The following is a 144,179-nucleotide window of genomic DNA, read 5'->3' as shown; positions in this document are numbered from 1 at the left end:
ACTTTGCTGAACATTATTGCTGTTTACAGTTTATCTCTATCTATAATAATATTCAAGATAATAACCAAAAACAGCAAAATTTCATTAAAATTACTAATTCAGGGGCAGCAACCCAACAACAGGTTATCCGATTTATCTGAAAATTTCAGGGCAGATAGATCTTGACCTGTTACACAAGTTTACCCCTGTCAGATTTGCTCTAAATGCTTTGGTTTTTGAGTTATAAGCCAAAAACTGCATTTTACCCCTATGTTCTATTTTTAGCCATGGCGGCCATCTTGGATGGTTGGCCGGGTCACCGGACACATTTTTTAAACTAGAAACCCCAATGATGATTTTGGCCAAGTTTGGTGTAATTTGGCCCAGTAGTTTCAGAGGAGAAGATTTTTGTAAAAGTTAACGACGCCAGACGACGACGGACGACGGACGACAGACGACGGACGACGGACGACGGACGCCAAGTGATGGGAAAAGCTCACTTGGCCCTTTGGGCCAGGTGAGCTAAAAATTCGGGAAATTTTACCGATTTTTTTTTATTGAATTTTCTACTGTAATAGGGGACTTCGTCCCCATATAATGGTAATAGACTGCGTTTTTGTAACAGCCAAGGTATCATCACTGCTGAAACCCACATCTTGACCGTAAAGACGTTTACCCTTTCGGTGTTGTATAATACATTTATTGTACAATTTGTTCTACGTTGCATACATTTATTGTACAATTATCTAAACAAGTATATCAAGCAATTCTTCCATCCTGTAGTATACAATATCCGCGGCTATATGATTCTTGCGAGTTGAGGGTCTTGTGTATCTCCAGCTTTAAACTGTTACTTGATCTCGATTGGATGGATGATACTGTCATTTGGGCTTCGTTAGCATTTTTTTGTTAGAAGGATATCCGTTGATGTCGTTCCTTGAACTTCGCCAAAACGTTTGATCTCTGAAATAATATTCTGAATAGAGCTGTTCATTTTATACGATAGTATACTTTGCTCTGATCTTACTGCAATTGACGAAAGCAATGTATCTTTGCTATAGACGTATTCTTATATTCGCCACAATGACAGAATCATTTAAAGGTCCGTTGCGTTTTGCTTGATATTCACAATATTTTCCGTGTGGTCGGCTATTTCTTTTCGTATCTATAGATGACAATGAATGATTTCGAATTTGTTTTCCACATACAGTTGTTTTTTTAAAGCTTCTTGCAGTGTTGAGATGGTTGTTGATTTTTTTTTCGGGTCTTCTTAATAACGTTTTCAATTTCCTTTCTCTTGTCGTTGAAAGTAGACAAATTGTCTTTAAGATACTGTCGTATATTGTTTAGTTTTTCTGCTATGTCAGCGAATGTTTCCCCTATCTCGCACAGGACATTGGATATAACGTATTCTGAATGACGTCAAGAAAATTCGACGATATCCCGGCATTCATTGTGGATTTCCACTGTGCATTTGCTGCAGCAATGACGTTCGTACTTTCTACAATAAAATTTCAAACTATGTATTGTGCTTGTGTCAGTATTAACTGATCTATAGTACGTCTGTTGGTAATTTTTGGTTATCGGTTATAGTTATCACGTTATGGTTCCTTGACGCTTTGGCCAAACTATGATGATCCTGGTATTCGGTACAACATCCCCGGTTTCTTAATGTGACAAAGGTCACACACACACACACCTCAACTAATGGAGAATGTCGCCACAAAACCCAATACTCTGAAATAATGGAAAAATGGAAATAGTGAAGAGCTAATAAATATGAATTGTATTTTTGAAAGGTAAGGATTTCTTATACAGTATGTACACATTCTGATAGCGTTGTGGTTAAATTAATTAACATATCAGGTAAAATGAAAAAAATTTTAATGATGTTCTGAAAATGAAAACAACAAAAGTCTCTGAAGGATGATCATTGTATTGGTGTACCAGCGGTCATATCCAGCTGGTCTAGATGAACGGGGGCTGTTTTTTTCTTTCTGTTTTCTGTAACTTTTAGGCATTTTTTACTATTCTTTATATTGTAGAACTCATTAATTTCTTATTCTTCGTTTTATCAAAACTGTATACTAGTAGGTCATCGAATGAAACTAATTGATTGTTCAAATTCAAATACTTTAAAACTAAACAGTCGGTCAACTTGGACAAAATGTTGGATTTAACGATAAAAAGATAGATCCTGAATAAGAATCAGGCTTCGGTCAGCCTTACAAGAATAACATTTAGCAAAGCCTCATGTATCAGGATATGTTGTTAAAGCCCCTTTTCCGCTCTAGGCGAAATTTTGGTTCCCATGATCAATGTTGAAATAAAAATGGTGACATATTGTCTTTTCTACTATTCAGGAACACTACATTTAAAATTTTTTGTATTGAAATAACTGTATAGGTCACGAAATGAAGCTGATTAATTCATTGTTTTTTTTAAATGTTCACTGTGCAAATTAAGGACTAAGAATAGTTAATGTACTAAAACGCATTGATGATCGTGACGTTACAAGCGTCCAGTCGGATAGAGTATTTTTTGGCAAATACCACGGCAGAGAGGGTAAAAAAGGCATATCCTTTTAGCAAATACCCCGGCGGCGTTAAAAATGAACAATATTCATTTGATAACAGTAAATTGGTGAAAAATACACTGGCTATTAACCAATCAAAACCCCGGATTCTTACATAAGGTGTAATTAATGAGGTAATTGTTTGTCAGTCTTAAGTTTTTTTTTCATACAATTTTTTTGTATGGCGTTTGACCTTTCGTTTTCCCCCAGCTTTTTGCCATGGTTTCGTTAGTTTTTCTTAGCCCTATGAATTTAGTTACGATTCTGGTAAATGTATATCTATCTTTCAAAATAAGCTTCGTATACAAGGTAACCAATTCAACACTGTAATTTGGTAAATTAATTCCAAATAAATGTTTGTTTAAATACACATGGACATCCATGCCTCTTCAATCTGTCGATATCTTTACAATGTCATGTTATCTCTGACAGTTATTTTTTGAGATGTTGGATGTGTCCTGATTGATATTTTAGTCTAAGACGCCTGTTCATTTTGATTAATACTCTCAGAACTTAATTTAGTTGTTTTGTTACTTTTCGATGAACGATTGATAATTTTGCTAGTTGCTATTATATTTTGTATCAACCTGATGAGTTAGAGTTGTTTTTTTAGTTGTACTGTTACACCACTGTCCAACATTAGGGGAAGATTTGGCACTGGCAAACAAGCTAACCGCTTTTTGTATGTACCTGTTCCAAGCCTGGCACCGGTGATTCTGTGGTCGTCGTTTGTTGCTACATATCATTTTGTTATTCAGTCACATTTTATACATGAATAACACCCTTTGTATTTCCCTTTTTCTTTTTTTTTTTTTTTTTTTTTTTGTCATGTCGAGACCTTGTACAGTTCACTTCTGAAGGTCGTACTTTGACTTATAGATTTGTTTTTGCCATTTGAACTATGTTGGAGAGTTGTCTCATTAGTAATCATTATCTGATTCTATGTTCTCTTAATCTTATTTTCATTAGACGTGTTAGGTAAGTCGACACTACTGCTGGCGCTCGTGTTGGATGGCAAATGAATACAATATGATGTTGGGACCATCTCAAAAAGTAAAAAAACTAAATATTGTTGTTACCTGTATGGATAAACGTGTTTGATAACTCTGAGATTAATTTTTTTTCAAGTTCAGCGGTAAACAGTCAATTTCCAGTCGTTCCAGGATTTTGATTAAACTTGCTAATACGTAGTCCTTATGAATATCTAGCTATAGAATCTTATAAATTTACGAGGTCAAAGGTCAAGGTTACTGTTAAGCTTGTCATCTATTTTAACCTCTAGACTTGATCTTGACTTAACTTGGCATATACTTAACCATTATGAATATATATGTAACCAAATTCATTTTCAAGTTCAGCGGTCAAAAGTCAATTTTTGACCACAAATTTTTACACCATATAAGAGACATCAATTAAGGCGGAAAACACCGAGCGAAAAAAAATTATATAAAGGAATATCAGAGTGCAATGTGTATGTTGAACACGCAATGAGACGTTTAAAGACAGACAGGGTTGTTTGGAACTTTTTGGAGAAATTAAAGGAACGAACTAAATCAAATAGTTGAATTATGTACCGGACTTGTCGACGGATACTTTTGTAGTTAACCAATGCAACTGAATGCTATGTTAATAAGCACGTAACCAAAAAATTCCAAATTTGCATATTATAATAAATCATCGAGCATTCATCTTGTGTAAAAGGGGAAACTTATGTCTAGTATCCAAAATAAATTGTGTTACTCTTATTTGTATTTTTAAATCGTTCCAGAATTATAGTATAAGTTAACGATGATTTGTTTCAATTGGGAGATAATATTAAAAAAAAGAAGATGTGGTATGATTGCCAAAGAGACAACTCTCCACATGAGACCAAAATGACACAGAAATTACCAACTTTAGGTAACCGCACGACCTTCAACAATAAGCAAAGCCCATACCGCATAGTCAGCTATAAAAAGCCCCGAAATGACAATGTAAAACAATTCAAACGAGAAAATCACGGCCTTATTTATATAAAAAATGAGCAAAAAACAAATATGTAACACATAAAAGACAACCACTCATTTACAGGCTTCTGACTTGGGACAGGCACATGCATAAATAAGACCAAACAAAACTCTTGTTCCTTAATTTTTTGCAAGATCTTGTTGATTCTGAAACTAAATAAAAACAGGCCATCCTCACCCTTTTTCTAAACAAGAGGCATATACAGTATTTGCCTAATGGTTTTATTATATGTTGCATTCTTAAATCAAATAATTACAGTAACATGTATGGTTATACTCATATCTTCAATCATGGTATCCCACGTAATTTATTTCAAAATTCACATTAAGTTAATAATGTTGGGTCTTTAAAAATGATTGATTTGCATACTATAAATAAAGTAGTTCAGTGGTCATACAGGTAATAAAAAACGATATAGTATTTATACTTTTGGAGATGACCCCAACATCATATTGTATTCATATTCCGTCCAACACGAGCGCCAGCAGTAGTGTTGACTTTCCTAACACGTCTAATAAGTACATGTATAATAGTTAAATACTGTTCATTCTCAAATGAATGCATTAATATATGAACACTGCCCAATCCATTGAGTGCTTCCTTTTATGTTATCACTTAATATACGGTCAACGAAATTGTATAAACTGATTTGTAAAAGAGAGAATAGAAATGACGAGAGAAAAAAAGACAACAAACCGGTGTAAATCAATCACCAACACCCGACTCTTCCGCAATTATGAAAGTAAAAGAAACTCCTGTAAGTAAATCTATTTTTAATAATAGAAACCATACAATTGAAAGGTAAACACTCTTAATCAAGATTAAACAGGAAGATTTTTTTAGACATGTTCGCAACAAGCATCTGATTCGTTGATCTATTATAATAAAGTGAAGTCGGCATTGTAAGACCATCACTTGCTGTCAATACCTCTCTATGACGTTGTCCATCAGGGGCGATAACGACAATATTGTTCGAATTGAACCCTACCACGAACACATTACCATCACTATCTACATCAATACCAACAGGATTCTTCAATACGTTTCTATTCCAGAATGTCCATTGTGTTTTGCCTTGTAGATTATAGCATGTAACAGTGTCTGTTTTCCAGTTTGTATGAAATACCTTGTCTTTCAGTGTTGCAATATAGCATGCATCGGGCATTTGTTCTCGGACTATGTCAACTATAGACTCGTCGAACGGATTGAATATTCGTATACCTTTGTTTTCTGCGGAATAAATCATTTTCTTTTCTGCCAGTGCTAAGCCATAGTTATTTGAACCAAGTAAAATTGTTTTCTTGATCTTTCCCTTACCCAAGTCAATAAAGTTGATACTCTGCTTGCGTGATGAACCAGATGTAACAGCCAATGTATTGTCATCACCTATTAAAGCTATATCAAATGCTTGATGCGGCATCTTCACTGTGAAGTCTTCTACTCCTTCGACGTTGCATACATTTATTGTGCAGTTATCGAAACAAGTATAAGCCAATCTACCATCCGGTAGTATGCAACATCCGGTGATTTTTGTATCGAGTGAATTAATGGTTTTGTTTATCTTCAGCTTTATATTTTCAATCGATCTCGATTTAATGGTTTGTACTATAATTTGGGCTTGTTTGGCCTTCTTCTTTGTTAGAATGATATCCATTGGTTTGGTTTCAACATGTACTTCTCCGAAACTTTTGATCTCTGACATGATTTTCTGAATAAAACTATCCATTTTATACGATAGTATATTTTTCTCCGAACCTTTTGCAATCGACGTAAGTAATTGATCTTTGCTATAGACGTCTTCTTCTAATTTCTTCAATGAAAGAAACATTTGAAGGTCCGTTGCGTGTTTTTTTATGTTCGGAATATTTTCCTGATAATCGGCTATTTCTTTTTCATTTTTTTCTAATGATGACAATAGCTGACAAATTTTCGAGTTTTCTTTTTCTTCGACCGCATTTAGTTGTTTTATAAAATCTTCTTGAAGTTTGTCGAGATGGTTATTGATTCTTATTCTGGTCTTCTTAATTTCGTTTTCAATTTCGTTTTTCCTGTCGATGAAAGTAGACAGATTGTCCTTATGATACTGTGTTATTTTCTTTAGATTTTCTGCTATTTCGGCGAATGTTTCCTCTATCTCGCAAAGAGTATTGGAGACTTTAGTATTCTGAATAACGTCGTGTAAATCAACGATATCCCGGCATTCATTGTGGGATTCCACGGTGCATTTGCTGCAGCAAGGACTTTGGTGCTTTCGACAATAAATTTCAAACTTTTTATTGTGTTTGCTACAGTACTGACAGATCTTTAGTACATCTGTTGGTATTTTTTGGTAATCGGTTATAGGTATCACGTTGTGGTTCCTTGACGCCTTTGACAAACTATGATGATCCTGGCATTCTGTACATAGTCCCTCATCACATTCTGTGCACCAGCCTATGGGTGGTTTAGTAATGTGGCGGAGGTCACAGACATCACAACTTAGAGAAGATGTCGCCATACAAACCAAAACTATAAAATAATAATAAGAAAAGCAATGAATAAATAATAAATATGAATTATAGATATTTCTTGATTGACAACATATTTGTTACGTTCGGAGGACGTGTTTTTCAACAGACTATCGGCATACAATGGGAACGAATTGTGCCCCTCTTCTTGTCGACTTGTTTCTTGATTATTATGAGGCTAAATTCATACAGGAACTTATAAGATAGAAGTAAGCAATATCCCTTAACTCTACTTTCCGCTATATAGATGATGTTCTTTCACTAAATAATTCAAAATTTGGTGACTATGTCGAACTCAATCATCTACCCCATTGAACTAGAGATAAAGGATACAACAGATACAGTTAAGTCGGCCTCATATCTTGATTTACATCTAGACATTGACAATGAGGGTCGATTGAAAAAAAAAACCTTTACGACAAAAAAGATGATTTCAGCTGTCCAATTGTGAACTTTCTATTTCTAAGTAGCAACATTCCACCAGCACCTGCATACGGTGTATATATCTCCCAATTGATACGATATTCCTGTGCTTGCATTTCCTATCATGATTTTCTTGACAGAGGTTTGTTGCTCACAAGGATTGGAATTATTAAAACGAGAGTTCCAAATGGTGAAGTTGAAATCATCTCTTCGTAAATTTTACGGACGCCATCACGAGTTGGTTGACCGTTATGGAATAACCGTTTCACAAATGATATCTGATATGTTCCTTACGTCGTAACTACAATCCCCTTCCCTTTCATAAATGTGACCTACCGAATAAGACTTTTTAACGGATTTGTTATCTCATAAGCAACACGACGGGTGCCACATGTGGAGCAGGATCTGCTTACCTTTCCGGAGCACCTGAGAACACCCCTAGTTTTGGGTGGAGTTCCTGGTTTTTATTCTTTAGTTTTCTATGTTGTGTCATGTGTTCATTTTTTTTGTCTGTTTGTCCTTTTCATTTTAGCCATGGCGTTGTCAGTTTATTTTCGATTTATGAGTTTGACTGTCCCTTTGGTATCTTTCGGCCCTCTTTTAAAGTAAAGAATTTTGTTTATAACAGTATGTACACCTTCTGATAATGTTAGTGGTTAAATTAATAATTTTGCAGGTTAAATGAAAAAAAAGTATGGTGTACCACCAATGAAAACAAATGGAATTCTCTGAAGGTTGAACATGTTATATGTCTACGGTCAAACGCAGCGTGGTTAGATAAGCGGGGCGACCTTTTTATTTCTGTTTTCTCTAATTTTAGGCATATTTTTTTTTTTATCTTTTTGTTATATTGTAGAACTCATCATTTTCAATTCTTCGTAGTTTCAAAACTGCGTATGTCTCTAAATGAAACTTAGTTATTGCATGCTTCTTTAAAATTCAGCGTCAAATATTTGATGCATTATTCAGGACGAGAAAAAAATAATTAATTTAGAACTAAACAGTCGACTTGGATCAAACGATTAAAAGCTGTATAAGAATACGCTGTGCCTTACAAAAATATTTCAGCAAAGACCCATGTCCCAAGGTAAGATATTAAATCCCTCCTTTTTCCGCGTTAGGCGAAATTATGTTTCCCATGATAAACACAATTCACTATAATTCTTAAAAGTTACATCGTTGAAATGTTAATGGTGACATTTTGTTTCTCTACTATTACGAACCACCACATTTTGAACTTTTCGGATACAAAGAAATGTATAGGTCACGAAATGAAGCTGATTAAATGATTGTTTCTTTTTTTAATTTTCAGTGGCAAATATTGCATGTATTTTATGCATATAAAGAACTAGAATTATTTAAATACGTTACAATTTCATAGTCAGTCAAACTGAATAACACTGTAAAGAATTATAAACAGGTCTTGAACAAGAAAGAGGTACAACGTATGCCTTACAAAAATAATGTTAATCAAAGACCTACATGTATATCTTAATAAAAGATATTAAAACCCCCTTTTCACAGCAGACGAATTTGTATTGACATGAAGGTTGGAACCTATTAAAAAGTTTAAATCCTCTGCATTTGTTTGCACCCGTTTTAAGTCAGCAATCTAATGTTTAGTGTTTGTCGATTGTTAATGTGGTTCATGGGTGTTTCTTGTTAATTCGTTTTGTAAATAAATTGGACCGTTGGTTTCCCGTTTGAATGGTGTTACAGATATAAAAAAGAAGATGTGGTATGATTGCCAATGGGACAACTGTCCACAAGATACCAAAATGACACAGACATTGACAACTATAGGTCACTGTACGGCCTTCAACAATAAGCAAAGCTCATACCGCATAGTCAGCTATAATAGGCCCCGATATGACAATGTAAAACAATTCAAACGAGAAAACTAACGGCCTTATTTGAATAAAAAAATGAACGAAAAACAAATATGTAACACATAAGCAAACGCCAACCACTGAATTACAGGCTCCTGACTTAGGACAGGCACATACATAAATAATGTGGCGGGGTTAAACATAGAAGTCATTGATGGGTCCCTTTATAGATTCCTGTTAAGTATGAGTTAATGCTCTGTGATGAAGACCGTACTTTGAATTATAATGGTTTATTTTTACTAATTGTGACTTGCATAGAGAGTTGTGACACTCATACCAAATCTTCTTATATCTATAATGTATGGAAAGCATTCCGATTCCTACTGGGTATACATGTATAGTATATCGTTTTACTTTATTCTAATATGGACGTCCTGATTTTCGACGCTTTTATTATTTAAACAATAACTAAAATCTCCTACATTAAATAAATAAATCGAAATATACATCTTCTAGTTAGTGAGGTTATTTTTAGCTGCTTGGAAAATGAATCGGATGTTTAAAAACGCAATACAATAAATATTTAACTGAGACATACACAAATAAATTATAATCAAACGTTCGTTTTTGTTTGTTTTTTGTTTTTTGTATTTTTGTTTGTTTGTTTGTATCATATTTTGAAATATCGTATCAATTAGGAGAGATATACTCCATATGCAGGCGCTGCTTGAATGTTAATATATAGACATGGAAGGTTTACAATTGGGAAGCTGAAACCATCTCTTTTGTCGTAAAATTTTGTTTACAGCCGACCTTCATTGTCAATTTATAGATGTTACTTGAGGATACACAAATTGCACCAATTTTGACAGTTTTTTTATGCTTCAGACACAAGTTTTCATTATATGTTTATTTCGTAGATATATTAATTATTTACTGTATGGTTTCACCAATTCAATTTTGAACCCATATGGAATCATGAAAATGCAATTCGTTTGTTACGATAAATTATATTGGACGTTGAAATATTTTGAAGGTGTAAGTTCCACGTTCTGCCAGTCCGTAAAGAAAGCCCAATTTTGAATTCCGATTTTTTTTGTTTGGTATGTAATTTATCACAAAATAAATATGAAAGTCAATGTTGAGCCTCAAAATGTTCTTTTCTTCAATGTTGCAACCATTCTGAGGCGTACGAAAGGTATAAATACGTCTAGAAATTATGTTTGACATCGTGAATATATACATATGACGTCACATTGTTTAGTTTCTAAAGACAATGCAAGAGTTGCGCGGACTTTTCATTAAATGTCATTCACCAAAATATTTGTTAAATTGTATTTATTTGAATATGCTGCATTAGAAGGGATGTAGTTGTTTTGTATTTTAAGCTTGTCCTTCGTCGCTAGGTAAACTCCATTTGCGACAGTAATATCTACGTTTTACGAAGGCCAAACTTAAAATACAATACAGTTTTCACCTAACTCAAGATTAATACATGTACGTTCCATGTATGATAAGTTAACAAAAGAAATAGTACATGACCGACATAAAAAGGTTTGTAACGAAGGAAATTGTTTTGCACCAGAACGAAAGTTGATCAAAGTTGAAATAAATTACTTGACAAATTGTATGCGTGTTTGTGATAATTATATCATTATACTTATATCAGGTATAATGAAAAAACGTCTGAACTTTAAAAACACCCAAATAGAATCTTAAAATTACCTTTGATTTGAAATATTCATTTAAGTTTTGTTTACCAGGAAGGATAATTCACGTGACTGTTTAGCAACTGATAACACGTGACTAGTTTAATAATCCTTTTTTGCCGGGACTTTTCAAATTTATTTTTTTCCAATTACGAGAGTGTGATAGGACTGAGGTAAAAAATAACGCTGTCTAAATGTATTATTCAACCAATCTTTATCATTTTAACTTATCTTTGTGTAGTTATCTGTTTTGCAAACACTACGGCAAAGTTAATCAAAAGGAAAGGGTTTCCTTTTTAATCTAAATATCAGTAAGAGTTAATGTAAAAATAACAGACTTTCAGAGAAAAAAAAGATTTGGTATGATTGTTAATAAGACACATCTCCACTAGAGACAAAATAACACAAAAATTAAGAAATATAGGTCATCATACTGCCTATTCAATGAGCAAAAATCATACCGCATAGTCAGCAAGAAAAAAAAAGAAATGACCATTGTTAAAATTTCAATCGAGAAAACTTACATCCTAATTAATGTACAAAATGCTTTGTCACGGCATTAAAGGAAAAGTTTTTTCCTAGGGCAAAACCTATATAAAAAAATATCTGAAACTGATGTAAATGTTTATACCTTATATCCTTGTAAAAAAAAGAAATCGGCCATAACTGGGTTTAATCAGTTGGTTACGTTACACATGTTACATGCAACTTTTTTTTTATTTTTTATTTTTATTGTCAGAGTCTTTGATATGCTCCTTGTCATTGTATAAATACAATATTTCAGGATCTTAATATAAAAATTAATATGTGGTATGATTGTCAACGAGACCACTCTTCACAAGAGACCAAATGACACAGTATTTAACAGCTATACCGTACTTAATATGTTCTTATATATACCGAATACAAGAACACAATATTTAGTCAGATTGCATTCATATTTCACTGAGAAAAAAGAGTTTATATCTGAATATACATGTAAACCTTCAGTGCTTGTGAATTAGGGATGAGATCCTCCTTCTAATTATCTTATTCTTTTTTTTTTAAATATTTTTTTATTATCGCTATTTTATTTTTATGGTGGTTCAGTGAAGTCCTGTGAGCTTATCACTTCATGTTGCATTTCAATGACAGGGATAAACTATGACACACCATTAAAACGATAATTACATCCACTTCATTATCATGGTGAATAGTTCTTTCGTTGACAATCCACCACATCTCGTTATTTCTATATTTGGAGATACTTGTATGTTGACTAGTTCTACATGAAACGTAGATTTTAATGTCGCAAATTGATATAAACTAGCGACCGTATGGGGAGTTAAGGAAATCAATCTTTGATTTACGTAGGACATAATTAAGCAACTCAAATATCATCTGGAGTAGCTGTGAGACGCTTACCAAAGAAACCATGTGCACCTCAAGAAATAATGCGAGCAATCTTGATGAGCTCGGAATATATCGGGAGCAGTCGAGGGAAGGCCGGAACATGTCGTAAACAGATTTGGACAATTGAAAGCTAGTGTTTGTAAATAAATTTAGATGTCATGAACACTAAATATCGACCAGTGCAACATAATGTAAAATCATCGAAAAATTCATAAAATACTTTTTAATGACTTAATTAAGACAGTTAAGGTTGACCTGAGGTTCAAGACAAGTTGAAGGTATTAGTACATGTTGCAGACATTACTCAATACATTAAAGGAATACGATGGATGCAAAAAGTGCTATCAAGAATCTTAATGAACTAACCTTAATACTATCCCTCGGCGGCAGCAGTAGCAGTAATATCCAAATCAATATATATATAGAATCAAATGAGCACACGTTAATGCCCAAAAAGAGTCAAACTCGCAAAAAACATGTAATATAAGCTTTAGAAGCAGCCGAAAGTCATCATGCGGTAGGACATAGACCGATAAATTTCGTTAGTAGTTCTTTATAAGTTGTCTCGCGTCAAAAAAGTAGCACAATTATTTTTATCAAATCCTGGGTGGTTTATGTACAATACAAGTCAAAAAATGTATCAAACATTCAAGAGAAAACTACACTTTGACATCTTACAAATCTAGCCATTACACATCCATACCCTTTTGGACAAGTCAAGAGATGTTCCAAAAAACGTTAAATATTAACCTTTTTTTGACATCAAGCATCATTCTTTTCATATAAAAATCAGTTTGAATAAAACATCCAAACTCTCTTCCTCCGTCATCTCCTCCTTATAAACCACTTAGAAATTAATAGAAAATTGAGAAAAAATGCACTTCAATAAGGGTCATTATTTATATTCTTGGGCCTACTACCTTTAGCCCAACTAACATGCATTGCTTAATATCAGGATCGTCCAAATATTCTCATAAATTTTACTTTCCCAAAGCACTCCATTTTGGCAAATATATAGTATTAACATGCTGATACAAAAAAGTTGTCTTGTAGAATTGCCTTTTAGACCTAGTAAATCCTTTGTTTTATAAATATCTTAGGTACATCATAGTACACCCATTTGAAAAGTATTACCAAAATACCGAACTCCAAGGTTATTTCAAAAAGGGGAAGTCCGTGACAACTTACAAAAAAAACCGTTATCAGCTAATGAAACAAATGAAAAAAACAACTTTCATAATCTTGTCTCGGCTTAGGCATTTTCCGAATTAAGTTATCCTATCTTTAGGCGTAAGTCGTTTATTATATATTGGGTAAAGAACCATGTTCTCGTGCTGGTACAGCTGAGTGAGAAATAATCCCTGGTAGCCATACACAATATACACGAAATGCATATCTGCTATCATTTCAATTGGAAGTTCATTTTATGTTCTTTATGTTTTTAATAAGGTTTCAACATAAGTAAAGATTTCAATAAATTACACTGAATAAGTTTTTTAAATGAATGTCGGTGGTCTCTCCGGGCACTCTGGCTTCCTCTACAAATACAAAAAACCTGCCTGAAAATAGCCCAATAGTGTTAAAAGTGACGTTAGACACCAGTCAATCTTCTCTTTCTGTTTTATTTTATATAATTTTTCTAATTGACAATACTGATAAACTTTCAATCTTTTCCATTCTATAATATGTAATTTCTCTTACGTGGTAATACGCATTACTATTAATTATCTATTACTTCCGAATTAACAAATTAAATTGTCGTCATTAAGGTGAAAATAAACATTACAAGAAAGTATATTACGAAAATTTAATTATGTAAATTGACAAAGAAATACAGTTGTAGTGATGCTATAACATTTATCGGAAGACATTCAAACATATATTATCTTGTATTACATGCAATACACTAATCGAGAAGGGATGTTGAACAACAAACAAACCGGATAATATCATTTCATTTAATTAAATTTTAACAAGTATAATTTTCATCTTACGTCATAATATTGTATAAAATCAAAAATTAAGTAATTTAAACATTAAAATTTGTGAAACAGTAAACGTTACATCTACTTAATATGTAAGTATATTTAAACTCATAAAATAATTGAAATTGAATGCAGACCTGAAAGTTTCAAAGTCACAGGATAGCATGTGATCTGCCATATGTTGAACAAATAAGCAAGTACATGGTTTCGTAAAAACTGTGCTACGCAATTTGCATATTATCTCTTATAATAGCTTCATTGCATATTGTTTTTCCATTACCGTTACAGGTACTAGTTACAATTACCAAACTCTTACATTAATTTGTAGGATCCTTTACTATAGATAATTTAGCTGATCTGTAACAATAACATCTTCATGCCTTATATATCATGTACTGTAGTACGCCGCTAGATTAAAACTGACGTGGAAAGGTAACACATGCCCACCGAAAGCTCTTTTATTGAGAGCCCAGGTGGTCGTGTGGTCTAGCGGGACGGCTGCAGTGCAGGCGATTTGGTGTCACGATATCACAGTAGCATGGGTTCGAATCCCGGCGAGGGAAGAACCAAAAATTTGCGAAAGCAAATTTACAGATCTAACATTGTTGGGTTGATGTTTAGACGAGTTGTATATACATTATGTACACAGCCATGTGTCACCATCATTGATGGCGATCCGATGGATACATCTGTTGTAGGGTTGTCACTGACTCAGACGTACTTATGAATATAATTATTTTCTGTGACTGTATCTAACATTAATTTGTAGGATCCTTTACTATAGATAATTTAGCTGATCTGTAACAATAACATCTTCATGCCTTATATATCATGTACTGTAGTACGCCGCTAGATTAAAACTGACGTGGAAAGGTAACACATGCCCACCGAAAGCTCTTTTATTGAGAGCCCATGTGGTCGTGTGGTCTAGCGGGACGGCTGCAGTGCAGGCGATTTGGTGTCACGATATCACAGTAGCATGGGTTCGAATCCCGGCGAGGGAAGAACCAAAAATTTGCGAAAGCAAATTTACAGATCTAACATTGTTGGGTTGATGTTTAGACGAGTTGTATATATATATATATATATATATAGTCCTTGTTCTCATGTTTTAGCATTCACAATTTCTAAATGTAAGTTATTTGTATGTCATTTATATCATGAAAAGGGCTGTTATTCAATTGTTTTAAAAATTTTAAATGTTATCTAACATTGCAAATGTGAAGTATACGGGTCGTGTTGGGAGGTCATCATTTCTGTATTCTTTATTTTCATAAGAAAATTTTGATTAATATTTTAAGATATTGTCTGGTATTCTCTTTTCTTTTTTTTAACCTAATTTTCTCTTTTCTTTATTTTGTATTGCATATTTTGTCCGTTATTCTCTATTCTGTAAACTCCATCAAAACCCTCGCGTATTACTATAAATATAATTTACCTCGGGGTGTTTTAATTTAACAAATCCTGACACCCCTCTGTGTGTTATACAACAAGAAAAAAACTTAAAATATGCACTTTCTATGATATAATATAATGAGATGTTAAGGGTTTAAAGTCGAAGATATAAGCAATGGTCTGTTTTAAATTTTGATTCAATCTACTATAAACAAACATACATGTATATGAAAATTATACTTATAAGATATACTTCATTTGTACTTGACTGGCATTGACACTGGTTACTTTTTTGTCATTGATCAGTCTTATTTGTTTGGTTTCAGAACAATTTTGGTCTGAGCGTCACTGGTGAGTCTTATGTACACGAAACGCGCGTCTCGCGTATGTAATTATTATCCTGGTACCTTTAATAACTATATTGACCTATTTGTATGCTGACTCAAAATATAAAATAAGCAAATACAATGAATGAAATACTGAAATTATACTTCTTCAAAATATTGAACTAAGTCTTCAAAGGGATAGTTGTAGAACTAAAAAACATTTGCTTAAGATACAGGTCTACTTTGTGAAATATGTAATGAACAATAAACAGCATCGTCCGATTGTATGTATTGGCCCTATAGTTGGTGTTTGCTAGAACAACACAAATTTCAAAAATAAACGTTTAATTTCTTTTAAAAATATGCCATACATTTTGAAAGGCTTGGAAGTACGTTTTTGGTTTGAAAATATTTGATCAGCATCTTAAAATAAATTTCACTCTTACATTATATGAAAACTCAAATAATAATTTAAATTCTTCAACTGTTGAGAAAATTGAGAATTCTCTTACTGTAACAGTTATAAAAAACAATTCTGCGTAGAAGAAGTCTTCTGATTGTCTGATCATTTTTCGTCCATCAGCTAATAGACATAATGTTGTCATGCACGTTGTTTTCAAGATTTACTCTGACTTTAAAGATATGCAATTTAGAATTGAATTATAAACTAGAGGCTCTAAAGAGCCTGTGTCGCTCGCCTTGGTCTATGTGAATATTAAACAAAGGAAGCAGATGGATTCATGACAAAATTGTATTTTGGTGATGGTGATGTGTTTGTACATCTTACTTTACTGAACAGTCTTGCTGCTTACAATTATCTCTATCTATAATGAACTTGGCCCAGTAATTTCAGTGGAAAATGTTAATAAAAATTTACAAATTTTATGAAAATTGTTTAAAAATTGACTATAAAGGACAATAACTCCTTAGGGGGTCAATTGACCATTTCGGTCATGTGACTTATTTGTAAATCTTACTTTGCTGAACATTATTGCTGTTTACAGTTTATCTCTATCTATAATAATATTCGAGATACTAACCAAAAACAGAATAATTTCCTTAAAATTACCGATTCAGGGGCAGCAACCCAACAACGGATTGTCCGATTCATATGAAAATTTCATGGCAGATAGATCTTGACCTAATAAACAATTTTACCCCCATGTAAGATTTGCTCTAAATGCTTTGGGTTTTGAGTTATAAGCCAAAAACTGCATTTTACCCCTATGTTCTATTTTAAGCCAAGGCGGCCATCTTGATTTGATGGTCGGGTCACCGGACACATTTTTTAAACTAGATACCCCAAAGATGATTGTGGTCAAGTTTGGATTAATTTGGCCCAGTAGTTTCAGAGGAGAAGATTTTTTAAAAGATGACTAAGATTTACAAAAAATGGTTAAAAATTGACTATAAAGGGCAATAACTTCTAAAAGGGTCAACTGACTATTTCGGTCACGTTGACTTATTTGTAAATCTTACTTTGCTGAACATTATTGCTGTTTACAGTTTATCTCTATCTATAATACTATTCAAAATAATAACCAAAAACAGCAAAATTTCCTTAAAATTACCAATTCAGGGCCAGCAACCCAACAACGGGTTGTCTGATTCATCGGAATATTTTAAGGCAGATAGATCTTGACCTGATAAACAATTTTGCTCAGTTAGATTTGCTCTAAATGCTTTGGTTTTTGAGTTATAAGCCAAAAACTGCATTTTACCCCTATGTTCTATTTTTTAGCCATGGCGGCCATCTTATTTGGTTGGCTCAGTTACCGGACACAATTTTTTAAAATAGATACCCCAATGATGATTGTGGCTAAGTTTGGTTTAATTTGGCCCAGTAGTTTCAGAGGAGAAGATTTTTGTAAAAGTTAACGACGACGATAGACGACGGACGACGGACGACGGACGACGGACGTAAAGTGATGGGAAAAGCCCTTTGGGCCAGGTGAGCTAAAAAATGACTGTATTACTACGAGGATTATTCAGTATGCACCACATTTTTTTATCTTATTTCTTCTAAAAGAAATATTACAATCATTCCTGAAATGTACAATTTAGATTTATCACATAGAATCATATTCAAAACAGTGTGGTCCTGACCATTGATTGACGACCTAAATTATCCCAGTGACTGGGACAGATTAGGTGAACGTTTGTCTGTAACGACCATTGCTCACCTCTTACTTATTATAGAATTTAAACTATGGGGTCACCAAAGGTTCTTAACGCCTTTAATAATAAAATAATTCGAAAAATTATTCAGGAATAACCTTTATGTTTTGATTTATATTATTGATATAAATCAACACATCGTATTATTCCGGATTCGTTTTTCGAATTTTTTTATTTAGGTGTTGAGAACCTTTGGTGACCTCACAGATTCAGTGTCTTTAACAAGTACATAGTGAGCAGTGATTGTTACCGACAAACGTTCACCTAATCTGTCCCAGTCAATGGGATATTTAGGTCGTCAATCAATGGCCAGGACCACACTGTTTTGAATATGATTCTATAATAATGTCTGGATTGGATTATTCTCTTCATTGTTGTATTCTTTATTTTTGTATGCCCTTTACCCATTATTCTTTATATTCTATCATATAATCAAGTCAGGAATGTGACACCTCTTTTTAACAACGTATGTTAGCGTTTGTGTTTTTTGCAGTTCAGTCTGTTGTTTCATTGGTTTTTTTTTCTCTAATAGTTGACTTATTTGACGGGTTTGATTTGTGATACGGATTTGTTCAAGGACTATCGAACGGTATACTATTGTTGTAATAAGAAGCAGGTTGATATATGCGTAGTGTAACATTAGCTGCCTACTGTTCTTTCCCCCTTAGACTCTCAACAGAAGAACAACATCTGTGAAAGTTGATGTTTGGTCTTATATGTACGGGGGAACTAGCTGTGAACAATGCCTTCGATGGTGCATGATATTGTTGCCGATATAAAAGGCCATCCGAGCGTGTTGCCGATGTAGAGACATGCCAGGATCGACTGACACCTATAAGTTTCAGAACTCAAACTTTATAACAAAACAAATAAAAACAAGAATTTTATTTTGTAAACCCTATTCACACTCTTTTGTAAAAAAAAATCAGATGTGTCTTTTTTTTTTAAGCTTTTCTTGAGTGGTTGAGAATATCGTTCAAAATCGAGAATGGGAATTGGGAATGTGTCAAAAAGACAACAAACCGACCAAAGAGCAGATAACAGCCGAAGTCTTAAAAAATAATGTGTTTGTTCTTTGAAGATTGTTCACAATAAAAAGTCGCTCGTGATGCAAACCCGTTATATATTAATTTTTCAAAACATGTCTTTATCGTCAACTTCTTTGTTCACAATTGTTCAAATACAAAACGAACCGTGCCACATACCACGACTGTCCCTTTGGTATCTTTCGTCCCTCTTTTATACCACATATTCAGTCACACTATTTTCGATTAAGCCATACACGATTCACAATTTACTATGTAACATGCATGCACGCAATAACTAAAAGAAGTTTGCAGACTATAGTTTTTAACAATTTATGAACAAGGACAGTATAACACAAATAAAAAAAATAATCATCCTAATGTAACGATACCCGAGGACGATAAGAGCACTGATATACTGATTAAAAACCCATTTTGTTAATTCGACTACATATAAAGTTTGATATCATTCTTTTCTAAAACAAATCTTGAACATTTCTATAAAGCTAGAATATTTTATAATTACATATATTTCCTCATTTTTGTAGATTTTGGAAGAATTTGAAAAAGAACCATGAAGTTTGCTGTGTGTTTAGTGGCCTGCGTAATGTTGGTCTTTGTTGGAGGTAAGAAACCATTACATATTTTAGAGAGAGACGAAAACCAAAGAGATGTTCATAAGTCACAAGCACACAAACAATGCATTGGCAAAGAAAATCGACGAAACGACAAATAAAAATACACTAAAAGTATATTATAACACAGATATCTCACGAATGATCAACACAATTCAACAAAAATAAGGTGCTCTGGAAGAGTAAGCATATATTCTCTACATAAAGCATCCATCGTGCATCCTATGTAAGTTCATACATTCATGAGGATACCCTGAATTTTAGGTGACTTAGCTAAAGTAAAACAAAGTAAAATAGCAAAACTACCGCATTTCCAGAAATTAAAAAAAGTCTTTTATAGAATGGCACAATCAAAAGCTCAAACACATCAACGACTGGGACACAGCTGTCATGTTATTATGATTGACTTGTTACAAATGGTACAGGCATTTCATAGAAAATGTTGGATTAAGTCTGTTTAATTGCTTTTATATCTAGCTAAACCTCTCGTCAGCAAATATTGGGGAAAAGAAGTCAACATTGTGTTATTATCTTAATCACTGTAAATACAATAGTATTTCCACAAAAAAAATGGCATAAGCAAAGTATAGAAGAAAACATGATAGATAAGAATACATAAATGTATCATACCACAAGAACACAAAGGCGATAGGAATATTTACTGAAGCACACTAAAAGCGTATTATCAAGAATAAACTATATATATATAGCTAAACAGTATAGGTATCAAATATGCAAAGACAAATACAAACACTATAACACGGAATGTTAAAATAGGCTGATACACAAAGTCTATACATGACATCATTACTTCAAGAACATCATGTATCATATGTCAAGTGGATACAGAATATATATCAAATAGCGTGAGGCGAATAGGAAGAAATTACGGTAAAGACATAAACGTGTTTAATGCTTGTATTCAAAATTTTCAACTATTTTGGCTTCGAGTGGGCATCAATGTAGAGACACGTATTGTCAAAATTGGCATCTGCTGTTACAGTAGTAAATTTGGTTTTGTGTAATTTTATTTAAGAAATAATTCATGGCAGCCGTAGATTTGTTTCATTTAACCATTGGATGGGCATTTATATTCTATTATTTTACCCTGAGCGTTGGCGAGTGGTAAAATACGAATATAAATGCCGAACCCATGGTTAAATGAAAACAAATATACGGCTGCCATGAATTATTTCGTTTCTAATAAGACAAATTCGGTAATTTTGTTTACCGTGAAAGTCCTATACATACGATACTGTTTTGGCTGTTCAGTTTTACCCAATTTTGATAATATTAGTTATAATATATAATTCAATGAATATTTGTTTTTAATCGCATTTTTCACTTATATATTTTCTTCCAAATAGAATGTAATTTTATTCGTTCTGAGGCGTACAAGAAGCTTTAAAACGCCCGGTATTTACATTTGATTTTTTGTTTACGGAAACATACTTGTGACGTCACCTTGTTTCGTTGTCATGCCAAGACAATAACATCATTTCGCGGAATTTTCGTTTTAATGAAATTTTAACATGGAAAATAAATTGAAATGAACTAATTTGTTTAATTTTTCTGTAGAATAAAGATAAATATATTGTATCTGAATCTTGGCCTACGTAAACTGTGGGTTTTGATGTCAAGAATTGGGAATATCTGGTAGCATAAATAAGTTGGTCGTAACACGGAACAGCCGTTTTTGTGTATTACTGCGTTAAACTTTGTGCTAAAGGTAGATATATTGTGATTATACTAGTTGACGATAATAGGTCGTCATATTAGAATGGTAATTATGTTACTCATTTTGATAAAACACAAGTACAAAACTAGTTTGTACATTTTCGGAATAAGTGTAATGCAATCTAGCGTATGGTACTCAACGAAAGAAAGAAGTTGTCATTTTCCATGTCCTTATTAACTGATATTCAACTTTTAACAATTATCTTTATTTTTTGTTTTTTAAACTTTTTCAGTAAATATGGCAAATGGTGAAATACTAGAAGACAATGGATTTCTGCAAAAGTAAGTTGAGCTAAAATCTTATCAACCTATCAACTAACGAAAAATTTTAAAAGAGTTAAACAAATATTTTATACACAAGTAGCTATAGTGACACATTGTTGAAAGATTGAATTTCCCGCTCCATAAAGCCATCATCATGTTGTCCAAGAAAACTTAAAATATGTTGATATTTCGCAAATCACAATATCACAAATTAGAAGCAACATAAGTTGAAAATTCATACATTCATGCAGAATATTCAACGGTATTAGAATAGTCGAGAGGGTATTTGGTATATTGTTCTTTCTATTCGTGCTGATATCACTTTTGATGCACACCTATAGTCAAAATGTGGAGATCTAAAGAAAAATCGTTCAACAAAGACTTGAAACTATGCATTTATATATTTTCAAATACCTTTATACAAACAAAGTAGTAATATTTGCAATACAAAGACCATAAACATGATACAAAATATGCTGTAACTTCGGCAGAAGACTTATCTGATTACGAATGTCAGGATTTAATGTGGAATGAGGCAGACACGACTTTGTCAACTATAATTTTGAGTTCAGTGGTTTTTAAATTCGATATTGTCTTTGACATATTCAGGCTTTCTAAGTGGTAACCTTTTAAATGTTCTATGAAAGGTTGCTTTACATATCTGATCACCAGTAGAATGTAGGTTCTATTACGTTTATAAATGTTCTTTGAATATATTTGACCTTAATATAAGTATCGTCAGATATTATGTGTTCATACGGCATATAAATTGCTATGCATGCTATTACAATAGCAATTGTGACATCACAAACAATTAACCCACAAAAATACTGGAAATTCAAAACGAAAAGTCCCTAATTACTTGGCAAAATCAAAGTTCAAACACATCAAACGAATGGATAACAACTGCCAATGTGGTAATAAAAGGATGGAAACCCATAAGCCGAGTGTACATATATTTACAAAATTTGATTTATCATTAAAGTAGTATTTGTATTTCTTTTATAACGAAAAGTATCCATACCATAAATAAGCGAAATATATGATCCAGATTTACACTTAATTGTTAGTTTTGTTCTAGGCTTGAGAAGAGAGCTGTGAGCTGTGGCACATATAGAAAATCTTGCTCGTTTCGTAAGTGCTGTTCTGGTTATACCTGTTCCTATGGAAGATGTCGTTCCAGTTACGGGAAGTGAGATTTTGTCGTTCTAGTTACGGGAAGTGAACTTTTGTCGTTCCAGTTACGGGAAAGTGAACTTGACCATATAATATTTCCGAAATCTACACACCTAATTGATAATAATTACAGCACTAAATGTTTATACCGTAGAATTAAAATTGTTTCTTTCTGTTTCAATGTTTAATTTATTTTCCTTTTAAAAAAGAGACACACGATACAAATAAAATAGACTTTTAGTCGAAAACTAGTTTACACGGTCATGGTAAAACATGAAAAACAACCATAAGACAAACAACAGTATATAAAACACAACAGAAAAACTTAAAATTGAGCAACACATTTACATACCCTACAAAATATGAAAGGTAGTCATAGATGCTCCAAAACGGTAAGCAGATCCTATAAAATGCATTGATTATATATTTCTAGTAATTATGCATAACAAAAAGGCGTATGGGTTATTGACTCTTCTACAACCCAAAGGCATCACAAAAAAATAAACCATCAGTAAACTAATTTTTACTGTTGCATACTCTCCCATTCTCCATGGGCTTCTCAATTGAGGTATGAAATAAAGAAAAATACCGCAACACGAATCTAACACTCAGGTTATTAAACAATTTATGACATGAGTTCATAGATAGGCACAAGATATTCAAGAAAATGCACTTCGATTGGCATATCCAGCATTTTTATATTAGTTGTTTCATGTCTGATTAATATTTGTTTAATTTCAAAATGTCTACCTAGATGACCTTGAACGGCAAGGAGCTTGACATAGTGTATACACACCTGTCTATTGTGCACAACTAAAGTTTCCCATAGACATTTCCTGGAATTTTATGTCGTTGACCTTTTTGTTTTAAGTCAGTAATATGACATTCTTTAGATGTGTTTGGGCTTTTGATTTTGCCATTTGATATGGGACTTTTCGTTTTCAATTTTCCTTTGAGTTGTGTATTTTTGACATTTGCTTTTTATGTTGATCTCATATCTCATTTTATTGATATAACACACAGTTAAATTCGACTGTACTGTTAATATAGCACTCTTTGAAAATATAACCACACTTTCCGTGTCCATGCATATTTGCGCACATTCATAAAATTACATTTCTTGTCATACGAATAAAAAACAATTTTGATATTCCATAATTTTATCATATATACTACACATGTTTGTAAATCTGTACAATTCATAGGTAGATGTAGTCACATATAACTTACAATTAGTTTCTTTAAGCATGCCTTTTATCTAATATACAGCGAACAAAAAAAAATATAAAAAGGGTGTATAGCACTATGATATGGTTATATTTATAAATTAACTGTCTACAAAATTTTGATTTTTTGAAATACTAAGACTTTTCTACCTCAGGCATAGATTACCTTATCTGGATTTGGCAAAACTTTTAGGAATTTCGATCCTCAATGCTCTTCAACTTCGTACTTTATTTGGCTCTTTTAACTTTTTTGGATTCGAGAGTCACTGATGAGTCTTTTGTAGACGAAACGCGTGTCTGGCGTATATACAAAATTTAGTCCTGGTATCTATGATGAGTTTATTTACAGAGAAATAACCATTTGGTTTTCATAGATCAATATGATATGGAAGTATGTATTTGAATGTATTAGATGGATTAAGTTAGAGAAAAATGTATTTTACATAAGTATTGGAAAGTCTGTATCTATAGTTTAACAAGGTAAATGTGATACACAAAATGAGAAAATGAAATTCAACCAAATGTAATTTCAGGCCAGAAATATACTAGGTAATTTATCTAGGAAAACGCCTGATTTTGGGATATTTCAATAGATTAAAGGTAAACATGATATGATGTGTTTACATATTCTGTAAAACGTCGACAATAAAGGTACAAAGCTACATCCAGAATCAATCCTTTGGTTTTATTAGCACAGTCTATACAGCCTTGATGCTGCACTGGTTTCATTATTCTTATCATGCGCAGCTATTTCTTGAAAAGCACGTCTAGCAGTGTGTATATCGCCCAATAACTGGTGAGCTATGCCACACATGATAACAGTATTCAACGAATCAGGATGTGAAACAACAGAACAACTTTCTAAAATTGTCCTATTAACCTGTTCGAGTTGTTTTAAAGACTCTCTGCTCGCTATAATGTCATGTAGATGGTAGCAACACAAGAAACGGGGGGGGGGGGGATGTGCATAAGGTAACGGGTGAAAAATAGTACAGTCGCGTGAAAGATCTTCTAGTAATTCCTTTGGAACTATTGCGGATTTATGGTCAATTTCAAAGCACCGAGTTGTTGATAATCTTAAAATTGTAGGAAGTTATTCTTTATTCATCAGTTTTACAACATGCTTTTTGATATTATCAGGAAGGTATCTATTATTGAAAACTCTAAGATAGATTGTGTCATCTGTCTATTTCCCCGTTGGATATGATAATACAGTTAATGTGGCTAAGTAATTTCCAGCAGCAACAGTCAAGTTATTGCATCTGAATGTAAACCGATTAGTAAATGACTTAGATCATTTTTGTAAATTAAGTAACGGTGTTTGTTTGTTGAACTGTATGATTGGTGTGTTGTTGCAGGAACAAATGCGGCTGATATTTGTAAAGCGAATAACCCCTTCGATATCCGAGTTGGCAAGTGGTGAAGACAATTATACAACAGTCTTGAAAAGCGTTCAACTTTACCAGAATTAAGAATATGAACATATGTTGGCATAAAATGTTGTGAACATCCGATGTTTTTCCTAATAAATGATTCAGTGATTTCGTTGCACTGGTTTTGATAATCTTGTAGGGTTTCAGAAAATGCAAAACTATTAATACCTTGTCCATGTAAATTCTTGAGTATGGTGGTCAATAGTTTTTTGTTATAAGAATTGAATCGTAAAAAGAACAAATTGTTATCAGGAATAAAATAGTGTTGCAATATTGAGTATCTGACACAGTAGAGCAGTCTATGTAGACATGCCTTAAAACATGGTATCAAATTATCTGGTCGCCCTGAGCATGGGTCTGTTTCTTCTAAAATCAAAAACATCAGTGTTTTTAAGAAATATGAACACAATAAACCTTTCAAATCCTCATGTTTCTCAATTACTTCTTTCAGTAAGATTTTTAACAAAGCATAACATAGTAGTTGAGTATGGCTAAAGGAAAATACAAGAAATTTTTCCGCAACTGAAAATGAAATTCGCCATTGAATGTTTTCGTTTATAGATCCTTTGTAGCCTATAGGAACAAATAACATACCACAAGATATTATTTTGGAAATGAGATCAGGTGAAGGCCAAGTTGCACGAGGTCTACTAACCCATGGTTTTGCTTGGCATATCCATGTGTCGCATTTAAGGCAAAATCTTGTTGATCAAATTCATCTGATATACACGGTCCATGAATTTTGGAGGGCCTATATGCATTTGACAACTAAGATAGCTTATAAAGCACTTGATAATGCATATCCTAGATGATTTGTATCTAACATATTTAAAAGTAACACAGAAACGCTGACAATTGTTTGATTTTGAAGATAGGTTAGAAGATATAATTGTGTAAAGCAAGGTGGTGTGTCCTCATTATACATCATGAACAGAAGCCCCCTGCCTTTAGTAACAACTTCGTCTTCGGATTCATACACTTAAGCGCAACGATCAATTATCATCAGATCTAAATCACTGCCGTTTAAATTGAGACCTTCACCTTTACTTCCACTAGTTAAAAATGTATCATTTCGTCCAATGTCACGAATAACGAAAGCCATTCTCCTTATTCTCACATCTTCCTCATATCCAATCCTCTGGCAAAAATATTTGTAAAAATTCAACGAGTCCCATGTTTCCATAGATCTTCCAGTCATATTTTTTTATATGTTAATCTACAAAATAAAACATTGTCTAAATACTACATTAGAATTCGCTTTATATTTCCTAAAATAAAACAAGTATTTGTTGAGGTTTTACATGTTTTATGGTGGGGGATGTAATTAGCATTATATCAACAATACAGACGATCAAAGGTTCTTCATCTCAAGTCTTTGAGTGGAGCATTTTGTGCTTTTTACTTTATAGTGAAAATAAAACATATTTTAAGCACGCTAATAAATTTTGAAAAACTGTTTGTTGTATTTCATACATGTTTGATAATTTAGAAGACAAATATTGCATATATAACATTTTTATAGTTAATCTTTAAACAAAGGTATGCTTTATATTTTTTGTTATAAAAGTTCATATTTGCAAAGACAGTTTAAAGATTTAAGATAATATTTTGATTTTCACGAATATCCAAACCATGAAATACATTTTATTTTCCTCGGAGTTCAGTATTTGTGTGATTTTACTTTATACTTGAAATTTTCTAAAACTTATTCCTCTTTGAAAGTTTCCAGAAGGTGAATTTTCATTTTAAATGAATAATCCTTACTATTTCTCTTGTATTATCAGACTATTAAGCAGGATTTTTTTCTCCACACAATTATTTGACAATTTGAAAGCGATATAAATAAATGAGGCACATTAATATGGTTAACTGATGTTCAAATCTAGTATATTTTTGCTCGTTAAACAAAGGAGGGTAGACCTGGAGTATGGGAGACAACCGCAAAGGTATTGGAAGTCATTTGTGTGTTTTATCCTTAGGCTAGGTGTACTTGAAACAGTGATCAAAAATTAATGTTGTTTCAAGTTTCTTTTTAGAAATTGACATGATTGTATAAATCTATAAAAGGACATCTACTGCTGTTTATGTTAAATTTATTAAGAGTTAGTTTCTTTGGGTAAATTTGGGTAGAATATTTAGAAAACTTTGATTAATTTACGAAAAATATATCATCCAGATAATGGTAGGTATAGTAAAATGTATCACCAAATGACGCGTCTTTACTGAGTTTGGTCATAAACCGAAATGTAATGCAATACAGTTACTGTAATGAATCTGCTATTAAAGGGACGCGATTAGTACACATCGAAATACATAATACCTGTATCAAATCTTAACATTTCCAGTGAGTGGATCTGGTATACTCACATTTTCGTTACAAATTTTTGTTTTAAACTTTTAAAAGACCATTTAATTAAATGTCAATACTATGTCTTGGTAAGATTGGAAGTGTAGGTTACACTTTGTAAATACAACTGTTTCTCAAACCACGCATATCGAGGAGATATATAATATTCATAGATATGTAATTTTTTTAACATACTGGTTCCCTTTTATGATCTCTGTGTTTCATCTCATAGAGACATCACTCGGGAAGGTAACCAGTATTGAAAAACATGGTAGCGACTAATTTCTATTTTATTAGGAGGTCCAAAAATGAAGGTAAGGGTAGTATATAATTTTAGTATAAGTTTAAACTCTTCAAAGTTCAGGTCATATAAATGTTGAAAATATGCCCCACAGCCCTATAATTTGACCTTTGAATAAAATAGTAGTGCATATAATCTTTCCGTTCTGGGAAATTATTTTTCACGAAACTTCAAAGTCAAAGTGTCACAATTTTAGCGGCAAAGGGAGTTCCTACGGGAAATTGTATTGTCTATATTTACAGAATTGCAACCTGTAGTGTAGGAAGTTAAACAAATAATAGCTGTCAACACAATTAAAAGGATCGTTAAATGAACGAATTTTATTTTAAAATTTGAAGGATTGTTTTAAAACTCAAAAAAACATGCATGACTTTATTTTTATAAGCTTTGTTACAAACAAGTTTTTTTCATAGTAGTAGGGGAGGTAGTTAGAAGCATTTACAGCCAGGGCCGTAACTACATTGAGGCAAATGAGGCAAATGCCTCATATTGGAAATTTAAAAAAAAAAGCAAAAAAAACAACTGAAACAAGATTGTCTTCATATCAACCTGAATTTTTTTCACGGAAAGTGTCTTGCAAGAAGCATGATCTCTTCATTCTGATGTCGCCCCTGCATGTTTTTCGTGATCCATGTTTCTATTTTACTTTTAGTTTTCAGATCATTTATCGTCCTACTTTATAACTGTAGTCTGCAGAGTGTTGATTTTCATTTGTAAAGTGTGGTTTTGCAATGTTGCATGTCCACCGATGTTCAGACATTATTCTTCATCTTGATAGTTGATGGAGGGTCTTCAAGAATTAAAGAATCTTTAATACCGTAAAACAAGGTCAAGATGGTCCTTAGGCAGTACTAGTACTTAAAGTATAATACTGCACTGTCACTATATTTAAATCTAGTCATAAAAAAAATCACCGAAGTCTGAATTAAGCACAATACAACTTCAAGACAAGAACAGACAGACATAATAATTATGAGAATTTCGGTTTTTGCTTTATCCTACATATCGGTCTACTTTTAATGTTGTCCCCGTAAAACCTAAAAGTTACAATGAATCTATATGTTTGCTTTGAGACAAGAATATTGTCAAAAGAAATAGCTAAAAATTAATTGCGTTTCAATGTAAGAAAAAGTCTTGGAAACGCTCAGAATGCACGATTTTGCGTTATTTTTCTCAGAGCTTCTGGTGGCCTTAAGCGGTCCCAGATCCCTCGCCAAATTTATTCGCCTCGCTACGCTCGGCAAAAATTGATTTTGCCTCAATATTAAAAGAGGCTAGTTACGGCCCTGACAGCTTTGTATAAGAATATTTACAGAATTAAAACGGAATTTAAATCAAATGTTACCTTTGGTAAACAGTACATAGAAAAGACATTCAAATGTTCAGAAGAGCCTTTAAGCTGGGTAGTGGCAGTGATGTGCTAGTTGGACTGTTATACTCAACTGCTTCCTAGATTCGTCAGCCACCTTTTCCTCGTAATTTGTTGTGTTGCATTATAGACTTAATTTTATAAAACAAATGCATATGCAAAACTGCAAACACTAAATAAGAAATGAATCCACTTTTTTGTTGCTGAACGACTTCAGTATTCCCTTATCTTTGATTTAAAATTGATTTTATGCAAATACTAAAACTTCAATCCAAAATCACTGTTTTTATCGAGGTATTTGTTATAGTCTACTAGTATATGTTTGTAGCTACCAAAAACCTTTACGAGTTTGGATTTAAAACTTCAATATATGTTCTTTTATTTTTTCAAACTTTTTTCAAAGTTTTTTTGGATTTCTTCACCTAAAAACAAATCAAAACGTTTCAAATAGTCTTAAATTCTAAACTTCAAACTTACAAGTAAGATAGGGTGTCTTCCTCCACCATGGTTTTTTAAATACCAAGAACAATCGGTCTAGATCTTTAATAGAATGTTCAAATTTTATAAAGGTAATTCATGTGTAAGAATTTTCATTTCAATTTAGAAAATGACATGTTTTATTATATTTATGGTTGTATTTTACAAAAAAAACCAGAAAACTTTAGTTTGAAAATTGTTTTTCCAACTTTACCATATAAGGAGAGGCATCTCAAATGTAAGGGCAGATAATTCAAATAAAGGTACTTTTTACAATAGAATGTGTTAGGAATTTACCTATTTTATTATGTAGCTAGAAAACGGGTCCAGTGACCCTATTTTTTCTTTTAATATCTGAAAGAATACTATTAAAGCTTTCTTCTAATATTTTATTTCAAAATTCTATGGTGTAGTTATCGTTTTATGACAGAAAATTGGTTTTTCTATGCATAATCTATACAAAATCTGTCAATTTTAAAAAACCTGTAGGGTGAAAATAAGCCTGGTGACCCGTTTTTGTTATTTTTTTAAAAAGCATTATATAAACTACATTTTGGCAAATTATTAAAACATTCTATGAATAGTAATTTAGACACCCCATCTACCTTAAACATCAAATATATGCATGTTTGGTTTGGTTTCACATTGTAAATACAGATGTTTTTTAATTACGCCTCGTTTGGGGAAAAATATTTCTGGTTTTTTTCTCTTATGGAATGTGTGACACAGTGATGACTGCTGTACCCTATTTTGACAATTTGATATTTTATGTACATGTATATCTTGTTCACGCATCGTTGTAAACATAATGCAATTCAATGCCACCGTCATACAAGTCAGAGATTTAGCGTTATGAAACCAGGTTCAATCCCCCATGTTCTACATTTGAAAATGCCTCTACCAAGCCAGGAATATGACATTTGCTGTAGGGTGAAAATAAGCCTGGTGACCCGTTTTTTTTGTTATTTTTTTAAAAAGCATTATATAAACTTCATTTTGGCAAATTATTAAAACATTCTATGAATAATAATTTAGACACCCCATCTACCTTAAGGTGGCACGGTAGTATTTGCATTCCAGAATTTAGGTTGCTCTTTTGTGTACCCTACTTAGGTAAATGTATCTAAACAGTGTGATTGGACAAAAAATACAGTATCAACTGAACATACTTTCCCAAACTGAGGGATGAATCAGGTGTAGAAAAATATGAAATAATTTTACATACAGATGAAAATGAATTTTTGAGAATTTTTTTTAATTTTGTATTCACTGCACCATAAAAGACCTAAAATTACTAGTGGCCTTAGGTTTCTAAAAATAGCTAAAAAAGTAAACGGTCATGATACATATTCAAATTCATTTCTTAATAGTAAAATGAAAGTACTTCAGTTAAGTGTGAATGTAGATTTTTTTGCAGTGTTAGAAAGTGGTGAAAATTCTAAAAAGGCTATCATTATCCCTATGGGCCAGGAAATACTACCGTGCCACCTTAAGGGGGATATATATTTTTACACTAAATCAATGAAGGAACTTTTTTTACCTATGCAATTTGTAAGTTTATCAATAAAAAGTTGATTAAGGGCAACTATGATAAAACAAGCCTTAAATTCCACCCCTGAGAGTAAAAATTGCTGATTCAGCAAATTTTGCCTGATCTGTAGGTAATAATGTAAAAATTTTCATAGAAAGAAGAACTTCATTATTTTTATGTAACTTGCAATACATTTTTAATTATAAATGCTCGCTTTAAACTTTCGCAGTGTCTGACACATGTGCAACCACTGAAATTTGAGACGCGACATTCTACGGTTGCATGTTCATCCTATTATTTTCACCGAAATAAATAAATTGCATAATTTCTTATTTTATTCAACATAAGTACAGCTATACTAGCTTTCTTAAGGTTTAATTAGTAGTTCTGATGTTACATGACACCAGTAGGAGCTTTTGGGGAACCAGTAAGTGGTTAAGGGGTCCTTACTTATTCATTTAGCTCTCATATTGGTATGAAATAGAGATAGAAATAGGGGTTTCTGTACATTGAATAGACATTATTTTTGACAAAGAATGTATTTATGATGCTATATCTGCAAGATTAAATGGTTTATTCATTTTCCATGCAAATACCATTAGTTGTTAAGATTTTCTGACAGTGAAAAGCACAATAAATGCAAATTGATTATGTAAGGGGACATAATTTAACTTAATGCATACATGAGAAATAGACAAACAGTCAACTTAGAGATGTATTCTAGTACATGTATTGTCAAACAGGTTACGGAATAATAGTTAACTGCAATCTAAAGACTCTTGTTGTATTGCCCTCATAATCTGAAAATGTTTAAAGTAATGTAAGGCATGCTGTAAAATGTGGAATGGACTTTAATATCAGTTTTCATGATTTGGTGATTAAACTGTTTCTTTTACTCAGATTAACCATAAACAGAGTTGGCAATCCAATAATTCCTCCTAAATCACCATGTTTGACTTCTGTGTTGATTTGAAACATCATATATTTGGGTTTTGTTCACTTCTTAAGTAAAAATGGTAAGATGAAAAAAAGTGAAAATCTGCCAGATGGGGTAGGGATGTAATGTTTCATTTTTTTTTATAAGAAATGAGTGCAGACTAGTATTCTTTATTGCAATATGTTCCAAAGTAAGAAGTCTATGCATCATAGGTGTCATGACTAGTTTCAAGTTTGTTATGTCTTGGTTAAGGTGGCACGGTAGTATTTGCATTCCAGAATTTAGGTTGCTCTTTTGTGTACCCTACTTAGGTAAATGTATCTAAACAGTGTGATTGGACAAAAAATACAGTATCAACTGAACATACTTTCCCAAACTGAGGGATGAATCAGGTGTAGAAAAATATGAAATAATTTTACATACAGATGAAAATGAATTTTTGAGAATTTTTTTAAATTTTGTATTCACTGCACCATAAAAGACCTAAAATTACTAGTGGCCTTAGGTTTCTAAAAATAGCTAAAAAAGTAAACGGTCATGATACATATTCAAATTCATTTCTGAATAGTAAAATGAAAGTACTTCAGTTAAGTGTGAATGTAGATTTTTTTGCAGTGTTAGAAAGTGGTGAAAATTCTAAAAAGGCTATCATTATCCCTATGGGCCAGGAAATACTACCGTGCCACCTTAAACATCAAATATATGCATGTTTGGTTTGGTTTCACATTGTAAATACAGTTGTTTTTTAATTACGCCTCGTTTGGGGAAAAATATTTCTGTTTTTTTTCTCTTATGGAATGTGTGACACAGTGATGATTGCTGTACCCCTATTTTGACAATTTGATATTTTATGTACATGTATGTCTTGTTCACGCATCGTTGTAAACATAATGCAATTCAATGCCACCGTCATACAAGTCAGAGATTTAGCGTTATGAAACCAGGTTCAATCCCCCATGTTCTACATTTGAAAATGCCTCTACCATCCCAGGAATATGACATTTGCTGTAGGGTGAAAAAAAGCCTGGTGACCCGTTTTTTTGTTATTTTTTTAAAAAGCATTATATAAACTTCATTTTGGCAAATTATTAAAACATTCTATGAATAACAATTTAGACACCCCATCTACCTTAAACATCAAATATATGCATGTTTGGTTTGGTTTCACATTGTAAATACAGATGTTTTTTAATTACGCCACGTTTGGGGAAAAATATTTCTGGTTTTTTTCTCTTATGGAATGTGTGACACAGTGATGACTGCTGTACCCCTATTTTGACAATTTGATATTTTATGTACATGTATGTCTTGTTCACGCATCGTTGTAAACATAATGCAATTCAATGCCACCGTCATACAAGTCAGAGATTTAGCGTTATGAAACCAGGTTCAATCCCCCATGTTCTACATTTGAAAATGTCTCTACCAAGCCAGGAATATGACATTTGTTGTCCATTCGTTTCATGTGTTTTATCAATTGATTTTGCCATTTGATTAGGGACTTTCCGTTTAGAGTTTCCTCGGAGTTCAGTATTTTTGTGATTTTACTTTTTTTTATAATATTTATAAATATTACATATGTTAACGTACTGGTTCCAAAATATCATATTGATGTTTCATCTCTAAGAGACATTATTTGGAAAGTTACCAGTGTATATATGTAGGACTTTAAAGTGCGATGGTACTCTAAAGTGCGATGGCCACGCTAAAGTCCGATGATCCACGCTAAAGTACGATGGTGTCTTACGCTAAAGTGCGATGGTTGTTTGTTCGCTAAAGTACGATGGTCTATCACGCTAAAGTGCGATGGACCAAACGGATAAGATTATATAGGGCTAAAATGTGAAAGAACATGGATGTAAAAAAAATCTTTTTGCAAAAGCTTGTAAACCTAGGTCTAAAAATGTAACAGGCTGTATAATTTATCGGTAGGCTTAAGTGATTGTTTTTAAATTGAGAAGACCGGCTGCATTTATATTGCTAAAATGGTAATATGGGTATCACACCAGACTATATTTCCTGGAAATGAATTTTTAACAATTCGGGCGTATCAAAAATTTGGATTATTAGTGTAGCTTACCGTTTACATCGTATTTCATCCCTTTACAGTCGTTATTGTAAATTACAAATACAACATTCGTTCTTTTTCGAAATGTCTAACATTTATGTGTATAAGCTTTAAGGGACTGTTCAATATTTATCAGATGGATGGGCCGGTGCATTCTTAATATTGATTCATTAAAAAAGTTAATGCCCATCCTTTTAAATTCTGAAAAAAAGTCCTCGTCCATCTAAAAAAATCTATAAAAAAAGTTCTTGCCCCTCTAAAGCTTAAAACAATCAAAAAATATTAAAGTTCTTTTTCTATTTGAAAGTTTGCAGCTTTATGTCTTGAAATCAAAGAATAGACTTTGGTGTAAATACAAAATTTTAAATGTGCTAGTTAATTCCATCTATATATAAATATTTAAGTGTGTATCAGAACCATACATTTTATTGTTTTTAAAACCAGCATGAATATACATGTATATATTTGATTTTATATTTGCAGCCTCAGATACAATATTGATTTAAAATAAAGAAAATAATTTAAACTAAGGGACAATAACTCTTGGACTAGTAAAAATATTATCATATGCTGAATTACTAATTATTGTCTTAATAACACAGCATGTTAAATATAGTTCAAATACCAATGTCCCTTTATCTAATCTTTCAAAAAAGAAATTATGGTCTTTTTAAGCAATTTAGGCAGACATATTTTTGACTTTGATGCACCCTTTTCCACCTATTAATTAAATCCGAACATTTGACAGTAAAACACCAAACAACCTGGCATTCTGTAAGATTAATATATAAATGAGATAGCTGTAGAGTTATATGAAGATCTAAATTGATTTGAAAAAGTTATAAAAAAGTTTAAAGATGACTATCCAATGATTTGGCCTAAACTGAAAATTTAAGCTTTTTTTAACCTTTTTATTAAATCCATAAGAATGACACCAATTCACCAAACTACCAAACAACCTGGTATTCTGTAAGATCAATATATACATGAAATAACGATAGAGTTTAATGGAAATCCATGTTAATTTGAAAAAGTTATAAAAAAAAATTAAAGATGACTTTCTGGATTTAGCCTAGACTGAAAATTTTTGCTTTTTTAACCTTTCTATTAAATCCATAGAATGACAGCAATTCACCAAACTACCAAACAACCTGGTATTCTGTAAGATCAATATATAAATGAAATAATTGTAGAGTGTTATGAAAATGCCAGTTGATTTGAAAAAGTTATGAAAAAAAATTAAAGATGACTATCTGGATTTAGCCAAAACTGAAAATTTTAGTTTTTTTTAACCTATTTATTAAATCCATAGAATGACAGCAATACACCAAACTACCAAACAACCTGGTATTCTATAAGATCAATATATAAATGAAATAATTGTAGAGTTTTATGAAAATACCAGTTGATTTGAAAAAGTTATGAAAAAAATTAAAGATGACTATCTTGATTTAGCCAAAACTGAAAATTTTAGCTTTTTTTTTTTAACCTATTTATTAAATCCATAGAATGACAGCAATACACCAAACTACCAAACAAACTGGTATTCTGTAAGATCAATATATAAATGAAATAATTGTAGAGTTTTATGTAAATGCCAGTTGATCTGAAAAAGTTATGAAAAAAATTAAAGATGACTATCTGGATTTAGCCAAAACTGAAAATTTTACCTTTTTTTTAACCTATTTATTAAATCCATAAAATGACAGCAATTCACCCAACTACCCAACAACCTAGTATTCTGTAAGATCAATATATAAATGAAATAATTGTAGAGTTTTATGAAAATCCATGTTGATTTGAAAAAGTTATAATAAAATTTATCTGGATTTGGCCTAAACTGAAAATTATTGTTGAGACCATGTCCCTTATGTTTTTTGTGCCTGCAAAAGGAATTTCCTCCACACCGATAAAATTGAAAGCAAATTTTTTTCAAATAAAATAAGTTCTAGCCCATCTACTATATATATTAAAAAAAGTTCTCGCCCATCCAAATATTTCCACAAAAAAAGTGCTTGCCCCGCCCCATTTTGCACCGGCCCATCCATCTGATAAATATTGAACGGTCCCTAATTCAAATGCGAGAGAAAGGAGATGTTGTCAAAGTTTTTCTCCATTTTCATAGCAAGTACAAGTACATGTTATATTTTCCTACAAAGTACAAACTAGTTATTTAGCGGACAATCTACAGTTTACGCTTGAAAACATGTACCTTTAACGAACGTGTTTGTTCCATAAAATCCACAATATTTTAATGGGGACCACAAAGTTATTTATAAAACTGCAATTAATGAAAAAATTATTTAAATGAATCCGTTTTCCAATAAATGTAGGGTACATGATACTTATGTGTATACTATTTTATATCTATAAAGTAAACTTCAGACACAAGTTCTCCTTCCAGCACCCAAAAAAACCCTAACACATTTGATTCAGCCGACAAAGCACTGTTAGGTTTAAATTGATCACATATAAGTCATGGACACTTGGTTTCCGGCTGCTTGGTTTATAAGTTGTTATATATATTCCAGCTTGTACATTTTTGGTTTGTGTAAACGACTGTTAACGTCATAATCAAACTACGTTTTGTACGTCTAAACTTTCGCGGACCATCGCGCTTTAGCGTATAAAAGCATCGCACTTTAGCGTAGACCATCGCACTTTAGCATGACCGTCGTACTTTAGCGTCCCCATCACACTTTAGAGTCCTACATATATACATCAATTGCGATCACCTTGAAATATGGGGAAGACTCAAAGGGAGTGGTTATACAGAATGGTAGTATAATTTAAAACTCTCAGAGTTTGAGGCAAATACATGTTGCAAATTGCCGCACTTCCTTATATTTTGACCTTTAGAAATTAAAAGTGCATAGGCCATTTTCTTTTATGAAATTTCATGTGTAATTAGTGCAAATATTTTACATTAGAACGAAAGTTTAAATATTTATCTTTATAAGTTGAAAGTTTTTGTAATAGTTATATAAAACACAATTAAAACATCGTAAAACATATAGATCTTAATATCGAATAAAATCCAAAAAGAGATCGTCAATGATAAATAAAACATTTTAAAAGTGTATTATCAATTTAAACTACACATAAAGGTGTGTAACGAGGTCAAATATCTTACATTAGAACGAAAGTTGAAATAATTAACTTTATAAGTTGAATGTTTTAGTAATAGTTCTACAGAATGAAACATAGCAAAACCTTTCTTACAAAAATCGATTAAAATCTAAAAATTACCTTTAGTTTGAAATGTTTGAATCCAGCTTTGTTTATAAGGAAGGTAAATTCACGTGACAGTTATTAATTACTGACGACACTTGACTGATTTTATCAATTTATAATTGCCGGGAGTTTTCAAATCCATGTTTACATAAGTACTACAGTACGATATAATTTGGTGATTGCGTTTTTACCTTAATCATCCAATCGAACACATGCCTATATATCAGATTATTCAAAAGAGGAAACATTGTACTATAACACTATGCTTGTAGTAAGAACCTGATATGATCACATGTTTTCATAATTAAGGTAAACAAGCATCTTGCTGTTTTCTTTGTTTGCTATTTACAAATGTTTCGAAATGTTCCATTCTTTTTTTCCTAATCTCTACCAAAAATGCAATCGGTACTGTTTTTTCTTTAGCAATATTTGTTTTATACATAAAAGAGCATCATGTATACGTCTTATGATCTTCGATATCGTTATTATCTGAAATAAATCATAAAAATGTATATTAAGCTAGAATACAAGTACTTAATAATAAAAAAATCTTCACTTTTTGGTAAATTTTAGACGAATTTTAATGAGAACTGTGTGTTTAGTTGCCTGCGTGATGTTGGTCTTTGTTGGAGGTAAGCAATCATAACATTTATAAGAGAGATGAGAAAGAAATCAAAGAGATTTGTATACACATAAGTGAAAAAGAATCCGTTAGTCTTCTCGTTTAAATTGTTTTACATTGTCATTTCGGGGCTTTTTATAGCTGACTATGCGGTATGGGCTATGCTCATTGTTAATTTCTGTGTAATGTGTGTTCTCTTGTGGAGAGTTGTCTCATTGGCAATTATACCATATCTTCTTTTGACAATGCAATGACCAAGAAACAAAAATCGACAAAATGAAAACACCAGTTCACAATTGTAAACAGATATCTGACGAATCAGCAACACAAACCCAACAAAAAGCAGGTGCTCTTGAAGGGAAAACAGATCTTTTCAAAATTTGGCACCCGTCGTATTGCATATGTATGCAGGAGAATACCCTAAAGCAAGATGACAGAAAATTACGAGGGTATCACCAGCCCAGTAGTCAGCACTTTTTGTGCTGACATGAATTATCATTGATATGGTTATATTTATAAATTAACTGTTTACAAAATTTTGAATTTTTAAAAACTAAGGCTTTCCTACCTCAGGCATAGATTACCTTAGCTGTATTTGGCATAACTTTTAGGAATTTTGATCCTTAATGCTCTTCAACTTCGTACTTTATTTGGCCTTTTAAACTTTTTTGGATTCGAGCGTCACTGATGAGTCTTTCGTACACGAAACGCGCGTCTGGCGTATATACAAAATTTAGTCTTGGTATCTATGATGAGTTTATTTACCAAGTTTAAAAAAAAGTAAAATACTAAAAATAACGAACTCCACGGAAAAGTCAAAATAATAAGCTCAAACACATTAAACGAATGGAAATCATTTGTCATATTCTTGACTTTTTATATGCATGTCCTCATATCGAAAAGGATGATTTAAAATTGGTTTCATATTTTAGAGATTGCTACACATCTCCATTGTATGACAGTCGCATATTATTCCATTATATTGATATTCTTTTGTGAGCAAAACAAACAGATATAATAAAGAAAATTGTCAAAATTTGGGGCAAAGCAGTCCACTTTTTGTTATGATCTTAATCAATAAAAAGTCAAATAAATATTTCAACAAAAAATACAAAATGACATATAGACACTTTATAGAAAAAGTACATAAACAAAATATAAAGCAAAAAAAAATACAAAAAAAAATACATAGGAAAACAACACATTGGCGGGAAGATAAATATTGAGCCATACAAAAAGCATATTACTAAGAAGGGACTAAACAGTGCTGTTATACAGTATACACAGACAAAAAACATATTAATAGGTAATTGGAATTCGGATAAACAACGACAGTATATACGATCATTTCTTCAAAAGTCCTGATGCATCAGTTGTGAAGATGATGTGGAAAACTTAGGAAAAATTTTGAAACGATAAGGCAAAGATAAAATTTAGATAGAGATACACATGTCTTTAATGTTTGTTTACAATTTGGAATGCTCCTATATTGTGACTTCGAGCATCTATAAAGAGACATGTATTGCCATAATTGACATCTGTTGTAGTAAATTTTGTTTCGTGTAATGTTATTGGTTATTATATTACTCATTTTGATAAAACACAAATACAAAAGCAGTGTACATTTTCGGAATAAGTGTAATGCAAGCTAGCTTATGGTCATCAACTAAAGGAAGTAGTTGTATATTATTATGTTCTTCTTAACAGATATTCAATGAACATTTTTAACAATTACTTTTAATTTTAGTTTCGATTTCTACAAAAGTAAGTTGAGCTAAAATCTTATCAATCTATCAACTAACAACGCATTTTAAAATAAGTTACACAAATATATCATACACAATTAGCTTTACCGATACATTATTGAAAGATTGAATTTTCCGCTCCATTAAGTCATTATCATGTTGTCCAAAAATCTTTAAAAAAATGTTGATATTTTGCAAATCAAGATATCACAAATTAATGGCAACATAAGTTGAAATCTCATTTATTCCTACAGAATATTCAACGGTAATGGGAAGAGTTGAGAGGTTATTTAGTATACTGTTCCTTCTATTCATGTTGATATCAACTTTTATGCACACTTATTGTCAAAATGTAGAGAGAAAAAACATGCATTCGCAATCAAAAATTTGATTTAAAGAAAACAGAATTGGAACTAAGCTTTTATAAATTTGCAAATACCTTTATACAAACAAAGTATTCACAGTTCAAAAATATAACAAAGACCATAAACATAATCAAAAAGATGCTGTTACTTTGGCAGAAGACTTATCCGATTAGGAATGTTAGAATGTAATGTGGAATGAGGCAGACACGACTCCGTCAACTATAATATTAAGTTTAGTGGTTTTTAAATTCGATATTCTCTTAGACATATTCAATGCAATTCATTCAGGCTTTCTGAGTGATAACCTTTTTAAATGTTCTTTAAAGGTTGTTTTACCAATCTGGTTACCAGTAGAATGTATGTTCTATTACGTTTATAAATGTTCTTTTAATATATTTTATCTAAATATAAGGATCGTCAGATCATATGCTTTTATACGTCATATGAATTCGTACTATGCATGTTTTAACAATGGAAATTATGATGTCACAAACAATAAAATCACAAAAAAACTGAACTTCAAGTGAAATTCAAAACGGAAAGTTTCTTATCAAATAGAAAAATCAAAAGCTCAAACACATCAAACGAATGGATAACAACTGACAATGCATTCATCAAAGGACGGAAACCCATGAGACGAATTTACATGTAGTTACAATTTTGATTTCTCATTAAAGTAGTATTTGTATATCTTTTATATCGAAATGTATCAATATCATTAATAAGCGAAATATACGATCCAGATTTACACTTAGTTGTTAGGTTTGTTTTAGGCTTGAGAAGAGAGCTGTGAGCTGTGGCAAATCTTGCTCGTTTCGTAAATGCTGTTATGGTTATACCTGTTCGTACGGAAGATGTCGTTCCAGTACGGTAAGTAAGCTTTTGTCCTTCCGGTTACGGGAAAGTGAGCTTGACCTTCTAATATTTCCAAGATCTACACACCTAATTGATAATAATTACAGAACTAAATGTTCATGCAGTAGAATTAAAAATGCTTCATTCTGCTTCAATGTTTGATTTATTTTTCTTTTAAAAAAGAGACACAAGATACAAACAAAAATTATAATTTTTAGTCGAAATTTTACTTGCACGGTGATGGCAAAACAAGAAAAAACAAACATAAGACAAACAACCAGTATACAAAACCCAACAGAAAAAACTTAAAACCGAGCAACAGATGTGCATACCCTACCAAATATGAAAGGTAGTCATGCCCTGAAAGGGTAACCAGATCCTAAAAATGCATTGATAAAATGTATGTAGTGATCATGCATAACAAAAAAGCGGATGGGTTATTGACTCTTTTTTAACCCTAAGGCATCACAAATAAATAAAACATCAATAAAATAACTTTAACTGTTGGCTTCTCTCCATAAAAGTATAAGATAAAGAAAAATACCGAAACACAAATCTGTTTTTAAACAATTGATGACATGAGTTCATGGAAAGACGCAAGATACTCAAGAACATGTACTTCGATTGGTATATTCAGCATTTTTAGATTATTTATTGCATGTCTGATTCATATTTGTTTGATTTAAATTTTAAATTTCTAACTAGAGGACCTTGAACGGTAAGAAGTAGTATAGTGTATAATTACCTGTCTATTGTTGACAACGAACGTTTCCTATATATTTTTCCTAGAATTTTATGTCGTTGACCCTTCTTATTCAGGTCAGTTATATGACAGTTTTTTCATTCTTTTGATGTGTTTGAGCTTTGATTTTGCCATTTGATATGGAACTTTTCGTTTTGGTATTTTTGTTATTTTGATTTTTACATAGATCTCATTTTTAATTTTATTGAAATAACTCTTCCTCTTTACAAAGGTAAATTCGACAGTACTGTTTATATAGCACTCTTTGAAAATACAACCACACCTTCCGTTTCCATGCATATTTGCGCACATTTGAAAAAAAAAATTTTTGTCATACGATTAAAAAAAAATGATATTCCATAATTCTATCATACATTCTTATCATAACTAAACACGTTTGTAAATCTGTACAATTCATAGGTACATGTAGTCACATATAACTTACATAACGTTTCTTTAAGCATGCTTTGTATCTAATATACAGCGAATAAAAAAATTAATAAAAAGGATGTATTTATAGAAAAATAAATGATATGATATGGACGTATGTATTTGAATACTTAAGATGGATTAAGTTAGAGAAAAATCTATCTTACATAAGTATTGGAATGTCTGTGCTATTAATTTTGAAAACAAACAAAGCATCTACTTCCTTCTAAAAAGTCTTAGTGATAATAACGACGAGCGTCTAATTCTTTCACATGTTTTAAGCTATTTTAATGTGTCAAAGATGAATGCACAAATCTAAGCAATTTAAAAAAAAACCGAGAAACTTGAAAAGTCAACGTTTGATTATTTAGACATTTTTAAACTGTTCATTTGGGAAATTCACATATAAATTTGTTCAGTGACTGTAAGGTGCAAACTCTAAAATAGGTCTTATGTCTTTTAAACTTTTATCAACAGTTAAACAAGTTAAATGTGATACACAAAATGAGAAAATGATATTCAAACAAATGCAATATTTCAAGTCAGAAATATTCTAGGTAATTTATCTAGGAACACGCATGATTTTGGGATATTTCAATGATTTGTGATAGATAGATTAAAGGTAAACATGATATGATGTGTTTACATACTTCTTAAACCTTCGACAATATAGTTATAAAGTTCCATCCAGAATCAATAATTTAGTATTATTAGAATAGATTATACAGTCGTGATGCTGCACTGGTTAAATTGTATTTATCACGCGCAGCAGTTTCTTGAAAAGCACGTCTAGCAGTGTGTATATCACCCAATAACTGATGAGCTATGCCACACATGATGACAGTATTCAATGAATCAGGATGTGAAACAAAAGAACAACTTTCTAAAATTGTCCTATTAACCTGTTCGAGTTGTTTTAAAGACTCTCTGCTCGACATAATGTCATGTAGATGGTAGCAACACAAGAATCGGAGGAAATGTGCAAATGGTAACGGGTGAAAAATAGTACTGTTGCTTGCAACATCTTGTTGTAATTCTTGTGGAACTATTGCGGATTTATGGTCAACTTGAAAGGAACGAGTTGTTAAAAATTTTAATATTGTGGGAAATGTGTCTTTCGTCGTCAGATTTACTACGTGTTGCTGCATATCATAAATTGCGATATTATTGAAAATTCGAAGATAGATTGTCTCGTTTGTGTATTTCCCTAATATATGTCTTAATATTGTTAATGAAACAAAGTAATGTTTTGCAACATAGAAGAAAGAAGCTAACATCAGCAGTCCAGATATTGCGTCAGACTGTAAACCGATCATTAAATGACTGAGATGATGTTTGTAAATTAGGTAATGTTGTTTATTTGATGACGTTTGATACATTGATGATACTGGAGTAAATTTGAATGCGGCTGATATTTGTATAGCCAATAATCGTTTCAATACCCAAGTTCTAGAATGATGAAGAAAATTATATAGAAGTCTTGTCAATCTTTCAACTCTTCCATAATTAAGAATTGTACAATATGTAGGCATCAAATGTGGTAAAAATCTGTTGTTTTTGCTTATAAATGATTCGGTGATTTCGTAGCACTGGCTTTGATAATCTTGTAGGGTCTCAGAAAATGAAAAACAATTAATTCCGTGTCCGTATACATTTTTTAGTAAGGTGATCATTGCTTCTTTGTTTGAAGTATTAAACCGTAGAAGGAATAAATTATTATCAGGAATAGAATAATGTGATAATATTGAGTATTTTACACAGTAAAGCAGTCTTTGTAGACATGCCATAAAACATGGTATCAAATTATCTGGTCTCCATGAATATGGGTCTGTTTCTTTTAAAATCCATAACAAAAGTGTTTTTACAAAATATGAACACAACAAACCTTTCAAATCTCCACGTTTCTCTATTATTTCTTTCAGCAAGAGTTTTAACATAGCATAACATAATAGTTGTGTATGACTGAAGGAAAATATAAGAAATTTTTCCGCTACAGAAAATGAAATTCGCCATTCAAGGTTTTCATTTATGGATCCTTTGCAGCCAATTGGAACAAATAAGACACCACAAGATATTATTTTGGAAATAACTGCAGGTGAAGGCCATGTTGTGCGAGGTCTTCTAGCCCATGGTTTCGCTTGGCTTATCCATTTGTCGCATTTTAGACAATAGGCAAAATCATGTTGATCATATTCATCTGATATACATGGACCATGAATTTTTGATGACAATGCTGCAATTGACAAGTGAGATATCTTATACAGTTCACTTGAAAATGCATATCCCAGATGATTTTTATCTAGCATATTCATGAGTGACACAGAAACTCTGACAAGTGTTTGATTTTGGTGATGAGTAAGAAGATACAATTGTGTAAAACATGGTGGTGTGTCCTCAGTATTCATAATGAACGGTAGTCTCGTGCCTTTAAAAACAGCTTCTTTTTCTGATTCAAATACTTGAGCGCAACGATCAAAAAACATTATATCTAAATCACTGCCGTTTAAATTGAGTCCTTCACCTTTACTTCCACTAGTCATTATTGTTAAACGGTGTCCAATGTCATAAATAACAAAAGCAAACCTCCTAATGTTCACGACCTCTTCAGATCCAATCTTCTGACAAATATATTTGTAAAAATTTAACGATTCACTAGTTTTTATGGATAATCCCGTCATTTTCAGCCTTTAATCTACAAATCAAAATGTAAATCCCATATCAAATGACCTATATCTTTATGAACTATTGGTTATTCATCGTAGCATGCCTCGCAAAAAAGTCTTTAGATTAATGGCCACTAAGGCGTAGATATTGTGACGATATATATTGCAAACCAACTTTCATTCACGTGAGGGGGGTATCATTGTCATTTTCTTACTAAATTTAATTTACAGTTCGTCAGAGATTTTGCATCCGAAGTGTCCAAAAGAAACATTGTGTGCTTTATACTAATAAATAACCGAGCTTCACAGATTGGTGTATAAGAATGTAATTTTACCACGATACTACGTGATTATTATAAAAGTACTCGTTGTATTTCATATACAAATGTGTGTTCAAATAATGGTAGTCGTAATATCTTCATCTGGCGTGTTGCTGCCATACTAATAATTAGATGCATATATAAAACTGTTGTACCTTACCTTAAAGTTAAAATACGTCGCGTAATTTTTTTATACCTTTTCCATTGCCTAAAGAATACTGTTCTTAGGAAGTGCCGGGCTTTTTTGTTTTTTTTTTCTTTTTGGATTTCGGCACTTGCTTTAAATGCTTTTGAGTTTGAGGTGACTGGCTTTGTTGATTGCTTTTTTTTGGGGGGGGGGGGTTCCATTTATGACAGGTTTTTTTCCGCCGAAGTAGCAAGCAAATGCAACATAATCATGATAATATTTTGTTTAACAATATTTCTGAAACAAAAAGTTTGTGAAACAAAACCTTCCCCATGGACAACCTAAACCCAATGAGTTATTTTTTTTTTTACCTTGAAATGTTTTTTTGTAAATAACCTTTCATTTTTCATTGCCTTTATTTGGTTTTTGCTTTCTGCTTCTTTTGTCATCGAACTATCGACATTTTGTCTGTGATAAGTTTACACTTGATTAAATATTTCTAAACAATAGATAACAGATTTATAAAGTTACTGTGAAATACGGTTAATTTTACACCGACGGAAAATTTGAATAACAAATAATAACCTGAAAACGAAAATGCAGTGTTTTTTCGTCTAAAGAAGGACATTTAAGAAAATCTTTTGGGGGATTATTGTATAATTTTTTCCTAATGTAAAACTCTTTTTTGTCTCTTTTGTGTGAATTATCATGTGTTCGTGATCGAATTAATTATAACATTTTTGTTAGAATATTTTACAACATTCTAACCATATAACTTTAAAAAAAAAAATTCCCTGTTATATTTTTCAGATAATAAAATATATTCACAAACTAAAAATAAGTTTCAAGTTTATATTTTGTATTCTACGGGTTCATGACTTATTTGACCTGGGATATTTTCTTATGTACAGATGTTTATTCGATGGAAAAATGGACAACTGACCTATACATGCTATAGTTTAGGGTATCGATAAGGATTACACGAAAAAGAAAATAAAGAAAATAAAAAATTTAAAGAATATAGAAATATGATCAATGTGCTGTTTCACTCCTTGTATTATTTGAAAACTTAAAATATAAGTTTACAATTGTTTTTTTTTCTCGATTTATAGCTACTTTCACTTTCCACTCGTGGTAAATTAACCTATACGTAAAATCTTTTCAAAATTACCAATACAATCATTTTATTTTAACTTTCATTTTAATTGTATGAGTACTTACGCCTTCACCTTAAGTGTTCATTTATGATAGAGTTCATTGTACAAAACTTATCAAATGAATATTATAACTATGACAATCCGTCAGAGACATAAAGTTCAACTATTCTCTAGGAAAAAAACATACATGTGTATATTAACTAGTGTTTTGGTCTTTTGCAACTTTTATATTAAATAAACGACATAATTATTTGCTGGACTTTCTTTTGGTTTATTTTCTGTAAATTGGAATAGTATGTTCTTTCCTCATTGCCTGTCAAAATCAATGAGTCAAGATGTCTCCTGTTCTTTTTTTAAACATTAAAAACGATTGCTAAATGCCAGATATCCGTGTAATGTCCCAGTAGGTTGTACTTTCGCTTAGTCAAACCCTCATTTTTTTCACGAAAAAAAAGTTAATATTTGATTAACAATAGTTTCTGAAAGTTTGTGAGAGTCCACTCTTCTTAAAGTCATATGAAACGAGTGACTGGTGAAAAATAATGGTTATCCAATTCTTGGATCAATGCATGTATATATCATAAAGTTTAACTTAATCTTCTGTGCACGATTTTATCATTTTTTACGCAAACATATCGTAAAATCGTCATTTTTTTTGGTCTCTGTCTGTTATGATGTGAATATATGGCAGCTCATTTATTGTCGTGTTTTGAAGCAGTATTTTACCGAGTGTCAATTTTTTAGTAAACAATCAACAAGGAAGCATGGAAATTGAGCACGTGTATAACATGTACAATCAGACAAAAGCTTAGTTCAGTGACAGATCCATGCGTATTGCGATCACCGGATTTTTACGAAAAGTGTCACGCTAAGGTTACTTGCATACGGAAAATATGTCGGCTAATTGCTTCCGGGAAGCAAGCAATTCACAACAGTAAATTTCTTCTAAATGTGGACAAATTAAAGAATGTTCTTCAGAAAAAAAAGTATATGTACATCATTCTTATAATGAAAAATATCCATTTTTTTATAAAAAAAACATATGCATCATTTTTTTTTAATTTGAGGTTTCATATGACTTGAAATGGTTAAAACTTCTTACCTTTGGTGTGTCTTTTACTTCAAAATAACTTTGCTGTGTGTTTCTGTTTCTGTTGTCATTGCATTACCGATATTGTTTCTGTTATAATTTTACCGCGAACTATGAATAATGGACGTACTTCAGCGCGGTTATAATTTTACACTTGATTAAGTTTTATGACAAGACATGACAGATATGTCAAGAGACTATGAAATTGCACATCAATTGAACACTCAGATGACAACTAATAAACGGGGAAACGAATATGGAGTTTTATAAAGTTAACAGGAGAAAATGAGACGAATTATTTTGAGATTTTTTTTTGAAATTTGTTTCCTTATGCACATCTGTTGTTTATCGCCTTTGTGTGACTTTGCATGTTTCCTTGTGTTAATATTTTTGCTATATTATTTTACTAAATGCTTACCCTTACTTAAATTCGTCCCTGTCAAAATTTTCAACTTCTTTAACATGTTTTGAAAATACATTTACAAACTACAAATAAATTTACAGTTGCTATTTCATTTCATCAGGATCTATTTTACTATGAATATTTTTGTTATGTTTATTTTGAAAAAATATGCTGAACGACGGACCAATAGATGCAGATGAGGACTACAGCGAGGAGATTAATTATATCAAATATAAAACTATTAAGAAATATAAGCAATGTGCTGTTTAACTTCTTTATTGTCATCAAAGTGAGAGGGTTATCGCTATAAAACCAGGTTTAATCCACCATTTTCTACATTTGAAAATGCCTGTATCAAGTCAGGAGTATGACAGTTCTTGTCCATTCGTTTTTAGTGCGTTTTGTTATTTGATTTTGCCATGTGATTATGGACTTTCCGAATTAATTTTCCTCTAAGTTCAGTATTTTTGTGATTTTACTTTTTATTATTTGTAAACATTATCCTTTTTTTTTCTATTTCTCTTTTTACATTTTTACTTTCGTTTAATTAGTACTTTCACTTTCCGTTCGTGAAATGTTTACCCTTAATTTCTTTTTATTATTACTCCAGTACTATCATTTAATAATTACTTTCCTTTTCATTTTATGACAACTTTGCGCATGTCTAGAGTTGATTTCCTCTTTCAAGGGTATATTAATGGATGCTGTTTATCACAACAAAGCTGACAAATGGTCATCATATGCTGGCAGACCAATATGTACGTTACTTTCAAATGAAAGATGTTTATTGTATACAGAGCACGTGTTCTATTTTTAGATATATTTAATATTTTAGAGTTTATATTGCGACTTTGCTAAGTATTAAAACCTGTTAGAGACACACATTTTCACTTTTCCCAATGTAAAAACTAAATCTATAATACTAAAATTGCGAGGTCCAATTTGTCAGCCGTCATCACGTAAAAACGACGAATCAAAGAATTCAACTTTATATACAACTAATATAGTACAAAAGTGTAGATTAAAAATTACACCACTCCAGGCCCTTTTGTTTTCCACGTAATTAATATCACCAATAATTAGGAAGTTCCGGGTCGAGTCCGATACCGATACCAATAGTATAATCACCTGTTACCTAATACCTTATCTGTACGTTCCGCATCTGACAGGCGCACCACCAAACGGTGTATTCAGGATTAATATGCTATATAAACGGGTCATAATCACAGGGTTGACACTACTACCTATTGTAGTATTTTAATCCGTAAAATTTTCTAAGATAACAATACGAATACTAAAAATCTGGACTAAAAATAAGTTTCAATTTGTTAGCGGGCATGACGTAAAACAGCGAATCAAAGAATTCAACTTTATTTATAACTAATATAGGACAATGCTGCTGATTAAAAAATACTCCATTCCAGGACCTTTTGTTTTCCAAATATTTAATATTACCAATAATTGATAAGTTCCAGTTCGACGGGTTCAAACAGAAAGATTTGAAAGCAGAGAAAATTGTGTATCTTATAATCGGCATGACTTTATCAGATGACAGTACTAATATTAAGATAAGGCTTGCGCATATGTATATACTTTAATTCAGTCACGGACCCGCGATATCACGGGTGTGTTCTAGTATATATGTATTAGTGCTTTGTTCATTTGCAACTTTGATTTTAATAAAACAAAAATTCCTTTGCTCTCTATTAGCTAATTGTCTGTAAGTTCAAATATATACCACATCTTCTTCAAGTATAATTATTTTTTTTGGTAAAAAGAATAAAATGATAATTTCTGAACAAGGTTAGAATTCTATTGATTGATTGAAGATGTACCAAAATCATAACCGTCTTTATGAATTCATAGACTGTAGCAGTATAAGGTTTTGTGATTAATTGTGTTGTATTTTAATTTTTAACTTAGGAAATTATATCACCTAATTTTGCATTGTTCTGGCTATTTATATTTTTAATAAGGAAAGGGCCGTAACTACATTGAGGCAAATGAGGCAAATGCCTCATATTGGAAATTTAAAAAAAAAAAAGCAAAAAAAACAACTGAAACAAGATTGTTTTCATATCAACCTGAATTTTTTTCACGGAAAGTGTCTTGCAAGAAGCAAGATCTCTTCATTCTGATGTCGCCCCTGCATGTTTTTCGAGATCCATGTTTCTATTTTACTTTTAGTTTTCAGAGTTGATGGTCTACTGTTTGTATTTCTGTGTCCCGGGTTTGTCTTTCGATCATTTATCGTCCTACTTTATAACTGTAGTCTGCAGAGTGTTGATTTTCATTTGTAAAGTGTGGTTTTGCAATGTTGCATGTCCACCGATGTTCAGACATTATTCTTCATCTTGATAGTTGATGGAGGGTCTTCAAGAATTAAAGAATCTTTAATACCGTAAAACAAGGTCAAGATGGTCCTTAGGCAGTACTAGTACTTAAAGTATAATACTGCACTGTCACTATATTTAAATCTAGTCATAAAAAAAATCACCGAAGTCTGAATTAAGCACAATACAACTTCAAGACAAGAACAGACAGACATAATAATTATGAGAATTTCGGTTTTTGCTTTATCCTACATATCGGTCTACTTTTAATGTTGTCCCCGTAAAACCTAAAAGTCTTAAATTACAATGAATCTATATGTTTGCTTTGAGACAAGAATATTGTCAAAAGAAATAGCTAAAAATTAATTGCGTTTCAATGTAAGAAAAAGTCTTGGAAACGCTCAGAATGCACGATTTTGCGTTATTTTTCTCAGAGCTTCTGGTGGCCTTAAGCGGCCCCAGATCCCTCGCCAAATTTATTCGCCTCGCTACGCTCGGCAAAAATATATTTTGCCTCAATATTAAAAGAGGCTAGTTACGGCCCTGAAGGAAGAATTTACCAGGCAGGAATTATTTGAAAAAATCATATGTTCATTATTTGCAGGTAACAGGAGTTAAAGTACTACATGTATCTGTTGTAATTTTGTTGTCTTGAGGAGCAAAAAAAAACAGACTTTAGCTATGCTTCCTTGTTTTATCTTATGTGAAGGAAAATCAACTTTCTGTTAAAAGTCAAAATAAAATACTATATTGTGACATTGATAAAATATGATTAAGTTCTTTCATGAATAAAAATTTCTAAACTTCAATTTAATGCTCATATACGTGTGTTAACGTTACTTTCTAAAGCTAAACTTATATATCTGAGAAATGAACATTGAATAGATACTTTTAAATACTTTATTGTGTTTTTTTTTTTAAAGTCATAGTCATTAGTTGTATTTGTTTTGGTTAGGGTATTGGTGTAAGTCTGATGGCCTTTTTCGTTTTTAGCCAAGGCCTTGTCAGTTTACTTTGGACTGATACTGATGAGTTTTAAATGTCCCTTTGGTATCGTTTATTGTTATATTATAGTTCGTTTCTGTGTGTGTTACATTTTAACGTTGTGTTTCCGTTGTGTCGTTTTTTTTTTCTCTTATTTTTGAGTGTGAATTCACATTACTATAAGACGTGTGACGGTACTTATCTATCCCAAATTCATGTATTTGGTTTTGATGTTATATTTGTTATTCTCATAGGATTTTGTCTAATGCTTAGTACGTTTCTGTGTGTGTTACATTTTAATGTTGTGTCGTTGTTCTCCTCTTATATTTAATGCGTTTCTCTCAGTTTTAGTATGTTACCCCGATTTTGTTTTTTGTCCATGGATTTATGAGTTTTGAACAGCGGTATACTACTGTTGCCTTTATTTATTGGAAAAAGCTATTAGGCACATTAGCATATGTAGTGCTTAACCGATTGATATTTCTGTCCGTCTGTCTAGGTATTAAGAATAGAAATGGGTAATGTGTAAAAGAGGCAACAAACTAAACTCGCAAATGAACTAAAAAATAATCAAAAACAAAGACAGATACTCCTGACTTAGGACATTAGAAAACATGCGGATAAACATGTCAAACATAGAGCTTTTAAGGTTGCTTTGTATTTATACATCCATGATTTTCAATTAATGAGGTTAAGCATTTCGTAGATCTGATGAAGGATCCAGAAAAGCGCTACTAACGCACAAAATTCTTAAAATGTAATTTTCATTAATCCATCTATGATTTTAATAATAAAAGATCGCTGTAACATACACCAGTATTTATACAGGTTCAATAGCAACGAAATAACATCTTGATGCGCTCATCTAATGAATCTGTTGCAAGTGGATCAAATGCAAAGTCTTTCAACTCTTTTTGGCCTACGGAATTGACGTAAATCTTTGAATCAGCATCAGTTACTGATATGCTTCCTGAAAAAGATTTGTATTTACTGTCCCCGTCAGATAAAAAGTAGGGAAGACACGGTTCCCCCTTTTTGTCCGTAACGCTAACAAATGCCTGACTTGTACCGAGCTTTGGATTCCTGACACCAACAAAAGCGTAACTCCACATAGGAATACCTACATCATTTACAATGTAGTTTTTAAAGCTCCCTCGATATGTTATTCCATTGGATTGGACAATAGCAACGGTTTGTTCGCATAGACCTGTACTGTTATCTTGGTATTCACATCCAGTTATGTTTGTGTATCTAATATTTCTATTAATAGCATTTTGATAGATTATTTTGATTGGAACAAATACCCAGTCGTCCATTGTTCCGTTGTTTGACATCACTGAAATGCCATGCTGTGGTGAAGATAAATGATTCGTTTCTATCCATTTTTGTTGATTTTCAACTTTTCTTAGTTTTTTCCCTACCGGAATGGCTTGACATCTATTATGTTTGGCATCACATTTTAGATATGGAGAATTTGAACATTCAGGGCATGCCGGGTATTTTTCGTATTCATAAATATGCTTTGTAAAGTATTCACTATACCCATCAATTTGTCTTAATGGAAAAAATCGATCCATGTGGTCATACGGCTTGTGCATTTTACTTTTAGATATGACGAAATCGTCTTGCGGGTGTTTGGTGCGATTCTTTAATTGTGTGCAAAATAATTCCCAAATGGAGTCGATAAAAGGATGATGAATCCAGAAAAATGGTTCCTGAGAACTCGTTTCAAAATTATTCATTTGTCCTCCGATAAAAGAATGAACATTATTGTGTATTGCCTCAAGGTTCGTTCCTCTGTCAGCCGTTGGGTGTACTATTTGACGATGGCTTTGTTTTTTCAAAATATTTCTAATTTGATACGGATATATTAGATCACCGTCATTGCCAAAATGTCGAACCAAGGGTTTTTTCAGGATTGTTTTCCAGTTGGCAAACGGTCCGTTGATTACTTTTCCATTTCCGTTTCCCATGAAGTCTTCAGTAAACATTCTTGATTTTCTCGCGATTCCTCCTATTGCGTCTAATGAACTTTGCCAATAACACAAAGTAATATTAGGGTTAACTTTCCTAAGTAATTCTTCAAATCTGAAAAAAAACAATAAACAAATACAAAATGTAGTGCACTGTCAGAAAGAGAAAAAAACTTTGGATTTTACTGTTTTTAAATTTTCATCATTACACGTCACCATGCCCTTAAGTAATTGTAGTTATGTCCCTCATTAGTCTTTTAAATTAGTTTAAATGAATTTCAAAGTCAATTTGTCAACTTTCGTCTCTATTTTATTCGCATATGCAACTAATTGAATTTTCTTGTCAATACTCCTCTGATTGATGAACTGTTGAATTGATATTCTAGCATATATCTTTATTCTCAATAGACCATATACATAGGTATAGAGAAGACATGCAATTATGTACAAAATGCTGTGTATCATGGTAATTACTTTCAAAACATTGAAATAATATGAAAAAAAGATGAAAAGAAAAAAAGAAAAAAAGTTTTGTCTACCAAACTTTTATACTTTAATAGTATATTCAAAACCATTTAGAGTCAATTGACGAATTTGAATTTTTGCGCCTTTACAAAGATAGGACATGTAAGTGTTGTATGATTACAATTTCTGTTCATTTATATGTTTTGGAGTTTGGTATGACGTTCATTTTCACTGAAATAGTACACATTTTTTTTAGAGGCCAGCTGAAGCTCGCCTCCGAGTTCTGAATTTTCTCGCTGTGTTGAAGATCTTTGGTGGCCTTCGGCTGTTTTATGATCTATGGTCGGATTGTTGTCTGTTTGGTACATTCCCCATACCCATTGTTCGTCATCGGACGTTCAACTTTAATTAGGCAAGCAACAAGCATAGTGTGTCTTACCACCACGGCAATAATATCTAAAAAAAATCTTTCCATACTACAATGTCCCCATTTGTAATTAAATGAGATATAAATTTGAACTCTTCATGTTATTTATAGAAAATGCCTGTACCAAGTCATGAATATGACAGTTGTTAGCCATTCATTTGATGTGTTGGAATTTTTGATTTTGCCATTTGATTAGGGACTTTTCTATTTGAATTTTCCTCGGAGTTCAGTATTTTTGGGGCTTTTTTTCTTTTGACTTATTTTTCTTAATTGTTGGTTTGTAAGATCATCTCATCACAACCTAAAATAGTAAGATGTGTTTTTAAAATCTTTAATTTCATACAAATAAGAAATAAGGAACGTTTGTCCTACATTGTTTATGTATGTAAGTGGTCCGTTGCGATACTGGATAAAAGGTACCGTACTGTATATTTTCATATAACTACATTAGATGTACAATTCATTATGATACGTTATTCTATTGGCTAACAGCAATATTGCGTCTAACGGTCATTATAAATTTTAAATGCTTCTTTTAGTAATTTTATAAAACTTTCATAAATTTGTAAAATCGCTGACCGTGCGCACATTATAAGAATGAGGAAAGGTAACAAAATGATCTTTTGTCAACGGTTTTACACCCCAAGGAATTTACAAAAAGAACCTTTCAATTCTGAATTACTTTCGAGTTGACACATTTAATTAAAACAGAAATCAGAGTTTGACTTACTTCAAAATGAAAAATCTGTGCCATCCAGGGAAGTTTGGACCATAGTGGACAGAATATATCATACGCTTGGTGTGCATGTTAGCAAAATTGTCATAAACATTTGGTGAAAGACTCTGAAAGGAAAAACAATTCACTAGAGAAAATGAGATGAATTCAATTGTTTGCCTATTTAAGTCAATTTGAAAGATACTGCTATATTTTATTATATCAATGCGATATTTGTCTTATATAATAGCGATGTGATTTTAATATCAAAAATTTAGGAATGCAATATTTTTCTAATTTAACTGCGATACATGTAGTTTTCTCATAAAAAATGAATACGATAACACGTCACAGTGCATGTCAAGAAAACCGCAAACTGTTCACAAGCATAGTTCATGACCGGTTTTTAATGTGTGAGGCCCAATATCACTAAAAATTTAGTACCTGTAACAAAATTAACGCTTACATGAACTAATCATTTGGAAAATTTTGCTTGACCCTATTAATAATTGACAGTGTTAACAACCTGATTAGTCCATTGTTTTCGATCATATGGATTTAACTAATTCTATTTGAAGTGAGGATGCAATGGCGGAATTTAAATGCGGCTACTGTAAATAGTCTACCGACCAATTAAATTTTAATATAGGTCACACTGATACAGCATGTACTCACATAGGTACTATCGAAATAGACCAAAAATATCATTCCAGGGAAGGAAAAAAAAAACATTCATTGAAACAATCGAATCCAATACGGTTCCAAATTACACTTGATAATGAATATTTAAATGGTAAAATAAATATCCCAAACAAAGAAAAATGTACAAATGCTGATGTCCCGAAATTTGAAGATACCAACTGAGCAGCCTCAGACTATAAATTAAAAAACTTCATATAATATGAATGAAAAATCTTGTCAAACAGAAGAATTATTTATTCATGATTAACAAAAAAAAAGTATTGAGAAGTAACAGTTACTGTTCTTGTTGGATATCAAAGATTTTTACCATTCGCAAATCGATATCTCTATGCACATTATCAGCTCGCCGCTTTAATGATCTTTTACATCGCGATGACCGTGAGGGCATTTCGATGTATAATAATTGTTGCCACAGAGATTTGAATTTCGTTTTTGACTGGTAACCGATGGTATAAATACGCGGAGTGTAAAATAACAATCCTTATCGCTTTTTATAACTTCATTTCATCAATGGATACTCATAAAAATATTATTTTTTAGAACACAAATAAATAATATGTAAACTATGTTTTGACGGAAGAAATACATGTACATGTATATCAAAAATATCATTATTTTAATATCTATGCACATGTACAGAAAAATTATGTTACAATGTAACACACACGGAAGAATATCTCAAGAACGTTTTGCGGGAAAATATGAATGCCTACTAAAATCCAATCGATTAGATAAATCGAATTCTTACAAAAAAGTGTCCATCATGTACTTGCACTGCTATATTATTACAATAGTACAATATAATGATATACAAATGAATGAAAATTATATAAACATGTAACTGGTATATCCAAATATCAATATGCATTAATATATAACAACAAACCAGAGTATACTGATTCTTGCGGTCATTCGGTGTTCAGTACTTCAGTACTTCAATTTTCAAAAGTCTTCCCAACAAACTTCTTCATTTTAACAACATATTGTATCAGTTATTTCTTTATGTTGTTGCGTGGTTCATTACTGAAAATGGAGATGTGCAATGCGAACCAATGAAGTAGTCAGACGGTTTTGGAGGACTGGAAAGCAGTTATTTAAGGGGAATTTTAAAGATTTATAGATATAAGAAGATGGGGTATGAGTTCGAATGAGACAACTTTCCATCAAAGTAACAATTTGTTAAAAATAAAATATTATAGATCAAGGTACGGCCTTAAACACGAAGCATTGGCTCACACCGAACAACACGCTATATAGGGCTCAAACAATTACCAGTGTTAAACCATTCAAACAGGAAAACTAACGGTCTAATTTATATAAAAAACGAGATTCAATAGTACAGGTCAGATTTTGTCGAATCAATCTGAACGAAGACAGTATGCTTCATCTTTGACAAAAGTTAGTTCCATTGCTACCAATAAAGAAAGTCTTCCATGCGTGTGTTGGGAGAATTTCGGATATACATGTATATTGTTTCGATGCGATTATTAAGAAATTTAATGGATTTTATGTATGTGAACAATAATTTTGATACTTAGCTATTTTTGATTACGACATTGTTGACAAAACCCTTATTTGATTAGTATTGCTTCCAAAACCAATTAAGAAATTTGAAAGATGTTACCAAAAACAATTTGAATTTAAGCAACGGCCTTAAAACTGCTTATTAACATAGAATACTGCTTAAAATTAAAATCACAAAAATCCATTAGCCTTTTGTACAAAAAATTTTAAGTGTAAAATTAATCTTACGATAAGAATATTTAGTTGAATGGTTAAGGAATATTTTAGACTTACGATAAATTTAACACTTAAGATTTTTTGTGAAAAGGGCTACTGAACTCCTAGGAAAATTCAAAACGGAAAAACCCTAATCAAATGACAAAATAAGACGATAAAACACACCAAACGAATAGACAACAACTGTCATATAGAATTCCTGACCTGGTAGAGACATTTTTAAATGTAGAAAATGGTGGATTGAACCTGGTTTTATAGCGCTGAACCTCTCACTTTTATGACAGTCGCATCAAATTCCATTTTATTTACAACGATGCGTGAACAAAACAGACATAATAGGTAAAATCGTCAAAATATGGGTACAGCAGTGTAATATTAATACTAATAAGTACTAATATTGACATAACAAAAACACTGCTGTCATATTTTAAAAGTATCGCATTAATATTAGAATTAATAGCATTGGTTTATTTATGTACATAAGAAAAACACAGCACTACACATTTTACACGGAACAAAACTTTTGCTTCTAACTGAATGTAACTTTTGGGTATATATTTAGACTTAATTGTTGTTTATATTTGAACAATAAGTTTTAAAGTTCATATTTTCTTAATTTTTCGTTGCCGAAAACAACATTTTCCGCATGGAATGTCTGCATATTTACAATTGATATTAGACAATATAGCTATTTGATATAAGAAACGTTTTTGTCGATTCGCTTCTTCCATAGACTGAACCGTGTCGAAATCCTTACAGTGTCCACCTTATTACTACTACTGTGTCCGCACTATTTGTTTCAACACTTGACAAACTGTTCCGCAATTAAAGATGCTGATATACAGGTCATACATAGACACATTCTACGTCAAAGACAAGTGTGCAAATGCAGACATGTAAAATAACGTCAATGAAACGGCCCCAACAGCACATTGAACCTTTTTCAACTGATGTTTATTATTCCTTCTTATGTTGTACTGTAACTTTTACACAGCTGTCCGAGGTTAGGGGATGTTTAGGCTCCCATCGCAACATGTGTATGTATTTGTCTGTATAAAGTCTGTAATTCAGTGGTGGTCTTTTATTGCTGCGTTTCTGATTTGTTATTCGTTCATTTTTTGGTTCATCAATTAGGTCATTAGTTTTATCGTTTGAATTGTTTTACACTTGTCATTTCGGGGATTTTTACAGCTGACCATATAATATGGGTTTTGCTCATTGTTGAAGGCCAAACGATGACATATAGTTGTTAATTTCTGTCTTTTGGTTTAAATATTGTCTCATTACAGGGTCAAAATATTCATAAAAATTTTGTTTCCGATTTCATTCCTATCTTATTCTGGTTCGAAGTGCGAGAATTTCTCGCTCCATTGAAGACCTGTTGGTGACCTTCTGTTGTTGTCTATTCTATGGTCGTCTGTTCTATGGTCGGGTTGTTGTCTCTTTGACTCATTCCCCATTTCCATTCTCAATTTTAGTTTCAAGAAAATATTAGATAATAATAAGAAATCATAGTCGAATTGCTTACACTCGGTGGAAAAACACCCAATGACAATGATTTATACTCACTGTATCTTGCTTTAAAGCATTAATCGCAGCAAAAAAGGCCTCTCTTTCATCTTTTGGAAAAGCTCTGCATTCACGTCTTATACGTTTGACAGGGTGCCAATAAAAATCTTCTCTGATTCGTAAGTGAATCTCGTTTCCCTCATCAGCAATCCAATCTGAGTTACTGAATTTCTCTTGAATGCACTCATACTGAGCTGTTTTATTTTTCACGTGACATATCGAAAGGTCGTCTGGTAGTCCAGAATTTACGATATCACATTTAACAACATTTACATATGCTTTACAGATGAGTAAGAGCAACAGGATGAAAATCATTTCAAGCTGAAATGAATAATTTAATATAAATGCAATCAGTTTTTGTTATCTGTGGTCAAAAAGAAAATGTAAACAAGTAGCTTACAGGCCTAGAAAGACTTAAAAGAGTAAGAATAAAACGCACCTACGACAAACGGGAAATTTCATAATGTATTTCGAAGTTATCGACCGCATCTTACCATATGAAGGGTAGAACAAACAGGTGAAAAAATACTGATCTTCACAATATCTGTGTTGAATAAGACAAAAGAAAAAAAAACAAGTAAAAATCAAAACAATGAATGCAAACACTCTTGTTGTATAAACGGATAGTACTGTAATAACGGTCGCTGCACTTTCGTTAGTTATAGAAAAGAACCATGAGAAACAAAATGGGATAGCATGTTGGATGACGTCGGCACTTATCACTTTCTCCTTTCCATCTTTTATGTGTTGCATTTTAGTCCTTGTTTGTGTCTCTATAGAAAAAACGGTAGTATTTTCCCCAATAAGCGACATTAGTAGTATTTTCTCAAAATACCCTTTTTGTATAATAAAATCATGGAAAAAAAGTCTTCGTGATAATAACTTTTTTGTAAACTTATAACGAAGCTTATTGATAGTATCCATGACATATTGATTCTACATCAAATAAATAACGGTGCAAGCAGATCAGAATTATTTGTTACAGTTTCCAATTATTCCTTAGTTTTTAGAAAACAATTTCACTAAACAGAATGATGACATACACGTACTTACAAAAATATTAAGATAAAAACCTACCAATAGACAGATATCCACTTTTCTAACAAAAATATTTGCTCCTTAATGTTAAAAGAACCATGGAATTTAAACTGCCGTTTGTAGTTTTGCTTAAAGAAATACACTAGTAGGTATTACAAAAATTACCAGTCATTACGGCTGCTGTCATTAAACTTCGTTTCTTACAAATTAAAAAACAAAGGGAAAATGTACTAAGAGAAAAGAGAAAATAATATATAACATTTAAACACACAATCCATATCGAAGATGCACATCTGTCTGAAACGTTAATGATAATTGGTTTAATATAGATATCATAAATGCAAAATAATTTATTCATGGTCTAGTAACATATTTCTAGATTTGAATTTGATAACACTTTTCAATGCTTCTGTGTGATATAATGTTATTTATGATAAATGTGCACTAAATTTGGTCTGAAATATTAAATTAACATTATAATTACTTTGATGAAATAGGCATCATCCAACGTTTTTGTTTTGTTTTGTTTTGTTTTGTTTTGTTTTGTTCTGTTTAGTGTTGTGTAAATATTTTATTATATCTCGTAAAATTAATAAAGGATAATCGATGTCTGACCCTACCGTTTGCTCCTGTTATATCAACCTGCTTTTTAATTTATCGAGTTGGTGAGTGTTGTTTCTGATTATATTTTTATTCGAATGTCTTTGTATTTACCATAATAATGTCTCATTTCAAGTTGAAATTGTAGAGTTGTTTCCCCTTGTTCATTGTTTATCAATATTATATATATATATATATATATATATATATGCAACTCGTCTAAACATCAACCCAACAATGTTAGATCTGTAAATTTCCTTTCGCAAATTTTTGGTTCTTCCCTCGCAGGGATTCGAACCCATGCTACTGTGATATCGTGACACCAAATCACCTGCACTGCAGCCGTCCCGCTAGACCACACGACCACCTGGGCTCTCAAATAAAGAGCTTTCGCTGGCCGTGTGTTACCTTTCCACGTCAGTTTGGTCTAGCGGGACGGCTGCAGTGCAGGCGATTTGGTGTCACGATATCACAGTAGCATGGGTTCGAATCCCGGCGAGGGAAGAACCAAAAATTTGCGAAAGCAAATTTACAGATCTAACATTGTTGGGTTGATGTTTAGACGAGTTGTATATACATTGTGTACACAGTCATGTATCACCATCATTGATGGCGATCCGATGGATACATCTGTTGTAGGGTTGTCACTGACTCAGACGTACTTATATATATATATATATGTATATATTATTATATCTTACATTACATAGTAGTTACTTGGTTGGCTAATACGGAATCATGTTTCAAAGTTTAATTTGGATGTTTTTCCATAAATGGCAGAAGCGACGAATAACCCTTACAAATTGAAGCCTCAATCGAACAACCCTATTGTATTTACTAGTGAAAAAACTACTTTTTCATAATATGTTTTTGTAATTACATAGTTACCTGTTTTGTTAATTTAAAATAATACCAAAATGCCGTCATCAAAACTGAATTATGACATAGTATGACATATTCCAGTCGCAAATATTACAGGGGAACAACTAGTAAGTCATGTTCTGCTACAAACATGTATATATAAGTAACAAATATCATTAAAAAGACATGTATTATTTTAATTTTAGTTTTTAATTTTAGTTTCTTGTGTACAATTTGGAAATTAGTATGGCGTTCATTATCACTGGACTAGTATATATTTGTTTAGGGGCCAGCTGAAGGACGCCTCCGGGTGCGGGAATTTCTCGCTACATTGAAGACCTGTTGGTGACCCTCTGCTGTTGTTTTTTATTTGGTCGGGTTGTTGTCTCTTTGACACATTCCCCATTCTCAATTTTATGGACAATCATTTATTTTGAAGAAAAATATCCTTGGCAGATTGTAATTAAAAGTTTGTATAAGGTTGTTAAAAAAATAAACAAGATCAAGTATGGCCCGTAGAAAAGGTGAATATCAAAATGTTCATCCCTAAATGGTTTTTTCCTATGGGTTTCTCGAAGTGAGATAACGTTTGGGGTAGCAAATTACGGAAATTGGTCGCGTTTGAGAATTTTAACCATTCCTTCGAGAAAAATAACTCAACTTTTTCATATCATGCTTGAAATTTACACTGCATATTGTATTTTTTATTTAAAAAACTTAATATGTGGGTTGAAAAAAAAATCATCATATTTCCAACGAAGTTTGTCACATGTGTTTGGAATAATACTTAACAAATGCCAACTTTCGGACATGAACTTATACGCTACAATTACCGAAAGGCTTAGTGTCACTAGATGGAATATATATTGGTTTTTATGCATTATGAATATGTGTTTTATCGTATATCTCATGTTTCGTGAATGGTTGATTATTGTTTGCTTAACGTTCAGTGGCAAATATTGCATGCATTTTCAACACATATAAAAGTTAAACAATAAATACAATAGGAAGGTCCATCAAACCGGGAATGCATGTGGTACATGAGCCCACTGCACAAAACAGGTGGATAATAGGTCCGTGGATGTAGGACCTAAGGTAATATGTGCACTTTAGGTAACATGGGAAATTTTTCATCGATTAATTCGCATGAAAATATAGGTCCCTATTTGGATCAAACTTAATACCAAATATTAATGCGACTAAATACCAAAGACGATAACCAAATTGCCAAGCGATTTAATCATTTTCATATCTAAGGCACCGATCATTAAGCTTATGTGTGCGTGCTGACTGTGGGTCGATGGTAAAATTAAAAAGGATTTTCAAGAAAAATTAAATTGTTAAAATGACTTGAAAGTTTAGGTAATGCTTTAGGTAATGCAAAGGCCTGACATAACCTGACAATATGCAGTAATAGCTAGAATGTTGACAGTTAAGGATTCAGAACTTTTTATACTGTCTTAATAGGCCCGCTATAGTTATGCTTTTTGAATCCCGATATCAGCCCCAGTTTTCACACGAAAGGGGGTTTGGGAGGGGGCTGGATCGCCCAATGGGCAACGTGGGGTGATCTGACTATGCACAGTAATAAAATGCTGACCCGAGATAACCTTAAGGGTATTAAGACTATTTACACACAATTGAGATAATGTATCTCTTGTTTTACATACGTTTTCTGAATGTTTTTCTCGCGACTTGGTTCACGATTATAACATGACTTTTTTTGTAAAATTTATTAGGAACAGAAAATCATCACACTATCTTCGATGTATATAAGCTATTATCCCCGGCTTAGTATATATCTAGGATTTTGATTGGTTAACGCACGTCGTTACAAAACCCATAGCCCCTGGGTGTTGCTAACCCATATCCCCGGACGTTGCTAACCATTGTCCCGGGGAACTTCACGCAAGTTTTCCTTAGTTCCATGATTGCTCCTTGTGAAATATTGAATTCTGTAGATTATCCATGGTGTTTGTAATGAAATATTTAATTCATTGCAATTTTGTCCTATTATGCCGATCATTTACACTCATTTCTTTATGCCCGCGTCACACTGTCCCGATTTTTATATACGATGGACACCCGAATTCGAAAATTGTAAGTTCGTACGAAGTTGGTCCCGATCTCGTTAAAATACCAAAAAGTGACCGAAGCAAGTACGATGAATAATGAAGTCTATACGATGGTGCCGAAATTATATACGATAGCAAAAGATGGACATACGAAGGTTAACCGAAGACGGGTATTTAAGCTTCATATCTCAGCCGAAGCCTACACGATGGATCACGAAGGCTACACGATGAATTACGAAGGCTACACGATGGAATACGATGATGGCGCGATGGCCATACGATGTCTAAAAGACGTCGTGTACACAGGAAATTGGTTGCTCATTTTTTTACCTGCTGGTTCTAAAGACACTATTAAAGGTATTTCCAGTTACTGAATGTTTTGGTTGATTTCTTATAATAATAGTTTATGTATCAAATGTGCATATTCAATTTACCATTTTCTGCATGTGTAATATACAAATGTAGTGTCCATATTTGTCCCCAATATGTTATATACGAGGGGGTGCCACGCTCGGCATTGCCTTGATTGAACTGTAAAATGTTTGCACTAGTCTGAATAATCACCCATAATTATGCCCATGTTTACTGATCTATCTTAAAGGTAAGGTAATGGGTTCGTTGATCCCTTTTATTCAAAGAGAGTTCTTTCAAGGAGAATATCATAATAATATAGACAAAAGGAAGGATGTAGGGAAAGCAACAAATGCGGCACAATATGACATATAGGAAACAAAATGGTTATGGAGTAAAGTTGGTGTCCCTATATACGTGTACCTGCAGTGTTAGTGTACGAGGCGCGTTTATGATTTTCATTATGTTACTTGATATGATAAATTGACAAAAAATAATATTTTACTTGTAAAAGTAAATCCTGAGCCTGTAATAGCTGTTCTTTTTGTTCCCTTTGAATTAATAGAAACAACGCTGTCGCCTTTCTTGTTCTCATAGAATCATATAATGATAATCATATGATATGAGCTCCATGTTTTGTGAACGTCTTTCTTAACTGCCGTATTAGACTGACCAGTGCATATCGCGCATGGCACTTTAAATGTATTTTAGCGTGAAAATTAACTTACATTTAGCTGGATTTATTGCCGTCGTAGTTCCATCTTGTCGCCTTCGTACTTTTATTCGATGGCAACACGACGGGATTACGAGGTCTTTACGAAGTCGTGTTGCCATCGTAAGACCTTCGGATAGCTTTGTGATTCATTAGTGTAGACATCGTAATGTTAAAACTGCCCGATGGAAACGATGGAAACACGAATGCAATACGATGTTCAAAGATGCATTCCCGGTGACATTGCGATGGTGAGGATGGTTATACGAACTCAATACGAACCCTCAACATCGGACGCACCTTCGGGGATACTTTAACATGTTAAAAAATTTAGAACCCTTCCCGAAGTTGTCCCCGAAGGCTAGAAAAAGTGGCCGATGGTTAAAGATGGTTAAAGATGGCACTACGAATAGCCCGATCTGGATACGACATATATATATATATAAACAAAAATATATGTTTATAGGTTATTAAGATAGTTACAAGTAAAAGGGCATATACAAGTCAAATAATTCGTTGATATAGGAAAATAAAATAAGAAGAAAAAACATAAAGAAAATAGCGAATAACAAGCATTATCTTAGATGCATGATAAGCAAAAATAGTACAAGTCAAGAACCTTATTAGTTATTTGGCACGCGTTCAGAAGGTTATTAGATCGTCGGACACAGATGTATGTCGAATTGATATTACATCCAAGGTTATAACCATTTTCTCAGAATCATGAATATTCAGTAAAACATTAAAGACACACGAGAATGTTATTAATAACCAATCAAAAAGTTTAGATACGAAGATTGACGTACACACGACACTAATTAAAATTTAACAAATCTTCAATTATCTATTATTATAAAGATCAGAAATTGAAATTCTTCCCAAAATAGTATTCTATTTAATTTCAGAAATAATAATCCTAACGCTTTTCAAAAACAAATAAATACATTTTGCATATTATGAAGCAATAAATGTTTTGGCAACAAATTCCATCGTTTGCAAAAGAAGCTCAATCTGTCTGGGGAACAAGAATGTCGGGTAATGAATAGTGACTATAAAAGCAAAAATAAGTCTACTGTCCGTACATTACAATCCTTGTTCCTACCAGCAAATTGAGTTGTCTTATTTATTTCATTAAAAAGGTGAGTTATAAACTGTTACTTAAACTTATTTCAAGAAAGAAATTAATTGCAAATTAATAGGAAATAATTCAATAAATATAAATATATATAAATTTTAGTATATGCGTTTCATGAGGTTATTCACTCCATGTATAACAAATAAAAAGAATGAGTTCATAAGTTTAATTCAAGCAATATTTGAAATAGAAATACATTTGTTATGGTCAAATGATAATCTTATTGTTAATCTGTATGATTTATGCACTGTAATAACGATCAAAATGAAAAGAAATAATAAACATTACAATCCTTGTTCCTACCAGCAAATTGAGTTGTCTTATTTATTTCATTAAAAAGGGTAAGAAGGCTGCCAAGCCAGTCCACAACAACGACATGTAGTCCCCAGATGTCCAGACATCATTCTACCTACAAACACCGTAGAACTGACAAACGAAAGGAGGCAAATCAACACCATGTCTCTCAATTTAGAAACCACCAAAGACAACCGTAATAACAACATTAACAAGTGACCTTCCTGGGAAGTTAACATTCAACAAAACCATAAAACCTCCGTCACAACAGATACCAGGATTGAAATTTTATATTTACGCCAGACGCGCGTTTCGTCTACAAAAGACTCATCAGTGACGCTCGAATCAAAAATTGTTAAAAGGCCAAATAAAGTACGAAGTTGAAGAGCATTGAGGACCCAAAATTCCTAAAAGTTTTGCCAAATACAGCTAAGGTAATCTATTTCTGAGGTAGAAAATTAATAGAACTTTTTATACTCATAAGATTAAGGTGTAAATCGATAGTTTATGTAAACTTATGCACTCGTCTCAGAAAAAAAATCATATAGTGTTGTTCTACAGTATATAGAATTTTTTTTTCACTGAGACAAATGCCTTTAAGTTAGTACAAAAATGTATATAGCTGATAAATGCTAAAATTCTTTTCCCCCTTCGAAATAACGGGTTCTAAGTTCGAACAAATACCATCATAAAGTCTTGTATCCAATATTTGTCTTCGTCGATAAATTATACAATGAACAATGCACAGTACTCAATTTCCTTATTTCCATATGCGGAGCGAAGAAGGTTCATTTTATACATATTTTATTGGTCATGACAAATGGATCAGGCACACGTTTAACAAAGGAGAGAGAAAAAAAAGATACAAAAGGTACAGTCAAAATAATAACGTCTTCTCCAAACGATGAAGTTATATTAGAAAGTACCATTTTTTGAAAGTATTTGGTTTGACCTGGGGTGAAATTGAAGCCAGGATCGAACCTCTTATTTTGTTTCTTTCATTGCGCAATGTAAATTTCCTGTCAAATTTAGACAAATGTTGGAATAAAATGTATTTTATGCATGCATTTAATTGATAATATGTGTTTTGTTAAATGTGTTAAAGGATTACACCGTACAAATATTGGAAGACTGGCTCTTGGATGGTATATTATTTAGCTGAATGTGAGGTAGATGCATTGAAAACGAATGTGTACGGTTTAAGTCAAACGTCTATAAAGCGTAATCATTATTCTTCTGTCTTTTCAAATCCATATCGTGCATACATGTACCTCTAAGATATATGCACTCATTGCGTTTTTTCGCACCTGTTCTAAGACAGGAAGCTGATGTTTAGTGGTTGTCGTTAGTTGATGTGGTTTATACATGTACATGTTTCTTGTTTTTTTATATAGATTACGCCGTTGGTTTTCCCGATTTCTAGGGCCCTTCATAGCTTGGTATGCGGTGCTTTTACCCATAACGGTTTACTTTTACAAAATTGTGATATGGATGGTGAGTTGTATCATTGACAATCAAACCAAATCTTCGTATATCTATACATATGGTTATTCATGGAATCTAATATCAAACAGTATTCAGAACCAGATGTGTCACCCTACCTACTCATAGTTCCTGATCCCGAGCCGATATCTAATTCATTAATGCCGTGTGTAAAGCGGAGAAGCAGGAAATTCCAACTTTATAGTCTTTAGTTTGGGGATACCCCGGTAAGATACCCGCGTTTCTTTATTTCGATATTTATTATTTATAAAGTTTATTTGCTATTAACTATTAATTCTAATTTTCTTCTTCATGGCGATCACTGCTGTATTAGATCTGATATGATCGGTCTGATGACGGAAACAATATCCGGACGCCTTTATTTTTTGTTTTTCTCCCAAAATAATCCAAACTGAATAAATATAAGAATGGATGACAAATGCGACTATACATGGTACCTTTAGAAGACAGAGACGTGATGATTAGTTTAAGGAAGGAAGAGAAGCAACACACAAAATAAAGTCTTCTCGTTTAAAAGTATAGATACTCAGATAAAACGACATAATCGAGAATATCACACAATCGGAAGATATGCAGATTATACAACTAATATAATGCTGGTTTCTAAAGAGCGAAGATCACAAACACATACCGCTAGTATGTTGAAACACAGAAAACCCTATTGGTCTACCAATCGTACACTATATGAAGTGATTTGAATATTCTCCAATGTTAATCAAGAGGAAATGCTACGAACCATCAAGATAAAATTAATTGAAACTATATTTTATGAAAAACCCATTTGTTCTCCAATTGTGGATCAAATGATACAATGCAAATATATCAGACCAATTGTTTTGGCAAATATGATTTTTCCACGTTTTTTTTATATTTGTTCTTTCAATTCCATGCCAATAATTATTAACAAGAATAAGGAAACATATGTAAAACCTTCCCAATAAATAGCTTTAATAACAAATTTCAATATTATGCTCGTTTGCATAAATCAAAAGTAGTACTGATTCTCTTTATATTTAAAGGAAATCCAATGTAAAATAAAACAAGATTCATGCCTTCCATCAGATTTAATAGCAAAGGAACGCCATTTTAATTCGCGGATCAAGAGTATCCGGCTCTAAAGGATTAAATGGATACCCATTTTCCTCTGCTTCCTTAAGGGTGTTATAGTACAGCCTTGGTTTCTTATTTGTTACGGAAATTACTCCTGGACATGACCGATACTTTTTCGCTTTTAGATCAAGACAAAATGCATCACATGGCTTGTGGTTTTTGTCGGTTATACTGATGAAAGCCTGACTGGACCCTGTTCCTGGATCTTTAACTCCAACATATGCGTATACCCACTGAGGAATAGAAGCATCGTTTACAATATAATTTCTATATGTTCCGTGGTATGTAATTCCATTGGATTGAACTATGGCTACAGACTTTGAACATAAATCATCATATCCGGCTCCTAAATATTCACATCCACCTATGACATTTTTCTTTAGAGATTTTTCTAGTGCATTCCGAACAACAATTTTAACCGGGATATAGACCCAGTCTTTATCATCTCCTGCCAGTACGGTAAAATCATTCTGAGGTGTAGATAAATGGTTTGTTTTTATTCTTTTTGGTGGGGTCTCCACCCTTCTACGTGGTTCGTGAAGCTCGATGCCTACACACTTGTTTGATGCATGGTCGCATTTTAGGTATGGAGAGTTTAAACAAGTAGGACATTTTGCAAAATCACCATACGAATATATGTTATTGGCAAAATAATCACTATATCCATCTATATTCTTCATAGGAAATAGATGATCCATATATCTCTCGGGTTTGTGCTTTTCATTATCGACGATGACGTAATCGTCTTGTGGATCTATATTACGATGACGTAACTGCCGACAAAAAACGGTCCAAACTGCATCAATGAAAGCATGATGAATCCAGAAAAATGGATCTTGTGAACTAGTATTGAAATCATTCATTTGACCACCGACGAAGGCATGGACCATATTATGCATCATTTCGACTTCACTGTTAGGATCCGATGTCGGGTTCGTTATTTGGACGTGGTGCTTTTTTGATAAAACGGTTTCTATATCTTTATAAGAAATGGGATTTCCTTCTTTTCCTAAGTCTCGAAAGAGAAGTTTATTTCTTATTGTTTTCCAACGTGCAAAAGGTCCTGTTTGGATTGGACCTCTAGCATCACCGAAAAACTCTGATGTAAACATCATGGATTTCTTGGGGTCTTTCATGTGGTGGTCTAATCTTGAATCCCAGTAGCATAATGTTACATTTGGGTTGACTTTTCGTAGCAGCTCTTCAAATCTGAAATATCATTGATTTCAAAAAGTTGATAAACAGTATAATTGTTTACCTTAATTTGTTAAAATGAGACAAGTCAATTAGGCATCAGTATACAGTGTTTATATTAATATGCAGTTGAAGACAAAACAGAGGGTCCCGGGACTGTAGTCAACAAAATAGCCCTTAACTCATTCATACAAAAAAATAATTGAAATTCGAGGATTTTCTTTTTACCTATTGTATATCATAACGATGAAGACAGATAGAAAATACCAATGATTTATTCGAGCGGCACTGATGAGTCTTTTGTAAACAAAACGCACGTCTGGCGCAACTATAAAATTTCAACCATGGTATCCATGAGGAGTTTATTTACTAAATCTACATCCCCGTCTTCAAATGAACAATTCTTTACATACTTACTTTAGAATATACATTTTATGCCAGCCAAAAAAGTTGGAACCAAAGTGAACCGAATTAACTGCTTCGTTTGTATGGTAATCAGCAATGTAGTCATAAACATTAGGAGACATACTCTACAAATGAAACCAACATAACAGTATTAATAGGAGAAAACATATTTGTACAAAGTAGATACACCAAAACTGATGAGGAGGTCTTGGTGACAGTGTTGTAACGGTAAATGGTAAATACATTCTAAACTTTTACTGTATTGTGGAATCTCTTATGTTCCTAGGACGTTATTGTCAACTTGTTTATTTGAAGAGAAAAATTGATTTCTATAGCTAATCAATGGATTCGTTACTCCAATATCAGGTGTACAATATCAAGTTTTGAAATTCATTATACGCTATTTACCACTGCATCAGTAGTATAAAGGTTGTACCTCAGATCATATTTCAAAACTTGATATTGTACACCTGATATTGAGTTAACGAGTCCATTGATTAGCTATAGACATCAATTTTACTTTTGAAAAATTATTTGAATTTAATTTTGGAAAATGCTTCTTTTTTACAGAGTGAATCTTATTATTCATTTATATCATAAATATTTCTTATTTAAACAGAAAATATCAAAATTTCGACATAATCGTTTTATTCGTTTTCTTTTAAAATTGCTTACTTTATCTTTCTTTAAAGCATTTATAGCATCAACCATTTCTTTGAATTCTTCTCTCGTTAGTGCTCTACATTCTCGTCGTATCCTTTTTGTTGGATGCCAGTAAAAGTCTTGTCGTAATCTCAGTTTTAAGCCATCTGCATCGTCACGTGACCAATCTGCTTTGTCAAGATTTGACAGTATACACTTATATTGCTTCTGTGAGTCATGATCTTTACATTCGGAAACCAAAGCAGGATACTGGTTAGTTATGACGTCACAGACGGATAATAATACGGAATGCCATAGGAGCAATAGCAGTAGTTGTGATGTAGGCTTCATGGGTACCTAGAAAAAATATGATTTTATAAACCAAGTACTTGTATTCTACTTTTGAATGAAATATATTTGAATTTTCCAAGTGATCAAGATCGCAAGTTATACGTGTTTAAATAATGTGTATGAGTATTTAGTACAATTTCCAGTGATTTTTCTTTTTCTTTTTTGTTTTTTATCTAAACTAAGATAAAAAGTTAAATGCTTTGCCTAAATGCACGGCAATACTCATTTCACGTCACAGTTCTCATTTCTATTTAATGTAGTATGGACGGTCATTTTCCAGATGGTTTGTCTAGATCTGTATGTTTTCATCTTCTCTCAGGTTTTTATTCCCCTGGGTATGTCACTGTGTTAAGACACACCCAAATATGTTTCCACGAATCTTTCTTGATAAACCGGTATCCTTTTTTGGCATGCGATTCAATATTTATGGTTGATGATTTTATCGAAAATATTTTTACATCAGCATACTTTTTGATCTGTCACTGACAAGTCGTATGTAGACAAAACGCGCGTCTGGCGTATTAAATCATAAGTCTGGCACCTTTGATAACTATTTACTCTTATATGCTCACGTTCTTCACAAAATGTAATAATTTACACATATTCTCACGTTTAAACATATGATGTGCATTAATCCTTTAAAAGCGTCACTGATGAGTCTTTTGTAGACGAAACGCGCGAATGGCGTATATACAAAATTTAGTCCTGGTATCTATGATGAGTTTATTTGTTTGTCATGTGTATACTATGTTCTTATATATTGCACCGAACAATGCCATTGGTAAAACAGTTGAATAAACAATACTTTTCTGTGTGTGATATTTTGTTTTTTGAATTGTAAATATGACGTCAAAATAAAACATGTACCTTTCATTCCAAGCCGAGGTGAAATGTACAATTATCCGTTTACATAATATTACACCACCTTTTATGCATACAACACTACATATACAATGGAAAAATACTTCAAAAATATTTAAGATGTAATTTTGAACGCTTCCGATGAAACATGTTGACCGATCGATATGCTACATGTTAAAATCAAATGTCAAAAACGGAGTAAGGTAAAGTAATAATGGTTGTGTTCTCCTTGTAAATGTAATCAAAGAATGTTGTAGTTAGCAATTCAGATTTAATATAATGAAAAATAAATATAAATGGGAAGATTTTTTCCCTCTAAACATTCATTTTCAAACGTACATGTATAGATCGTTATAAAAAAAAGAAAAAAAAGAGGTGAATTTATTGCAATATGAGAGATATTTAATGGAAGAAAAAAACAAGCAAACTTACAAACAAAGTATTAAAGATCAATGACCTTTATATAAGCGGTTTTTTTTTCCTTTGTTAGTGAACACGTTTTGGTTTGATGGCGTTTAGTGTATTTGGTGAGATGGGGATAAGTAGATTAATGGAAAGGTTTTGGTGAAATTGGGTTTATTAAAAATGGATCATAGGTAAAAAGCAAGGAAATAGAAGTATGGGAATTTAGGTGGATTTGAATGTCTGATTTATGATATCTTAAAAAAACCTTTTTAACCGTTTTTTCCCCTGTTTGTCAGAAATTAGTTTGACCACCCTTTTTAGTAATTCCACTGCTTTTTGATCTGGTTATTATGAAACATCTATCATTCTAATCGTTTCGTTCTTCAACACCCACTTGTCTAAAGAAAAACTAATAGTTGATCTTCCTCAGATAGAAAGAACAATCAAACAATGGTTCGGCATTCATAATATAAAATCATAGCCTTTTGATTTGTGGAGGTGTATTACATATACCACTGACAAGATCCTACTAATATCAGTTAGAGAGGTAAGCGAGTGTAGTCAAGTGTGAGAAAGCTATTTCAGATCATACAAGCTGTCGTCTTCACACTTTTTTGTTTAGTCCATACAGTGTAGGTTATCTTTGTTGAACTCAACCATCCGTATAGTTGAATGAAGACAGCAAAGTTCACTAGGAAACAAATTTGCAACTAAAACAGCAATTTTGATATGAAAATACTCAACAATCAATTTTAAATTTAATTCAGAATCTTGATAAAAAAAATATTTCCAACGATGTCATTGCGCCTAGTTCGGTACTGTTCACACAAAAGGGTGTAGTCAATTAAAATCTCTTCAGTAGTTGTTATTTAAGAAATGATTGATGCAGGTTATACTTTATTGTATTTGTAACATGGGTAGGCATTATAATCGTGATTACACGAATATAAAGCCTTTAATGTTAAAACTACAATAAAGTATAGCTTGCATCAATTATTTCGATTCTGATTAGAACATTTAAAGTAATTTCTATATCCGATGTGTATAAGTGTAGAGCGTTTGTGAAGGCTCTTCCGTGAACCTCTCTTTTTTTGTTTGTAAACAAGCACACGACTGGCAATATGATTTTACAGAGGGAGGAGTTTTGAACAGCCGGCATGAACGGTTGTCGTATCTAGGTCAATTATGGCAATTTCGAATTGCAACACATTACACCTCAGGCAAAGTTGGCTATTTATTTTAAGTATTTTTGACATATAGCTCTTCAACGGTTTCGGTACTTATACATCCTCGGACTTCAAATTTTGGCTGTGAGCGTTCCTGATGAAGGTAAATCCAGAAAGCGCTTAGGACGCATTAAATTATCAAACATGTTGTTTTCAATTTTTTTATTATAGTCATAATAAATGCATTAGTAACAATATGTGCATTATTTAAGAGTTTGAAAGTTAAGGAAATGTATTAAATGCATGCCAATTTGACAACATTCATTATTCTGCAGTAGTCAATATACGCGTGTGCAAACATTTTTTATTGGATTTAGATCATGGGTTTATTCACAAAGTGAAAGAAGAATGTTAGAATTATAAACAACAACATACCGAATTGTTTGCAAATCTACTATAGGGTACAACATTTACAACAACAAAAATAAAAGTATCTGAAAATACCTTTAACCTATTTACAAAATTAACATGTTTAGGACTAGATGATGTTGAGATCAAAATGGTGAATTGAGACTAAGTAAGGTTTCATTTATTTATGATTGTTGTTGTGTAAGTTCTTTAGAAACGTCTCTGTTAGTAATATAGCAGACATATGAGGTTGGTCAATATTTGCCTCGTTTCCTTTCTTCTCATTCGTTACTCTTAAATGAGTTCGCTTAAATCAAATTTTGTCGTGTTAATTTATATTCCATAGGGAAAGTGTCTTCTAAAAGGGTCATTATATGTCATTTAGGTTATTTTTCCCAGCTTACCATTACAGGTAGTGAACATTTACGATAGTAGACGATCATTTTAAAGGCATATATCATCACTTTGCATTTAACCAAAAAATATTTTTTGTTTTGCAAGGAAAGGGGGTGAAATGTGTATACATGTCATTTTCGACCAACGGCCGTGATCGCTTCTTTAATATCTTCGAAAAACTATTTATACCATATACTTGGTGTATAATACGACAGGTATCACCAAAAAGGGGGAAATAGATTTCTGTTAGGATTTACTGATTGCAGAAATGAAAAATGTACCGAATAAAGGAACCATTTAATACAAATAAATCTAGGGGTAAGCTAATTTTCAGAGAAACTTACAGAGTCAGAATGATAACAGAAAATACCCCCCCCCCCTTTCCCCTCCTCCTTTTAAAAAAAGGAATACATAAATAAATATTAACACCATCAAGACCTACACACTAATACTTTGCTTTCATTATTCTGATGTAAAACATATATTTAGTGGTGTCAAACTTAAGCTTATTCTTCGCAACATGTTGAACGTACAAGCATTTCTTGGTTTAGATAGGTTAAAAAGATTATAGGATATTGTTTTTGTACAATAGAAATAAAAAATGGAAATACATGTGAAGTGACATAGTTGAAAATTTAAAAAAAAGCAATCAAATGTTTAAATAGGTAATTAAAAAAAGAACCGAGCAATTAAATTGTGCGATTTAAATTGCATGGTTATAAATGTTTATTTGACAAGACAATTTCCCGTTAAAAAATGTGAAATAACTGATAGTGATACAATAAACATCCGGCTGTTCAATAACACTTTAGCAGAAAATTTGAAATGTGAGACTGGAATGACGTACATTTTTGTAAGCTTTGTTAGTACAAAATTTCACAAGATTCTAAAAATTCACTCCTGAACACAAATCTGCTTGAGGCAAAAAAAAAGAAAACTCAATATACATTTTCGAATTGCTTTTTTAATATCCTCCACAAATAACCCAAAGCCCATCAAAACCCCAGACCCCTAGCAATCAACGCGTTCTTTTTTATCTTGATTTGTATCTATATTTTATCTATCTTGACAAAGTATTGATTTCAAGGAACATAAAAGGTTTTAAAAATATGTTTACAGAGAATTTCACGTTAAGTATTAATTAATGAAACGACAACCAGAAGTAACATATTGTATTTAAATAGTTGTCATTATATAAACATTACTTTCCTGATTTTTCAACGAAACTTGTATTTTGTATTTTCCATAATTATATGTACATAAAAAGTTTGATTTGAACGTTTTTAATTTTTCCCAATCCTGAACATAAAATCTGTTTGAGGCAAAAAAAACGAAAACTCAATATACATTTACGAATTGCTTTTTTACATCCTCCATAATTGACCCTAAACCCCCACCAAATTCAGCCCCTTCACCCGGCTCCCTTATTTTTGTGCTATTTTGTAATAGCTACATCGTCTTCAAAAAAGTTTAAAGGCTATATATTTCTTTTGATTTTTTAGAAAAATCAAAGCGTTCTATTTTATCTTGATTTTTATCTATATTTTATCTAAAGTGACAAAGTATTGATTTCAAGGAACATAAAAGGTTTTTAAATATATGTTTACAGAGAATTTCAGTAAATTTAGTATGAATTAATAAAACAACCACTAGAGGCAACATATTGTATTTAAATAGTTATCATAATATAAACATTACTCGAGAGTTTCCTGATGTTTTAACGAAACAGGTATTTTCCATTCTTATATGTACATAAAAAGTTTGATTTGAACGTTTTTAATTTTTCCCAATGCAGATTAAAAAGTAAAATCACAAAAATACTGAACTTAGAGGAAAATCAATTCGAAAAGTCCATAATCACATGGCAAAAGCATATAACAAAATGCATCAAAATCCAGTAAAAGCCGTCAACGCTTTATGAATGTTTTTGTGTATATTTACATTGGCCTACACTACCAACAAGAAATAAAAGGGGGAAAGGAGAAAAAGTTTCCAAAGATAAAATTCATATTCACAATAGATAAAGTATGTTTAAAGAATTTCTCTGAAAATCAATGAATTTAGAATAAATTGGGAAGTTAATGGAGTGGTAAAATGTAAAGAAAAAAGATTATATTGACAAAATTTATAAAGAATAGAGACTATTGGACTAAATTATAAAAAAAAACGAATACAGAAATGAAGAGCAACCCCACTCCTCCCCATTTCAGACCACCCTGTATCGATATGCTGGCGGACTGTTAGTACAGGGTGACATAAGCATATACATCCTTCAAAGTTTATATCTCTTAAACTTTCATGTTTTTCGTTTGGTGTGTCCCTGATTAAATTAGATCAAGAAAACAGCTGATAACATACCAAATCTAGTGAGAGTTATTTTATTATTCTGGTTTGGAGTTATTTTTTTGCAATTTGATTGGCTAATAAATTTCAGTACACTTTTTTTACGTCAATTGGAATTATCTCCCTTATTTATTACGTCAATTGGTATTATCTCCCATATACCATTGACCTTATAGTCCTAACGTTTTGTATTTTTCACAGTTATTTTGACTTGATTTTTTTTAGTCTGTAGAAGATAGCAAAATAAACAAGCACACGAGTTTCATTTGATACGGCCCCTCAGTTACACAGTTCAAATCACCTATTGTTTACAGGTGTCTATTGTCCATCTATTGTCCATTTAAATAAATACTACTCACAACATCGATTATATGAAGGGAGCTTCGCAAACGTTTTCTCAACTTAGTTTATTTTTGTAGCTTCTGCAGGAATGAAAAAAAATGAAAAGCAAAATCCAGAAAAGTTTATAATTTTCTGAACCATAAAACGCATTTAAAACTCAATTATCTAGGTCAATCCCTGCCTTTAAAACTTTTGCAGGTGCACAGGTTTGTCTGTACTTAGAGTAAAATTTGTGGTGTGAATACGGCCATTTTAAGACAAAAGGTTAGAATGAACCTTAATACCTAAAATATATTTGGATGATATTATCCTAATATTGAATTTGAATATTATAATATGTATTTAATAACAAAATCAGGATAAATTCGTTACACAGTGTTCAATTGTCCTAATACGGAATTTACCGGGTCAATATCATTCATATCGGGTTTGGCTTCGCGTCACCCGATATGGTTTTTATTGACCCGATAAATTCTCGTATTAGGACAATTGGATACTGCGTTACTAATAATATTATATTAAAACATCATAAGATAAAAAATATAATTCATGTTTGTGTAACGTTTTGTCCTATATATTAGATCAATATAAATATAATTCCTTCTCAATGTAAAATTGCAAGACACACATTTTGTTCTTATTATTAATTCCCTTTGTCCCGGCCGAATAAAGCATTTATGAAATTGTATTTTTTTTTATTTTTCGTCATACAACTTCAACATGTTCAGCAGAAGCAATTTTCAAACATGTAAGAGTCTTCACATATTCACAGCATATATTTTAATACAATGTATGTGCATTGGAAGATACCAATCAATTTTTTTTAACGCTTAATACATGCAAAGGTTGTTCAACGACTTCTCAATGTTTGCGCACTTATGCATTATGCACAGATAATGTGCCATTAAACGCGATATTTAGATAACCACAAAACCAGGCTCAACCCATCATTGTTTTTTAAATGTCCTGCTCCACATCTTGAGTATGATAGTTGTTATCTTATAGCTTGTTTTTATGTATGTTCCACTGTCGTGTTGTTGTTGGGTTTTTTTTGTTGCTTTTGTTTTTGTTGTTTTTTTGTTTGTTTGGTTAGGGTGGTTTTTTTTTGGGGGGGGATGCACTTTAGTGTTTATGTTTGTTTCGTTTGATTCTTTACCACCTATAGTTGATGTGTTTCTTCGACACTTTTTATCTCTTAAAGTAGCACATGAAGGTATATCTTTTATTACATATTTTGATAGCTTAGTTGAAAATTAGCTTGGTTGCAAATTTTCGTAAAACATACATCATTTGATCGAAACTGAATAGTATGACCTTAAAGTTCAATTATTAATAGTGATTTTGGTTTCTCAGGGGTTTTTTTTAATTCACACAAGACAGAAACAAATTTCAGCAGATGTGGTTTTCAGAACTACACCAGATGTCTTTTGTCAAAATGTACTGGGTGCAATTTGTTTTCATTACATATATTTTTAAGGTCAACCAACTTTTGTTTCCAATACATTATGTTGTTCAAATTAAAATAAACTCATGGCCATTGACCTTTATTGTGATTTATGCATCAATCCAGTGGCACTCGATTAAATTGATCAATTCATTTTTTTTCTCCATTAAAGTATGTTACAGACAAAAAAACCTAAAATGTATGTATCGAGGATGCATCAGTATAACGACCAATTAAGGCCATATAAATTGACAATTTGGCAAACATACGCTTATATGAAAAATTGTGATAATGTTTTCGTAATTGTATGTATGCCACGTTCATTTGTTTTGGCGGAGATAAAGTCAAATTGAATTCTCTGTAAATTCAGGCTTTTCTTGGAATATATTTATCATTAGATATTTTATTTTTCAACACGCATTTTCATTTTGAATTAGAAGTGCATACTGTATAAATATGTATACATAGGAAATAATGAAAAATGTACGTGATAAATGCATGTTCTTTACATGTTTTATATGCATTACATTATGAAACATAATCAATTATTCCAGCGTATGTAAATAATGAAAGCCAAACAACATTTGATTACTTGGGACTATCGGACGTGACATTGATCAATACTTCATATTCCTTTTACGAGTTTGATATTCCTCTTTAACATCGAGACACATTTATAAATAGGGATAGTATAGTTATTATCGTACCAAAATTATTTCAGACTAAATAGATAAAATGAAAAAAAAATTCAAAGAAAAACTTCTTCATTTTTCATTGATATTTTGTATCTATTTTTATGTCATGTCTATTTACCTAAGCAAACGGATAAGACATGACAACTAATGTTTTTTTCCAGGAAGTAAACACATATATGGGCAGTGGAATGAAACTTGTTTTCCTCTTTAAATCATGAAACGTGCAAATAAAGAAAACATGTTTCTTTACATTTACATGCATCACATGTTAATAAACTCAGCATAGTTTTGAACGCCATACGAGGGTTTAGTCTACAAAAGACTGATCAGTGACACTTCGAATTAAAAATGTTAGAAGGGCCAAATTAGAATTTATACGAATTGATAGACAACATGGCAAAACCAAAAGTTTAACCAACTCAAACGAATGGATAAAAACTGTCATATTCCTGATTTGTTACAGATATTTTCTTATGTAGAAAATGGCGGATTGAATCTGGTTTTATTGATAGCTTATCCTCTCGAAATGTCATTATATTGACAGTAGCATGTGAACCAAACAAACAGACATACTATATCAAAAGTAAAAAAAATAGAAGTAAAGTGGTCAACATTGTGTTATAATCTAAATCTATATAAAACAAGCAAATATTTCAACAAATATAAAAGGCACATAAACAGAGCACATAAGGGGTGGATTTTATTTGGAAAAAGACATAGACGTTCTTTGACACACCGCTGGTTCTTCGACTTTTTAGAAAACACTGGTGATTACAAAATCTGAATAGCAGCTGCAAAATCTCGTATACCGAATGAGTTGGAGAAATATTTATCCCGTTATTGTCTTTTAGACGTTTTCCTTGGTGGTTTTTATTTCACTTTTTGTTCTATTAATTTTGAAGATATCGATTAACACTTACATGGACTTTACTGCTCCTTTATCAAAAAGTGATTTTTTGCAAAGAAAATCTATAGGAAACAGCAATAAATAAGTAAACATGCGTTTATATGAATGTGTGTATTAGTTCCCTTGTATGTCTCTTGGTTACGTCATTGACGAATTCAAATGCGTCGCATTTTTTTTAAATATAAAACTGGCTATTTAAATCCAATAAGTCTTCTTTATTAAGATTAAACTGATCTGTCAAATCATAAGTGATATAACGTCGCGGCAGCTCAAACATTATTCATGCGGGTTTGTTGATGGGTCTTTTAAATTTTTTCCTTCTTTTTTTCCGATTTTTGTTCATTAATAATATTTAAGCACTCAATAACATGTATACTCTTATCTTTATTTTTTGGCCTTTTTTTTGACAAATAATTAAGTTAGTCTGTTAATTCTATATTTAATTTTCTAGATTGCTTTTGATATAATGATCATGCCTGCTAGGGAACATCGGTATAATTAGGATTTATGAGTGAAAAGTCTTTCAACACCTTCTTTTTTTCAACTTAATGTATATCCGGTTTTCATTTAGTTTTATTCTCTTTGAAGTAGCAGTTTATTTCTAATTTCATGTATAGGAGATTCGGTGGTATAATTTTTTTTAGTTTTTTAGTTAATTTTATATTTCATCACTCTGAAAACTATTGACGCGTCTCTATATTTGAAGTTATCTTAATTGTAATAATATATTATTTTAGTTTACAATAAATCCATTAATCATATTCAAAACGTATATCCGGTTTTCATTTATTTTTGTTCTCTTTGAAGTAGCAGTTTATTTCTAATTACATGTATAGGAGATTCGGTGGTATACTTTTTTTTTGTTTTTTAGTTAATAATTTTGTATTTCATCACACTGAAAACTATTGACGCGTCTCTATATTTGAACTTATCTTAATTGTAATAATATATCATGTTAGTTTACAATAAATCCATTAATCATATACAAAATATATGTTTAAACTTTCACTTGACTTTTATCATTCATTCAAAACAATTATCTATTCATTGAGCATCTGTGCATATCCATTCAGTTAATCAAATTTAAAAATAATATACAAATCAAACCTGGAATGAACTTCATTCCACCACCAAAAATTAGGCTATTAACTTAATACAAAACAAAGATACTTACAATGAAAAGCCGGCGTATTATTTTATCTCTCTATTGAATACATGTAATAGCAAGTATTATTTTGATATAGATGTTACAAGTGTAATTTAATCGATCAATAATTATCAGATGTTACTCTTGTTTTACTTTGTAACTTGTTCAGAAAAAAAAAATAATAAAGAAAACTTGTAGTTTTTATTTAGTGGGAAAAATTCACATGTATATTGACATTTATCTAAAACAAATATTCAGAAAAATAACTATATTTCTTTCCTGAACATTGTTTGTTTAAATAAAAGTAAACGCTTATTTGAAGTCGTGATAAGCTAAAATGGTTCTTACATTGACCCTATATATCTTGTATGACGTCTGGGTCGGGGGGATGCGGGCACCTGCCTTTGTATTAAGTGAAATCATAAAAATACTGAATTCCGAGGAAAACTCAAACACGAAAATTTCCTAACCAAAGGGCAAAATCAAAAGCTCAAACACATCACATGAATGGGTAACAACTGTCATATTCCTTACTCGGTTCATGCATTGTCTGAAGTAGAAAGTGGTAAAACCCTGCTGTGTATGTTACGCATGCATGTGGAAACGTACATGTTGTAGTTATACGTTGATAAAGTTCAACCTTTTTATTATTAATTTTTTGGGAGTTCAAAAGGTAAGCCATGATGTAACAAAGAAAACTTTGTATGTTTTTCAAACTTGTTTTTAGACGGTAAAAATTGGCTTGCCATTATCGTATTTCAGCAATGTTTGATATTCAGACTTTGATTTATAAAGTATTCTCGAACTAACATTCTGCACTCAAAATATATATTTTTCCTTCTAATGTTCCTATTTTTCCCGCTCGAATTACCTTGTCAGTTCTCGTATGTAGTCAATGTTAAATATTCAGACTCTGAAGTATAAACTATTCTCAAGCTAACAATCTGCACTCAAAATATATGTTTTACTGTCAAAATTGATTCTCAACTTTTGAGAAAAATTAATCACAAACAATTTTGTTCTTGTTCATATGTTGTAATTTTTATTTTGTGTTGTCTTACTTTCAACAATTGATATATGAATATATTCATATTATATATGAGTGTATGTTAGGTTTTTTTTCAGTTTGTAACACACATGTTTTTAATTTGTGTATATGATATTAAAAATCTATATTGTTAAATCAAAAACCAGCACATCATTTTAAAATTATATATATGATACATCATCATAATGTAACACTTTAAGCCTCCAGGATACAGTCCTGTTTATTTTGATATATAGCTTGGAATATGCAAATATTAATAACTCACCAACAAGCTTTTTTTCAAAACATGTATTATTAGATATTTCATTTGATGAGTTGATTTTTAATTTATCTGACCCTTTTTTCAAGTACATCGTACCAATTTTAGACCCCTTTATTTTGACGTTAAAATCCCCCAAACTTCTGAGTTTGAATATCCCTTTGGTATGTTTTTTGTATGAACGTTTGATTTGCCAATTGATAAGGAAATTGGAGGTTTGTTATTTTACTTTTTACTTTTCTTTTACCCATGTCCATGTTATTCTCCTATTTGACGAGTGACAAGGTTGTATTGATTGGATATTATTCTAAGGCAGGATTAAAATCATTATATCTGTATATGTTTAATATAAAATGAATATAAATAATTATCGAGAGGTGAATTATATGGAAAGTATTTGTATATCTATTACATTCAGGTAAATAAGCTAGGATCCTTTTTAAAACAGTCTATTGAACTGAGGACAAAGGACTTAAAATATTTACTTTTATTGTGGATATTAATGATCTTGTTATTTTTTATTTTCATTTTATTATGTTGTGTCACATACTATAAATATGTAGTTTTATGGCAATAAAGATTTGAATTGAATTGAATTGAATTATCATTTGAAAAAAATAATTAGTCTCGTGCACTTTGTTGATAAGCGATGACACCTCGGTTGATTTATTTGTGTTTAACGCCATTTTTAAACTTATTTTGATATTTCGTCCTTTTTATTAGTTGATTAGTATAAGAATACAGGGTGCTAGTAGAGAACCACCGACCTTCAGACAAATCACATTCCTAGTAAATTATTATTTGAGTAGAAGACATCTTCCACTTACAGGACTTAAAATCAAAACCTCCGTGTTGATATGCTAATTATACAGTAGTTCAACTACTTAGACCACTCAGTCGCCGGGGCCCTTTTTATATGAAACATTTTTGTTCAAAAATTAAAAACATCTTTTTGAAAGATGTATTCATAGTATGGAATAATATTATTGATAAAAAAGAAATGTGAATTATAAAATTAAATACCTATTTGGTATAACAATCTGAATACAATAAATAACAATTCAATTTCTTTTCTTCAAAATTGATTTAATAACTGGATACAATATGTGTATGGTGTAATAGATGATGACGAATTATTTATTTCATTAGAACAGTTCAACAATGTTATTGGTATATTACAATAAGGCGACATGACATTAATCCATATGTGCACAGAAAATGTAAAAGACATGTACATGATACATAACATTTGTAAATTTATTTTCCGTGCATTTATTCCTAAACAGGGTTATTAATAACAAATACTTAATATAGATCATTATTCTCTTTCAGATGAATTCATTTAATAAAGGCAAGAGTAGTATACTGCTGCTTGAAATTCATAAATCGATTGATAAAAAAACAAATCCGGGTTACACACTAAAACTGAGGGAAACACATCAATCATAAGAGAACTACGACACAACAGAAACACATTATCAAAATGTAACACCAACAGAAACGAACTATAATATAACAATGGCCATTTTCCTGACTTGGTACAGGACATTTTAATAAAAAAAAAAAAATGGGTTATACCTTGTTTTGTGGCATGCCAAACCTCCCGCTTTTATGGCAATGTTAAATATAATTTTAAATGACAACATTACATGATAGGACTACCATACGAATAAACGGGAGAACAAATAGGACAGAGAAACACACGAACAATAGCTAACAAAAGGAGCCAGATTTAAAATCCAATACGCCAGACGCGTGTTTCGTCTACACAAGACTTACCAGCGACGCTCTGATGAAAAAAGTTCGAAAGCCAAAACCACGTACAAAGTTGAAGTGCACTGAGGACCAAAAGTTTCAAAAAATTGTGCCCAATAGGACTAGAGATGGTCTGCCTGGGATAAGAAGTTCCTTATTATTTACAATAGTTCATACATTTGCAACAGTAAATGATGTATATGCAACAGGCATTTTCTAAATTTAGGCATTTTGTAAAATGCCTATAACGTTAGGCATTTTCTAAAATGCCTGCAAGATTCAGTCATTGTACATAATGACTAATTTTTTCTAGGCATTTTACATAATGCCTGACATAGAATTTATAGAATGAAATAAAATTTAATATTGAAAACGTTGAACACCGGAGCAATTTCATTTATGATAATTACTGAAATAAAAAAAAAATTGACTGAATAATTCCAAATTAACACAAGCCCAGAATTCGACAATTATTTAAATCTTTCTCAAAATATTTGGATGACAATACTGATCAACATCTGTGTCCTTATTTTTTGCAAACACATTGATTGACGCAAAAATCTGGTTTCAACACTTCGACCACATTTGGAGATGGATGTTCACTAATTTTATTTAGCACTTTCATTACCATTTTTGATAAAAAAAACACTTAACATTCAACATCGTGTGGTATCGCAATGAGCACACACGTCACACAGGCAAATATTCTTGTTCGAATGTTCCCAGAAGATTCAATGTACATTATCATGATTAGTAAGACTTGTATATTTTGGCTAATAGCTTTTACCGGACTGATCTCAGTGGATCAGATCTGCCCATAACGGGTGATGCATCTATAACTGGAGTTCACGTGAGGCAGTGAATATGAAGATACTCATATATTGGCACCACAACCATAAGCCGCTTTGTAACGTGAAACCCATGCATTAGATGGCCAAGCGGCAGTCGTTATTCCTGTCCTTTATCCAGAATAATCCACTGCAGAATATACCCATATGAATTATAACCAAATCATTGGCATCTTAAAAATGCATGAAATATTTGCTACTGAAGCAAACAATCAGACAATAATGAACAAACCTCTTTTTCTCTGTTTCATTTGTTTCACTTATCTGTTTTGAATCTGGACTTCCTAAAAAATTGTTTGGAAAGTTTGCTCTATTGAAAGAACAAGTTGTCCTCCTGTCTATATGACAAAAAAATCATTAATTTACTATCTGAAATACAGAGTGATTACATAATTAACGTAGTTTCACTAAAAAGAACATCATATGACATGAAATTCTTCCATTACAAATTGCTGGAAACTGAACAGGCAATTTGTGGAATAACGTTTCAAAATTTCAGTCATTTTACAAAATGACTAGGTATTTTTAGTCATTTTGTATAATGCTTGTCAAGATTAGGTATTTGATAAATTGCCTGAAAATTCAATCATTTTACAAAATGTCTAAATTTAGAAAATGCCTGTAGCATATACATTATGTATTTATGTATCAGTTATTTTATTTTCATATTCAAGTTGTAATTACATGTCATTGTGCGGATGAGCATTATTTGCTTACAGTATTAAAATTATAGATACATTAAATGTGTCATTCAAACAAGATTGTTTAGGATAGCAAACAAGTAACACCTTTACATAGACAATATAAAGATTACTGGATTTTGTTAATCAAATTAGAAACTATTACACCCACCATATGGTTAAAATAACAAAATTGATAGTATATGTATTCTTTCAAGCCATTCCTGTACCTTGGTGAATTTGATAAAAAGAAATGAAACTCTGCTCTTCAACATAGACGCGGACGTTGTCATCGTCATTATTCATCCCCTACTCTTCCTCATGTTTCTATGAATGTTTTATTCAAAAGCCGTTGAGTATTTATAACAGTTATTCACTTCCTCTGTAGAAACTTTATTCTCTGTATACCTTATATTTGTGTTTGTCACAACTGTTACAAAAAGTGAAATAAAAAGATACGAAATCTAAGGAATATTTAAGTCCTTTATCAAATAGCAAAATCAAAAGCTCAAACAGATCAAACAAATACGCATTGTAAAAGATAAAAAAGAGAAAGGATCATTTCTAAAACATTTCTTTGCCATCAAAGTTCTTGCTTCAACTAACTATGGCCATATATTTCAACTTAAATTAGTTCACTCGAAAATGTATCACCACTTCGAAGATCAGTCTGCTCCTATCGTCTGTTATACCCATACCAAACTTTTTACAAACAAAATTTTCAATTACAAACGCGTTTTACAGAATGTCAACATTGACGACTTCAAGAGTAAACATCCTGAATGCGCATGTGCTAGTTCACCATTTATGCATACAATAATGCTGGAAACTTTATAACTAGTGACCTGAACATAGGCAGAAGCACTTATTTGCGAAATGTGTTATATTCAAAGGCCCCAAACATCCGAAATACAACAATTTGAAACACAATTTAAAAAAACTGATAGATATAGTCGAGGTTTATGGTAGGCAAAGGGACTAAACACACAAAAGTAGACGTATACGTTGATTCCCGTTCCTAAGGGGTCAAAAATGTGATTTTTGTCTTGTATTTAAAATTCAAAGATGTAGGAAGACACTTTACCTACATTAAAAAAACATCATCAGCTCCATATACATCAGAAAAATGTGCTCTTCTGCATAAAATATTAAAGCAGGTTTTTGAAACTAAATGACAACGTTTTTCATTTTTAAATCTTAAAACAAACTTTTTTTTTTTCGTAGGACAAGTTGCCGCATGTGGAGCAGGATCTGCTTACTCTTCCGGAGCACCTGAGATCACCCCTAGTTTTTTGTGGGGTTTGTGTTGTTTATTCTTTAGTTTTCTATGTTGTGTCATGTGTACTATTGTTTTTCTGTTTGTCTTTTTCATTTTTGGCCATGGCGTTGTCAGTTTGTTTTAGATTTATGAGTTTGACTGTTCCTTTGGTATCTTTCGTCCCTCTTTTATAAAATTGATGATTGTGTTTTAATGCTTCACTATACGATTTATGTTGCGAAGGTCTGCATATAAAGGACATTTTTTTTCATCTTCATTTCATTTACACGCACCCTACAAGAACTTTCATTTACTGGTGAATCCTCGTATCGTCCCGTCTCTTTTTACTGTGGTGCGTCACTATTTCATAATTTGTCATCAACACTTTTTTTAAGACATTATTTTTTTTTGAATTAATACATCTGTACCACAGTATGATTAAACACACTTTATAAGTACGAATAGAAAAGAAAATTAAAACGGGGAATGTGTCAAAGAGACAACAATCCGACCAAAGAGTTACAAAACAGCCAAAGCTTCCACCGATGTTCTGTTAGTAAATGCATTTTGCGTAGATTTACCAACACCCATACATGTAGCACCTGGATACTCTCATTTGAACACCGTTTAAACAAGAAAAACTACAAGTGCTTCAAATTGATGATACACCGTTTTTAACGGATTAGGTGATAGTATCAAATAAGTTTCAAAAAGCACTGTGTTGCAACAACCATGTCTTTACTTTTATACCATTAATACAGTTAGTGATGACATTTCATTATACCTAAGAAATTATGTCAACAATATAGTCTCCGATATTAATAACACGCAATTAGTTTTATCATTTGACAAAAATAATTCAGATGTGTTGTAATAATTTCTGAAAGAAAGGCGAAACATGCCAAAAAGATAGTTAAACTCCTTAGTCAATTCTACCAAAAGACAAACAACAGTTCTTACAATATAACGTAGAAAACTAAAGACTGAAAAACTACTTAAGTTTTATCCAAGTATATATTTGTAGGACTCTAAAGTTCGATGGTACTCTAAATTGCGATGGTCTACGCTAAAGTACGATGGTTTATCATGCTAAAGGGCGATGGTTGTTTGATTGCTAAAGTACGATGGAATTTCACGCTAAAGTGCGATGGACCAAAAGGGTAATGTTAAAGGGCTTTAAAACGTTAAAGAGCACGGATTTTAATACATAGTCTTTTTGCAAAAGCTAGTATGATATGGTTTTATAACAAATGTGATAGGCTTTATAATTACCGGTAGGCTTAAGTGATTGTTTTTAAATTAAGAAGAACGACCACGTAATAATTGCTAAAAAGGTAATTTAGTTGTGACAAAAATCTATATTTCCTGTATATTATATTTTTTTAATTCGGGCCGGTATTAAAGTATTTGGATAATTGATGTAGCTTGCTGTTGACACAAATATCGATAATGTGAACACCTCCTGCCTTACAGTCGTCATTGTAAATTACAAATACAAAATTCGTTCATTGTGTAACATTTGTTTGTTTAAAATAATTCTTGATTTAAATGAGAGAGAATTGCAATGTTCTCCGAGCTTTCTCCTTTTTCGCAGCGAGTGGACATACAGGTAGTATTTTCCTACACTGTACAAACTATTGTTTTAGCAGACAATTTATGATTTACGCATGAAAACATGTACCTTTATTTTACCGACTTCAATTTTAAATAAAATCGACAATATTTTGAGGACAGCAAAGTAAACTGCAACATAAACAAAATAATATGACTTCAATGTATCCATTAGCTTCTAATAGAAACACGATAAAGGATAATTCGTGTATCTGTATAGTGACATGGTCGACTACAGGTGTACAAGTCCTTCCAGCACCCGAAAAAAAACCACATTCACCTCAGTAGACAAAGCACAGTTTTTGTTTAAATTAAGTAAGTCATGGACATTGGTTTAAAGTTGTTAACCACATATTCTACATTTATCTTTCAGCATGTACATTTTTTTGATTGTATGTGCTCCGGACCATATGAATATTTGGACCATAGGCGTATGGTCACGACCGTATGAGTATATACTCATATGGTCTGCCCGTACGCGTATGGTCCGACCGTACGCGTACGGTCGGGGTAATTAATAAGTTTACAGTTAATACTTAACTCTTCATAAGGTATGACCCTTCTAGTTGTCACGTATTTAAAAAGACGATATCAAAGGTAATTTTATTATAATATAATGATAAAAAGATTAACTAAATAAAAATAAGCAGTTTCACGCATTTGATTTTACTCTCTTGTCACAACTATAGTAAACACATTTTATACATAATTTTCGATTTGTTATTACGCTTGAATGGCAACATATCAACTTGAGATGTTATTTTCCAAAATTTCTTAAAAAGAACAGTTATGGAATTACCAAGACCTCATTATCACTACTTGAAGCTGCTAAGAAGGTTAACTTTTCACTCGAAAGCAGAAAATGTAACTGCGAAGTATCGTGCACAACCAAGACGACCTAATACACAAAAGTAATGGTACGCCGACAAGTACTGTGTGGAAATACATTTTACCCTTCACATAAGCACGAAAATACAAGTAGCGATGAAAACTAACTATCAATATTTAATGTTTATGTAGCCTTTATGTAGCCTTTGAAATATAATGTTTATGACATGTATAATTATAATTATTGAAACGGTTCTAATGCATATTTCAAAAAATACCTACATGGGCTAGATACTCATATGGTTCTACCCGTTTATAACAAAACGAGTATATACTCATATGGTCCGACCATACGCGTACGGTCGGACCATACGCGTATGGTCGGACCATATGAGTATACGCATATGGTCATGAAAATACGCGAATGGTCCAAATACTCATATGGTCCGAAACATATATTAAAGACTGTTCATAATCTATTGTACGTTTATTATGTCTATACTTTCGCGGACCAACGACCATCGTACTTTAGCGTCCCCATCGCACTTCAGAGTCCTAAATATTCAAACAGTTGGTAGCAACACCATTTCTTAAAAGCAACATCTAGTAGAACTTGTAAACGATTTTCTTTTTCAGCAATGTTAACAATGTCATCGCTTCCAATGTACATTGCATTCTAGTGTGCAACAATAAATGTGTACTGAAATCTTCATAATGGTGTTTTTTAATATTAAAAAGCTGTAGAAAAATATCGAACTACTTAGTTGTCTTGAATAATTGGAGTCAATAAACTTAAATGATCAATTGTACTTTTATCTTTACGCAAACCATTGTGTTCATTTGATGAGCTAGAGCTTTTGATTTTATACTTTTTGCCATTTGATTATTACTTTCCGTTTTGAAGTCCGGTATTCTTGCTATTTTACTCTATCATCGTGAATTATCTCTCTTTGCTTACCAATAAAGTAAATACATAGATCATTCAACACACTTCAACAAATAATTTATATGCACGATCAAAAGGACTTCAGTTATGCCTGATATGATAATGGAGTATGTGCATCTGATATTGAAGAGATGGGAGTTGATTTTTTATAACTTCTCCATATACATAAGGAATTATCCTATTCTTAAAACATGTATCAAATAAGTCATGTTAAATTGATAACAATGATTCTTTTTTCTAAATAACTCTACTGACAACTGATCAATACATGGAGATTTGCCATAATTTACTTTTAACAACAGCATTTACAACTTATTCAAACAAAATTTCACTGTCTAAATAATCATCAGAGATATCAATACTTACAGTAGTGTTTATGGTTTAATTATTATCATTAAATAAATTCTCAAAACAGTTATTTTTCAATCATTGAATCTGTACTTATTATCCTATCGTTCATTTTCATTTTCATCTGTATAGACTTTCGTCGTTCATTTCCAGGCTTTATGTTGTTACTTTGTCCCTCATATATTTGAGTTCGACGATTCATTTAACTTTAAATCTATCTCACTGTAAATAAAATAATATGACGGAATTCCTCATGTTTAGTGAATTGTTTCAGATTTTTCAAATCAGTAATGAATTAGTTAAATTTTGAAACTGTTTCAATGTCAAAGTTCTGATCGTTTGGAATACTACGTGTGTAACTGTTCTAACAGTATCAATTTCCACCAATTGATCAGGCACGGTTTGGTGAACATCTGGTTTTTCTCTATGTTGAAGGTTGTACGGTTGCCTTTAATTGATAACGTCAAATTCATATGAACTTTGATGGATAGTTGTCTCAATGACAATCATTAATTTCATATCATGACCAAGTGTGGCAAAGGTAAAAAAAAAAGTAAAAACACAAAAACAACGAACCCCGAGGAAAATTCAAAAAGGAAAATCAAAAATCAAAAGGCAAAATCAAAAGTCCAAACACATCAAACGAATGGACAACAACTGTCACACTCCTGACTTGGCACAGGCATTCTCTAATGTAGAAAATTGTGGATTGAACCTGGTTTTATAGCTAGCTAAACCTCTCACTTGTATGACAGTCGTATCAAATTCCATTACATTGTCAACGATGCATGAACAAAACAAACATACTTAAAGAGTAAAATATGTCAAAAATAGGGGTACAGCAGTCAAACATAGCATTGAGTTTTAATGTATATCTTTCGGTTCACACCAACCAACGCTGTTGTTTGTTATTACTCGGTCTCTAGATCGTTTTGATTGTGTTTTATGTACTGTTTATTTGATTGTTTATCATATACAGTATACAGGGTCTGTTTATCATATACAGTATACAGGGTCTGTTTATCATATACAGTATACAGGGTCTGTTTATCATATACAGTATACAGGGTCTGTTTATCATATACAGTATACAGGGTCGGTGAATTCTATATAGGACTCGAGTTTTGTTTGCTCTTGTCTATCAGGAATAAAGTTACCTCGTAAATATCGTATTAGGTCACTAGCACACTGTATAAATAATAATACACAGCTTGTTATGCAATATTAGAAAAAAAATAGACTGTATGTAAGTTGTATTGTTATAAGGTAGACCGTTAGTTTTCTCGCTTTGATGATTTCTCTTTTTCATGTCCGGACCATTTATAGCTTTCCATACAGTATTTGATTTTCACATGGTTAAATATTACACAGTTATCTATAAATGGTAATATCCACGTCAGTTGAACTTTGGTGGATATTTATTTCATTGTGAATCGTGCCACACCTCTATATTAGAGAGAGAAATCAATTTACTGTAATGTGGAAAGAACGTTTGTTGTAGTAAATGTTTTCTTTCTTTGTTCGCTAATGTTTCTTTTTCGTTTAGTAACCAGAAGACATTACTTGTGTGGCTATTAACTCACTTTACAAATATAATTATATTTGACATTTACATGAATTTAAATAGTACAGGATATTCTACCTACTTCTTTTTTCCTCATGCATTTATGTTCGAATATTTTCATCACTTCATTCACTTACCTTTCTCTAATCTTATTCTCCTCTTGTTTGTATAGAAATGAATTATAACAATCATTTCTATTTTAGACTAAGACGATATAATAATTACTTGTCGTTGGTTTCTGCCTATATGTTTTTTGTTATTGCTTTATTGTTTTGCACTTAAATCAGTTGTAGTAGTAGTTAATTTACTTGTTTGAACTGGTTTACATTTTCATGCTGGGGCCTTTTACATAGACTATACGGTATGGATTGTGCGTATCGTTGAAGGAGGTCTGATTATCAACTATCATTTGTCCATATTTGCTTAAATATATCTCATTTAGTTTTTGATTAAGACCTTATCATGCATATGGATGAATATCTAGTGTTTACTTTATAAATAATACAGGATGGTCTTGATATAGATTGTTGGTGCTGACGTTACAGTTTTCCCTTCATTTGTCTGTATACTATTATGTTATTATTATTTATATTTTGGTCGTATGACTATTTGCGTGGTTCGGTATTTGTGCATCCAGCTTTTGAAATTGCGCTCTGGAAATGCCAGAAATTCCTGAGCGCCGACAAAATGCATCCCAATGCCCCAAAGAATTTCACATTGTTGTTCCCTTATTTCTTTTAGCTGGATTTTATTTCAGTCAGTTGTATTGTTTCTCTATGATGTTTGAATACATATTTTATACTTTATTATTGTCACGGTAAGCAGTTATATATGTATTGGTTGTTCACATACTTTTTTCAATATTTAGGAACTGACACACAAATGAGAGGTCTAGCTATCTATAAAACTAAGTTAAATCCCCTATTTTATTCGTGTAATGCCGAAATTCAATCGAGTGCTTTGTTTCTTTTTTTTTTGTTTCTTTTTTTTTTTTACTTCCCCTTTTTAATTTACCTTGGAGTTCAGTAGAAAAATTTAATACTTTGAAACATATCACTCTGCGGAACATATTCACTTGTATGAAGAAACATTTCCTCAGAATTTCTTCATCACTCATACCCCATACCCGTAGTTTGATAGCCAAAATTAGCAATTAGTGCATTAACCATGTTAACCAGGTAACTATGTTTCCTTCTTATTCAAACACAGTATATCTGAGTACCATTAATATAATCAAAAACACTTTTCCCAAGTAGCTTTAATAACACAAAAACGATAGTTTAATACGTGGATTCAGAGTATCCGCTTCCAATGGATTATATGTAAATCCGCTACCATCCGCTTCCATTAGGGTTCTCGAAAACATTTCTGGTTCCTTATTTGTTAACGAAATAACACCCGGACAGGACCGATATTTTCCTGCTTTTATATCCAAACAAAATGGCTCGCACGGCTTATAATATTTGTCTGTTACACTAATGAATGCCTGACTCATCCCTGAGCCAGGATTTTTAACTCCAACAAAGGCATAAACCCACTGTGGAATAGAAGCATCATTAGCAATATAGCTTTTATATGTTCCGTGGTATGTAATTCCATTCGATTGAGCTATTGCTACAGACTTTGAACATAAATCATAATATCCGGGTCCAAAATATTCACAACCACCTATTACGTTTTTCCTAATAGATTTGTGTACTGCATTTCGAACAATTATTTTAATTGGAACATACACCCAACCTTTGTCTTCACCCGAGAGAACAGTCAATCCATTTTGAGGTTTAGATAAATGGTTGGTGGTTATTTTCCTTGGTGGTTCGAGAACACGTCTTCGTGGTTCGTTTGCCTCAACGCTTACACATTTGTCTGAAGAATAATCACATTTCAGAAATGGAGAGTTCAGACATGAAGGACATTTTGCAAAATCGTCGTACCTATAGATATGATTATGAAAATAATCGCTATACCCATCGACGTTCCTCATTGGAAACAGTCGATCCATATATCTATCGGGTTGGTGAAATTGATCATCGATAATGGTGTAATCATCTTGTGGATCGATATTACGATGACGTAACTGCGAACAAAATTTTTCCCAAACTGCATCGATAAATGCGTGATGAATCCAGAAAAATGGATCTTGGGAACTAGTATTGAAATTGTTCATTTGACCACCAATGAAGGCGTGGACCATATTATGCATACTTTCAACATTGGTTTCGGGGTCAGCCGTAGGAGTGGTAATTTGAACGTGGTGTTTTTTCGCTAACATACGATCTATGAATTTATAAGAAATCGGATTCCCAGTTTTACCAAGATCTCGAACCAACGGAATATTTCTTATTGTCTTCCAACCTGCAAATGGTCCTTCTTTTATTGGACCTTTGCCATTCCCGAAGAACTCTGATGTAAACATGACAGATTTCGTAGGGTCATGCATATGGTGGTCTAACCTTGAATCCCAGTAACACAATGTTACATTAGGGTTAACTCTTCGGAGAAGCTCTTCAAATCTACAATTAACAGATATTACTTATTGTTTACGTGTTATTTTGATTTTAATTTTGTTATAAATGAAGTACGATAAAAAAGTAAAATAACTAACAAAAAAAACAGATCACCAAGGAAAATTTAGAAAGTAAAGTCCCTTACCAAATCGCAAAAACAAAAGCTCAAACGCATCAAACCAATGTCGTATTGCTTACTTGATACAGACATTTTCTAATGTTTTGGCATTAAATGACATTTTAATACTCTTCATTTCAGTATTTAATTTCTTTCACACTGTTATGGTTTTAGTGTCACTAAAGTCATATATACACAAAAGCACGTATGACGTGTCTGAATTATAAATCTATATTTTTTGTTGAGGGTTCTTTAAAATCCCTTTCATAACAAGAAGATTAAGTTGATAGAGAGTATTTTTTGCTCTTCAAACTAATGCACTGTGAACTGAGGAATGTACAAAAGGTACAAAAAAGGCGGAAGATACCGACGGGACATTAAAACTCATATCTCAAAGGGGAACTGACAATGGCATGACTAGAACTGAATGAATCTAGACAAAACACATAGTACAACTTTAACTATACTTACTTTAAAATATACATTTTATGCCAGCCAAAAAAGTTGGAACCAAAATGAATAGACTTCACTGCTTCGTTCGTATGGTAATCAGCAAAAAAGTCATAAACACTTGGAAACATAGACTGAAATTATAAAACTCGTATTTACTTACTGTGGATTCATTTATTTTCGTGCGTATCAATTTTCGTGGATTGCTGAAAACTTGCATTTTCGTGAATATTTGATTTCGTGGTGTTGCCAATCTCTGTATAATTTATAAAGACTATGAAAATATGTTATTCGTTGAATCTTTGAATTCGTGGTTCACCTTTACCCACGAAACTTGGTATCCAAGGAATAATAATGAATCCACAGTAAGTAATATTTAGTTATTACTTTATTTTCTTGGATGAAATCACAAAGGAACATGATATATCTTTATTTGTTTAAGTTTTTTCTAAAGTTATTGTCCCTGTAAGAAAATATTGTCCAAATAATTGCTGTATTTCTGTATAGATCATGATCAGTTAATATAATGTGATTTACAAACAGAAACAGGTTAATTAAGAATTGAATGCTCCTTTTTGTAACTTTATTGGGGTGTAAAAGCGTTGACCGAAGTACATTATGTATGAAGCGCAGAAGCGCTTCATTCTAAAAATGTGCGCACGGTCAACGCTATTACAACCCTATGAAGTTACAAAAAGAAGCATTCAATACTTATAATTACATTTTTTTAGCTAGGATCATGAAAACACGATTTTTATCAAGTTTATATTTAATTTACCTGTGCACTTTATTGTGGGACCTCGTGTCATCAGGAATGATAAATTTTGTTGTGTAATGGAATTGGTTAAGGAAAAACGCGAGATTGCAGGTTAGCCAATCAGAATAACGTATTATAATGAAACATACATCTAATGTAATTATTAGCAAATGAAAACTTTTAAGAACATTGACATACAGGTATGTTGTCTGCTCTATGGTCGGGTTGTTGTCTCTTTGACACATTCCCCATTTCCATTCTCAATTTTATGTAATTTGATATTTGTGTTTTTACATTGACAACACAGTATATTATAGACAAACTCCCAAAGTCTTAACCCGACAGGAAAATGTTATTAAGCATTTTTAAGATAGCGGGACTTCCGAGGCGGAGAGGTCTTTTTTCAATAATGATCATACAACTATCGACACTAGTTTTAACTGCACTATTACAGATGCGTTTGACTCCAATATTAATTATATAGGGTTGTTATTTTCCCGCCGAAGGTGTGTGTTTTATCCATGTACTTCGGTTTTACATTAAGGCACACTTTGATCGACATGATATAGTCGAAAGTGGTGTTAAACACCAATAATCAATATAAGACAAATGTACATATATAAATAAAAGATACATTATTAACTGTACCAGCGGCAAATTAAACATAATACATAAAAGATGACAGGCTCATAGTTTTGAACGCCATACGCGCGTTTCATCTACAAAAACTCATTAGTGACGATAGAAAGAAATAAAATGCCATAATTAAAAGTATTTTAAAGGTCTTTCCTTTTTCCTTTTCTTGATAGTCTTCTTAGTTCAAAAAAATATTGTTGAAAAGGTCTTTTATATTCATAACAAGTCGTTGTTAAGGTCAAAAATCATTCCTAAGGATAAAAATATTACTTCAAGTATTATGAATGTGATATGCACTATTCATAGTCTTTAAAGTTATTGCTAAGGACTTATATGTCGTTGCTAGGGACAAAAATGTCATTTCCAGTATTAAAAATTGCATATTTATAATATTCATAGCCTTCTAAGTTCAAAAATATAAGGTTGCTAAGGTGGTTTCTTTCTATCTCTAACCTCTTCTGAGATATAATCATTTCTGACCCGAAAAACAGTTTTGGTGCCCTAGGTCCATGATCGTTGGTCCAATATTGGACCAACGGGTCCAAAATTTTAGGACCCAACATAAAAATGTTTATCTCGACAAGACACACATTTTTTCCGTTATATTTTATCAGCCATCTTGTACGTTTATTGAGTAAATCCGATAACAAGCTTAGGTCAAAAGGTAGGTCATGACCTTGACTTTTGACCTTAGGTCAATTTTCATGGTCACGTGAATTGATGATCACTGGTGAAGATCATATGTGGCTATAACTTACGGTTTCTGAGTTTGAGTGGCCAACTGACATTTGGTAATTTTCAAAGGGGCATAACCCTACCAATGAGTCGTTGAATCTTCTCGATCCAAATGTAACAAAGAACCATGGTCTGCTCCCGAACAAATTCCGCCCTTCGTTGTTCTACCTATTATGGTTATGGAGTTAGAATGATAACAAGGTTTTCGGTGTTAGGGGAGATAACCGCTTTTAAGGAAATGTTATGGGGTCGTGCCCTAACCACAAGATAGCTTTTGGTCAACCGATACTAGAAACATAATATATTTTTTAACATGTCGCGTATTTTTTTGGGGTTTCGTCAACATAAGACTCATCAGTGACGCTCAGATCAAAATAATTAAAAAGCCAAACAATTATAAAGTTGAAAAATATTGATGACCCAAAATTCAAAAAAGTTGTGCCAAATACGGCTAAGGTAATCTATGTCTGGGATAAACAAATCCTTAGTATTTCAAATAAATCATACGTTTGCATGTTTTTGGAAATCTATTCCGTTTTACCAGTAAAATTAGTGCTCCTTGAAAAATATAAAAAGTGTACAAAAAGCTACTTCTACTAAAGTAATATCATCTCAAGTGCTTTTGATCATCAATCACCTAATAATTTATTTGTTTCATAACTTCAACATTACCTACTTTATCATTCTTTAGAGCGTTCATAGCATCAACCATTTCCTGGAATTCTTCTCTTGTCAACTGTCTACATTCACGTCGAATCCGTTTCGTTGGATGCCAAAAGAAGTCTTGTCTTAGTCTCAGTTGCATGTCATGGCCGGTGTCAGGTATCCAATCTGGGTTATCGAACTTTGACAGAATGCACCTGTATTCTTTGTCGGCATCTTGATCTCTGCATTGTAATATGAAACCTGGATACCGGGACGTTATGACCTCAGATACAATTAAAAATCCCGAATTGAAAAGAACTACCAAAACTAACAGTGCATACTTCATTGTTGCCTGTAAAACAAAGCACATGCTTTATTTTTATAATTATACTGCTGATAGCTGATAGATTATTGCTTCATACAAACTATTGGGTTTTGTTTTGATTGACAGTTTTGTCATGTCTTGTTTTGTTTGATAGTTTTGTCTTGTCTTGTTTTTATTTTTGTTTTTTTTTAGTGTTTTTTTTTTGTTGGTTTTTTTGGTTTGTTTGTTTTTTTGTTTGTATTTTTTTTTGTCATAAGTCAGTGGTGGGTTTGTTGTAATAGTTGGAAATGGTACCATAGCATATTTATATTGATTTTGTCCAGTTACAAAACTATATGCAAGGCATTGTACAATATGCTTTCTGTCTTAGAATTATTAGCAGGTTAAGTACTCTTTACTTGCTTTCTTAAAATTTACGCAATGTTTCTAACTATATTGTTTGTGAATGACTGGATTGTACAACTGTGTTTTTATCTATTATACTAATACGGTAGATTACGTTTCCTGTACTAATTTTTAGTGTACTCTTTTATGGATTAAATTCTGTGATATAGATACAATGGATAAGCGTTGATTCTTGAAAAAGAAACCATGATCCCGGAGGGAGAATGGTTTGTTTTTCACGAATTAACGCTTATCCATTGTATCTATAACTTAAACTATTGTGTTAATGTCATTTGAAAATTAACGTCTATTCTAAATTAGAAGGTATTGTAAGTGAGTTTAAATAACCATGTTAGCGTGTTTAACGATCCATTACAATAAATTAAATATCACTATTGAACATTTGGTTAAAAAAATAAAAAATATATTATATCACAACACGTCTGCCCTTAAAGATCTTCAGACTATATAGCATCTGAATATTGTATGTTTTTACAAAATAAGATATATTCGAACTTATTTCTATCATAGAATTTAAAATGGAAATGAAGAATGTGTTAAAGGGAAAACAACCCGACATAGAACATACATATAGTGCATATACAATAAAGGCAACGGTAGTATACCGCTGTTCAAAACTCGTAAATCGATGGACAAAAAACAATCGGAGAACAAACTAAAACTGAGGACAACGAATAAAAAGTATGATTCCATTTTGTTTTAACAAAAAGCATAATTCTAAGCACCTCATGATTTTCTACCATAGGTATTTGTGAACAGTTGTAAAATTATGTAGTAAAACAGACAAAATCATTTTATAATAATTTATAAAAAAAAAATGGACAATTATAATAGAATGTATTCATTTTTGTTTCAAACCTGTGTAAGAGATAACAATAATCCGATAATAAACGACCAAACTCGCTTTTATTACACAAAATATCCACTATAACATACAAAACAAAAACAAAGACTGGAAAACAAGTTATTCAGGGATTCGAACCTAAACAGACAAGTCCATACCTTAATCTCATTTATCATAACCATGAATTCTCGTGGCTAACAACTCATACTTTACCTTTGCCTATTTTGTATATAAAAAGGTACAATCCCTGTATATAAATTGTACCGATGTAAATCACATATTCATTTATTTAAATATAAAATAGACATTTATATCGTAACCGATTGGTAGCCCACATTATAATCGCAGAACTCAGAGATACCAAATATTATCACATATACCAGGCTGAAAATAAAACCTATAAAGGATTATGTTTTTGTTTTTTATTAAATTCATTCACTTACCCCTCCGTTGCATCTGATATCACCCCCAGTTTTTGTAGGGGTTCGTGTTGCTTAGTCTTTAGTCTTCTATGTTGTGTTTTATGGATCATGGTTTATGAGGTCTGGAGTGGGGTCTGTTATTCTGTAAACATTTAATGTTTACCTCTTTTTTCTCTAATCTTCAAAAAATTAACCCCTTTTTTCTCTAATCTTCAAAAAATTAGACCACGCATTTGTCTAATCTTAATTTTTTTTGCCCGTTATTCTCTAATCTTCATTTTTTAAGGGCATTATTCTTTAATCATTTAACCCCATCCAAACCCTCGTTTATCTGTATGTTTTTTTTTTCTTTTTTAGCAATTGCGTTGTAAGTTTATTTTCGATTTATGAGTTTAATATATAAAATTGAGAATGGAAATGGGGAATGTGTCAAAGTTGAATGTTCTCCTTTCAATCATATTACATCTTAGTAGTAGGTTCCTTTCTCTGAGGTTTTAACAGATACGATATGATATGTTTTTAAATGGGCATTGCAAATAATTAATTTTTAAGACTCGTTTATGAATCATTTCTTATTCACAAAGTTTTACTTATCATTTAAATCAATCAAATTATTGTTTTTTCATGCTGACGATTTTTAATAGCTTTTAAATAATGTAAAAACATGTAAGATTAGTGTAAAGCAAGATGTATACGCAAGTGATTTGCATAATGAAGAAGTATACAGAAAAATATCACATATTTCTCCGGTATTTGAACACAACAGATGTGTTATACTCTCTGTATTTCACATTATGACGCCAAATGAGGATTGAAATGATTGGTTTAGAGAAGCGGAACTTCCGAATATAACTACTTATATCAATCGATATAAACTTACTTACAGTTTACATGTTACAGTAAATTATAAATCGATCAAACATTCTTAAAGGTAAACTTGTTTTAATTTCAACATAACAACAGATAAAATTGAGAATGGAAATGGGGAATGTGTCAAAGAGACAACAACCCGACCAAATAAAAAACAACAGCAGAGGGTCACCAACAGGTCCTACTTGATTCTGAGAGAACCGTATATTTTCAGTCAATGGTCAATTGAATAAATTTCCTGTTTACAAAGCTTTAAATTTTTCGAAAAACTAAGGATTTTCTTACCCCAGGAGTAGATTACCTTAGCCGTATTTTGCAGAACTTTTTGGAATTTTGGGTCCTCAATGCTCTTCAATTTTGTACTTGTTTGGCTTTTTAACTGTTTTGATATGAGCGTCACTGATTAGTCTTGTGTATACGAAACGCGCGTCTGGTGTATTAAATTACAATCCTGGTACCTTTGATAACTTGTTCACAGACTTCTTTAAATAATATAACCTAGCATTGCTTTCATTACGTGATATACATGTCCATATAATAAATACAGATTCTACCACTGCATCGAAACTGATACGATATTTATCCACTTGGGACAGTTAAATTTTCAAATTTAAAACGCTAGGCTCGCCAAGCGTTTTAAATATTTAAAATTTAACTGTCAAGAGTGGATAAATATCGCATTACACGAGATTTGGTGGTGGAATCTGTTTCCCTCTAATGATTTTCAAACAATACGGCCGCAAACTTATTCCTTCATTTCGACTGATCTGCAAAAAGATGTGTTCTTTCTATGTGACGTCATCAGGCATGGTCGCCTTTGTTCATGCCGTCACAATAGGAAATTTAGAGGAAAACAAGAAAATTCGACGTCATAATTGGATTTTAACCAATGAAGAACTGAGATCAAACGAACCACACGTTGATTGATTTTTTTATACAATGGGTGCAGAAAGGGATAAATTGACGAAGAATTAGAGAAATAGCATTATCTCAAAAGAGATATTATTAATCAAGACCTCAGACAATATCTAAATGACGTTTGAAAGACTTTCGATTTTTCTGTCTTCTTTTTTGTAATCCAACTGGTTTGAATCGAGTGTTACTGGCGAGTCTTGTGTTGACAAAATCCCTGACGTAACAAATTATCAGTCAAATATATTTGTTAATTTTAGTTAGGTTTATACTATTAACAAAAGTCCAATTTTAAAATTTGCCACCACTATAGAAAATTTGCCATAACACTAAACTTCCCGAAATAACCAACAAAAGAGTATAACAAAGTAACAATTATAACTTACACGGCTAGTTATTATCATGTTTATTTCTAGTCATCTAGTTTGTGTTTTACTTCCCCTTCCTTGGAATGTACATTTATTATGCTTTTCTTTACATTTTATTTTTACAATTGTACTTCTAAAATACCATTCCGAGTGATAGAATGTATACATTAAACATATAACATTTTATTCTATTCATCATTTCATAGTTAATTTAAATTAACAATAGGCTTAAAACGTGTTACATCTTCAAATGATACATGTATAATTAACGTGATGCATTGGTAGCTTTAGTATTTCCGCATTCAGTTGTAAAGAGTCGAAATAGAACATTCATGTCCGCATCATTTCAATCTGGGAAGGGAGATATCAGTTTGGGTAAATAAAAATCAATGACATATATTATATGAAAACGTCACTCGTAAGTCCTTTGTCGAAACAGGCAACAGGTCTTTATTAAATTGCAGTACACTCAGATCTGAACTGTTTTTCTTAAGTGTTTTTGTGGGATGTCTATAGTTTGTCACTATGTATTTACAAACTGACACAGGTACTAGTGGATTGGGCGTATGCTAATATTATGTTCAACCCCACCGTAATTAAATTGTTGTCGTTTGTTGATGTTTATGTTTTATTAATTTGATTTTCGTGCTGTTGGTTTTTTTTACACAAATCAGGACGTTATACTTCTTTTTTACAAGAAACAGATTGTTAACTAGACGAATTGTATTTTCCCCCTATTTTACAAAATTAATCTTTGATCATCTATGTTATGAATGATAAATACTTGTATATTTCATTGTTATATTTATGAACATTCATAAATTGAGCATGTCTGATTAATTTACAGAAATCCAGAAAAGCTCTTCAGACCTATGCCATTTTCATTGTATATTTCATTCGTTTTTCAACGAGTCAGACACGTACGCACCATTTAAAAATTATAGTTTTTTTAATTAAAATGAAATTACAAAAATACATCAACGCCTCCTTGGTTGTGATTCAATTTTGCAAATGGATATTAAATAGCAGTATGTCACGTACACAATGTAGATTCGATCGGTGTTGTATATTGTAACGCAAATGTCAATTATTCAGCTGAGAAACCCCCTTTGTACTGTAAAAAATATAAGGAGGGCCGTGGTATAGTGGCTAGTGTATCGGTCTACTAACACAAATGTTCCTTGTTCGATCCCCGCTCCGGCTCTCCCCTGACATCATTTGCGAGTATGGTCTTGAGAAACGATGATATTCCGTCGAAAGGGAACGATAAATTATGGCTGACCCCCTGTTACATTGTAAGAGAGAGCCATATCTCTTGCACGTAAATAACACCCTTGTAGATTTCGAATAAGAGTAGGTTAATGCCGCTACGAGGCAGCACTCGCACCCACAAAGTGGAAAGAGATTAATATAAGTTGCAGTAACTTGTTTCCCAATCCACTATAGATAAATATATTTCAATTAAAAAAATTACCTTTTCAAATAAATTAGTCAAAATCTTTATGGATGATACTACTGTTTTAACGCAAACAGTACAGTGTATAAAAAGAACACTATTTTGACGTGTTAACTAAGGCAGAAACCATTTAAATTCTTTAAAAAAAAAATTGCTGTGTCAGATTTCTACGGAGGGGTCGCATTGATTAGTCCTAAGTTGTCTATGTACAAGCCTCGGTTTTGTTTGACATGAATTTCAATAATGTGGTCATTTTTATAAATTTCCTGTTTACAACACATTGATTTTTTCGAAAAACTAAGGATTTTCTTATCTCAGGAATAGATTACCTTAGTCATATTTGGCACAACTTTTTGGAATTTTGGATCCTCAATGCTCTTCAACTTTGTTCTTGTTTGGCTTTATAAATATGTATTTTGATATGAGCGTCACTGATGAGTCTTATGTAGACGAAACGCGCGTCTGGCGTACTAAATTCTAATCCTGGTACCTTTGACAACTATACACAACACTTTTCCTACCTCAAAGACAAACATGGTATTGTCCGTGTAAACAACAAAATAACTAGTATGTATTTAATTATTTTGTTTGTAAATCATACCGTTTTAACTGCGTGGTCACATAATTACAAAACGTAGGAGTTAACAATTCCGAATGAAACCGAATACATTTATATACGACTTTCCATTAAGAGAAAATCCTAAATAAGCGTAAATCTGTTGTTCAGTGGTTGTCATCTGTTGGTGTGGTTTTTCTCTTTTTTTTATATATAGATACAATGTAAGACCATTAGTTTTCCTGTTTGAAAGGGTTTTTTTTCAATGGCCATTTGGGGGGCCTTTATAGCATGATGTTCGTTGACTTGAATGGAGTGTTGTCTCATTGACACTCATACCACATCTTCCTATTTATATATGTCTGTCGTGTGTTATTTTGTATTTCGACCAAAGATCCCACGCTTCAATCTGATGGGGATACTAAAAAGTTCAAATATCATTTATCTGAAGCAGTATCTGCTAACCCATTTGAAATAAATCATGCCTTCCCTTGTTTCCACGTGTTTTGTTGCTCAGTCTTTGGTTTTGTATATTGTGTGTGGTGTATTGGGGTTTTTTTTTTTATATAAAATAATAATAATAATAATTTATTTTATTAAAGTGTCACATACTTGTCTATAAATTTTGATATATGTTTAGTTTTTTGCCATGGAATTGTCAGATTGTGTGTTTACTAATAAATTTGACTGTTCCTTTGGTTTTTTTCTTTTCTCTTATAGAACACGCAAATGGTGGTTTTTTTTCTCTCAGAATGCTACTCCCTCGGGTGAAATAGGCCATGATTGATGATTTTGGCATTTTTTTTGTTGAAAAGTTGCATCTAGCTTGCTAAAATGTAATACATGAACGTAATCAATTAAAAGCTCAATGAGCACTTCGTTTTTTAATTTTATTTTTGGATTTTATAGTGTTGAAATGCCTCAAGATTGTTGCCAGACTATCAAAAGAACGGATTATTATGAAACATGCATACAGTAACGTAATGTAAAATTATAAATCATTCACTTCATTGTTTCAACCTGACGGTTAATGCAAAGTGAATGCAAGGAAATCTTGAATAGTTGTTTCTTTCTTACAATGTAATTACATTCCTTACAGACAAGAGCATTTACATGAAAATTCAAATCAAAAACTCTTTACTGTAACATAAACCCTTTTGTTAGAAGCACTGATTTTAATCCCTCGTTTATGAAATACATCACAAAGGTTAAGAAAGAGCACAATCATCAACTATAATTGTATACTGTTTTAATTTTTGTCAGTGCAGTTGTTCTTTCAATATTGCACACCGGTAACATATTGCACTGCATTTTGTATTTGTGCATTTTGTAAACAAGCTTAACACCCACATGTTTAATTCTGCAAATTAGTTGTAATACTTGTATTTTGTCTTTAAGAATTTTATTGGAATGTCCTTCGATTTTGTTCCAAATTATACTGGAAAATTTGAATTCTAGGAGGATTTGTCAAGTCGCTAATTTTTAGTAGTATTCATGTTCTGTGTCATGTATGAAGTTGTTATATGAAAACAATTGTGAAATACAGCTTCCGACATTAGAGTATAGACCGGAACGATTTCATATAAGCAAGGTATAGTTGTTTTGTTTGTACATTTGTACTTCTCTTTCAGGTCAAGAGAGTAAAAACAAATTATCTAAGTTAGTTCCCCAAGCATAATTAAGGAAATTCAAAAATCAGTTGAAGTTTTGTTAAAAGAAAAATGTTACTTCCGTAAAATGAAACATCCCGGATAATAATATATAATACATAGCTGAAAAAACATATAATATTCCTAATTACTCTAAATATAAGCACAACATTGTTAAATTTGAAGATTTCCGGAATAAATTTTTCCGTTCCGGGATTCGAAGTCATGCTATTTGGGATATAGTGACAACACTACCCTTCCAGCGCTGTGTCCAGCGCTCTAGACCACTCTACCACCTAAACTGAAGTTTAAAAAAAAAATACTTTCAGTGGCCTATTGTTACTTTTCTTTGTCAGAATGACTTTTGTTTACCTCAAAGAAGGTAAGCAATATATCAACACAATAGCTATATATGTCGGATCTTTAAGTGCTCATTACTTACTGTTTTCAGTGTATAAGTTATCTACCAGGACGACTGAATATAGCAGTCAGCTAACATAAAAAAGATTCCAAGTTATACATGTAAAATTTTGAAAAGTAGGTTGAGAACTGATAGCAATAATTTCAAATTGGTCTAATGTTTACTGCGGAGGTGAAAATATAATACCAGGACACAAAGATGAAAGAAGATTTTGGATCCAATGAACTATTTATGATTTTCTTTAGTAACCAATTTCAGCCTTCCCTTTTTTTTATTCTGTTCTCTTTCTCTATATTTACGCACGTATAGGTGCCTCATACTTAGCTCCCTTTGAAATTATTTAAAAGAATTAAAATAATCAATTTCTTCCGTGGCATCAGAGAAGAATCAGAACAGCCATTCATTTTTAAAAACCAGTTACGATACACAAAAGTAGAAAAGAAGGCGACGAAAGGAAATAAAAAAAGCAAAGAAAAACTAAATCCGAAAAAATGGTTAACTTACCCCTAAAACGTCTTAGATTATAAGAACTTATTTGAATCTATAAATGGCTTCTTATTCATTTTGTATGTTGTGAACGTGCAACGACACAAATAATGTGGACAAGAAAGGATTACAAAAAGCGTCAATAGCATTGTATACGTCGCTGCCTCATTACAAGTCATTTAACATATATATTTTATACATGTGTTGGCTAAACAATGCACAAATCAATTCTTCAAAAAGATTAAGAAAAAAAGTGGAGTTATACGTGTTATATAGGTCTGGGCATAATAAGATTTATTTCAGTATTGGTTAAGATTTTTATTTCAGAAGTACCTGTGTTCATCGCTAGCTTAACGAGGGTTTGTGTTGTTCAGTCTTTTAATTACTTGTGCCAGGAGCATGAAGTTCAGTAGTAGTCGTCTTTTGTTCTTATTTTTAACATAATTAAGGCCTTTCGTTTTTGCATATAAATTGTTTACATTTGTCTTTTTGGGGACTTGTATAGCTTTTTATGGTGTATGGGTATTGCTCAATGTTGAAGGCCGTCTGGTGACCAATGGTTTTTAACCTCTATTTATCATTGGTCTTTGGGAGAGAGGTTTCTGAATGGAAATCATACCATATCCTTTTATTTTTGTATTTACCTTTTTCTTCATAAGAAACTGATTGGGGACTGCTGGTCTATTTATTAATTGTATTTAATTCATTTTCTCTAGACATAATGCGGTTAACATGACATTTAACAACCAATTCCTGACAATTATATGTTAATACTGCTTGTAAGTTGTTTTACAGATGAATAGATGAATGACCAATCTAATCCCAAATACTTAACATGTTAGGAAACTTGGAGTATGCCTTATATTTTCTTTGTGGGTCATACAAAAGAAGCTCAACACATTGCACTACTCAAATATATTCATTTCAAATACTATTAAAAAAACATAAATCATTACTTCCAGAGCACCATATTTCATCTAATAGCCACCACAAGCAAAAATACCAATATCTTTTTTCATTCTTTCAACAAAAACAGCGAGACAAGAAAACTTTTTTTTCAAAATTTTAGGCATGCAGATAACGGTATGACTATCTTCCTGTATTATTTGCATAATATTTCTTGAGTAACAGGTTTGCGTTGGTTGCTGTCTGTAAAATCTGTTTGTTGTTTATTGTTTTCAGCATTAATCAGTTCGTTTGTTTTTTTCTTTTTGATTGTTTCACATCATGTCATGTTGTTTTGTTCATTGTTGAAGATGTAAACTCACCTATAGTTAATCTAAGCATTTTTAAAAGCTAAATCATTGCATTTAAATATATTGCATGCTAATTTAGGACGATAAAATGCTTATATTATTCATATGAACAGAACCGTTCTATAATGGTATTGTTAAACTCCACAGGAAGACTTGTAAATCTTCTGAGTCACATGATTTCGACTAAAGCCCGCCCATCCTTTGCTGTCTTCCTTCTTGGTGGGGAATCAATGCATCACATAATTATTCTTTGATTTGATACAACCATACGCAGACGAGACAATTTTGAGATCATTTAAGCGGAAGAAGGAGCTCCAGGAATTCGAAATATTTATCATGTTTATATACTAGACAAAGTAGTCTCTCACATTTTCGGACATCAAACATTTGATTTTCAATTTTTGTACGAAATTTAAATGATAAAAATTTAAAGGATTTTTTTTTCTTCTAAATAATCAACAATTCTTATATATATGGGTGACATATCTGTTCCACTCAGAATTTCAAATCTTCCCTTCTATAATGAAGATTCTGTGATATAGATACAATGGATAAGCGTTGATTCTTGAAAAAGAAACCATGAGCACGGTAAATGAATAGGCTGACGTCACCACAATGGTTTAAAGTTAATGAAGATAACCAATACTGTCATTGCTAAAGCTTTTCAGTTATTCTTTCTTGTATTATAGCTGTCTCATTTTCCGATTTCCGTATTTGTATGCATCACTAGATAATAGGATATAATGGTTTTAACATTTTTTTCGTACATTAAGGGGCTCAAGTCTATAAATACGAAAATATATTTAGTCAAATTGATTTCCGATTACAACCTTTCCTGGTTTATATTGGAATAAGTATAATAGAAATCGGTCAACCAGTGTAGTGCAATCTATCAGGACCAAAGTTGAGTTGGCAATTTAGTCAAGGGTATATCAAAAATGTATATGTGTATGTCTGTTCCAAGTCAGAAGCCTGTACTTAAGTGATTGTCGTTTGTTGCTCTGTAACATATATGTTTTTCGTTCATTATTTTGTTCATTATTTAAACCGTAAGTGTTCATGTTTGAATTGTTGTTCCAAATGTGAGTTTGTGATTTTGGAGCCCTGTATGGCTGACTATGTGGTATGGGCTTTGTTCCTGGTTGAAAGCCGTTCGATGACAATTATATATAGTTGTGTCATTTTACTCTTGGGGAGAATTCAACTTGTCTAGTAGGCAATCATATCACATCTTCTTTTTATATATGGCATATTAAGCATTCTGTTGGCACATTTGTCCTAATTGTATGGACAATACTGAAGAAGAAATGTACATATGATAATTTTTATCCATTCAATATTTTGGTGGCTTTTTTGGATATAACTATGACCGGATAATTTGAACTGTGCAGTGTGAAATTAGTAATTAAACAACATTTAAATAGTTCAATTGTTTCAATGTATTTTCTTGTTTTGCATTTATTGAATAATTTTTGGATTTGTTTGTTGGTCTTGCCGGACTGCTTAAATAAAAATTTTAGGAGCGAAATATTTTTCTTGATTCCATATAGTCGAGGAATGCCATTTTACCGTGTCATAAAACATATAATAGGAAAATTTCAAACTAATGTCCTCGTTTGGTAATAAAAATGTTTTGTTCAAATAAATTCGAAAAAGTTTGAAACTAAATGAAGTCACAAGAGGAGTCTACTGATTAAGAAAACAATTTATGTATATATGTTAGTTGCTAGGGTACGTGTATCTCAGTCTAAATTAGTGTCCTCGATATAAAAGAGGGACGAAAGATACAAGAAGGACACTCACACTCACAATCTCCGGCGCAGAGATCACATATCCGTTCCGTTCAATACTTTGTAACACTACACTCAATATGACCTCTGCCATACATTTTTTTGCGTACTTTTTTGTTCCCAATCTCTAATCAAAATCTACATTACTGTTTATTTAATTAAGATACTTTTTATGGGAAAAAACATAGAAATTCTCATGTTTACGAAGATATATTAAGTGCAGTATTGCGGAGCATGTATGGAACGGATATGAACTCTGCGCCGGAGATTGTCACACTCATAGATCGAAAATAAACTGACAACGCCATGGCTAGAATAAAAAGACAAACAGACAAATAATAGTACAGAAGACAAAACATAGAAAACTAAAGACTAAGTAACACGAATATACTAGTACTGTAATTGTTCTTTTCTGGTCTTTAGAGTAATTGCCAAATATTTCTTCAAGACAAAAGTTGTGAAGTAAGTTAGATATACGTATGTATGCTCCTATTTTCGTGTCAAGATTTCGTTAGGCTATATAGCAGATCTGAATAGTTTATTGTGACTTTGATTATAAATGTATATCAATGAGCAACAACAAAAAAAACAACAAAAAAACATAACATTGTTAACAAACGGTCTTAAAATAAAAGACAAGTTGAAATTAAGAATTTGATTTTCAAATCTTATATAGAATATAAAAAAGAAGATGTGGTATGATTGCAAATGAGACAACTATCCACAAAAGACCAAAATGACACAGACATTAACAACTATAGGTCACCGTACGGCCTTCAACAATGAGCAAAGCCCATACCGCATAGTCATTTATAAAAGGCCCCGATAATAGTATGAAAAATAGCCGCGAATGATACCACATTTAGGGACATCTAAACACTTTAGTCGAAAATGAACTGACAACACTATGGATAAAAAGAAAAACTCCTACAGACTAACACCATTACACAAAGCATCACACAGAAAACTTAAGATTGAGAACTCTACACAAACTACAGCAAACACTGGAAGCATTTTAATATATTTGGGTTTCATTTCATGCGGAATAAGCGTATAATTATTCTTATGTGTATTTCATTTTGGACTTCTTAGCTTGTATGACGTCAGAAGATTGTAATAATAAGTATAATACGATTATTTGTAAAACGTCTCATTACAGGAACATTATTACAAATGCTTCTCTTAATGCGCTTATAGAAGTACTATAAGTTTGCAAGAAAACCAAAGGACTCCATCTGGATATTGTGTACTTCCGCGTTCAATTTTGTTTTTCAGGAAATTACTGCATGTAAAGTTAAACAGCCGAAGAATTACAAAAGTACAATGAAATGACAAAACACAAATATAGATCGTTAATAAAATATTTGCACAATAAAAATGTTCAAGTAGGAAATGTAATGTTAGGGGAGACATTGTTTTGTGCTATGGTTTGTTCTGTGTACTATTTTCCCTCATGTTAACATAATTTTTTCCACATTTTTGTTTATATTTATCATAGCATCCAAAACACAATTTTCTGTCACACTGTATGTCTGACCGAAAAAGAATTCTGAAGTTTTCTACTATATTTAGCCAAAAAATCTTAAAAGTTGTGTCTGAGTGAATGTCTGACATTTTGACGGACAGACAGAGTTTGGGATACACTTGTATTTTGTAGCTATTATTTTATACTTTTCGTAAGCCTTCTCTTAAATATGTTCAGTGTCGAAGGTCTCATACATTTTCTTATTTCATTGAATTAACCAGACCATATAGTACGTTAAGCTTTCTGTTCTATGGATGACCATAAATTAATTTTAAGAACCTACATATATAATAAATAAATGTGGAAGGGATCCCAATTGGTCTGCTTTCCACCGTGGACAAAATATAACGTAGATGTTGGGATATATTTGCCATCATGACACATATTATTATTTCTGTATTAAAGTGTTCATTGACAAGTGTTCAATTTTAAGAACCTTCTTCAATTGGTCTGCACTAAACAACTAAGGTAAACGATAAATATTTATTATCAACAACCTTGATATCAACAATATTAAACAGAACTTTAATAGTTTTAAATAATCTAACAGTACCCAAGTCGTAAATCCACAACTAACCGTGTATTGAAATAAGCCCCGCCTCCCTACTAACCTAATATTGAATATACACGGTCTCCACGAGGTCGCTTTTAACCAATCATATTCCTAGAAATCAATATATAGGAGGTAAGATAAATGAAATTCCCGACTGAATAATGCATGTGTATAAAAGAAAATGTCAATGATACAACTTTCTCCAAAAATCCACATGAAGTTAATTTTAGCAACTCATATGTTTGACATGTGTGTAATTGATAAGCCTTTCTCTCTCTCGCTCTGTCGTCGAAAAATGAGTTTTTGTCTTCTTAACTTTATATAAAGAAAAAAAAAAGTTTAGTAAGTGATAAGTTTGAAGTAAAGAATTTGGTGTTGCATGTATTTTCTGCTTGTACGAACAACTTAAGACCCCTTGCGGCCTGTAACAATGAGAAAAACCAATACTCCATAGTAAGCTATAATCGTCCACGAAATGACAAAGCGGTAAACCAATCCAACCGAGAAAACTAACAGCCCGATGTATGTACAAATATGTGTGTTGCTACCTCGAGTTGATTTTTTTATGTATTAGTTGTCGGGCTGCTGTCTTACATGTAGGGAGGCACTGCTTATTCATGCAAATATTTTTCATCTGCTTACTATCAGTTATTTTTTTTTTAATTTAAAGGTTTAATAGAATACAATATCTGTCAAAATATAAAATCATTTATTTTCTATTTTTAAGTTCTTGAAATTAAAAATTCCTATCGCGCCAACACCTGTTTCATATTATAAACAAACTCTGAATATGTTAACATTCCATATTTTAGTTCATCAAGTACGAGTTATCGATTTCTCTCAGTCATGGTTGTCACGTGCATGTACATTGTAAACGTCAGATGGGCCGAGGTCGAAACTGAATACCAGTAGATACCTTCAGATTATAAATGATGCATTTATTGGTACCATCCCCTATGATGACTGGGGAAAAGAAATATGGACACTTTGGTCAACTTCCGACCGGTAGCAAAACCTTTACCAAAATAGTCGTCCAATGTGTGGAATCTACATGTACAACATCGCACCTACGTCCAGTCAGTCAATTAGAATTAAGTATTATATTGTCAATATGATACTTCCATGGTCAATTAGAATGAAGTGTCACGCTTCTGCAGGTTGAAAAACCATTGCTACAGCTCATTGTGGGGTCCGTAGGAGGCCTGTCAGGGTAGGACCAATGATCTGTCAATATCCAATATACCCTGATTTTCTAATGGCAGTCAATTTTTCTCTTACCTTTATCCTATACGACCTAAACTACAAGACCTTTCTATTATATTTAGTGTTTCTTGTTCACGCCCTGAACATGCATGTAATATTCGCCACTGGACTTGAAGTGATTGACAATAAATCAAGCATTTACTAGTATCAAAATGCGGTCTAATGATATGTACAAGTACACTTTGTTTTGTATTGAGATATTAGGAAATTAGTTACGTTAATAAGACAGCAACCAAACGATACAAATAATTAAGACATATAAAGGACTATTCATATTCGAAATTGAACAATGTTCATGTGTACATACAATATGCCAAGTCTTAATTGTCCCTAGCTTGTGTGAAGAAAATGTAAATATCTTAAACATTAAAACGACACCAAAATTCTTCACATAACAAAAAAACAAATTATCAAGGTCTGAGTCTGATCCGACTTGTCTTTGCTCTAGATCTAACTCCTAAATGCCGCGTTTATGATATATACAAGCAGTCATTATTTTGTGTCATTTTTGTTCTCATTAACAATCATACCACATCTTCTTTTTTTTTTATCATGGAATAAAATACCTAGTAGTTATTTAAAAAGTATCGATTATGTACAACAACATATCAACACTAACAATCGATTTTGACATTAAAAATTTATTTTAAAGACAAACATACAAATGATAAAGATACATTCATCAATAATCATTTCAAGTCAATGAATAACAAATAAATATAAATAATACGGATTTCGAGCTTTAGGGAGCTACCATTTGATTTTTATGGGGGGGCTAGGATGAAATTTGAAAAAAATAGGCAGGACCGGAGTTTTGAGTAAAAAAAAAAAGGCAGGATGAGACACTTGCAAAAAAAAAAAGTCAGGACGACAATTTAGGTAAAAAAAGTCAGGATAAACTAAAAAAAAAAAAGGCAGGACCGAACAGAGTGAAAAATAAAAAGGCAGGACAGAGATTATAGCTAAAAAAAAAGGCAGGACAACATTTTTCATCCTAGCCCCCCCATAAAAATCAAATGGTAGCTCCTTTAGTTTGCTATTTTCTTGTTCATGTTTGGCAATTGTGACACTCCTCTGTGATATGTGTGTTTTAGCACTAGCGTTAAACGCTCTCCACACACTGTGTTAAATTTACATTAATTATAATTATACAAATGTATTATGCTGGATTCAAATATTTACTTCCAATGGCTTTTCTTATTATGAAACTAATCAGTAAGACTATCGATGTTATAATGACGATTTCCAAGGTCCTCCAGACATATTTCATTTTTTTGGAAGTAGGTTTGTGTTGTTCGATTGCATAATTGTCCTCATCTTGGACCTATAATTAACAAAATCTAATTATTGTTACATGTTTTATACCAATTTAGTACTGTCCAATAATTTGAAAAAGAAGTAAAATAAATTAACAAAAGTACAGAAGTGAGTAAAATTCTTGAAAAATAGGACTGAAGCTTATTTAGTGAGAGGTTTATATATATACAAGTGAGAGGTTTACCGAGCTATAAAACCAGGTTGAATCCACCATTTTCAACATAAAAAAATGTCAGTACCAAGTCAGGATTCCCAGCTAACACATTATATTTTCATGATATTATTGACTGGTTATATATATGTTTGTCAAAAATATTTACCAAAAAATATTTTATAGACATTTTTTTTACATCAGAAATTATGCATGAATGATATTTTAACAATACTATTTCATCCCAATGTTTCATTGCTAATATAAAAACATTTTTTGTAAATATGTTTTTATAAGTAATAAATAAATATTCTTTGCTGATGTTTTTAAAATGTTAAATAGACAGTTTTATAAATGAGAACAATTGTATGTTGAGGAGATATTTCTTTGCAATATTCAATCAATATCTGATAGACATCTTTATATTACAGTTAATATAAATATATTTTTTAGATGTGTAAAAGAAATATTTATAAAACATTTTTGATTAATATCTACATTTGTATGTAAAACATAGGTTTTATGTATAATACAATATCTTTTTGATGTAACATCAATATAATTTTCATGTCCTAATTAAAAAATGTTTGTTAGTGATATTTGAGTGAAGCACATGTTTGATATGAAAAAAGAAATATTTTATAAACATTTTTACATAATATTTCTAATTTATATTTGTAAGATGTACGACAAATGTTTTTCTAATGTTTGTAAGTGATATTTGTGTGAAGCCCATGTTTGGTATGAAAAAGGAAATATTTTTTATATAATTTTTTAATCAGATAAACATGAATGTCTCCTCATTTTTGATAGAAAAGTTTTTTAACAATTCTAATCTAACTTAGATGAAAATTCCAATCAAGTCAAAAGAAAAATTATCTAGCGAATAACGATTGTATTTGAAGAGCATTTGAGGACTCAGAAAAAAATCAAATGATAAATTCATACCAAATAGGACTACGATAGTCTGTGCATAGAACTAGAATGCCTAATTCAAAGTTTTTTAAACAGTGTGCTTATAAAAAAAATATCATTGATATTTCATGCCAAGAAAGAAATATAAGCCAACATTGTGCCAACAATATGCCAACGTATTAGGTACTTATCTCCCCCCTTTATATCACATAATTAAAAAAATATTTTTTTATATTATTCCAACGTTCTAACAATAAAATGTGCTCTTCATTCTCTTTATCTTATAACATTTTAAAATCTGTGTAGTCATTTAAATGTATTTACCTAAATGATTGAATAATTTTATGCACTGTGACGTGCACAAACAAAACATGTTTAAAACCAGCCCAAAACAACAAATACAATATGAATATATTTAAATTGTTTTCGTCTCATTTCAAATCAACAGATTATTGACACGAGTGAATTGCTTTGCTATTCAATTGGCAGTTGAGAAACTACTGAAAATATATCAAAAGTATTATCTACCAGTAGATTATAAGAGTTGACTTATAAACATTCAATTCAATGCATCAACTTTTCATTACAATGGGTATATGGTTGTAGACTATATTTTAAAAACATTTGGTAGACATCCATAAAACATATCCTAGACATAAGAAAAATATTTTGTCCAGATGTTTAAAAGATGTTGTCTGGATATTTTCAATTGACACTGAATAATATCAAAATAATGTTATTTCAATATAAAATCAAGATATTTAAAAATAATGCTCTTTAAACATTCAGAACGAATATTTCCAGAAAATATGCTATTCCCATGAGTAAAGCCAGACATATCACGTCAAAAACATGTTTTTGAATGATATTTTGGTGACATTTTGCAATACATTTTAAAAATATCAATAATATAGGGTTATTGCATGAATATTGGGGAATATTGTCCCAAGTAGAATTTTATATTGCACGAGCTTGCGAGTGCAATATATGTTCTACGAAAGACAATATTCCCCAATATTCATGCAATAACCCTTTTATTGTATAGCAATATAATATTTGGAAGTAAAAACTGGTTTATACTAAGATTTTGACGTTAATGACGTCATGAATTTGAAGATTTATTGCACAAGTGCAATATTGGAATTTATTGCACTCTAACTTTTGGTTACTTTCTGTGGGAAATATTATATTGCTATACAATAAAATGTTTTTGTGCTACCTAGGTTATGACAGTTTTTGTCCATTCGTTTGGTGTGTTTGAGTTTTGATTTATTCTGCGCATGTACGCTTATAGAATATAAATGTTTACATGTAACTAATGAATACAAATGAAGGATGTGGGCCCAATTCTTTCAGTAAATCAAAAAGGAATCGCTTACAAAAGTTTTGACAAAACCACTGCAAAAAGAAAGGAAAAAAAGACACGAGAAAAAACAGAAAAACCGGCTGCAAAACATTACAAAGAAAAAAGCAATTTTAGAATACTTACCCAACCAAAAGCAGGATATAATTCATGTTTTCTGGTACGGTCCATAGATTACGTTTAAAGTTAACTATAAGTCACCAATTGACTTCAACTATAAGTAATCACTGAATGAAAGGCCCCTTTAAAATGTGGTGGGGTTAACACATACGTGTACGTAAACGCTCAACCCACCCCAAACTGCGACAATGGTGTAATTATACAACATATAACTAATTGGGGCCCGGCCAGAAAGCACATACCAGAAAGTAGTACATATTTAACACAAAATAGTTCCTACGCATGAGTTTAACTTTCAAAATATGCAGAATATTTAGATATTTTTGGTGTCAAATGATCGCTGAAGGCCTGACTCGTGATCATTGTAGAACACTTTTGGGCTTATAACTTTGAATATTAAAAAAAAACTGCTCCAAATTTAAAAAAGAGGGTACATTTTGTCTGTTTGTCAGATCTGAAGTACCTGTTTTGGTACATCCGAAGTTCTGGGAATCAGTTCTTTTTCATGTGCCATTAAAGGTATATTGATTTTTTTCAGTACAAGACACCATAAAGTATAAAAAAAGAAGATGCGGTATGATTGCCAATGAGACAATTGTCCACAAGAGACCAAAATGACACAGACATTAACAACTATAGGTCACCGTACGGCCTTCGACAATGAGCAAAGTTGCTTTGACATGCAATAATTGCCAAATTATTTGAACTTAAAAGAAAAGAGATGTATAAAATGGAGGAATTAAACTTAGAAAGCAATGGGACCATGAATCAGTGGTGTACTTTCATATACAAACTATCAAGTTCAGTGGGCTACATTCAGTGTGCATGTACTCTGGAATCAAATGCGTTGAAACGAATTTGATTGCATAACAAGTGTATTAACAATTAATCGCTTGAGGCATACGTGTAGGTGCATACAAGTCACTCCTTAATCAATTAAGCAATACATATTTGTTGTGGCAGTTTGCTTCCATTTTAGGTTTAGTGCATGCTGTGACAACAACATGTTCATTCTATCATCTATGTATTTTATAAAGGAGGTGTGGGTGTATTTAGGTATTTACTGGTTGAACTACAAAGGTTAAGATTTAAAATGTATCTATATATGGGCATTTATATAATCATGAACATAATGGTCCAGTCAAAATTATCTGACGTCTCAGCGATACATATTATAGAACTGATCCCTTAAAGTATGATCTTAACATAATCTATCATAAAATTTGCCCCTGGACGTTAAGCAACCAACAATCAATCAATCATAAAATTAACCCCTTTTTTCATTATTATCACATATTTATCATCAAAGGACTAATTGACTGAATAGAATTGACGGAGTAGGAATTGTTTATACCCCTTTGAATTTTATGTCAATCATGTTGAACATGCATGCAATATTTGCCGCTGGACGTTAAGGGGGTAGACCTTGGTTCAGGGAGATAACTCTTTAAATCAGTTAAGCGTTTGTAGAAGTCAAGTTCATCATTGTATTTTAAGCATTTACCTGAAACAGATTGAAAATAATCTATGTAACCTAGAAGCTTAGAATATATTTTTGAAAATAGTTGACACAAACGTACTGATGATTTTAAGAGTAATTTCCCTTTATCTAGGTCTACCTCCTTAAGCAACCATCAATCTGCTGTCGTTGGTTTGTAAATACATAGACATAATTATCTCCGTTTGTCCAAGTTTAACAATGAATTAACTTTTCGTATGTAAAATTTTACTATTATATAAATTATGTACCTGTCTTATTGAAGAAAGTTTTTTGTATGTCAAGCTCTGTTAGAAAAATAGAAAATATACTTGCAATCATACCATTTGTTATTATGAATCTAAATGACAAAAAAAATATAATATTGTTAAAGATAAAGATATCAAATAGACACTCAGGGAGGGGAATGGAGGGATTTCTTTAATTTAATATTTATCTGATACATAACTAAAGCATGATGCTTTGATACTTTTTTTAATTCAATTTAATGCACGAAACTTCTGACACATTTTCGTCATCTATCCTGCATTTCATGTTGAAAAATATTCATTTTCTTCCTGTCTTATGCAAATTTAAATCATTTATTTGCAGTTCATACTAATACTAGGCCAAAACATTATTTTATTTGAAAAAACATCTCCCCAGAAAATCAAAATGTCAACCCCATACGAAGTCTCTGACTAAATGGCATAATATATAGAGATGCTTCGCCGTTGAACTTCTTATTCTTTTATATAGGTCCCATCTCTCTTTTTCTCGTTCAGTGAACTGAATCAGATGTTTATTTTTTTATTTATAAATAGACTGGATGGTTTATTTTTAATCGGACTATAATGCATGACTATAAAATTCATCCGCAATTAGGTCGTACTTGTTGCCTCTTTACTGGTTATGGTTTATGATAGCCTAAGGTTTGATAAACCTAAAAGATGTTCTTCCAAATCGTTCCAAACTAGATACCAAACCTAATTTGACATGAATTCGTAAAAACCAAAGCCATGCACCATCTTCGACTTTTCAAACTTCATATCAGTTTTTTCAAACCAGTAAAAACCGGAACCGTTGAAAATCAAACCAGAAAGACTGCAACGAATACGCCTTCAGTTAGTCGCCTGATTATTTTCAATGAGATGGTACAATGAACAGGTCGATAAAGTTTATACTTGTACCTTAACATCTGTAAACTCCGTTAATTCAATTTGTTGTTCATTTTCCATCTAATAAATTCAGCCTCTTTAGATCTGTGAAAAAAGTAAAACTACATGAAATTAGTTATGATTTTGTGGGCGTGCGTAATATAGATTAATGCTGAGGAAGCTGTTTATGTATGCAACATATTTTTTTTATATGTAAATTTCACAATTTTAGATTAAACATGTTTCAGACAGCATACGTGTTATTCAAGGTCACAGGGAGACCTTTAAAAATTAAGTAGGTCAAGAGTAACATAAATTTCAAGGGGAGATAATTCAATATTGCAACATTCAGTAGTTTCCCTTGTCAATACTACCACGGCAGATAGTGCAAACCTTAGGCAGAATAAAACCGATGTAAACCATGGAAACCCTTTGCAACTTGACTCACTCGCAGGAGATATAAAAGTTTACAAACGAGAGAAAGAAATAACTAAGGACCATTAAAAAAACATTAAACGAGGAAAAACAGACAAAACCATTGGTTAAAAGGATATACTACATCACGGCTGGTAATCTACACACGCAGAACATTTGGTTCTGCAATGAAAACCGTGAGAGAATTTTCCGGTTGTGCTTGAGTGGAGCAATTGTCACCGCTTCGAAAGGTATATACATTTCTAAATCGCAATTTTCTTATTCGACTAGTCAAAATATTGAAAATCGGAGAATGCTATGCTGTGGTGAATACTTAAACGAAGAGATACATATATCATTTACTGTTGTACGTGGAGTTGAACTCCTACAAAATCAGTTGTCCCACGATAATTTGCCTAAAAAAGTGACATTTTGATTTTGAAATGGTTCTATTAACAGACCTACAAGTTCAATTTTTTTTTTCGGTCAATGGGTATGAATGTCGTTTTGGGCGTCGTGGACGCTGTCCGGTGTTGATAGACATCTTAATAAATCTAAAAACCTCATATTTTCAATTTGTCATTCGTGAGAGGATTGGTTCTGATTGAGGACATCATGAATGCGTGAGGGGACTTGAAATCATATCTTTATATACAAGCTATCAGTCGTTGAAAGTTGCCTTAATATGGTTAGATTGTTTATGAAAAAAACATTTGTGTGCATAAATAAAAATTATGAGATATAATTTTGAAATAACCATAAATGACCATGTTTCTTTTTATGAATAAAAGTTTACCCAATAAATTTAAAATATGTGTCCAAATTCGTGGATTTGGGCAAATAATCGGAATAGTTTACTACCAGTCCACAATGTGATAATAATTAATATTGTAATTTTCATTGTTATTGATAAATGTTATATCAGTATTGCAAATCTAATCCTGAATTCTGCCTATCCTATTTTTGGGATATTGTTTAAGAAATTCATATATTACGTCACTTTGTGCATTTATGGTTTTGGCTAACTCGGCTGTGAATTTTTATGTGCTGGTTTAGATAGTTTTATGTAACCGTTTTTATTGTGTAGTTAGTCACCACTTCGATTTTATCATGTATATCTATTATATAGTCATTTTATAAAACATCACTGGTTGCAAAATTATGAATTATTCGAAATAACCAGGATGTTCTTATTCCAGGTAGAAACTCTAGCCGTATTAGGCACAACTTTTTGGAACTTTTGGTCCTCAATGTACTTGTCTTGGCTTTCGAACTTTTTTCATCTGAGCGTCACTTTTATTTGTAGCAAGAAACAAATCGTTGACAATTGTTTTCCTTTTACTGTTCGTAAAACCTATCTTCCCACAATGTATTTCAAAATTCTATCTCATTAATTTTGTTAATGCACACAAATGTGTTTTCTCATGAACAATCTGACAACATTTAGGCAACTTTCAAAGACTCATAGTTTGGATATTATATTATGATTTCACGTCCCCTCACGCATTCACGATGTCCTCAATCAGAACCGATCCCCTCACGCATGTCAGAATGAAAATATGAGGTTTTTTATATTTATTAAGATGTCGATCAACACCGGACAGCGTACACACCGCCCAAAACGACATTCATACCCATTGACCGATTAGTAAATTTGAACTTGAGGGTGTGAAATTAGAACCATTTTAGAATTTAAATGTAACTTTTTTAGGCAAATTGTCGTACGGCAACTGATTTTGTAGGAGTTTAACTCCACGTACATCAGTAAATGATACATGTATCTCTTCGTTTAAGTATTCACCACAGCATAGCATTCTCCGATTTTCAATATTTTGACTAGTCGAATAAGAAAATTGCGATTTAGAAATGTATATACCTTTCGAAGCGGTGACAATTTTTCCACTCAAGCACAACCGGAAAATCCTCTCACGGTTTTCATTGCAGAACCAAATGTTCTGCGTGTGTAGATTACCAGCCGTGACATGTAGGTTCGATTTAAAAAGGCAAATAAAACATATAAAACTTTTAATTTACATCTACCTATATTTTTTTTATATAGATTTATTCAGATTGGTCCACTTTATCTTTAATGAAAGTATGAAAAAAGTTTAATTGTGGAACTGTGAGTTTTTTCACGACAAAAGCCCAAAAATAGGTAAATACATGTATGCATGAAAAACTGGAAAATCATCAAAATTGGGTACTTTCAGAAGGCCGTAGCAAAAAAAGAACCCAAAAATCAGCTTAAGAAAAAAAGTTTAATTGTAGAAATTTTTGGCTCCTCAGAGGTGTACATCCTTCACACTATATTTATTCTACAGTAAATAAAAGATTCGTCAACTATAGAACCCTACTTAGAACCAGTTATGTACTCTTAGTCGCCAGGAAGAATAAGCATGTCCCAATCAACGAGTGCATATGCTACAACAATTATCTCTTATTTTAGCCAATTTATTCAGGACAACACATATCAGTTATTTTTTTGAAGGTGTGGTTATAATTGTGTTCGCCAGAAGTGCATTTCGTCCTTACAAAAAAATCATCAGTGAATCCCGAATAAAACAGCATATAATAATGTAAGGTGAAATCTTGTACCCACTAGGTTGGTGAGCATTGGGAACTCAAATAAAGAAAAGAGAATAATAGGCAAAGCATAGAGACTGTATAAAAAATATAAAAAAAATAAAGAATAATGGGCCTTAAAATTTAAAGAATACAGAAATAAACAACCCAACTAGACCCCTTACTTTTGGCAAAGTAAGAAATACATGATAATTTGAATCCGTTCTCTTACATGATTTGTTTCTTTCCTTTGTGATTTGTTTGGCAGTATACAATTGCATATGAACTAAAGCATCGTATTTAACTAATATAAGAGAGAAACAAAAAACAATTTAATAGTACTACGCACATTCTGAACAAACACATAGTAAATTTAAAGTTGATTTACATATCTATTACGTAATCATAAGCAATCAGAAATTCCATATATACATGTACATGTAACAGTTGATTTTGTAACACAAGTACATATACATGTATAATGACATCAATGGGGAAATGTCGTCATTTTTCAATAAGTAACACGTCAAAGTTTTCAAAGAAAGCTCTTGTTTACGTTATGAGGAAGTGCGCATGTCGTTCTTCTTAAAAATTATTTATTTATTTGTTCAATCCTTTACAAGAAGGTCAGATAGGGCTGTTCTTCATAAGAAACAAGTGGACACAAAGTGCAAAAGATAAGAGAAAAACAGGTCAAACAAATTAAGAATAGGTAAAAATGGGGTGGTGAAATATATAGAAAAAACAATAATAGGCTACTTAAAAAAAACAATGATGTAAAGCTAAAGAATATAGAACTAATCGAGGACCCTAAGCTATTATACCTTCTTACAACGCTCTCCTTAAAATTCTGAAAACTTACATTGAATGCAATTTGTGCTGATAAATAAATCCGAACCAAAACAGTGATCCATTATAGTTTGGTCCTATTAGTAGTCTTATATACGTATTAAGTGTACTAAGTTAAGAGATAAGACTAAAAACCAGAGAATAAACAAACGCATATGATTCCGTGACTTTTGTTATTAACTATTATGGTTAACCAAGTGTCGTGTCTTTTAAAAGAGTCCAAGCCTAGGTGCAATTGTGGGTGTAGTTTGAAAATTTGACAAAACAAACTATACAGTTATTAAAAGTGAAAGAGCAATTTAAGAGTGAATTCGGTTCAGTACCTTCAATGAAGGACCGTTACTCCCCACTCTTCGGTTGATTCTATTAAAAATGTCATCGCGTAACTTTAAGCAAATGTACATCTAGTACTACAGAAATACTTTTATAAAAATGATTTCATTTGATTACTTTTAAGTTGTATATCATTTGTTTCATTTTGCTTTAAACAAAAAAGCATATCAAAGATATAAGGCTTATAATTTTGTATGTACGAAAGGCGAGTTTCGTCTTTAAAAGACTCATCAGTGACGCTTGAATAAAACATCAAACTTTAATTTAATTGTTGATGCAACGCATCTTCTGATTGGTTGACGTCGTGTAATTTTTGACAGCTCATAGAAACATTTAGTCATGTGACCTTGACGTACTTAACGTTTTTTCCAGGTTTACTCCGGTTTAAAATGGAATTAGAATTAAATTATAAGAATAACTGTAATATTTGTTTTTGTCTATTCGAAATAACATTTAAAATGTGGTGCACATTTCAAACTAAACCGCTACGCGCGTTATTCAGTGTGCACCAGATTTGTTATGTTATTTCTTCTTAGACAGTGTCGCTCACCTGATTTTTTTTAATTTACAACTGATGCATGAAATAATACAACCGTCATATTACCTTTGAGCCAGGTGAACTTAAAAATTAAAAGGCCAAATATTATATCGTGTGCCAATATTGCAATACGATCAAGACAGACAAAAGACAATTAAAAGTAATAGATTACAAAAATAAGCGTGAGTTTGAACACGATTTAGGGAGCTATCATTTGATTTTTATGGGGGTGCTAGGATGAAAAATGTTGTCCTGCATTTTTTTTTAGTTGTAATCTCTGTCTTCACTCTATTCGGTCCTGCCTTTTTTTTATTAGTTTATCCTGACTTTTTTTACCTAAATAGTCATCCTGCCTTTTTTTTTTTTGCAAAGTGTCTTATCCTGCCTTTTTTTTTTACTCAAATCTCCTGCCCTGCCTATTTTTACTCCCCACTTTTGATTCTATTAAAAATATCATCGCGTTACTTTAAGCAAATGTACATCTAGTACTACAGAAATACTTTTATAAAAATGATTTTATTTGATTACTTTTAAGCTGTATATCATTTGTCTCATTTTGCTTTAAACAAAAAAGCATATCAAAGATATAAGGCTTATAATTTTGTATGTACGAAAGGCGAGTTTCGTCTTTAAAAGACTCATCAGTGACGCTTGAAAAAAACATCAAACTTTAATTTAATTGTTGATGCAACGCGTCTTCTGATTGGCTGACGTCGTGTAGTTTATCAGCTCATAGAAACATTTAGTCATGTGACCTTGACGTCCTTAACGTTTTTTCCAGGTTTACTCCGGTTTAAAATGGAATTAGAATTAAATTATAAGAAATAACTGTAATATTTGTTTTTGTCTATTCGAAATAACATTTAAAATGTGGTGCACATTTCAAACTAACCCACTACGCGCGTTATTCAGTGTGCACCAGATTTGTTATGTTATTTCTTCATAGACAGTGTCGCTCACCTGATTTTTTTTTATTTACAACTGATGCATTAAATAATACAACCGTCATATTACCTTTGAGCCAGGTGAACTTAAAAATTAAAAGGCCAAATATTATATCGTGTGCCAATATTGCAATACGATCAAGACAGACAAAAGATAATTAAAAATATAATATATACGTTTTATTATTTATTCTCACATGATACCTATATACATTGTATGTAGGACTCATAGTCATGGCGTGTTCCAGATCTATGTCCGATTCCAAATCTATGGTAAATATAACAGTTTGTCATCCCGAATTTATGGCAGAGCATACATGTAGTTAAAAAAATTAAACCTTATCGAAGGCGAATTTAAAACTAGTTTTCAAATCTATGGTAGACTTTGTTCAAATAGACTGAAGACAAGTAAGTACATATCTTACCTATGACTTGCCTTACCCAACAGTATAGTTTTACGTGTGTGCTCGTTAGCTACTGTACATCGACAACGTAAAATGTTATTCAATTGTGACGGTATATATAAATCTTTTTCCCGGAAAATAACACGATTCAAAATCTCCCATAGATTTGTAGAAAAACTAGAAACCGCCATAGATTTATACACTTTCTGTATATACATGTATAAGTAAGAAGCTGTGGTATGATTGGTAATGCGACAACTCTTAACAATGTAATGGAACTTGGTGCGACTGTCATACAAGTGAGAGGTTTAGCTAGCTATAAAACCAGGTTTAATCCACCATTTTTTACATTAGAAAATGCCTGTACCAAGTCAGGAATATGACAGTTGTTATCCATTCGTTTGATGTGTTTGGACTTTTGATTTTGCCTTTTGATTTTTGATTTTCCTTTTTGAATTTTCCTCGGAGTTCAGTATTTTTGTGTTTTTACTTTCTACACGAGAGATTAAATAACACGGAAATAACAATTGGTCACCACAGGATATCAACAATGAGTAAAACCCTATCGCAAAGTCAGCTTTAAAAGTCTGCGAAATGACAAATATAAAACAATTCAAACGAGAACACTATCGACCATTTTTTATGTACAAAATAATGTACGAAAAGTAAGTTTGATATAAAGCAACAAACGACTATCCCAGAGTTACTGAACTTGACTTTGGACAGGCAAATGCATTATGTGACGGGGTTAGACATGTATTTATTAAATGGATTAAGATACCATAGAGCTACATGTATAGATGAATACAATAGTTAAGATGACCCCCCTGATATTGCATGAAATATTTGCCACTGGGCGCTAAACACACAACAATTAATCACTGCTAAAAATACACAATATAAAAACCCAAATGAAAGATTGAAACATAAATTCAACCTTACCTTGTTCAACGATCAACAATTGTGCACTTACAAACCAGAGAAAAACATATATTAGAAATACATGTATATACATACACACGCATTAGAATAAATGATTGTAGGTTAGTAAAGTTAAGAAATTCCTTATTTACCTGCACATAGTCTGATTTTGAAACGTAGAAGTAGACAATAAACAATTCTGAGAAACATAAAACAACAATCCGGATCGGATCTGTAAATATTCGCATATAAACACACCAATCGTAAACACTACAGACTTAAAAACTAATAAAAATATAACTATGACAAATTACAGATGATGACAGTTATTTACATAATTTTGTGTATATCATGTACATATAAATAGTTTTATGAATGATGTAAAACTTTGTAAACCGGATCTGCTTTTTACACGTCTATCCAATCGCATAGAATGTCACTTGTTGTAATTTTATGTTTGCCTATATGAAAGTTTGGTTACATAATATAGTTGAAAGAACTAGCATTGTTTAACGGGAAAAAAGGGGACGGAAAACTGGGGGAACATTTTTGTATTTTATTTTTACAAAGATATATATATGTGTGTTATCCATTCTACCTTTTTTCAATAGATACTAGGACACACCGCGAAATCTTTTAGAACTTGGTTGAAAGTATGTAAACTGTTGTACGGAGAATTTTGGTAAAAGTTTTTACGGTCTGGAGAATTTCAGAAAATGTATCAAAATTGAATTTCAGAAAATGTATCAAAATTCTTAGGTACTTGGAGACAGGACAATTTTTTAAACCTCCCTTTTTTTCAAAAGTCCGTTATTTTTTAGTTTTCTATCAAATTCCATTATTTTTGCGTCTCTGTATACTATAAACATACGTAGACTATAAATAAAGTGTATATGCTATTTACTATCAATTTCAATTTATTTTTGCAAGGCGATCCCTGTTATATTATATTTATAGAGTCTCTATCAAAGCGAAAATGATTGTCCCGTCACCGAGTACTCGGTCTATGTCCATTCTTCCGACTCGTGCGCAACCTTTCCGAATCGAAGTCAAACTCATTCATCGAGTTGACTATCATAAGGGAAGTGAAAAAAATAGTATCTACTGAGTATTAAAATACATATTGTTTCAGAAAAAAAAGTCCTGATGATGTATGCTTTAGAGAAAACAGGTTTGTTATTAAACAAAAATCGGTTTTATTTATAAACATTATCGACCCTTGATACACTCATGACACTATTTGTTTTTAATTAAGCAGGCAAAAATAAATTTCCCCTTGTCAACCCCTTGTATCAAAAATCAGTTATTTTGTATCAATGTTTTGTGTTTCCATTAAGTGAAAATAATGTGCAAGTTTAAAACCGGAAGTCTTGTATTACTTATAAGTTGGCCTGATGACGGGAACAATATCCGGATGACTTATTTCATTTTTCTCCCAAAACAACCCAAACTGAATAGTCATAAGATTAGATACCAATGAGACTATGCATGGTACCTTTAGAACATAGAGGCATGATGATTACTTTATTGTGGAAGGAAGAGAAGCGACACACAGAATGAGGTCTTCTCGTTTAATAGTATAGATAAGAAGAAGTGGTATGAGTGTCAATGAAAGACGTATGTATTCTGATTAAATTTTGAAGCTTTTCAATGAATAATAGTTAAAAATCAAGTTTCTTGGTTTACTTAGGACATGGAATCCTATATATATGGGTTTTATTTTGAAGTTACTACGTCTATATTGACCATACATTTGTAAACACAAACTTGCTTCACCACGGTGCATTACATTTGCAAGCAGTACCATTTCACTGTGTTTTATTTGTATTGCAACTCACTTTCATTTTGGGTGACTTTCATAAAGCCTATATGGTTAGGACCACTATAGATGAAGAAGATGCTTTATTTCCATCAAACGGGCTCACAAGGAGCATACTATAATAGCATTTATTAATTGATAGTGTGAAAAAAATGCCTGACTAAGAAAAATAAAAACATAACCTCCCCAACCCCCCCCCCCCCCCCCTCCCTTCTTTGAAATTTAATGTTTACTAACTCCCTAACGAACATTATTAACGGTGATAATCGTGTTCTGGTGTCCTTTGCTCGTTTGTCTGCATCGATGAGATCCCAATTAAGATATAACCCTTGTAGAACCCCTTTGTCTTTAAAGATTACAGGATCCAATCTTATATTTTTGCATTTGTTGTGTACATCAGTTGTCGGTTTACTTTCCACAAAATGACTTCTATTACATATATAACATTACAAAATAGACAATTACTAATTTTAACCATTTTTACAATCTGGTACAACCTATAAGATTTATACAATAAAAGATATAAGAAGAGTGTGGTATAATTGCGAATTATATAACTCTCCACAAAAGATAAAATGGCGTAGAAGTATAGATTACCGTATTACTTTCAACATTGATCAAAACACATCAGATGAATTGTAAAGTCTTTCAAATGATGATAGTCTGTCGGAAGGGGACGATCAATGAGTCATTTCTCTTGCACGTAAAAGACACCCATGTAGAGCAGGCTAATGCCACTACAAGGCAGCAATCGCACCCGCAAAGTGGAAAGAGATTGATATAAGTTGTAATAACTTGTTTCCCAATCCACTATAAATAAATATGTTTAAAATAAGTCTTTCAATCGCACTAAAATTACAACACAAGGGTCATTTTGGGTCGTTCATATGTACTATAGTAGCTTGCTGTTCGATGTGAGCCAATGCTCCGTGTTGAAGGCAGTACTTTGACTTTTAATTGTTTACTTTTTTACAAATTGTGACTTGGATTGAAAGTTGTCTCATTGACACTCATACCACGTCTTCTTATTTTTAGATAAAAATAATTAAAGCTGCACTGAGCTTCATTCTACATTCTTTAAAGATTTCCATACTTTTAGACCCTCGTCGAATCAACTATATAAAATCTGATAAAAAGTTATTGTCTCGTTTCAACAGTTGCTTATGTCTCTAGAGATAATATAAACATCTTTTATATAATATAAAACTCAATCTCAGGAGTTTAATTATTATTTATTATTAGAGTATGGCAAGCGTTCTCCCGAAAAATCATCACATATTTGCCACTGGACATTAAAGTAAAAAAAGAAACAAGTAATCAATATCCTAAACAAAATTTGCATTAACTCGTCCATTGTTTTAAGCACAGATTGAAAAGTATTGGAAATCAATATTTCATATACATGTACGTGTTTCTTTGTACGTCTTAATTAACATGCTAGTTGGCTTCAAAAAAGATAATTAAATTGATAGTATATTTTCATCAAATCCCGAGATCCCAATTTAAAATGGATGAATTGCTTATTCAAAATCAATATCAATTTTTTTATTTACCTAATTCAAAACATTTATTATGTGAAAATATTTTTTTTTTCAAATTGTATCATGAAAATTCGATCATATTTACCCGAAATATCGTACATTTGAGACGAGAGGAATGGACTCGGATGATATGCCATAATGGGCATCGCATTTTGCAGAACCAACTGTGTGTCTTTGATTCAATATAATACTGATGGTCAAAGGCTTGAAAGGAAATATCACTCTCAAATCAAGTGATGAAATAAAGAAAATTATCATATATATTTGAATGCAAAAGAAAATTATTATTAAAAAAATCATGCATAATAGAAAGTTACAGTAGGAACTTACTGTTTGGGAATAGTTAGATTGCTTATAATCACAAGTTAATTTTGTGACGCATTCTTCGATTTTTAACATGTTTTACGAAAAAGACCATATTAGAAGTAACACATGTGAAAAATGTTCAGCTAAAAGTATAATTATATGCTAATCATATCAAGCTGGCGATTTTACACTTGACAAACACAAAATTGAATGTTGTCGATTAGGATTTAATCACATTACATTACAACAATAATTTGAGTAAAATTATATTTTTCTTCATTTTCGATGACATTTTATTTATCACAAGGTCACAATGGTTTTAAAGACGTAATATACTATTTTCTAATAAATAAAATTATACTGGATCATCCTCGTTTTATAATATAAAAAAGAAGATGTGGTATGATTGCCAATAAGACAACTGTCATCAAAAGACCAAAATGACACATTATGGTCTGCATGGGTTTGGGGAAGGAGGGGACACTTCAATTCCATATTCTTTAATTTTTGTATTATTTTTCTCTATTCATTATCAAATTTATAGAAAAGAAGCTTTATCCATTCTTTATATTTTAGCCACCAATTATTCTCTATTTTTTCACTTGTTTGCCTTTTTTCTACTTTCTTTTTTTGCCCATTTTCTGTAGCATTAGCCCCTTATTCTCTTTCTGCAACCCCCACCTATTACCTGATACGTGAATTGTTCTTTTCTTCAGAATGAAAGAACGAAAATTCCATGTTGTCGTTTGTAAGACTACCTAGCTGGCTAGAGGCGAATTCAGGGGACTGCTGGTTCCCGAGGTTGGAACCCCCATTTTTGTTTACTATATATATATCAATGCTTTTAAATGAGGACATATGGTTAAAACGGCTGGATTCGTCCCTGCTGAAATCAGAACCCGTATTAGATTTATAATGCACCGTCTTACGTGCTAGGTGAATACATTATTAGTGAAGTCTCCCCCTTTTGTTGAAAGCGTTTTTGATCTATTTATTGTTGTTCTGAAGACTAATTACCGTCGTCTAAGATGTTTATTGAAAACGAAAGGTCACCGTCTGCTCCTTTCTAACATCTATCACAAAGTCATACATATGTAGCATCCTTCGCCATTATAGTTGAATTCTATTCATTTCTCCTAATGTAAATACATATAATATGTACATGTTAATATCGAACTACTAATTTGATTGATTTCGTCATGAAAATATGTTACATTTGTCGCTTGATGCTAAAAAAAAAAACAATAATCGATCAAACGGTATTAGTTTGAACATACATGTATATCCCAAGAAAGACAACCCTGGCTGATGAAAACTACAACTTAAATTAAAGCCATATGTATTTTCTTTTTCAATAATTTGTTTTTATTTTTAATTATTATTATTAAGACATAGTTGATATTTAACATCGTTTAACATCGCTTACAGCATGGGTTAGGCTATTCCATGGCGATAATCTTTTAATCTTTAATTGACGGAGGAAAACCCCGAAGAACCCATGACATTCGGTAAGAAAATCTGTTATCCTAACCTACCAAGATCGGAGTCGGCAGCACCATGCCAGAGCGAGGTATCTTGTGATCAATGAGGATGAATTGCGTAGACCACCCAGCAACCGATCGTCCGGACTTTCATATTTCATTTTAGTGAAAAGAAACTTTTCAATTATGGAAACAGTTCGAATTTATGCAATATGTCACAAAGAGTAGAATCATATCTTTAAAACTTTTAGTATTAAAGTGGAAATGCTAAAATGACAATAAATATAAAAAAATATATGATCCATTTTAAATTTAAAGAACGAGAATGAAAACAGGTAATGAATATTTACGGCCTTCAACAATAAACAATATCCGTACCACATTGTAAGCTATAACAGGCCACCAGGCATTAAACTATTGACAAAATTGTAAACGGCAAACAAACAACATAGTTTTGGAATTACGCGCATTTTCACAGATGCTGAAGGACATGTTCCAATTGTCCCGTCTCCTCTCTATTGTAGTACCACGACGAGTGCCACATGTGGAGCAGGGGCTGTTTAACCTTCCGGAGCACCAAATGTAACAATAACTAATAAACAAATATGGCTGACAAAACCATACAACAACCACTGAATTCCAACTGACTTATAATAGACATGTAAAGAGCACAACTTTTGCATTAACTATGTGCCACATGTGGAGAAGGATCTGCTTACCCTTCCGGAGCACATTAGATCACCCTTAGTTTGTGGTGGGGTTCGTGTTGCTCATATGTACTATAATTGTTTTTCTGTTTTTGTTTTTTTTTCAATTTTAGCCATGACGTTGTCAGTTTATTTTCGATTTATGAGTTTGACTGTCCCTCTTCTATATGGATCAGTTAAAAGAGACTTTAACTGTCTGATCAGCACTATATAAGCACCCAGCCCCGTCCAATAATTTCGTTCATTAAAGGACTAATAACAAGCTGGTGATTGATTGATTGTTCCTTCAACATGTGTATTTTAATCATCAGTGGCATGTATAACGTACATCTTCGCTAGCCAAGGGTAACAATCCACTTTCCTCCTCTCCACCCTTGGCGGATTGAGATAGAATTTTGGAGACACAAGGTAACGATTTCGATTGGATGCAGTCAAAACTCGCTGCATCCAATCAAAAAGCGCCTATAACATGATCACGTGTAAATGAAGAAAGTGTATGAACACAAGTGTCACGTGCTTATTGTGCAACAAGTCTTTACATCCCTAAACATACGTCTATATTTAGTGTTAATTTGAATGTTTTTAATCAACTATAGAAGTTCCTGTGTATTGAGTTCAAGTGCTGCCATTAGTCAAGAATAATGTATTCGGAATGGGCGTGACTTTAATCTACCTATAGATGGCTCAACATTGTTATCACAAATGTTGACTTTACAATGTATCTGCAAAGGGTGGAGAGGAGAGGAAAGTTGATCGTAACCCTTGGCTAGCGAGGATGGTATAACTTTGCGCAAGGTCACTTAAAACTGAGTCCGCTATAAGAACTTCAACACGCTGCCATTGTGACTGAATACGTTTTGCATGTGTAGCTGAATATAATTTAAAGTTATTTTGATTGTATGGAAGTTAAGGAACTTTTACAATATTTTCACTATCCGCAATCGCACTCACATCACATGCTGTGACAAATATTATTGCAGCTGTGGGAGGGTCATTTTGGCGACAGTGTAACAATGTTGTTCAAATGTATCACACCTCTATTGCATCAATATATTATGATGTCCTGGATCTGTACTTAAATTTGAATAACATCTAGGTACTTGCATTGAGTACAATTAACATTTTCGAAATATTTTAAGAAATACAGTTACGGTACGACCATGCTGATTGGTCCACAAAAGCGCGTGAATGAGGATTAACACAAAATACGTTAACGTTAACATTAAAATATTTATTGATTGATTGATTGATTGTTGGGGTTTTAACGCCACTTTTAAGCGCCACTTTTGGGCTATTTCGTACTTTTAAGCGCCTCTTTTAGGCTATGTCGAGGCGGCCATTTTTTATAGGTGGTGGAAGCCGGAGTAAACCACCGACCTTTGATAGGAAAACTGACATTCCTTGTCAATTAAGATTGGAATCGAATGCATCCGCACGAGCGGGGTTCGAACTCACAACCTCAGTTCTGACCGGCTAGTGATAAAAGTAGAAGAACTACACGTACAGACCACTCTGCCACCGAGGCCCCTACATTAAGATATAAAAGACCGTTTAATACTGATTATAATTATCTAAATGCTATATGTTTAGTTGATATTAACTATTTTATTTCCCCGCAGTGATTAATGTAAATACTATAACATACAAAAAACCATCAAACCAAGTTGCATAGGACGTAAACAAACCCTAATCTCTGTTTATAACTAAAGCTCTAGAAATAAAATATTTAAAATTATTTGTTAAAGGCTATATAACTATTTCCCATCGGTCCAGATCTATCAAACTCGTTTAATAAAAATTAAATACGAGATATTGTTTAAATACGGAAACGTGACACAGTGACTACCATTATCAAAACAGCAGGCAATGTCAAAGCAATCAATTTGTTTGTTTATAAATTTTTGTGATTAAAAGAATTTTAATAAAATCTCAGTAGACAAATGAACAAACTTTGCCTCACTTAGGTTAATATTATACTTCATTTCCTTAGGGTTTTATACGATTTAGTTATTCAGCTTGTCCGTCGGTAGCCATTTTTATATTAGCAACTGATGATTGTCTTTGTACAGAAGAAATTTCGGAATTGAACACATTTCAATTGTTGGTTCCAACAGCAATACAACATCCAAAGAAAAATAATTTTATGCAATAAGCTATAAACAAAGTTTACTTTCAATTTTTAACAAAAATGCAGAGGATTATAATCAGTTTCTTATTGTCAAATATTATTCGTTTTATTTGTTGCCAATCTTTCGACGATATAAAATTTTTACATAAGGATTTATTATTGGATTACAACAAACATATTCGACCAGAAAGTAATATGGAGAACCCTACCAAGGTATATGTGGGAATAAACTTGGTGACCTTGGCAGACCTAGATGAGGTCAAGGGTCAGCTTTCAATTGTTGGGTTTTTGAATATATCCTGGACAGATACTAATTTAATTTGGAAACCATGGGACTATGGTGACGCTTACTCTACATGGCTTTCTTCGTCTACGATATGGAAACCTCGTTTATTAAGCGGAAATTCAGTAAATGTCCCAACATTCATAGACGTTGCTGACCTTCAAACTCTAGTCGAATATGACGGCACATGCTATTGGCTGCCTGGTGTTCTTTGGCATTTGTCTTGTAAGATAAACAACGTTCAGTTTCCGTTTGATATACAGGAGTGTTATGTTATATTATTGGCGTGGCCATATCTGCATTTAATGCAAGATATACAACTTGTTTCTATGTTTCCAAGTGCGAATAGAGAATACTATGCTGAACACGTGACATGGGAACTGATAGAAACGAAAACGTATGTCATATCGAGGTACGACATTCCCGCCATACAGTTTGATTTTAAATTTAAAAGAAGACATAAATATTTCGTCATAACATTGATTTGTCCATTAATATTCATCGGGATCCTGAATATTCTTGTTTTTAAAATTCCATCACAATCTGGAGAAAGAATTGGATACGCCATTACAGTGTTATTGTCTGTAGCTGTGTATATGACAATAGCCTCTAATCTTCTGCCGCCATCTTCTTTACCAGACTTGTCGTATATATCAATGTTGTTATTGGAAAATTTAATTCTGAGCTGCTTCATTATGATTAGTGCAATTTATGGTCTGCATTGCTATCATTATCCAGATGACAAACCAATACCGTGGATTTATCAAAAACTATATGCATGTCGTCAAAAAGTTTCACGTCGTAAGGAAAAAATATCTGATAGCACACTGGGTCTTGATTCAAGTAAAACACAAGAATATTTTTGGAATAAGGTAACTTGGAAACAAGTCAGTGAACATTTGGACACTTTTTTCTTCATCTTCTATTTCTTTTGTCTTGTTGCAATCCATGCTAATTATATTATAAAAGTTATTTGATAGATTACTTTAATGAGTACTGCTATGTCTAGATTCTAAAACTGTTGCAAGACATCAGATAATTTTTTTTAAAAAGATAGGATTTTAAAAGTAATACAAAGTATACTAATGCCCTTAATGTGTTTAGTTTTGCGTGTTGCACAATCTTGCTCGAGTTCGTCTGTACTGGCGTACAATGTAACTATATACAATGTGCACAACTGTTCAGTATCACGGAAGAATTAATCGATCTCAAAAATGTTTTAATCCGCCACAATATTTAACGTGTCTTTCAAAATTTAGTGATTACTGTGATGACAGTTTTCATTACTGGTTTTCTTTTCCTAATTATATTATAAGCTTGAATAATTTTGGTGGATTATTTTCTCCTTTGAGATATCTCCCATGTTGTTGGCCTTAAATTCTCCCTCATAAATTCGTCCGAATTTAAAACATTTCTAATCTATCTACATGTCGAAATAAGAGGCAAGTCAAAATGTAGGTTTGGTTTGCTCGCAGTAACTTCGATACTATGCAGAACGTGTTGTTACTTTAAAGTTACTGTGAGAACCTCGATACAAATTATCCAAGTATCGGACTTATATACCCCACCCGTATTCCCGCCTATGAAATACTCGTGCAGTACTCACTAAAGACTTATATATAGATACTATCCAACGAGTTCTTCAAACTTGTTTTACAAACTTGTTCTACAAACCAGTTACTAAAGATAGAAATAGATAAGGGAAAACCCCAAATATAACGGAATAGAAATAAATTTATAAAGCTTACTCTGCGGTATAAGGTTTGTTCATTATTGAATGCCGCACGGTGACCTGTAATTCTTAAGGAAATTGGAGGTCAAACTAGAAAAAAATTCCTTCACCGCGTTGTAATCTGTTTTTAAAGGGCGCTTCAGTTGCAGATTGTTGAAAATGGCATGACCAAATTTGGGAACTAAAAAACCGCCCCCCCCCACACTAAAAAATATCCCTCCCTGGATAAATGATTTCAATATGAAATTATTTTTAAATCATTTTGAAATTGACACCATTTTAATTATTAAGGCACATACATATTTTTACAATTTTATACAAGATGAAGGTGTTAATATATTCGAATTAAGCCCTTTCCTTGAAGGGCGAATGCAATCCCATCTTAGATTGGATGAGTCAATAAGGTTTAGTTATTATAAACATATATACTGTTTATGGATATGATTTATTGATTTAATTATACATGTTTACCATTTTGTTGCTTCTTTCATTTTGATAATAAAATGACAGTTTTCAAATTATTCATCAGTCATTTCTTCATCCCATCAAACAGAACAAGCCTGTGGTGACAAAGATACCTTTAGTTTTCCAAGGCGAACTTTGCTTTAAATGAAGTTCATATTCATTTTAATTGACACGTTAGGAATATTAATTTCAAAACTGGTGATTAGTTGTTTCATTGGCAATCATGCTCAAAATGTTTATTTTTATTCATTGAGAATTTTGGTGTCATTGTCTGTATTTGTTTTATTGTTTATTTACTGTGGTACTAACTTTGAAACTATGTTGGTTAACTTGTATACATAAAAGTGGGGCGAAAGCTACCAGAGGGACAATCAAACTCATAGATCGAAAATAAACTGACAAAACCATGGCTAAAAACGAAAAAGATAAACAGACAAATAATAATACACAGGAAACAACATAGAAAACTAAAGACGAATCAACACGAACTTCACCAAAAACGTGGGGTGATCTCAGATGCTCCGAACGGGTGTGCAAATCCTGCTCCAAATGGGGCACCCGTCGAGTTGTTCATGTTATTACAAATCCGGTAAATAGTCTACTTCGGTAGGTCACATTCGTGAAAAGGGAAGGGGATTGTAGTTACGGCGCAAGGAACTTTTCTGATATCATCTGGGAAACGATTATTCCATAACGGTCAACCAACTCGTAATGGTTCCGTAAAATTTGTATACCGTTAAGGGTTCATATGTTATTATTCTAATGAGATTAAGATAGATGATTCTATCTCTCTCTCACAATTATTCGCCAAACATTGGGTATTTTTGATAATTGGAAGTCGGTTTTATAGATTCATATTCAGTTAATATGTCTTCTTTCAGATTTTTTTTAACTACAGTACTGTCATTTTGGTCTCTTGTGGATAGTTGTCTCATTGGCAATTATACCACATCTTCTTTTTTATATTAAAAATATACCTGACTACATGTAAGTGTGTCGTTCAAGAACAAAGCAAGATACACATGTCATATCTTAATTTACGCCGTAACTAAAATGTATGGAACGCCGGAACTGTCTTATAGTGTAAATATTTGATGTGTTTTGTCGCTTTGCCTTTACGTCCTGTCATTTCTTCTTTATGTTATGTGCAGATGCCTTTATTTCCTGACACGGCATCTCTGTGTTATGTCAAATTAGTAATTTGTTTGGTCAAACAATTGTATGATATGTCATTGCTAAACTGTGTTGTGTAAAATATGCATTACATTATGCTGTAACTACTATATATTCTGTGTGAATACTTCGAAACTTTATGATCAACCACCTTTACATTCTCTCATATTTTATCTATGTTATGTCTATTCTTCTTAACGTAAGTCAGTTCATAAATGCGTCCTGTCTCAAGTGTTATTGTTATGTCAAATGTTCTAAACGTTTTGTTTTGATACATCTTTGTTCTATGTAAATCTCATGATATTATAGTCTTTTTGCGTTATGTTGTGTTTATACATACGTATCTCCAGTGAAAAACACAATACATCATGGTATAATTCATATGCGTTTTAAATTTGCCGTACAGTTGATACTCTCTGTGAGCATTCATTACGGCATGTGCAAATACCTTTTACATTATGTGCAAACAACTTTTATGTTTTGTGCAAACCTCGTTTACCTTATGTGCAAACATCGTTCACCCTATGTACAAACATGGTTTACCTTATGTGCAAACACCTATTGCGTTATGTGCAAATACCTATTAAGTTACATCCGGTTAGTAAGGTAAAAAAAAATATTCCCTTGAATTTGACAGTTGTAGAAAATTAACCCTGCATTTCAATGCACTTAAATTTTTCATGTATTGAACAGTATAACACACAAAAAAATTAGAATGTATACGCATTTACGAGTAGCTCTACCAGCGCCCCCCCCCCCCCCCTACCCCATCCAACCTCACCCAACCTCACCCCACCCCCCACACACAAAAAAAACAACACTGGAGGTGAACACAAGTATTCGGGAATGAAGAGCAGTTATTGCAAGACATGGTCGTGTTGCAAGTTACATGTACATACATGTAGGGCATAGCCTGGCTTGAGAAGGATAAAAGATACATGTATCTATCACATGGCAATTCAATGGAGATCTATTAAAGCAGTTGAAATAATTATTCAATTATTCATTTCAAGATATGATGCCTCAGAAGCTAATATTAGGATCTATTAAATATTCTGATCCCCAATTTGATGGAAAAAAATCTAAATCCAGATTTTCCCCTTGCCTTATACATGTATTGTTAAATATTGAAAAATATAATCTGATTAAAAAAGCATTGAAAAACCTGTGCATGAAAAAAATCAGTCTTAGACACACAAAAAAACATCAATACTTAACACTATAAGGTAATCGATTTTTTTTTGTCTTTTGTCATCAGCTGACCACAATATTTTTTTTCATGAAATTAAGGATCAGAATAGTTTAAAAGAAAACAGAAAAAAATAACATCCTCCTGAAGTTAAATAGTCGATTCCCTTAGTTCATCATAATAAAAAAAAACTTTGTTGTGCTTTCAAATCTAGTCTCTCTTAATAATCACTTTGGACTTTGTAAAAATCTGATGTTCAGTAGTTGTCATTTGTTGAAGTGGTTCATAAGTGTTTCTTTTTTTTTCGTTTTTGTTTAAATAGATTAGACCGTTGGTTTTCCCGTTTGAATGGTTTTACACCAGTATTTTTTGGGGGGCTCTTTATAAATTGCTGATCGGTGTGAACCAAGTCTCCGTGTTGAAGACGGTACCCTGACCTTTAATGGTTTATTTTCATAAATTGTGACTTGAATGGAGAGTTTTCTCATTTGCACTCATACCACAACTTCTTATATCTATATATTATAAAAAGAAGTGAAGACATTTATTGGTTGATTTTTGTGCATGGTATCAGAAAGCAAACGCATGTACAACACAATTTGATTTTTTATTATTATAACTACGTGTATGTCATAACCAGTGAAATTTTTACCTAATGTCACGGACATTTTAAATTTGGTTACAAACAATATACTGAACAAGTCCTTTAATCTATTATGGAGCTATCATTTCATTTTATCGTGGGGAGAAAGGGGGAAAAAGAGGGGGGGTGCTAGGTTGAAAATTTTGTCCTACATTTTTTGTTTAGTTCTTTTCTCTCTCTCCTGACATTTAATGTTCGACTCTATACGGTCCTGCTTTTTGTATTAATTCATCCTTACTTTTGTTACATAAATTGTATTTTTCCACTGTTCAGTAAATATTGATGATTTGATTGGTTGAGACTATCCCTTGTGCCATTGAACAAATCTTCACTGTGCTTAAACGGCTGTGGGTAACTTAAGTTACCCACAGCCCAAGATGGAGCCGCTAGATACTTTTCTTCTATATAGAATAACAATACCACGAATGCATCAATTAAACAACTGAATTTAAAAGTTGTATTAATCGTTTAGGGAAACCCCTAAACTGGAAAGGTGATTAAATTCTACAAAATAAACGATCACAGCACGATTTTAAAAAACACTTAGGCTGTCCGTAACTTCAAAACAACGAGTCAAAGAGTATTCATCAAAATACACATAGAAAGAAACAGAGGTGAAGGTAAACCGCAAACATATAATTAAACTCAAAACATTAAAGAGTATGGAAAAGCCTTGGTCTGACAAGCGAAAAACGTCGATAAGACGCACATCAGTAAATAAAAGTTCAAACCATAACCAGGATGGAGTACCACAAACCCCACATAAAACGTCTGTGGTGTAAGTATGATGCGTTAATAAAATCACATTTGGTGGTGAATGAGTAGTATAAATGAAGGTTACAAATATGATGTCTTCTAATTGTTGAAATTATAATTCTTAAAATTTTAAATCAAAAGTTACCCACATCTAAAAATAAAGTTACGGACAGTCTGCTTAGTTTCGATCAAAAAGTTACGGACATCTTATGCATTTTTTAAAGTTGACCTTGCGCTTTAGTGAACTCTATATTAACAAATTTATGGTAATTGTTAGTCATTTCTTTATTCAATAATCCTATATTTAATTCTGCATGAAAAACGTCGCAAAAGGTACATTATGTATGAATTAAATATCAACGAGTTTAGGGTCCGCCATCTTGGGCTGTGGGTAAGTTACCCACAGCCGTTTAAGCACAGTGAATCTTCATATTTTCCTCTGAGTATCATACTCCCTTGCAATTCCGGGACTATATCGTGCGACGTTACGCGCAGTTAATGTATATACATAACGTTTTGAACTTCTTTTTTTTTTAAATAGCAATAGCAATAATCCTAATCGTGTTAAAATTTATTTCAGCCGTTAAAACAAAAAGACTAATAATTTACTTTTGATCCGTTCTGTTTATCAATTAGTATGTCTTGTTTATTTATAAAAACAAGCGGATAAGGGGAAAAATGTATGCAAACAAATAGTTTATGTTCGGGTAGTAAACAAAGCATTGGCAGTGGAGTCAAACATTCACTTCCCTTGGCTTCGGGAGATATGAACCCCTCGAGAAATATGAGTATTCTTGGGTAAGCAAATCTGCATAGAATGAAATTCAAAACAGTGTAGCTGTGGCCATTGATTGACACATTAAAATCATCCATTGACTGGGACAATTTACGTGAACGTTTGTCTGTAACGACCACTGTTCACGACGTAACTACGATAGCTTTTAAACTGTGGGGTCACCAAAGGTTTCTTAACGCCTTTAATTATAAAATAATTCGAAAAATTAATCAGGAATAACCTTTGTGTTTTGATTTATATAATTGATATAAATCAAAATATCGTGTTATTTCTGATTAATTTTTCGAATTACTTTATTTAGGTGTTGAGAACCTTTGGTGACCCCATAGTTTAAGTGTCTTTAAAAAGTACATAGTGAGCATTGGTCGTTACATACAAACGTTCACCTAAATTGTCCCAGTCAATGGATGATTTTAATGTGTCAATCAATGGCCACAGCTACACTGTTTTGAATTTCATTCTATCTTCCTCAGACACAGGAATTAAAGGTATACTCCTGCTTTAAAAAAAATGTACTAAAAACTCCTGTCCTACCCCTCCCCAATAAAAAATCAAATGGTAGTTCCCTTACTAGTATGCAATCAAACTTCAATCAGATTTTAAAATCCAAACCTTTATGTACAATGATATAAGCAGAGAAAAAAGAAATTATTAAGACATTTCCGTCTTCCTTATGAAATTGGTGGAATATTATACAAAGTGTTTAACTCAAGCGCATAACAACCCCAAAAACAACCAGCGGCTCGGCATTGACTTGCACCGCTATTTCTGGAACACTGTTGAAATGTCGTTTCAATGGAAGTGAAAGATAATAATTCTCCTTGGCAGGTTGTAAGTTGAGAGTTCAGCAGCGCTATGTTGATGTTACACGCATTTAGCTGTTCATTGCATTGTTGAAGTTGTTGCTGGTTAGTTGATAGGCTTGTTGTACATTCCGTTCGCTGCTGTTGAATAGCTTGATTGTCCGCAATAAGTTGTTGTTGAATGGCCTGATTGGCTGCAGTAAGTTGACGTACTTGTGCCTGTAAAGTATTAACCTGTTGCTGTAGTTCGGTGTTTTGTTTAAAGGTTGGACATGATAGAGATCCTAATGCATAACCAGAACCTAAAATAACAAGTATGTATTATCGAATGAAATACTAATACAGGTTGGACATGATAGAGACCCTAATGCATAACCAGAACCTAAAATAACAAGTATGTATTATCGAATGAAATACTAAATAACAAGTATGTATTATCGAATGAAATACTAATACAAGCTAGACATGATAGAGACCCTAATGCATAACCAGAACCTAAAATAACAAGTATGTATTATCGAATGAAATACTAAATAACAAGTATGTATTATCGAATGAAATACTAAATAACAAGACGTATTATCGAATGAAATACTAAATAATTCTAGTTGATGAAAACCAATGAAAGGCGTAGTAAAAGGTTGTACTCCTGGTAATTATGAAATTAAATATTAAGTTACATCATAAATGAATAAAATGAAACGTACGAAGTGTAAATATGTCCCAATTTATATTATGTGTGAATTATACAATATACCTAATCGTATGCATGAACTATATGCTATATAAATTATCGAATGCCCAGTAGAAATCGTTGCCCGTGAAACTCGTATAAACAAGAAATTGAAATTACAATTGAGGTCTACTTTCGTTACTTCCAGTGGCACATATTTCAACCGAGCATGAGCACATATTTACAATT

At 32.1% G+C, this 144,179-nt stretch overlaps 5 protein-coding genes and 1 long non-coding RNA gene across 9 annotated transcripts in view; all 6 read right to left on the bottom strand.

Annotated features, from left to right (window-relative positions):
• Window positions 1–5,372: 5,372 nt before the first annotated feature.
• On the bottom strand, window positions 5,373–7,058 carry LOC139483240 (uncharacterized). The gene has a single exon (XM_071267271.1). The coding sequence runs from the start codon at window positions 7,056–7,058 to the stop codon at window positions 5,373–5,375; it is 1,686 nt and encodes a 561-aa protein (XP_071123372.1).
• Window positions 7,059–52,642: 45,584 nt separating this feature from the next.
• On the bottom strand, window positions 52,643–60,717 carry LOC139481844 (tyrosinase-like protein). The gene is made up of 4 exons (XM_071265361.1): window positions 60,569–60,717; window positions 59,492–59,812; window positions 55,496–55,608; window positions 52,643–53,988 (listed from the first exon to the last, which is right to left on the bottom strand). Exons 2-4 carry the CDS (start codon window positions 59,804–59,806, stop codon window positions 52,731–52,733), a joined length of 1,686 nt encoding a protein of 561 aa, XP_071121462.1. The 5' UTR covers window positions 59,807–59,812; window positions 60,569–60,717; the 3' UTR covers window positions 52,643–52,730.
• Window positions 60,718–68,984: 8,267 nt separating this feature from the next.
• On the bottom strand, window positions 68,985–82,067 carry LOC139481843 (tyrosinase-like protein 2). 2 transcript variants are annotated; one of them, XM_071265359.1, is made up of 4 exons: window positions 81,904–82,067; window positions 71,445–71,768; window positions 70,782–70,894; window positions 68,985–70,379 (listed from the first exon to the last, which is right to left on the bottom strand). In XM_071265359.1, the coding sequence occupies exons 2-4, from the start codon at window positions 71,760–71,762 to the stop codon at window positions 69,125–69,127; spliced, it is 1,686 nt and encodes a 561-aa protein (XP_071121460.1). In that variant the 5' UTR covers window positions 71,763–71,768; window positions 81,904–82,067; the 3' UTR covers window positions 68,985–69,124. The 2 variants fall into 2 exon arrangements, with proteins under 2 accessions (XP_071121460.1, XP_071121461.1); XM_071265360.1 differs by lacking the exon at window positions 81,904–82,067 and adding an exon at window positions 72,630–72,809.
• A 12,197-nt stretch (window positions 82,068–94,264) lies between these two features.
• LOC139481842 (tyrosinase-like protein 2) lies at window positions 94,265–107,786 on the bottom strand. Of its 2 annotated transcripts, none has more exons than XM_071265357.1 (4): window positions 107,602–107,786; window positions 98,901–99,221; window positions 96,118–96,230; window positions 94,265–95,534 (listed from the first exon to the last, which is right to left on the bottom strand). In XM_071265357.1, the coding sequence occupies exons 2-4, from the start codon at window positions 99,213–99,215 to the stop codon at window positions 94,280–94,282; spliced, it is 1,683 nt and encodes a 560-aa protein (XP_071121458.1). In that variant the 5' UTR covers window positions 99,216–99,221; window positions 107,602–107,786; the 3' UTR covers window positions 94,265–94,279. The 2 variants fall into 2 exon arrangements, with proteins under 2 accessions (XP_071121458.1, XP_071121459.1); XM_071265358.1 differs by lacking the exon at window positions 107,602–107,786 and adding an exon at window positions 100,887–100,983.
• A 6,805-nt stretch (window positions 107,787–114,591) lies between these two features.
• On the bottom strand, window positions 114,592–127,728 carry LOC139481841 (uncharacterized). Of its 2 annotated transcripts, none has more exons than XR_011654710.1 (3): window positions 127,588–127,728; window positions 120,504–120,575; window positions 114,592–115,294 (listed from the first exon to the last, which is right to left on the bottom strand). It is a non-coding gene; the product is annotated as an uncharacterized lncRNA (long non-coding RNA). The 2 variants fall into 2 exon arrangements; XR_011654709.1 differs by lacking the exon at window positions 127,588–127,728 and adding an exon at window positions 126,536–126,619.
• A 15,377-nt stretch (window positions 127,729–143,105) lies between these two features.
• Window positions 143,106–144,179, bottom strand: part of LOC139483528 (uncharacterized) — a 3,171-nt gene continuing 2,097 nt past the window's right edge. The window contains exon 3 of the mRNA XM_071267547.1: window positions 143,106–143,559. Coding sequence (XP_071123648.1) covers window positions 143,126–143,559 — 434 coding nt within the window. The 3' untranslated portion in view covers window positions 143,106–143,125. The remainder of the gene's footprint in view (window positions 143,560–144,179) is intronic.

Source organism: Mytilus edulis, chromosome 7 (assembly GCF_963676685.1).
Source record: "Mytilus edulis chromosome 7, xbMytEdul2.2, whole genome shotgun sequence".
Taxonomy (NCBI): Eukaryota; Metazoa; Mollusca; class Bivalvia; order Mytilida; family Mytilidae; genus Mytilus; species Mytilus edulis.
Note: the sequence above shows the minus strand (reverse complement) of the source record. Positions and strands in the feature narration are given on the sequence as shown.

Excerpts from the sequence above, each read along its gene's own strand:
- LOC139481843 (XM_071265359.1), bottom strand. The coding sequence starts at position 71,762 with ATGAAGCCTACATCACAACTACTGCTATTGCTCCTATGGCATTCCGTA. Across the intron at positions 70,895-71,444 it reads ATGCTTTAAAGAAAGATAAA|AGTATGTCTCCTAATGTTTA; the intron begins GTAAGCAATTTT and ends TTTCATTTGTAG. Across the intron at positions 70,380-70,781 it reads CATAAAATGTATATTCTAAA|ATTTGAAGAGCTGCTACGAA; the intron begins GTAAGTATGTAA and ends ATGATATTTCAG.
- LOC139481844 (XM_071265361.1), bottom strand. The coding sequence starts at position 59,806 with ATGATTTTCATCCTGTTGCTCTTACTCATCTGTAAAGCATATGTAAAT. Across the intron at positions 55,609-59,491 it reads ATGCTTTAAAGCAAGATACA|AGTCTTTCACCAAATGTTTA; the intron begins GTGAGTATAAAT and ends TTTTCCTTTCAG. Across the intron at positions 53,989-55,495 it reads CACAGATTTTTCATTTTGAA|ATTTGAAGAATTACTTAGGA; the intron begins GTAAGTCAAACT and ends GTTTTTTTTCAG.
- LOC139483240 (XM_071267271.1), bottom strand. The coding sequence starts at position 7,058 with ATGGCGACATCTTCTCTAAGTTGTGATGTCTGTGACCTCCGCCACATT.
- LOC139481842 (XM_071265357.1), bottom strand. The coding sequence starts at position 99,215 with ATGAAGTATGCACTGTTAGTTTTGGTAGTTCTTTTCAATTCGGGATTT. Across the intron at positions 96,231-98,900 it reads ACGCTCTAAAGAATGATAAA|TCTATGTTTCCAAGTGTTTA; the intron begins GTAGGTAATGTT and ends TTATAATTTCAG. Across the intron at positions 95,535-96,117 it reads CATAAAATGTATATTTTAAA|ATTTGAAGAGCTTCTCCGAA; the intron begins GTAAGTATAGTT and ends TGTTAATTGTAG.